Here is a 138230-nt window from a genome sequence, read left to right on the forward strand (position 1 = left end):
CCCCTGGAGGCCGTGCTTTCTGGGAGGCCTGAGGCAGAGGTTGGAAGAGAGGCCAGGGCTCAGGAGAGGTCTTGAGGGTCCTTTGGGGGCAGTGGTGGGTGAATGGACAGTTTCAGGGAGCCCCGGGGAGTTGAGGTGAGGGGAGTGGGAGGGGGCCCACAGGATGCCAGAGCCCTAGGGTGGCCATGGTCTCAGAGGTGCCCTCTCTCAGAAGAAGAGTCCCCAGGTCAGGGCCTTGAGGGAGGTCTATCTGCAGGCATCTGGGTTATGTAGGTCCAGCCCAGAGAGGGTCTGTGGGGCCTCCAGGCGGTCCCTGAGCCCAGCCTGGCAGCATCGGGGGCACCTGGAGGCTTCTGAGAATGCAGAATTTGGCCTGTCCTGGGCCCTCTGAACCAGAAGGTGCCCCAGACCCAGGCCCCTCACCATCTCCTCAAGCTGGGGAGCCTGGTGGACGGGTGGTTGGGTGTGGACGGTCGGGGGCTGGGGAGGGCCAGGGAGGGCCCAGGCTGCTATGGGGCACATGACCCTTCCCCCTAGCTCAGGCCAGACGCTAAAGCTTCTTTGGCACCTCTGTCTGGTCCCTGAGCTGTAGTTGTACGGACAGTGGGAAGCAGAGTATACAGACCGAGGGGTCACTGCCACACGATCACAGGACTCGGAATCCCAGAGTGTCTAGGGAGGGGAGCCTGGGGCCTGGTAAGGTGGGAGGGCCTTGGATGTCAGCTCCAGGTAGGAACCCCATCCTTCCCTCCTTTCCATGTTCCCTGGGGACCCCAGTAAGTTCGGGGTGATTGACTGAGGTGGGGGGTCCCCTGATAGGGTTGGGTGACCTGCTGGGGGTACCTGGTAGAGTTGGGGTGACTGACTGAGGCAGGGAGCCCCAGTGCGGTCTTGCCCCTCATGAGTGGGTCTGACTGGTCCTACCCTCTGCCCCCACCCCAGGACCGGTGCTCCCAGGAGGTGCTGCTGTCCATGGTGGCCGCCCCCAGCGATGACCCTCGTTGTCCCCAGTGGAGGTCCAACTGCCTGTCCCCCATAGAGGAGCAGGAGTGGGACAATGGTGAGCAGAGTGGGCAGGGGGCTGTGGAGAGCGGGGGTCCAGGGCCTTCAAGGGCCTTCTGGGCTGTCTCTGGTTGGCACTGTCCTGGTCCCCCGGTCTTGGAGCGCACCCCTTCCCTCATTTCAGGCCCTTCGGTGTCCACTGTCTGTGCAGGGCAGGGATGCAGGGCCTAGGGCCACACCGAGGGGTGCCGGGGTCTCATGTCTTCCGGGGGTGGAGACAGCTCGTTTGCACCTGACAGAAACTTCTAGAAAGGCAGGGTCTCTGGAGCCTTACCCAGTGGTCGAGGCTTGCTTTGGAGCCTTGCTCTGCCTGCCTGCGGCGACGCGAAGGACCACAGCTGGCCCTGTTCCCACGAAGTCAGGGTCACAGCTCTGCGGGCGCAGGTGCGGGAGGCGGGACACCCGCCGTCCCCCCTCGGCGCTGCCCCACCTACGACCCTGGGAAGGGAGTGGTGGGTGGTCTCCCCCCCCCCCCGCTCTGGGGGCCCAGACCCTTTGAGAGTGCTGTAAATGCAAGCATTTTGCGGTTATTTGTGGTTCCAGCGTCAGGCAAATAGCAGATTTTCAACAAACTTCTATTGAATGAAGGAAGGAGCAGGATAGCTGGACCAGCGGGTCCAGCGGGCAGGGGGCGGGTCCAGCGGGCAGGGGGCAGCGCCATCTGTGAGGCCGCCTAATAGGCAGCCTGGGCCTGGCTCTCGATTTAAGCAGTGACCCTGGCCGTGGGTGTCAGCTGGGGTGGGGGGTCCCCGAGTGGGTGTGCTGGGACACACCAGTGGGCCCGAGACTGTGGGGCACGCCGTGGCTGGGAGGGCAGAGCCCGCAGGTGACGCTGCTTCCGGGCTGCCACACCTGACCCCAGGCATGACTTTGTTTCCATTCCTGGGGGGCCCTGGCTTCGCTCCCACCTCTTTTTCCTGATCAAAGAAGTATGGATTACCGTTGCAAAGTGTTAGAGCGTTTGGAAACCAGCTCTCAGGGTCCTCTTCCCTCCCAGGCTGTATTTGGGGCCTGAGACAGTAAGCCTCTTGGCCGAATGCCTTTGAACGTGATTTTTATTTATGCTTGAGACCTGTGGTTAAATTTCCTTTTGAAGAGGACGAATTCCTGCCCCCTCTGGCCCTGGTGGTGGGAAAATGCCCTCACTTCTCACCCTGCCCCACTCTAGCCCGGCCTCGATGACACAAATCTCCTGTCTCTGATGGGTTAGTTTGGTTTTTTTTGTAAAGATTTTATTTATTTCTTCGACAGAGACAGATCAGGAGTAGGCAGAGAGACAGGCAGAGAGAGGAGGAAGCAGGCTCCCCGCTGAGCAGAGAGCCCGATGTGGGGCTCGATCCCAGGACCCTGGGATCATGACCAGAGCCAAAGGCAGAGGCTTTAACCACTGAGCCACCCAGGCGCCCCATCTCTGGTGGTTTTAATTTGCGTTTCTTTAACCAGCAGCGAGGTCCCGTCTTATTTCTCTGTCGGCCAGGCTCTCCTCTGGGCACCTCCCCTCCCCATCTCCGGTCGTAGGAGAGGTCCTTATGCAGTAATAGTGACCTGCTGTACACGCGGCAAAAACCTTTTCTGTGTCCCCTGCATGGTGGGCTGTGCTGACCGCGTTGCTAGCCTGAAAACTCTGTTCCGGTCTCTGCATCCCACCGAGAAAGCTCTTCTCTCCTCTGGGAGAGAATGTTAGAATATTAGAGAATCTCTCTAAAGCAAAGCCCAGTCTGCTCAGTACGTTTGCAGTTTTCATTTAGAAATTCCAGTATGGTCACTGCCTGCTGATTATTCTGGTGTGACAAGTACAGTAGAGACCTAAGTTTTTATTCCAAATGACAAACTTCGGGTCCCTGTTCCCTTGGGCTGGCGTTCGGCACGTGTTCCCTTTGCTGGGGGGCTGGCTTCTGCAGGGTGTCACGCCTCCCAGCTGTGTCCCAGCCCCCTGTCCCGAGAGGCGTCTGCCCTCTGCATTTCCGGCCTTGCTGGCTGCTTTCCCACCACTCTCCCGCAGACGCAGACCCAGACGCAGACGCACTGCCAAGACAGTCGCTCAGGCCGCATGACTCAAGGGCCCAGCCAGAGCCAGGACTGGGGGAGCAGCTTCTCTCTGGCGCCCCCGACACAGGATTGCTTCTCTGCAGTCTGCAGGTCAGCCAGGCAGGGTGATCTTGGAGGATCCCCTGAAAGACAGCCCACTCCAGGAGGAAGCCCTCGTTGACAAAATCAGGACCATGTCTGTCTTGGAGAAGAATGTGGTGTTGGACACCATCCACCACTGCATCAAGGAGCAAACCCAGGTGGGACTCTAGGAGACCCGCTCGCCCCTGCAGGACACCCCCCTCTGCCTCAGGATGGGTGCGCACAGAGGGAGAAGTCTCCAAGCACATAGAGAGCTCAGCTTCGAGACCTGGAATCTGGCCGAAGGCCAGCCCAGACTCAGGGACTCTTGCTCAGAGGCAGGGAGGAGGGGAAATCCAGTCAGTGGGGAAGAGTCTGTGCAAAGGCCCTGAGGCTGGCAAGATGGTGGCAGGAAAGGCCAGCGGGGCCAGGCCATCAGGGGCTCACCAGCCTCTGTCCTACAGGTTGCCAGGGGTCAAGGAGAAGTAGACCTGGCCAGAATCACACTTGGAGCCCTGGTGGGTCGTTGGAGGGTAGTACCCCCAAATCTCCCCTTACCTTTTGGCAGTAGCTTGTCTTCCCTGCTCACCCACAGGTGACCTCCATCCTTGGGGGTTCCTCATGGATTTGGTGTCCAGCTCCCTGGGGTGGGGTGGGTGGGGCCCAAGCCCTGTGTCCTGCCTGCAGCTCATCGGGAAGGAGGTGGCTGACACCGGCATCCCGCAGCTCCTGGCGCCCTTGAACCTGGAGCTCAAGCAGCCTTTGGAGAAGGTCAGTCCTGGGTGATGCTGCCCAGGATGTCCTTTGTGGTCTCTGAGACCCCCACGAGGCTCTGACTGTGGCAGAGCATGTGGCTGTTGAGGCACCCCCCAGCCCCACTCCCCAAGTGGGGAGTGTATGATCCGAAGCCCTGGGCACAGGGACAGCCCAGCAGGCCCAGTCGGGAAGCAAACCAGGTGTGGGGGGGAGGGGCTGCGGTGACCCCACGTGCCTCCCCCAGTCTCACACAGGCAGTGGGCACAGCGGCCAGGGGTGTTCCCAGCGTCTTTCACCAGTGGGGGCGACTGCCCCTCGTCCTGCTGCCGCCCAGTGCCTGCTCCATCCTCCTCCTCCCAGACCTTCCTCTTCCACGTGTTTGGGCTGATCCTCAGAGAGACGACCGACCAGGAGCTAGTGAGAAGGCACCTGGGGGACCTCCTGGAGCTGTCCCACCAGTCCAGCAGCCAGCGGGAGGTGGGTCTGCCGCCCTCGCATCCCCGGGGGCCCTGAGTCCCCAGCATGGGCCTTGCTACTCGGGGTGCCTGACCTTTCCGCTCTCCACACCCCGGCGGTGCGACTCCCACGGTGCCCAGCACTGCGCTGGTAAACGGGGCCCCCGGCGCAGGGGCTGCCCGGTCCTGACCCCGCGACTGACGGCAGCTGTGGCCTGGCTTCATCCTGACCTGGTGGCCACAGTGGGGTGCATGCCCTTGAGGTCTGGGGTAGGCTCCCCTGCCTGCCTTTGTGGGGCCCATGGGAGGCGTGGGCGGGAGATGGCAGCGCACCCCGCGCAGCCACACGAGGACCAACTCATGGGCTCCTCCGGCCCCGCAGGGCATCGCGGAGACCGTCGGCATCGTGTCTTCCTCACACCTGCAGGCGGTGTGGACCTTGCTGGAGCACCTGGGCCGCACCAGGTTTCTGAGGACCAGCTTCACGTCCCCGGAGTGCTCGGTAGAGTGGGCAGCCGGCGGGCGGGAGGGCCTGGGGCCCGCAGACATCAGGTGGGCTCCCCGAGTTTCCGTTTGCTTGCTGGAAACGTGGGCGCTGCCCTGCCTGCTTCCCTGAGCGGCTGGTGCGTGGCTCTCAGACCGTCTCGGTTCTTGCTGTGGCCTGGCCCTTGTGACCCTGGCTGCTGGGGCCCCACACGTGTGATCCGGAGCCTAGGTGGGGTCTGACGGTTGGGGACCGTGGGCTTGCCCTGACCCCAGCTTCCTCACCGGGGCACTTCCCCTGCCGGTCTGCGCGGGGCCCCTGTGTTTTGCTGGTCCTCGGCTCCTCCCTGGGTAGAGCGGACGCGCGGGAGACCCTCAGAGGCCCTGGCCTGCCTGGAGAGGCGGCAGCTTCGACTGGAGGGGCGCGGGAGCTGGGGGTGCCCGGGGGAGGGCTGGCACCGGAGTGTGGGACCGACCAGCTCCCTGTCCACAGCAGCCAGACCCTGACAGGCACTGGAGGTGGGTCAGCAGCACGTACCTGCTGTGCTACGGGCAGATGGCCCTGCACACCCGGGAGCAGATCCTGCCCTGGGTGGACAACATCATCTCCAGGATGGTCTACTACTTCTCCTGCAGCTGCTACGTGAGCCCCTAGGCTCGGGCGGCAGGGGCGTCTGCGCGTGCACGGGGGCCGCCCGGCCTCTGAGCTGGGGGGGTGCTCGGGCTGTGCAGGGGAGGGGGAGGGACAAGGGACCCCCTGCTGAACGTCTGCGACTCTGCACGGACAGGACAACATCCTGAAAACCAGCTTCCTCTTGGCGGCCACCATGCTTACGAAAGCTCTCAGGCAGGAGGACGGCACCCAGAGCTACAAGTTCACCCAGATACCAGACCTCATCCAGTGCCTCCTGGTGAGCGGCGCCCACGGGGGCAGTGAGCAGGGCGCCCGGCACCGGGAGCCAGGCTGGCACTCACGGCCAAGAGCCTCTTGTCTGACCACACCCTGCCCCCCCAACCAGTGCATTCTTCAAAAGGAGCCCAACTTCCTGGCCACCCTTTTCCGGCAGAAGGTCATATTGGTCATTGTGAAACTGAGGTAACTCTCCTTTGGGGTCCGGGAATGAGGACAGGCCAAGTCCTTTGTGGACGGGGCGGGAGTCCACGTGTGAGGAGACAGGATGTGGAAAAGGGTCACAGTGGGTGGGAGGGGCTGGCCCCGCTGAAGCCAAGGCAGGTGCCACAGGGGACTCATTTGCCTTGTTGCCTATCCCAGACAGGTTGCTAACCTTGGCACTGACCGAGCACTGACCTGGTCACTCAGCAAATCCTGGCCTCAGTCACACGCTGAGCCCTGACACTGGCCACACACCCTGATCCTGGTCACACGTGGAACCTTAACACTGGTTACGCTCTGGCCCTGACCTTTTCCACTGGCTGACCCCTGACCCCATTCACGCTGCTGACAATGACCGCAGGTGCCAGTGAGCCCAAATGCATTGGGACGGCCTCCCCCAGGCTGAATGAGCTCTGTGTTCCCTAACAGCGTCCCCCCAACCAAGCCAGAGTGTGAGGAATTTCTGGAATCCAGGCCCACTTCTGAATTTTAGGTTGTGAGAGCTTCCCCCTGCTGGGCGTCTGTCTCAGCCACGGGCTCTGTGGAGAAGTCCGCAATCTCCCCCCTTCTTCCAGCAGCCTGCGGCCGAGTCTCAAACCCGTGGTGAAGTCCCAGATCCTGCAGACCTGCCTGCAGACCCTGTTCATGCTCCCGCCCAGGGAGAGGTTGAAGAGCTACTTACCTCCGCTAAACTCGGCCCCGGACGTCCAGGTGACTGCCCGCTCCCGGGCCGCTCTCCCGTCTCTGGGTGCTGGGTCCTGGGTGCTGGGCTGGTTTGCCAAGCCCTTGCCGCGTGTGCGAGCGAGAAGAGCATGGGAGAGAACTCTGGCCCGGGACGGCTTTCATCCTGGCTGTGCTGCAGCCTTGCCTTGACCCTGGGAAAGCCTGCGTCTTGAGGTCTGTCCCTGCAGTGGGGCTCTGGTCTCCGCGCTGCCCACTGATGTTTTGAGGCTCAGAGAGGACAAGGGCGTAAAAGCAATCCCCAAGCGTGTGCCGCTCCTGCCTGCAATCGGTCCCTTCTGCTGCCCCACCAGTTGGCCCCAGTGTGCTGTCCCCCCAGGGGCCGGCAGAGACACATCCACCCCATGCAGGTCCCAGGTGCGGGCCCGCGTGCTCTCCATCCGTAGGGAAGTGGAGTCCTGGTGACCCACCTTTCGGGGTGCACCAACCGGAGGCTGGGGGACGCGGCCCCCCAGGAATCATTATTCTTTGAGGACTTTGGGTTTGGTCCCATGAAAATAAAGCAGAGCAGGCAGTGAAATGTCCAGCCCACTAAGTGTTAACACTAGGCACACACGTCCCTGGTCCTGTTGGTGACAGACAGCAGACCGGCAGGGAGCGAAGTCAAGGTGGGGACCTGAGCCGTGCCGGTGCACTTTGGGGCAGCTCCAGAGGGCAGGGTGGGGGACACAGGAGAAGGGGACAACCATGCAGCCATTGGGGGTCTCCGCTGACCCTCCGGGGGGCTCTGGCACCAAAGCAGCTGACTTTGAGCCCCAGCCAGCCACTGGGACGTATGCGTGGGGGCCAGGTCCGAGGCGGCCAGCAGCTAGGAGGGCGTGCCTGGACCCCAAGCCCGATCTGTAGCTGGAGCTCCGAGGAGGGAACGGGCCAGGTGCCAGATGGGATGCCACTGGGCACGACCCCGCGCGGGAGCTGGGTCTGGTTAATGGGGTTGACCCCCAGAGTGGAACAGGGTGCACAGTCAAAGTATGCGATTTTACACATTTTCCCTCTGAGACTATCCTCAAAATCAGGAGGGCGGGCGTATTTATCACCCCCAAGCTTCCTCAGGCCACCGTGAAGTCCCTCCGTCTCGCTATTGCCGTCATATAGTCTGAATCTTCTAGAACTGCCTTCCTGTAAGTGCAGCCGCGTCGCACTGTGCGCGCTTCTCTGCCTGGACTCTCCCCGCCGCCGGAACGGCCCGGAGGCTCATCCACACGGCGCAGCGGCTGTTTGCGGCCCGGGGCTCTCTGCTGCAGCTCAGGCTCCGAGTCTGGGGGTGACTGCGGGTTGGTGTACTCACCCGTCGCTTCCGGTTTGGGACTCTTTGGGATCGTCTGCTGTGCGTGCAGCACTTTGTACCAACCTGATTTCGATCTGGGGGTGAATACCCAGGACAGGGACGGCTGTGTTTGACCCGCCAAACTGCCTTCCGGATGGGCTGCGCTGCCTCATAGCCCCCCCAGCGCGGCCGAGAGCTCCGGGTCCTTCGACGTCCCCGTCCGCACACGCTGGAGTCGGTCTTACATTCTGGCCATTCCGTTGCGGGGTCGGTGATTCTAGTGGGGGTTTCGAATTTCATCTCTCTGCTGACGAAGATGTGGAACATGTTTTCATGTGCTTTTCACCATCTTTATGTCTTCTTTGGGGAGGTGTCTGTCCAAATCTTGTTCCTAATTTGTAAGTTGGATTATCTGTTTGGTCATTAGTGTCTAGAGTCCCTTTTCTTCTCTTTCTTTTCTTTTCTTTTTTAAGATTTTATTTATTTATTTGACGGGCAGGGATCACAATTAGGCAGAGAGGCAGGCAGAGAGGAGGGGGGAAGCAGGCTCCCTGCTGAGCAGAGAGCCCGATGTGGGGCTTGAATCCCAGGACCCTGAGATCATGACCTGAGCCAAAGGCAGCGGCTTTAACCCTCTGAGCCACCCAGGCGCCCCTAGAGTCCCTTTTCTATTTGCGATGTGAGTCCTTTAACAGGTGATTTGAAAACACTTTTTTCCCATCAGTGGCTCATCTTTGTATCGTCTTCATTGTCTTTTCTCCAGAGAGGACGTTTTTGACTCAAGGAAGTTCAATCTACCTATTTTTAGTTTCAGGGATCATGTTCCTGGTGTTGTATCAAGGACTCCTTCCTCCGACCAAGGTCACCAAGATTTGTCTCCGAGGTTTTACCCTCAGGCCCATGCCGTTTTGAGCTCTTATGGGGGTCTGGTCTGGACCGAAGCTTCTTGTGCGTGGAACCTGGTTGACCCAGGACCCCCCAGAGCCCAGCCGTGCGTGGAATAGACCATCCCTTCTCTTCTGGGTCACCTTTGTGCCCCCTAGAAAATCCGCTGATCGCATGTCTGCTTCCGTTTCTGGCCTCTGTTCTGGTCTGCAGATCTGTTGATCTGTTCTTTGTTTCATTTTGTTTTTTAGGATTTATTTGTTTGAGAGAGAGCAAGAGAGCATGGGCCAGTGAGGGAGCAGGACAGGACGGGGAGGGGCAGCGGGAGACGGGGCCTTAGGTAGACTCCAGGCTGAGCCCGACCTCGGGCTTGATCACAAGACCCTGAGAGCACGAAACCAAGGGACGGAGGCTTCCCTACCTGCGCCGCCCGGGCTCCCTGGCTCTGTCCATCGGCTTATGCTAAGGCCATGCTGTCCTGCCCTGGGAGCTTCGGGTAAGTTCGGAAGTGGTAGAAGTCCTTCATACTGGCTCATCTTTCTCAAAGTTGTTTCTGCGTGTCTAGGTTCTGTGCATTTACATCTGAGTTACAGAACCAGCAGGTCAGCTTCTGCTAGACGTACACTGATTCCATAGATAGATCAGGGGGAACTGGCGTCTGGAAATCATCTTGTCTTGTCATCGAGGCGCCCGACGTGCTGACCCGTTCACTTCGGTGGTCTCTGAGCCCCTCGAGCGCTCCCCGGTTTTCCGTGTGCGATGTCTTGCGTGCCTTTCGTTGGATTCTCTCCTGTGTATTTTGCATATTTTTCTGATATTGCCAGTAATATTTAAAATTTTCCTTTCCCTTGGGGCGCCTGGGTGGCTCAGTGGGTTAAAGCCTCTGCCTTTGGCTCAGGTTATCATCCCCGGGTCCTGCGATCGAGCCCTGCATGGGGCTCCCTGCTCGGCGGGGAGCCCGCTTCCCCCCCGCCCCCTGGCCTGCCTCTCTGCCGACTTGTGATCTCTGTCTGTCAAATAAATAAATAAAATCTTAAAAAAAATTTTTTTTTTTCCTTTCCCCTTGTTCATTGCCGGTGTGCAGAAATACAGTTGACTTTGTTACATTGCTCCTACATCTTCCCGGAGCTCTGCTGAACCACTGACGAGCCGTTGGAAGACTCTGTAGGACTATGCATGGCTTCTGGGAATAGAGGTTCTCCTTTCTCTTCAGTGTGGATGCCTGCCCTATCTCCTTGGCTTCCCGCACTCGCTAGAACCTTCCGCGCCACGCGGACCGGCACGGGTGGGAGCAGACATCCTCTTGCCCTGGGTCTCATGGGGCAGACCCCGCCTCGGTGCCCTGTGGGCCGTGGCTGCGGCTTCCTGTGAGCCCTCAGATGCTCCCCGTCCTGCTGAGAAGGTTCGCTTCTCCTTCTGGTTTCCTGAGCTCGTTTGCCGAGGCGGATGCTGGGCGGGGTCAGACGCTTCTGCGTATCCGTGGAGATGATGGACTTGGACACATTGTGTTTCGTCCTCACTCCGTTCCAAGTACTTTCTGGTTTCTGTTTCCGTGCTGGGAGGAGTGCCTCGGGGTGCAGCCCGGGCCAGCGGTGCGCCCGTGGGGACATCTGTGGCTCCCTGGGCTCGGACTCCTCCTGAGGCCTTGGGGGCAGATGGAACACCGCAGCAGCTAACACGGGAAGACCTGGCGGGCACAAGGGTGCTGCCCGTCCTCCCTGGGGCCCAGGATGAGGACAGGGTCCAGCACGGATGTCACAGCCATCTCCCTGAGCCCCGCAGGGATCAGCGACCAAGCCCTCATTGGGGGCAGTTCACGGAGCCCCAGGGGAGAGACGGCGAGCGTGTCGGCCACAGAGGCTGGTGTAACCACCCTGACGCAGGGTCGCGCTCTGCCCCATCAGGTGCTGTACAAGAAATCCATGCAGGCGCTGGACCTGCTTCTCCAGAGCTTCCTCTCCGAGAACAAGAGCATGGACGAGATGTGCTTCCTGCTGCAGGTGCGGGCCGGCGGGGCACGGGGCGCAGAACTGGCGGCTCTCGCTGCCCAGCTCGATCCGGGCCTTGGACTCTCTAAGGTCCACTCAGGGTGGTCCCTCCTATACGGGGGCGGGACAGGCTGGCCACTGTGCCCCACACCGCTGACCCAAGGGCTTCAGGGGTTGTCCTCTCACAAAGGCAGCTGCAGGCGTTTCAGAAGAGTTAAGGACTCTGCAAGGATCAGGTGACCTTGATCTGGTGACCTCCAACGCAGGCGCCCCTGAGGGCGGGGAGGAACAGACTACGATGGGATGGGGGCCTTTGCACAGCTGGAGACAGACCCTCAGACTTCCTGGCTCTCCTCTGCCCACCACCCCCTATTGCCGCTGTAGCCCCTGAGGCCACTGAGGCCGCCCCAGGGCTTTCTGGGTCCCGTGGTCCCAGACCTGGCCTCACCTGAGGGAGCCAGGCCGGTGGCCAGACCTGGAGGGGTGAACCATCCGGGGGGGCCGGGCGGGCTGAGGTCGCCCCGCTGTGATTCGGCCCCAGCGGCCACGTCCAAGGCCAGGTGTGGGCGGCGAGGGCCCACGGGCTCCCCCTCCCCACGGCAGCACGTGGAGCCCTGGCTGCACTCAGACAAGAGCCACGAGCGCAGGCGAGCGGCACAGACCACCTTCCTGCTCCTCCAGTACACGGTGGACTATGTGATGCTCACTGTGAGTGTCCCCCTGCCCTGCACCTGTGGGGAGGAGGGGAGGGGCCTGAGTGAGGGGAGGAGCAAGGGCACCCCCCAGGGCCCTCCTGCCTCCTGCTGGACCCGACGCTCCTCCCAAGTCTTGCAGTCACTATTCACCGAGCATCCGGTGGCTAGGCACGGGGCTGGGGGACGACACAAAGGCCCTGTGGTGTCCCTGTCCTGGGGCAGAGGTTGCGGTTCCAACAGCACAGTCCGGGAGATCGTGCTGGCAAGGCTGCCTCGGAGCAAAGACCTGGAGGAGGGCGGGGAGAGAGACTGGGGGGCAGAGGGAGCGCATTCCGGCCCAGGGAACAAAGAGCACAGGCCTGCCGAGATGCTGGGCCCAGGACGGAGGGAGGGACAGCGGAGAGCAGGGGCGTGGGGCGGGGTGTCTGGACCCAGGCCGGCTTCACCGCGGCGGCCTCCCCAGGAAGAGGCCACACCCTCCCTGCTGGGCCACCAGCTCGGCCTGCTGGCGCTGCTGTGGCGGGACAAGGACCCGGTGACGCGAAGCCACTGCCGGCAGAGCATCTACTTGCTTCTGCAGCTTCTGATCCAGCAGAAGGGTGAGTGGAGCCCCCGGGGGGCTGCGGCCACCAGGGTCCCGGCCTCCTGACAGGTGCCCCTCCTCAGGGAGCACGGAGCAGTTCATTCTTCTGAATAAGATGAAGAACTTCGAGGCAAAGGCCCGCAGGCAGTCGGAGATTAAGTGCTACAACATGGTGAAGGTGGTCCTGCTGCAGCGGCGGGGGAGGGGCGGCGGGGGGGAGGGGCGGCGGGGGGGAGGGGCGGCGCGCCCCACGCGGACCCCCGGAGCGCCGCCCGCCTGTTCTCTAACCTCTGTGGGGGCTGGGCAGGTGGAGCGGGCTGCACGCCTCAAGGAAGACTTGGGAGTCCAGGGTTTGGGTTCAAGTCCGAGCTCCGCCTCCAATGGCCTGAGGGGTGTCCAACCCTTCCATTGCCTCGGTTTCCCTGCCTTCCATGCAAGGGTCCCTGGGCCCGACCCCCAGCCTGCTGGGACGGGAGCCACAATCCCTTGCCTCCACACAGACAGACGGCCCCCAGGAGCCCTCCCGGGGAGCAGGGTGCTCAGAAGCCTGCTGTCCTGGTGGGGTCCCTGGAAACAGCCCAGGACAGGGGTTCCCAGGCAGTTCCGAGGACGAAGCTGCGTGCTCAGGAGGAGGGAGGGAAGCGAGAGCGGGCAGGGACGAGCCGAGGGTCGAGCCGAGGGCGGGTGGTCTCCGCTCAAGCCACCGGAGTGCGCGGAGTGAAGTGCACCCCCGAAGTAGCGGCTGGGCCCTTGGACTCCGAGTCAGTCCCCGGCTGTAGGCGGCTCCTGGGGGGCCCTGACCTCGGGACAGAACCGCTTGCTCCCATCACCATCCCCAGAGCAACTCTCTGGAGCAGCGGCAGTCACCATGGAGCCACGCTGGGGAGGAGGGTCACCAACAGTCCGGTGGGGAGGGGGGACCGGGCAGGGTCCTTTCGGGGGTCCCTGCACATCTGCATCCTGGCTCTCACTCCGCCTCGGAGTCAGAGCCGTGCCCCCTCTCCTCGCCCCACGTAGGAGAGACCGGGGCTAGTGCCCCCGTGGCCCCTCACCACCCCCCACCCCGCGCCCCGGCCCAGGCCTTGAACAGGAGCCTGACCGTGGCCCAGCACACGCAGCTCGTGCTCACCCTCGCGGAGAGGCTGGGCAGCCGCAGCCGGCCGCAGTGTGACCTGGCCTCGCAGCTGCTCCTGCTGCTCCTGGAGGACCGCCGCGTCAAGACAGAGCAGGTGCGACCTCGTGGCCGGCCCCGGGGCGGGGGCGGGCAGCCAGCCAGCCAGCCAGCCAGCTGCGCCTCCGGTGTGTCCGTGAGCCCGTGGGCGCGTACAGCTTGTCACCAGTGCCGCTGAGCCCCAGAGGCGGTGCGTCTGGAGGGCGCCCCCGGCCCCCAGCACTGCACGACCCGGCCTCCTCGAGGCCCCAGGGCCCTGCCCCAGGCGGTCACGGTGACACCCGCTCCCCGCTGCCCTTCCACACGCAGGTGGCCGAGATCCTGCAGGGCCTGTTCCAGGAGCTGTCCTCTGTCGTGTTCAAGGGCGTCCTGCAGACCATGATGAAGGTGGTGGCGGTGCTGGGGACTCAGTACACCCAAGAGACTGTCGAGATGATACTGTCCCGGTGTCACCCCTCCGAGAGGTAGGTCCCCTGTGCCCATGACCCTGAGGCAGACGCCTGCACCTCACCACTCCAGAGACCACACACTGTCTCTGGGCAGACTCCCCCCGCTCCTGAGCAGGCTGCTGTGTGCTCGCCCACCTGTCCTCTCCTTCCCAGACTCTGGAGCCAAGGCCAGGGGGTCCCTGGAGCTGTCCCAGACTGAGGGGTTAAAGGAGGCTCCAACAGTCCCAGGAAGGGGGCTTTCGGCATGGAAGTGTCCCTCAGACTCAGAGAGCCCTTAGAGGCCAAATCGCAGGGGCCTTCGGAGGTCAGCTGGGCGACCCAAAGGACCTAACTTGCCCCAAGCAGCACCCCCAGCTGGCCAGGGCCCCGGGCCCACACACAGACTGCCCCACTGCCCCTTGGGGCTAGTGTTCACTTTCTAAGCTGCACCTGGGTATGTCAGATGGGCCTGGCAGCAGGAAGCTGGAACCCTGGACAAAGTGGGGGGCCCTGGGCTGCGGAGTAGCCCCAGAGCACCCCTGAGTGGTCTGTGTGTGTGTGGCCTGAAGTCTGAGGGGCGCTGGGGGACCAGGGTGGCCCCAGGATCCTCTTGGGGAGCACCAGGCCATCACAGGGCCACAGTCCCTTCAACAGGGCGCAGGGCTCCCAGGCGTGCAGCTCCATGAGCCCCCCCCCCCCCCGTCCCCAGGGAGACACACCCAATGTGGTGCCCCTTTGCCTGGTCCATCTAATCGTAGGCGCCTGTGGGCTGAGCCCCATGTCCCCAGGGAGGAAGCAAGCTGGGGAAGGTCACTTGGCAAGGGACGGCAGCACAGTGGGAACAAGCTCTAACGTTAGGGAAAGCTAGCCTGGGCTGCGGGCTCTGAGTGGGGGTGGGAGGGCGACCTCACTGCCCGTTAGGACACAGCCTCCTGGGCTTCCCGAGGGAAGGGCTCCCCGCCCCTGATGGGCCCAGTCGTCTCCACTCCCACACGGTGAGGAGGTCACCCTGCTGTCCCGAGGGTCGCATCCCACCGGCCCCCCCCGACCCCTAGCGGGACTGGGCTCCCTGCCTCCCCAGACAGGTCCTACTGCTGTGGAAGGCCCTGGCGGGCAACCCGAAGCTGGCTCGCAGGGTGCTCACCCTGCTCTACGTGAAGCTGAAGGTGCGGCCCGCCGGGGAGCTCAGGCTCAGCCAGCCGGCAGGACTCATCTCCCTGCTGGTGAGCCTCCTCCCCCCACCCCCACCCCCACCCCGGTGTGCCCCCAGCGCCCGCCCCCTTCGCAGCGGCGTTGTCATCCGGGGGGTGCCCTGTGGGATCCCCGGGTGACCGGGCCGAGGAGGGTCTCAGCAGGAGCCGCCGAGGACCTTCGATGCTGAGTCCAGCATGGACCTCCCAGCCCCCACCAGGCACAGGCAGCAGGGGCCCAGGTGGGGGTGGGGTGGGGTGGCGGCCACTCCGCTGGCCCCGGTGAGGGTGTCGCCTACCCGAGTCCTGCTCTGTCGCCTGCTGCAGGCCCTGGGCACCATTTACGAGCTCCTGTACACCCGGGAGTACAAGGCCACCGTGCGCTGGGCCTTCGCGGGCCTCCTGGTGGGCCTCCTCACCCAGCTGCGCTACCTGTTCGAGCTGGGCGCGGCGGACGGCATCTCAGACTACGAGGAGGACGTCCTGGAGGTGCGGCCCCTCAGCCCCTGCAGGTGAGACCTCTAACGCGGCCTCGGGGCCCAGCCCCGCACCCCCGGGCCCCAGGCCATCCTTCCATGCACCCGTGGAAGGCCCTGGTGGGCCCCAGGCCCAGAGCTAAGTGCTGGGAACCCAGAAAGGGGTGAACTCTGGCCCCAGCTAGAGGCTCGCAGTCCGGGGAGCAGGGCCCCAGCGGCCCAAAGCCGGCAGAAGCCGGAATCCCGGGACACAGCTGGAAGGGGGCCGCTCCCCCGGGCCCGGATGAGAGAGGGGGGACGCAGCTGAGGAGACCCCGGCTCAGAGCCCTGACTCTCCTCCTCTGAACACTCCACGTGCCCCTAGGACCTGCCTGGAGGCCCTGAAGGGTCTCTTCTGGACCACCAGCTACTGGGAGGTGTTTGCCCACGTCAAGCTGCTGCGAGGCTGGGAGCTCTTCGAGCATCTGGAAACCTACACAGAGGGAGTAACCCTCTTGGCTAGGTAAGCACGAGCCTGGGGGTGCCCGGCCCAGATGGCATCCCTCATGGGGCCCCCCCTGCTCCCACCCTGGGACCTGTCCTCTAGACTCTGTTGCCTGGGCCATGTCTCTGACTGAGCAAGGTGGAGGGGGGCTGGGGGAACCCCTGGCCAAGGATGAAGACCTTGAGGGCCCTGTGTCTGCCTCTCCAGGGCCATGGCCCACTATGACTGTGAGGTCAAGGCTGTCCTGGGGCAGGCAGTCATCTCCCTGAAGAGCTCCGAGGAACGGGACAACATCGTGGCCATTCTCATCATCACGGAGGTCAGCCCCTCCTTGGCTCTGCCCTGCCCCTGCTCCTGGCCTCTGTCCTGTGGCCCTTAAGAAGTTCTGAGACTCGGACTTCCTCTGGGACCCTCCGATATGGGGGCTTCCTAACTTCCGCTTTCCGCAGCTGACCCGCTTGCTGCCTGGAAATGCTTCCTTAAGCCCAAGCCCACGACCTCCCATGGGCTACAGGCTGTCAGTCCCGGGCAGCTGACGGCGCCCACACTGCTCAGTTTCTCAACAGCCAAGAGCTCACCCAGTACGTGTCCCGGAGGACCGTGGACAGCTTCCTGAGCCTGGGCCTCAACCACCCCAACCCGCTGGTGCGGGCCACGAGCCTGAAGGGCCTCAGCAGCACGTTCATGCACCCCAAGAAGGTGAGACGAGGGTCTGCCTGCTCCTAGGCCAGGAAGACTGCAGGGAGGAGGAGGCATTTGAGAAGAGCCCCCTCTGATGGTCCCACTGGACGGGACAGGCGGGGAAGGCAAGTCAGGCCAAGGCAGGAGAAGGTGGGAATTTTAGGAAACCCCGCTGTATTGCCTAGGGCTGGGGCTCCTAGGGTTTCTGGAATGGAGGGGACTGGGGGGCTGGGACTCTGGCTTCCTCACCTGACAGCCACACCACCTGGGTGTTCCTGCCAGAGCCGGGGCTCAGGCCCCTGCTGCCTGTGACAGGGAGGCGAGGCGGGCAGAGAGCCTCGGGCTCCATCAGGGAGGGGGACACGGTGGGGCAGGTGCAGAAGGCCGCACACCGCTCGGGAGGGAGCGGGGCGGCTGGGCAGTGGCTTTGTCTCCTCCCTGCCCCGCAGGTGGTGCTACTCCGTAGGCAGCTGGTGGGGCTGCTGGACCATTTCGGGAAGCCCGAGCCCAGGGACCTCATGGGCCTGATGGAGATCCTGGGCGACATCCTGCACCGCCTGGGGACCCAGGGCGTCGGCGCTGCCAGCCTCAAGATGGCCCAGCACCTGCTGCCGCTGTTCGAGGATGTGAGGGCGGGGTGGCAGCGCAGTCCATCGGAGCAGCCGAAGCCGCTCCCCCACCTCCCACCCCCAGGGCTTGTGGGTGGAGTCTTCTGGAGTCCTGTGGAAACGGCCCACAGTGTGCAAGTTTCTGGGAGGCCTCTGAGCTGCCTGGACTGTGACCCTGCCCAAGCCACATGCTCCTCCACCGGGAGGCTGGGGACCAGAGTGGGGGAGGGGGATGGGGGGTTTGGGGGACGGGGCAGGAACGGCCCTGATCTGGGGGATCCCTAGTGCAGCCCAGGAGCTGATGGCAGGAGCGGCAGGAGGGGCGAGGCCGGGAGGGACCACAGGGCCCGGTGGGCAGGTGTCTAGGGACACGTGAGTTGCGGTCCCCGAGGCTGGGTAAGGCCGTGGAGCCCCCAGGATGACCCGAGGCCAGAAGGGTCCCCATCCGGCCAGGGTCACAGAGCTCGACCGCCCCAGGTCTGGCCACAAGGCTCATGCCCCAGCCCCAACCCGGCACGCCCCCGAGGCCCCGCAGAGAACCTGCAGAACAGCGGAGCGAAACCTTGGGGACAAGAAGCCAACCCAACAGGAGGGCTGCAGCCACTGGAGGGGGTGGCGGGAGGAGCGGGGACTGGCCACGGGCGGGACAGGCCCGAGGGTCAGCGCGGCGAGGGTCGAGCGGCGAGCTGGAGAGGGCGGGCGTGAGGGCCCAGGCCGCACCGCGTCTGAGGCCAGAGCAGAAGGTGGGAGAGGGGGCAGGTGGGGGGCGGGCTGCTGGCGGCTGAGGGCTCCCCGCGTCCCACAGGAGCAGGCCCCGGTGCGGGGAGGAGCCATCGCCCTGTTCGGAGACGTTCTCCACAGCGGCGGCAGGAAGTACCGGCCGGAGCTCAAGACCTTCGCCTTCCAGGCCCTGGTGCCGCTGCTCTTCCACCTGGCGGATCCCTGCCCCGACGTGGCCATGGTGAGCGCCCGGCCTCACGCCGCATAGGCAAGCGGGCCTCCAATCACCTAACACCTTGGCTCCTGCCCGCTGCCCCTCCCCGGTCCCTTCTGAGCCCGCAGGAAACTGCTTCTTTCCCACAGAGGGGCTTCTTCAGTTCCAGGCCATCCCCCCCCGGGACCCAGCCCTCTGGACCCTTCTCCGGTTGCCTGACCGGGCGAGGAGACCCCCCCCGCCGGAGAGAGGGCCTGGTGCCAGGCGGCTGCTGAGGGCCCGCGTGGCCGAGGAAGCAGGGGGGGTGGTGGACGGGAGACTAGGAGAAGGCAGCCCTGTCGCCCGCCCGATGGGAGGTGGAGGGGTACAGATGGGAGTTGGGAGGAGAGTGTCAAGGTAAGCAGGAGAGGCTGCCTGGGGGAGGCGGGCTTATAAAGCCTGGGAAGTTGGATAAGCTGCCCAGAGGCCAGAAGCCTCCTAGTGAAGGAGGGCGGTGCATTCTCGGAGCCTGCGGAACGGAACCTCAGGAGGAGGGGGAGTGCGGGCCCGGCCTGTGATCAGGGCCTCCTTGTTGCTGGGGGAGCTCAGTCTCCTGCGGACGTAGGTGCGAGCACATGGCAGGTAGACTTGGGAAGAAACAGAGCTTTGCTTAGAGACTGGGTGGGCCAGTGCCCCCTCAACTCAGCAAGGCAGGGAGAGGCCCGCTTGGGAACAGGCCTGTCTTAGTTCAGGTCGCTGCGGGGTTTAGGGTGGGGTAGGGCTGGTCCCCTCTGAGGGTCTCTCTCCTGGGTATGCAGACCACGTCTTCTCCCTGTGTCCTCACGTGGTCGTCCCCTTGTGTGTGTGTCCAAGTTTGTCCTTACAACGACACAGGTCAGGCTACCCTAGGGCCGCCCAGGATCCCCGTGACCTTAATCAGTTCCGTGGAGACCTCACAACCCGAGGTCATGGGGTTATGTGGAGATAGAGGGACACAGAGACTTTCTAGAGGGTTCTGGGACTAGAGGCTATGGCTATTGGGTGTTGGTGATTGAGGGGCTGGTCTTCCTTTCCTGGAAGCCTGTCCCCTAGCCCTTGAGAGAACCCCTCAAGGTCAGGAAGGCAGCCGGGGTGGCCAGAGTGACCACTGGCCCCTTGAGTTTTCCTGCGAATTAGAGTGGAACACCCATGGGGTGTACGGGTGGGTAAAGACACTATTGTGGGGCGCCCCCCTCGTGGGTGCAGCGCCTCCAGGGCATGGGCACAGCTGTGAGTGGGGTCCTCATGGGGCCGGGACCCTCAGTGTCTCCGGGCCAGCGTGGCTGCAGAAGGCCGGCCGCTTGGGGTGTAGCCGAGAGGGCAGCGACGAGGGGAAGCCTGAGACCGTCTCTCCCGCGGCGGCCCAGCATACCAAGCTCACCTTCCTGCGCTGCGCCATTCTGCTCAAGTGGGAGTTTCGGAAGGAGCTGTTCGGGAAGCTGGCGTGGGGCCACGGCCTGGGCGCCGAGAATGACATCTTCATCTACACGGTAAGACGCCAGCGCCCTCCTGGCCACGGGGCAAGGAGGCCAGGGAGACGGATGGGGGCCGTGTACCCTCGGGGGCCTCTGGGAATGGGCTTAGGCCCGGCACCCTCTCAGGGGCACCCGGACAGGGCGGGCTTGGCACTGAAAGCGCGTGGGGGGCCTCTGACTCAGTCCAGTGGGCGCGAGCCGAGGGCTGGCTCCCTGGGGGCACGGCGGAGCCCACAGCTGCAGGTGAGAGGGACTGCGGGGGTCGGCCCCCACTGGTGCCCCCAGCACAGACCTGGGGAGGGCCCCGTCTCTCCCAGAACCCAAGACTCCCCCTCACTTCAGTCATCGCAGGGCCCACATCTCCTGCTGAGGAGGGCGGGAAGGAGCTGGACGTGCACGGGGTGCGTGAACAAGAAACCGCAGCTCCGATTCCTAGCGGTTGGCTTGTTTCTCAGTTGGCCCCGGGGGCCCCTCCCTGCTGCTTGGGGACCACAGTCCAGGCTTCTCCTGGGCTGGGCAGCAGGCAGGCTGTCTCACCTGGCCCCCGCGGGATCTGGGGGGGGTGTGAGGGTCCAGGGGTCCTGCTGAGGCTGGGAGACGGTGCATGTTTCCTGGGTAGGGGGGAGGCCGGCAGTCTGGGGGCGAAGGTGCCCAGAGAGGGGGAGGCCGGGCTCCTCAGCGTCCGGAGGGCAGTGTCTCCCGTGGGTGCCGCCTCCCTGGTGGGGCCGAAGGGAGGCGCCAGGGGAGGAGCCCTCCGCCCAGTGCTTGCGGCATTGTGGTTTGTGTGCTCGGATGCGTGGGAACGATGAGCCGTTTGTGCGCTCCAGGGTGGGAACTCGGTGAGTTACTTGTGTTTTTGCCCAGTTTGTGACTTTGTGACTTTGCTTCCTGTGTCTCTGGTCGTGCGGTTTTGAGTTTTGCATAGGCAGACGCGTTACTTGGCCGTGGTTTGCACTTGGGTCTGGTGCAGGAACCCCTCGCTGCTCGGGGATGGCGCTGGTGCCGGGAGCCGCCAGGAGCTAGATTTGCGGTGGTGATGGGGGGGCGGGTTGGCTGTGCCCCCCCATCTAGCGCAGGGCCCGGCTCCCTGCCCGGGGCCCGTGGGGTGCTGGTGACCCTCTGTGTGCCACAGTTTCTCCCCGTGGCCCCATGCTGTCTTCTCTCCATCTCTGCTCTCCACGCCCGCCTCTGCCCCACCCTCAGCACCCCTGCTGGCACCCATCCTCCTGCCGCCTCCACTGGTCTGGCCTGGCCGTGGTTCCTGCATCTGACTCTCTTCTGGTAAGCTCCTGGTGTCCCCAGAGGTTATGGTCACCCACTGGGCTGTTACCTGCTCCAAGTGGCTCCCGTCCCTGGAATTTCGGCGTCAAGTCTTGTACGGGTGCTTTCTGCCCGTGGCCCATGGTCTCCTTCCTGCTCTTGTACCTGTCATTCTGGATTGCGGGTTCTTCTCTGTGTGCGCCCCATTCCAGAGTCCTTTGTACTATCCCACCGGTAGGACCTGGGACAGATTTGATGTCTCCGCTCTGAGCTGCCCCAGTTGTGTGGTATCTGCGCGGCTCCCGGTCCTCACACGGGTCCGGTCACGCTGCTGCTTAGTTCGGGTGTCTCCTCCTGCTCCTCACTCAGGCTGCAAGAGGCAGAGCCCCTGTCGGCTTCCCTCTGCCTCCCCTCACAGCCTCCATGGCCTAGACAGCAGCGGCGCGTGTGCGATGCCGGGTGTGTGGGGTGCCCCCCCATGGACACGGTGCCCGGAGGGGCTTCCAGTTCTGGTTGCATCCCACCCATGTCCGCCCCGGGGGACCCCTGTCTCGCGCGTGGCAGAAGAGGTGTGGAGATGTAGAGATCGCGTGGAAGCCCGATCCCCACTTTCCGAGTCTTACTGATTGCTGAGCAGCGTTTCTGCTACAACATCCCACGGTTGCTAAGTTGCGTTACTAAGTTGCTAAGTTACTAAGTTGCAGTCGTGAACCACAGAGTCTTTCTCCGTTTCTCCCTGTGTGGACACACAGAGTCTTTCTCCGTTTCTCCTTTCGGCAGCTACAGACTTCTTGAGACACGTGTGAGCCTTCGCCACTGGCCTCGGTGGGACCGTGGGGTCCCGGGGCGGCTCAGGTGTTGGGGGAGCGACAGGGTCCCCACTGCCTTCCACTCCGCGGCCCTACCTTCCTGCTCGTCCCCATGGAGGCATCCCTGGGTTTGCAGGGTTCCCCACATCCACACTTTGCAGGAGTTCTGGAGTTTTGCCCAAGAAGAAGCAATGTCATCTCGGGCTGGTTGGGTCTGGGGACGCGGTTGTCCCTGGAGTGTGGCTGGGTGGCACGGCCAGGCTTGCTGGTGGCCGGAGCTCCGTCGGTGAGGATATGCCATCTTGGAGCCATTGGCTGTCACTTACTTTTTACTTTTCAAAACTCTGTGCATTTCCCCAAATGCTTCAGCTAACTGTCCCGGGCCTGCGCTCCTGTCCCGCTGTGCCGCTGTGCCGCGGTGCTGATACTTCTGCTGACCCGTGCCTGTGGGAATTCTGTCACTCTTGAGACACGCGGTGACGGTGCTCCCGTCGTGAATCTCCCGGCCCTCCGCGTGGCGGCTGTCTCCGCCCTCCGTCCCTGAGGGTGCGCTGCCAGCCTGGTCCCGCTCTGCGGGCGTGGTTCACCGGTCTGAACCACACGCCTGTCACCTCCTGGCTGCGGAAGCTGGGGTCCCTGGGTTTGTGCGGCGTCACTGCCCCCACGTGGTGCCCCCCTGCATGGCTGTGTGGGCACCTCCCCTCCTCCTGAGGCCGCCACCTGACCCCATTTAACGCCATTGCCTCCATGGACGGTCCCGTTCTGGGGTCTTGGAGGTTGGGACTCAGCGTATCCTTTTGGGGGAAGCAGCCCAGCCCGCCCTGCAGCTCATGACCCTGCTCGCTTCGGGGAGACATCATGGCCATTGTTAGTGGCGTCGCTTCCGTTGTCACACCCGGCTTGTCGTGAACTTGAGTCCTTTCTCTTGTGAGCTCTGCCCCGGACTCTTTCTTTAGACTTTCTTGCTTTGCAGAGCGTTAGAATGTTCCAGACCCTTCCCAGGGCTTTTCCTCTGCAAGACATAGGAACAGCCGCGGCCAGAAAGTCCTGGTGTCTGAGTGGCCAAGGGCATGAGGACCCAGAGTCCGGCTGAGAGGGCTCGCAGCTTTGGGGGTGGCCCCCGGCGGGCACGGAAGGGGGAGGCTGCTGTCCGTCTCAGGTCGCGAGCAGACGCCCAAATTCCCAGCACGAGGGGTTGTGACCAGAAGAGGAGCCTGCCTGTGGCGGATTCAGGGGTGGGAGGAGGGCGTCTGTGGGCCTCAGGCTGCCTCCTGTCAGGGCCTGGGGGTCCCAGCTGACATCTGTGGAGGGAAGGCAGCTGTGAGGGCCAGCCCGGCCTGCGCGGGGCCAGAGAGGCTGGCCAGGCCGGCCAGTAGTGGCCTGGAGGTAGTGCCACTCGGGGAACCCTGGCCTGGCGTGCACATGGCGGGGGCCTGCGGCTCTCTGTGGGAAGTGTGAGCCACAGGGTGGCCTTGAGGCTCAGGCAAGGGGCGGGCACACAGCAAAGAGCTGATTCAAGCCGGCTTAGATGGTACAACAAACCGGTTTCTAAACCTGGCAAGGCTGCGAGGAGGCAGCCACAGAAGGGCTGGCTGGGCAGCTGGGCTGTGTGCGTCTCCTGGTGCACCCCCTCAGGGGTGGCGCCTGTCCTGGGCCAGCTCCCCGCTGTGTGGAAGAGCAGCCGCCCAGCCCGTGCCTGGGAGAAGTTGCGAGGCTGGTGGTAAGGCCGGGCCCTGGCCTGGAGCCCAGGATCCAGGATCCCGGCAGACCTCGCCGCCTCCTCGCGGCGCTGACCCACCCTGAGGACCTCACTGGAGCGCCACTGGGAGGGGCACAGGTGGCTTCCGGAGGACGCTCAGGACAGTGTTGGGCGGTGGGGACCACAGGGAAGGTCCAGACTCCTTGACGCGGGCTCCCACTCGAGGTGGGTGGGAGTAGGAGCTGTTGCCCAGAGCTGGGCCCCGCCAGCCCCTCTCCCCCAACCCTGCAGGAACCAGGTCCCCGGGCCTGGACCCAGACTGAGGTAGGGCCCTTGTCCTTCCAGGCCTGGGACTGCTGGGCTGGCTGGGGCCTCAGGCCGAGCCAGGTCGCAGAGGCGGGGGAGCCACGGGCGCCCTTGTCCCCCTCCCCCCCAGGTGGAGAGCAACTTGGGCAGCTATCACCAGCTCCTCATGCAGGCCCTGCACTACCTCAACAACCCCCACAGGAACCTGAGGCGGACGGCCATGAAGTTCATCGGTACGTGCCGGCCCGCGGTCCCCCGCCCCCGCCGTGCTGCCCACCAGCACCTCCCTACCGCCCACTGCTGGGCTGCCACATGCCGGCCGCGCTCCTGTCCCCTGGGGGGCAGTCCCGGAGTGGGTGGGGACGCTGGTCCCATCAGCCACGCACTGACTACCCGTCCCTGCCAAGCCGGCCTCCCTCGGGCCCCAGAGGCGCCTGTGCACCCCCCCGCCTTCCCTCTCTGCCCCAGGGGGCCTCCTGCATGACTACTTCACCGACCTCTGCTTTTCCCTGAAGAAGGGCGACCTGAACATCCTCAGGAAACGTGAGCCCCGAGGGCCGAGGACGTGGCACCTCTTTGTCTCCCGACTCTTGAGAAGGGCCCTCAACCAGCCTGTCCCAATGACAGGCCACCATCTTGTCCTTGAGAGTCCATTCCAGACAGGGCTGTGACCCCCACACCCCGCAGGGGCTCCCAGGACAGGGCTGCGCCCCCCATACCCCGCATGTTTTCCTGGGACAGGGCCGGGTCTCCCCCACACCCCGCATGGTTTCCTGGGACAGAGCAGTGCCCCCCACCCTGCCCTACCCCACCCTGGGGGACTGTGCAGCAGCTGGGGGTCTCTGCCGCAGATGTGGAGGTCCTGAGGCAGGACCCAGACTCCATGAGCCGCAGATTCTACCACAGCGTTTTGGAAGACATCAGTGAACTGTCCCAGTTCGTGACTCACTGAGCCCTGGCCGTCGGCCTCGTTCCCGGCATATGCTGTGTTATTTCTCTATTAAATGCGACAGAGTTCCCCTTGGCCTCCCCAGGCTCTCCCTGCCCTGGACCCTCCTGCCACCGCTCCTCCGTGAGGCTAGGGCACCTCCTCTCCCGACCCACACACTCAGGACATGGGTCCTCAGCTCCTCTGCGGCCGCATGAGCCGAAACCTCACCTGCCGGTGCAGAGCCCAGAGCCCTGGGGGTCGGCCCGGGCAGCCCCCGCACTGCCAGTACTTCCCAGATCCAGTGACTCCCGACTTCCCAGCGTCGGAAACCCACCCACAGGTCTGGCCTGATCTAGCTCCCCCACCCCCATCGTGGCCTCTCCTCCAGCCTTTCCTCCTGCCCCGTCGGTGGCCCTGAGGCCCTGGGGACCCAGTGCCCCCCTCCCTGTGCTGCCCGGCCTGATGCCTCCTCCCGCTTTCCTCTCCGTCCCCTCTGCTCTCTCTCGGGTCCCCAGCCGGGCACCTAAAGCCTCCCGCCTGCTGCAGCCCCTGCTGAGGGGTCATCCGGCTGTGTCCCATGGCCCCCTTGCTCCCTGTGGCTGCTCTGGGGACGGCATCCGCGGCTGCTCAGAAGGTTCTGGACGTGTGATAGTCGCCTGGTGCACGTGAGTCAGACGTGGGACGCGGCTCTGATCTTCCCGAAGTGCCGGGGTCTGCTTGTGCCCGTGTGCCCCGGCGGCTGTCTGCAGGCCCAGGGATCCCCCAGACAGTCCAGCCAGGAACGTGAGGGGACATCCCGGAGAAGGGCAGCTGGAGGACGTCGCCAGTGAGTGGTGGTGGGCGGGGAGGGGTGGGAGGCCTTAAGCTGCAGCCCGCTTGGCCCGAGGCAGCTCCTGACAGTCTGGGGTCCCAGCCAGAGAGCGGGAAGGGCGGACGGGGCTGGGGGGAGGCTGGAGAGCTGCAGATGCGGCGAGTCTGGGCCTGGGTCTGCTGGAAACATGGAGGCCATAGGGTGCTGGGTGGGAGAGAAGCCTGTGCTGTCCCCCACGGTCGTTCCCAACCCCCCGGGGGGACCAGGGGCTCTTCTTCCAACAGTGGCTGCTGGGAGCCCTGCCGCGCCCCTCTCCTGCCACCTGAGCCCTGCGTGGTCGCGGGGCCAAGCGGGCAGAGCCAGAAGGCAGGGTGGGGAGGATGGGGGCATCCGGTGCCAGGAGGAGGCCCTGGGGCGAGGAGCAGCGTGAGCTCTGGGGAAGCGTCCCCAGTATCAGGGCAGCGAGGGTTGGGGAGGAGAAGCAGCGTGAGGCTGCGCTGAGAGGGACGCCTGTTTCCTATGGTCCGAAGGAGGAGAGGGTCCCCTGTGCAGCAGCCCGCGGGGGAGGGGACAGGGGTGTGTCCTCACAGGAGCCGGGGACACAGTGCCTCGGAGAGGGGATGAGGACAGTGGGAGGGACCGCGACTTGCTCCAGATCACTCTGGGGATCTATCTCCGAGGGGACACCAGCCACCAACGTCCGCCGCGCACGGACTAGTGTTCCTGAGAAGCCTGAAAACACGGGCAGCTCTTGGGTAGATGATGATAAATGTACTTTTTAATGTGTTGCTGGTGCTGGAGAACAGTAAGGGAAGTCTCTAGAGCCTTGGAAACAAAAAGCAAAAAAGCGGGAGTGTCCAAAACTGAGCCAACAGCCAGAATGATGGGCAGGAAGCACCCAAGACCTTGGGGGCTGGGGGGCCGGGCTGGGGTCAGGGCCATGTTCCCAGAGCCAGAGGAGAGAGCACTGGACCGGATGTGCTTAGCCTGGGCTCTGGCAGGGCCTTTGGGCAGCCCTGCCCCCGGGTCCGAGTAGCAGCGATCAGGGAGCTGCCGGCGGGTGGGATTCACACCCCATGCCCTCAGCATGCAGATGGGGTGAGTGAAACCGTATTGGAGGTTCTGAGAAAAGTTTGCAGACCCGAGGAAAGAAGGTGAGGAGTGAGAGCAAACCCACAGCCGGTCCAGGCTCCCGGGATCCTCAGAGACTGGGATTAACAAGTGCACTTTACACCAAGTGATGGCGCATGAAATATTTGAAGAGACACAAAGACAAGCAGAAAACGATGGAAGACAAAAACTTACCAGACATGACCAGACAGCTCTGAAACAGAAACGGAGCTTTAGGAAAGTGCCGTGGCCGCGTTTGAATCTCGGCCTTGAGGGGAGACGCCCTCTAGCCGAGGCAGGTGGGGGGAGACAGGAGGGGAAAGCCGCAGAGGGACGTCCAGAGAGGCCCGACGAGCTGGGGGGCATGTCCGCAGCACGGGAAGCGCCCGGCTCTCCAGCAGCCTGAGTAAGGTCACCCCACCGGACACGCACTGGAGAGAACAGAACAGAAGGCAGTGGGGCCGGGAGGGAGGCACAGAGCCTGGGCTGACCGCAGTCCAGCGCCCCGTGGAAGGCAGGAGGGGGCGAGGCTCTGTGAACTGCCCGCAGCGCACGGAGTTGAGACGCGTGCTCGCTCAGACCGCCAGCACCGACACCCGGCACGGGCCAGCCTGGCCGGAGCCGGCAAGCCTGGAGCGGAGCCCGGCCTCCTAAGCGTCCGTGAGCCATCTGGTTAGCTGGCGAAATCCACTCCGAGACCAGAAACTGATGAGCAAAGCTGGGGGGGCAGTGAAGGGAGGCTGCGATGAGTCGAACCGTCCGAAACCAGACGCCGCCAAGAGCACGGCCTCGGGACCTGCCGAGCAACGACCAGATGAAGACGCACTGCAAAGTCACGGCAGTCGGTTTAGGAAGCAATGACGGCAGGAAATAAGGAAGAGTGTGTCAGCGCAGGAGCAGATGAACAGAACAGCTGAGATCCTAGGGTCCGGGGTAGAGAGGCAGGACGACTCCCTCGAGAAAGGAGGGATTACTTCAGCGATCGTGTTGGAGATAAACTCACTTCCTGGAGAAAAACTAAGCTCGTTTCCTGGGGCTGAATGCGGGGACAGGCTTTCCTTGTAACAGAGTAAAGCAGGGAACCTCTTTAGGACCCGCGGGCGATGAAGGGCCTCCAGAAGCAGCTGTGGCAGAGGAAACCGCGAGGCCCAAGCAGAAGTATTCGATTACACCGCCCTGCAGAAGGGAAGACAGGGCGCGCCCCTGGAGTGGGGGCTTGTGTGCCCGGATGGGCGCTGGGGGCAAAGCAAAGAGATCGCTGGAGCCCCGGGGAGCTCGCCACAGCGGACGCTGTCGCCTAGAGCACACAGACCAGTCGGGGCGAGGCGGCAATCCCACAGAAGCACAGGCCCCAGATGGAAGGGGGAGTGCACGTAGGGGGACCTGAAAGCTGGCAGGTGTCTGGAAAGATGCAGACGGACATCCACCCCTCATTCAGGAAACGCGCGTTAAACAGAAAGACGCTCGTCCGGATACCTTCCTGTCGGACAGCGTGAGCCCGTGAGTTGCTGGCTGGCGGAGGGGAGAACACGCAGGTCTGAGAGCTGGTACGTCCCGAGGGTGCCCGCGGGTGCAGATCTGGTGGGCAGCCCTCTAACGGCACGTGGCCAACGGCCCCGCGGTCCCCTCCCGCCTTCACGGAAGACAGCAGCTCTCGTGCAGGTGCAGAAGGAGCAGGGCCTGGCACAATCATGTGCAAGTGGGCAAATGAACTACGGGGGACAGAGGCCACAGGTTGCTGCGAGACAGTAGGAGGAGGCGGGTCAGACCCGGTTCTGGTTCTGGGCGCGATGGGAGTCTGCTTCCTCGGCCCGGCCTGTCCGACGAGCGTGGCTGGAGTCCCCGGACGCCGCACATGCGGCAGTGCCCTGTGGACTTTGGGAACGCCGCCCGTGGAGTGTGGAACGCGGAGGAGACCTGAGCTGCGGGAAGTGTCCCGGTTTCCTCCCCGGTGTCTCCTGGCTGGACTCGAAGACCAGCCCAGGCCTGCGTGTGCTGAGCAGGTGCAGGAGCTGGAAATGGGGGGCTCCTAATGTGACCAGAAAAAGGATGGGAATTGCCTTGTTTTCTGTTCTCTACTCCAGGCCCCAGGAGGTGGCCATGTCCCAGCTGGTGGCGCAGACTCCTTGGCCAGGCATGGTGTGGGGAGGGGTTGCCGTGCGCATCTGTGTTTCTCTTTCTACTGTTGTGGCACTTGGTGAGGGACGGAACCTGGTAGAGAAGGTGCACAGTGGGTGTCAGGCCATAGCCCCGACTTCCGAGCCGGAATCCAGGCGGGGTGCGAAGAATTCCAAGAGCCAGGACGCCTCTGGAAACCGCACAGAGGAGGGAGTTTGGGTGTGCGGGCTGGAGTGGCGTGTGTGTGCGGGGCTCCCCCCGACCTGGGCACGTTTGTGTGCAACCCTAACCAGCACACTCGCGATTTCAGAATTGCTCCAAGGGGTGGACCCGCTGTGGTCCCGCACTTGCCACTTGTGCCCACGCAACACGGACCTAAATCACATGGGGGAAAGAGTTTAACCCCCGCTGGTGTTAGGACCAGTGTTCCCAGAAGGTGGGGCCAGCAGCACAAACCTTGCCTGTCTCATGGTCTACACAAGCCCTGATTCCGGGCTCCTCATGGGGTCTCAGGAGGACGTAGAGCCTCACAACCAGGTGCCCACGTGTCTGGGGTGCAGCCCACGTGGCCTTGACCAGTGCAGAAACACAGACACCTCCATGCGGGGTACAGGGTGGGAAAGGGGGCTCGCAGGCAGGAACCACCAAAGACTTTCCATGGATGACGGTCCCTGTGGCCACAGAAACGCACGACGGGCGGAAGACAGCTCCTCAGCAGGGCCATCGAAGACAGGAAAGGAGTAGCACGTCAGGGCAGGGCAGTATTGGCGAGAGAAGGCACAGACGGGTCAGGAGCACAGAGAGGGACCCAGAAAAGACCCAGCCCGAGAGAGCGGACCGACGTTCGGCAGAGAGCAAGTTCCTCCGTGGGGGAGCCGTGGTCTTCCCAAAAGGCGGTGCCGGGATAACGGAACATCCACGTTCATTAAAGAAAAAAAAAAAAAAAAATCCCGACAAGCCCTCACACCAGCGTAAATGTGCGTTCAGACGGCCCCAAAGCTTATTGTTAAGACCAGAGCTCTAGAGCTTCTAGAATTCCAGACCGGCCGGGAGCAAGTGTGGAGGCGCTGGGCCCGGGCAGCAAGTGTGTGCGTTCGACCCGGAAGACACCGCCCAGGAGAGGAAAGGGCGGACGTGCGACTTCTTTCAAGTTTGGTGCGTGTGTTTGGCCAGAGCCGCCAGGGAAAGGTGAGGCACCACCAGCAGGGGACAAGCCCGCCGGGCTCACTGCCCCCCACCCCCACCAGCAGCCTGGACGGAGCCCCAGAACCAGCTGGAAGGCCCACGACTCTCTGTCCACCACCACCTGGATTGTGGGTGGGGGGGTCTGTGGTGTCCACACCCCATAAACTCCTCAAATGCTCAAACGGGTGAGTCGTAACCAGGCCTGGATCGCCCGTCAGTAACGTGGACTAAAACGGGGAAGCTTCCAGCATGGACGTTGGCATGTGCCACCACTAACTGGGGTGGGGGGGTCAGGACGTGGAGCTTCTTGTCATCCGGGTATACGCTCAGGAGGGTTTTTAAAATTAAACTAAATCATGTGACGAAAAAGGAAAATGGAGTAACAGGACAGATACACACCCAGCAACCCAGAAGGGTCTTTTTTTTTTTTAAAGATTTTATTTATTTATTTGACAGAGATCACAAGTAGGCAGAGGGGCAGGCAGAGAGAGAGGAGGAAGCAGGCTCCCTGTTGAGCAGAGACCCTGATGCGGGGCTGGATCCCAGGACCCCGAGATCATGACCTGAGCCAAAAGCAGAAGCCCAACCCACTGAGCCACCCAGGCACCCTTATTCATAATTTTTTAAAATAATTTTTTAAAGATTTTATTTATCTGAGAGAGATCACAAACAGGCAGAGAGGCAGGCAGAGAGGAAGGGAAGCAGGCTCCCCACTGAGCAGAGAGCCCGATGCGGGGTTCGATCCCAGGACCCCGAGATCATGACCTGAGCTGAAGGCAGAGGCTTTAACCCACGGAGCCACCCAGGTGCCCCAGAAGGGTCTTTTTTAAGTGAAGAGCTTGAGGGAGAAAGCAAAACAGAGAATGAGATGTATAATATAATTTAAAGGCACTTAAAATCTCTGCAGTCTGATAAGCGTCCCTGTATAAGATGTTACCATCAGAGGAGGCTCGTGGCGGGCGCACGGAACCACGGCGCTACGTTTGCAGATCTTCCACACGTCTACAACGATTTCAAAAACTCAAACAAAAACAAAAACAAAAAACCAACAACCAAACCCAGAAACGTTTTTTTCCCCCCAAATGCACTTACAAACAAAAAGACACATGAAATCGGAGTCGTTGCTTACGGACTGGTGAGAGGGCTGTGGGGGCTCCAGGGAAGAAAGAAACAGGAACCGGCCAGCGGTGGGCGCAGGGGCGCAGAGCAGGGGCGGCCCAGTCCTCGCCTGTGGCAGAGGAGAGCGCGTCACGGTCGGCCGACTGCAAGGACTTGGGGAGAACGTCCTCAGGAAAAAGGAAGCTTCGCGGGGCTTGTCGGGCGGGTTGGTGTGGCGTGGTTTAGAGGAAGCCCAGATCGCCCGGGGCAGAGCTGCTAAAACCTTGGAGTTTCCGAAGACAGGAGAACCGGAAAGGCCTCTTTGATTATGTTAACGAATGACTTTTGGGCCTCCCCGGGGAGATGGGGCTAGCGGCCCCGGCAACTACCCTGGGATTAGAGGGTTAAGAGTTTCAGTCCCGTGGCCGACCTGTGGGGAGAGAGCGGGTGGGAGATCGCCCTGAGCGCCGAGAGACCATGAGTGAGCTCCTCGGTCATTAGTGTAACAAAACCTTTAGCACCCGGAAGCTTCCAAGAGCTTCCAGGTTGGTGAACAGGTCTGGGTTCTGTAAAGTTTTCCGACGAAATAAACACAACACCAGGCTAAGTGGGTGTAAGGCAAGGTTTATTAAAGGTTCTCTCCGGTGAAGGGGAAGGGCCCAGGTGAAGGGGAGCCGAGAAAGTTGCACCGGGAGGAGGTGGGCACCCTCGGGCGAGGTTCCGCAACTCTGGAAAGCAGAGTGGGGGAAGTCGCGCCCAAGGCAGGTAGGAGGGGGCTTTTAAGGGTCTTGGGGCAAGCTCAGGGGTCTTTTGGCAAGTTTCCCTTGTTTGGATATCCCGCCTGCTCATCGGGATCCCATTGGTCCACAGGAGCCCGGGGCGGGGGGGGGGGGGGGTGTCTCAGATTCCTGCTTGGGCCTTTGTTCTCCTGTCCGAGCTCAGGTCTTGTGGCGGGAACTTTCGCCATCTTTAGTAGCCCTTCCTGCCAGCCCAACAGGTTCTGGGAGAGTGGCAGGCCCAGAGAGAGCATGGGAGCTCGGTGCCCTTCCCCTCGCCGGGGTTGGGGGTCGCTGCTGTCTGGCTGCTCCTGGGTTAGCTGCTCTTACAATCCAACCCGCGATCCAGGAATGAGATGTTCTCTGAGTTCTGTGAGCCATTCTAGCAAGTGAATCAAACCCATGGCAGGGGGAGGGGGTGGGGGAACCTCCGATCTGTAGCGGGTGGGTCCGAAGAAAAGTCACAAGCTGGACTTGCGGGGCGGGGCGTCTTGTGGGACGGAGCCTTCCACCCGTGGGGTCCGATGCCACCTCCAGGTCATGCCAGAGCTGAGCGCACACCCAGGCAGGGCCCACTGAGAACTGGAGAATCACTTGGTGGTGCGGAACCCACCCCAGCACAGACCCATGAGTCAGAATCGGGTGCAGAACCCACTTAAATGTAGAGAGAAGTTACTACTCAGCACATAAGTGAATTCAACCCAATATTGTCTGTTTTTTTGAAAAATAATGTCTGACTTATGGAGTTAAAAAACACAGAGCTACAATAATAGACCACGTAAGTCCGAAGACAATGGTTAAAATGCACAGAGGTCCTTGCAGGGTTTGAAAAGGGTGTTAATATTTTGATAAATTTCAGACCTTATCAAGCTGAATAGCGGGTCACGTTTCTAAGATAAGCTGAAGAGGAGCAGAGCCTGTCTGGTTTCTGGACCAGGGATGGATTAAAAATAAATATGTAGGGGACCTGGATGGCTCAGTGGGTTAAGCCTCTGTCTTCGGCTCAGGTCATGATCCCAGGGTCCTGGGATCCAGCCCCGCGTGGGGCTCTCTGCTCGGCGGGGAGCCTGCTTCCTCCTCTCTCCGCCTGCCTCTCTGCCTACTTGTGATCTCTGTCAAATGGATTAATAAAATGTTTAAAAAAATAAATATGTAAAAATGCAGTTATTTCAGCAATCAAGGAAGAGGACTTTAGAAGTGCTGTGGCAGCAGGACACGTACAGAACACTGGGAGACGAGGAAGGCGCCCACACAGCCGTGGTTACGCACAGTGTGACTGAAGCCAAAGCAAGAGAAGATTCTCTAATGGGATTTAAATACTGCTTAATAAAGGATCGTTAGGGTGTTTATATTTGCATCAAAGAAGAGACTAAGTCAAAAGATAAAGACGGTATTATGCCGAGAGAGGGTCACTTCAAAAGAATAAAAGATTTGATTGGGAAGGTGTATCTGTTCTATACTCTGTTCCCCTTATAAAGGGACCTGTGAGCAAAGCAAACTTTGCCAGAACTCCAGAAAGAAAACCAGTCTCCTATCATGATGTGGGGATTTTCAGTGCATCTTTTTCAACTCTTGGTAGGTCACGCAGCAACGGAATGATTGGACAGACGGCAGATTGGAGCGATGGATGACAGCCTTCATGGGTTGGCCACAGAGATGACTGTGTGCTCAGCAATTAGAAAATACGTGTGGGGGCGCCTGGGGGGCTCAGTGGGTTAAAGCCTCTGCCTTCGGCTCAGGTCATGATCTCAGGGTCCTGGGATTGAGCCCCGCATTGGGTTCTCTGCTCAGCGGGGAGCCTGCTTCCCCTCCCTCTCTCTGCCTGCTTCTCTGCCTGCTTGTGATCTCTCTGTCAAAGAAATAAAATCTTTAAAAAAAAGAAAAAGAAAAAAAATGTGTGGAATACCTTTTCCCCCCCAAATTGGTACATACCGGCAGGTCTCCTGAAGACTAGATTCCGTGACAGCATAATTACAAGGGAAATCACAAAAAGGCGGGTTTGAAAATTTCCATGATTTAGGACTTTTAAATCCTATAACATGTCAAAGAAAGTAACCATGATGGAAATTTTAAAAACCATTAAAACGGGGGGTACCTGGGTGGGTTAGTCAGTTAAGCATCCGACTCTTGATTTTGGCTCAGGTCTTAGTCTCAGGGTCATGAGACGGAGCCCCATTTCCGGCCCCACGCTGGGCGTGAACCTGCTCAAGTTCCTTTCTCTCCCCCTCCCTCCGCTCCTCCCCCCACCTGCAGGCCTCCCCCAAATAACTAAATAAATAGAAACCATTGAAACTGCACTACCCACCATACACACGGAGCCTTGTAAGGTGCGGCTAAAGCAGTGCCTTGAGGGACATGTGTAGCCTGGAGGCTTAGGTAAGAGTTGGAAGCTAGAAGTCAACGTGACAAGCCTCGAGCTTCAGGAATTATTTTTGTTCCGAAAACCCCCAAAGGAAGGAGATGACATAGATGAGGGCAGGAATTAGCAAGGGGGGAGAGACATGGGCCCACAGAGCGAACAGTCTGTTCTTCCCAATGGCGGACAAGATGTCAAAAGAGAGAAAGTCACACAAAGTGAAGGCTCAGCACAGAGGAGGCCCGACGACCCCTTTGAAACCAAAAAAGCGATGAGAATGTGAGCAATCTCTTCCCAACACATTTGGAAAACTTGGTTGAAATAGACGGATTTCTTTTTTTCTTTAAAAAAAAAAAATTTTTTTTTAAAGATTTTTTTTTATTTATTTGACAGACACAGATCACAAGGAGGCAGAGAGGCAGGCAGAGAGAGAGGAGGAAGCAGGCTCCCCGCTGAGCAGAGAGCCCGATGCGGGGCTCGATCCCAGGACCCTGAGACCATGACCCGAGCTGAAGGCAGAGGCTTTAACCCACTGAGCCACTCAGGCGCCCCAATAGATGGATTTCTAAGAAGGGGTAACACACTAGGAGAGAGTGAGAAAGTAGAAAGCCTGCACATCTACGTAAGGAAGCTCGACGAGGCCTGGTTGGCATTGGGGGGCTGTGGCCCCTGCGGAAGCCTGAGCTCCTTGGCACCCATGGGCAAGTCCCTCACCCTCTCTGTGTCTCAGGGGAATGGGAGCGGGGGGGGGGGAGGCAATAACCCATCTGCCCCGGGGGGTCCGGCAGGCTATTAGCGACGCCCGCGGTCGCCGCGCGTCTGCCCCGCACCAGTGCCAGACCCTGACTGGTCATCCTGTGCCGCTCAGGTCCTGCCTCGGCCCCACCAGGAGGCCCCTCTCCTACGGTCTCTGGCAGCCCAGTGGTTCACTGCCCTTGGCATATGCTTCCAGTGCCAGGCCTGGACCCCGGCCTAGCCTCCGCTGTCCCCTCTCCCTGTCCTGCCCGCTTGGCTCACTCCACTGTCCCCCTTGTTCCTCCCGTGGCTCCATGCCTGGACTTGGGCCCGGAGTAGGTGAAGGGGGTCTGCACACCCTCCCAAACATGGTCTGGTGGGGCTCAGTCCCCAGAGACCCTCTCAGCTGTGAGAGGGACAGAGATCTTGTGCACTCTGGGGTTTGGGGTGGCCCCTAGTCTGAAGGGGACCAGACCCCTACACCAAAACCTGATGCAGGATGCATGGAGACTCTAGAGAGACCCAGAGCTGGGGGCAGGGCCGGGACCGGAGGCTCCAGCAAGGTGACGCCGGGAAGTGACTGGCAGCCATGGGCAGAGCCTGCTGGGGACAGATGGGGGCTGGGCTGGGGCTGGGATGGGGTGTGGGCTCCTCGGTCTGGCCACGCAGCCCTCCCAGCTCTGTGACCCTGGCCAGGCCTCTCTCCTGGTGACTTGTTGGTGACCTGGGGTGGGTCAGAGCCCACCTGGTCCCAGGAATCCCCCCAGGATGGGCCCTGAGTGGGAGCTCCCCTCTCCAGGTACGGCTCTGCTGGAGTCTCCAACCCCCCACAGCCTCAAGCCTGGGTTCGGGCTGCCCGCCTGGGTCCCTATCGGCCACCCCACTGACCTCCAGGCTCAGGCTGACCCACTTCTCCAGGAAGCCTTGGTGGGGAGTCCCATCCCTGCTCCGGCTCTCCAGGCACTGTCACCAGGCCGTGTCCCCTCCTTTCCTCCCGTGAAGGGCTCCCCCACCCCCACTCTCTCCCTTCTCTTTCCTGTTCTGCCACCTGGTCCCCCCAACACACACTCTCATCCATCCTAGAGGATTGGAGGGCCTGGGGTGGAGTCTGCCAGCTGCCTCCCTTCCCGACTCCCCTTCCTGGGTGAGGGGACAGGCCCCCTGAGGTCACAGGCAGGGGCACCATCCTGGAACCTGACTGGCGGGCCACCCCATCTACCAGTTGCCTCCCAGGGAACTCCCGGCAGTGGAGGGGGGAGGGTGCAGGGGGGGGGCTGTGTCCTGCCTCTTCCCGGCTCCCCTCCCGGGGCTGCCTCCAGATGGTGTGCGCAGAGAGCCATATTGCGTCCAGCAACACCTCCCCTGCCTTCCTGGGACAGCTGGGGACGCCTGCGCCTGCACCTGGTCAGAGCAGGCTCCAAGCTGCCCCCCCATCGTCGGGGTGCCCTCTCCCTGGGATGCCCAGGGGTGCCGGGGGGTAGTACGCGGAGCCCACCCGAGTTTCCTCAGGGGCCCCGCACTTCTGCCTTCTGGGGTTTGGGGGAAGGGGTCCGAACTGGATCGTCCTTGATCCCACACATGTAAATGGAAGTTTCTAGACGAGTCAGTCTTAGATTCTGTGACTAACTTCTTTACTCTTTGACCAAAGAGCTGTGGTCCACAGGGGGCTCCCAGGACCCCTGCCCCATGGCCAGCCCCGGCCCTGACCACGGTCTTGGGGAGACCCCTGGGGCTGGGCTGGGGGCTGGCGGGGCTGGGAGGGAAGGTTCTGGAGCGCAGCTGGGAGCTGACGTGAGCAGTGACTGTCTCAGGGCTTCCGGCTCTGCCTTATTTGGAGGCAGTTCCGGGTGGGGCCTCGACTGGCACGTCCTGAGCTTTTCAGAGACACCCTTCCCCTCCCGGTTATTTTTAGGCTCTAAAGGAATTCTTGAGGAGCTTGCTGCTCCCCACACCTCCAGAAGCTGCAGAGCCACCGAGTGCTAGCCTCCGAAGGGCTCTCAGTCACCCAGTCCTGCTGCCACAGGGCCAGAAGGGAAATTCAGGCCCGGAGGGGTGGGGGTGGCCCAAGGTCTAGGCCTTCTGCCCCCTTCCCCTGCCCACCTTTGGCCCTGCCCCCATGGGCCACTCCAAGCAGGCCTGGCCAGTGCCATGGGACACCCCAGTGAGGGGAGAGGTGCCCCAGCTGGGGACCCCCACTGTGCAGGAGGTCTGAATTCCCTTGGTCTCCAGCAGGCAGTGGCAGAGCGGTAATGCAGGGGGGGAGGCCAGTGCGGGTCCTCCAGTCATGACCAGTGTGCCAGCCTGTCCTTGCAGGGCCGTGACACTCTTCCCAGGGCCTAGGGTATGACCTCTGCAGGGGTGGGGGCGGGGATGGCAGCCAGGGACCCCAGGATTTTTTTTTTTTTTTAAAGATTTATTTGAGAGAGAGACGGAGAACACAAGCAGGGGGAGGGGCAGAGGGAGAAGCAGTCTCCCTACTGAGCAGCACCTGGTCCCATGACCCAGAGGTCATGGCCTGAGCCAAGGGCAGACGCTCCTGACTGAGCCCTGTAGGTGCCCTGGGAAAGGGCTGCGGGGTAACCCCCCAGGGCAGTGGGAGGCAGCTGCGGTGGGATGCCGGCTGCCTGGTCAGCTCAGGGGAGCCGCACAGGCCCCGCGTTCCCCAGACAGAGCTCCAGGTTCAAGAGGAGGTCCCAGGGAGTGGGGTGGGTGCAGCAGAGCCGGGAGGGCACTCGCAGCTCAGGGAAGGTTCCGGAACGTAGCCCTGGAATGAGCATGAGGCTCCCTGAGGATTGGCTTCTCTGTGGAGGCAAGCCCGTGTGGGACGCAGGGCTGGGGAGGTGACGGGAGCCTGAGACGGGACCTTTACCTCGAACGGGGCTCGGAGGAGCCCGAGGGTGCTGTGGGGTGGCCCCACTACATGGCTGGGGACAGGAGCCACTCCTACTGCGGCTGGCCGGCAGTTAGACAGGAAGAGGGACTTCCTGCTGGCCCACGCTTGCTGTCGGCTGGTCAGCTGGGCCAGGAGGCCTGTGGGGGCTGGGCATGAAGGCTTCTCCAAGAGTCCCCACCCGCCCAGAGGAAGGGCCACTCCGTGCAGGGGTGCGGGAGCTGCCTGCCTGGGTAACTGGAGGGTGGCCGCCTCCAGCGCACCTGCCCCCCAGGAGACTCAGGCCCTTGTCATTGTCCTCGGTACCCTTCCTCTTTCCGCCCTCCCATCGGTGGGGACGCTCTCCTTGCCATCCCAGAGGCACCACCACCAGCACCAGGATCCCTCCCCGCCACCAACAGCACCACAAGCTCCAGTCACAAAAGTGTCCCCACCAGCTTCAGCCGCCCACGTTCCCGCCCACTGCGGGGATCGCCGCCATCACCAGCCCCATCCGCAGGGCACAGCGGTCCTGCTGGCTGCAGGGGACGGGAGGCCCAGGAGGCAGTCCCGGGTTCCAAGGAGGATGGCCTGGGGACAAAGGTGTGGAGATGATGAGAAAAACAAGGTCCAGGGAAAGGAGTGGCTTGTGGTGGAGAGAACAGTAGAGGGAGGCCCACGGCTGCCCTTGGGTGACCTCCCCCACAGATGGCAGCGTCCTGAGAGGTTAGGGCCGGGGAGCTGGGCTCACTACCCGCCCTGCAGGGGAGCATCCCTCAGACACGTGAATCTCCATTTTCTCCTCTGGAGAGGGTGTCAGGACCCTGTCTGTCCAACCCTGAGACAGCTGGATGGACACAGAGGGCCCCCCAGAGACAAGCTCTGGGCACACGGTGGTCGGTGGCCTGGAGCCGTGCCCACACGGGGCTCACCGCAGAAGGCAGTGGAGACAGACCGGTGTAGGGAGAATCGGGCTTGGGCGTTCCAGGCCGGCTTCCTGCACCCTGGGCGGCCGAGGGGGCTGGGATTTCTGGGGGCTGTCCCCGTGCCTGGTGGCCCTGGAGCACTGAACAGCTGGGAATGTGGGGCCTGGGCAGGACAGAGGGTGTGGCTTCTCCTGGAAGGACTCAGCCCTACGGGGAGCAGGGAGCGGGAGCCACTCCCACTACAGGTGGGGAGCCGAGGCCGGGTGCACCTGATTTGTTGGTTTCTTCTAGGTTTTCTGTGGTGCTTGTGATCAGGGGAGGGGAGATCAGGTCACTTCCCAAGAGCGGCGGGGAGCCCTGCGCTCCGTGTTCCCCTCACCAGGACAGTCTGCACCTGGACCCCAGTCCCCAGCCCTTCTGGCTTCCTTCGGCATCAGCGGGGGACGAGGGAGCCGGCACAGGCCCCCGCCCTCCTCTGCACCCCCAAGGCCGGTGGGGTTGGAGTCCGAGGCCTCTCCGGGTGGGGGCGCGCAGGCTGCAGGGGGTGGGGAGGACGGGCTGCAGGGGGTGTGGGGGGAGATGCCGCATGTGAAGGAGTGTGGGCGCATCTGTGGTTGGATGGACTTTAACAAGCCTCCGTGGGGGCGGGTTTCGCTGCCCAGTCTCTCCAAAGGGGGCCCTTCAAAGTGCCCCAGACCGCGGCTGTGTGCCCTGCCATGCCCTCCTGGCTGTCCACTCTCCTGGTACTTGCGGTCCCTCGGTCCCCAGCAGCCACGCCTGGTCACCAGCGGTCCCTCTCCATCCTCGGCCGCTGTGGTCACCACCCAAGGCGGTCCGGAGCGCCGTGGGCACCCGCGCTGGGCGGCTCCACCATCCTTCTGTGAGCCCGGCATTGTGTTCACCTTGGGTGACATGGTCGGGCTGTCATCTCGGGGTGCAAACGGCCCCCTGCGGCCTGCAGTGGGAAGCGCAGCCGAGGGGAGGAGCCTGGCTCACCGGCCCTCTGCGCCTCGCAGCGCCCAGCCGGGCTCCCGGCGCGGGCTCAGGCCGCCCCCTGCTGGAAGCACGTGCGCGAGGCAGGCATTTCTGCTCTCGGAACAGGAGCATCTCCAAGTCCAGGCTCAGAAACTGGCCAAGCTGTGGGCCACTGGCCAAGCTGGGAGGTGGCAGAAGGCTGGGCTGGATGGGCAGGGGGCGCGGCTCTGGGCATGTCCACGTTTGTCCCTCACGCCTGCCCCAGGACCAAGAGGCAGGTGCATGGGCCAGGGGTGAGGCAGTGGGTGGAGGGCCTGGAGGAGATCTGGGGCAGATCAAGGCCGGCTGGAAGTGAGGGGGGGCCCCGACGCCCAAGGCTCCCTCCCTCCGTCCACGTGCTCTGCTCCAGTCCCAGACTGTTCCCCTGGCGACGGCATCAGCACAGGGAAGTTCCACGCCAACGGCTCCTGTGGGTCTAAAGTTCTGCGGTGGAGAACAAGGGGACCCAGCATTGGGGGGTCCCCATCAACCTTCCCACAGAGCCCTTGGGGGCTGCATGATCTCAGGCCTGGATGTCAAGGTCCACACAGCACGGGCTCCTGACAGCCAGGCAGGGGGCAGGGGTGGAAAGTCCATGGGGCTGTGGCGTGGGCTGCAGAGAGAGGCCACACAGACGGGACGTGGGTTTTTAATTCTTTTTATTGAAGAAAAGAAAAGGAGAGAAAAAATAGATTCCCCACCCCTGCTCTTCCCGGAGTGGGCTTCTAGTCCTGCCCCTGGGGTCGGCGCAGGTAAGAGAGAGGACTGTGCTCTCCACCTGGGTCTGGGGAGGGGCCCCGGGCCCTGGAAAGGTGGGGGGGGGCTGGCTGCTTCCCGAGGGGTAGGGGTGTCTAAAAAATGGTGCCAGGCCAGCTGGGCCAAGCGGGCTGGTCCTCTGCTGCGGCAGCAAGGCGGGCCTCCTGGGGATGCTGGCCATGCTCGGGCCGGCCACCGTCCGCTGCGGCCCGCCCGCCCGCCTGCCGGGGCTGGGCTGGAGAAGGGCAGAGTCTGAGGCACCTTCCGGCCTCCGGAGCCCTGTGCCCGCCCCCCGGGCCGCCGGCGCCTCCTGTCCCGTCTGGCTCTGGTCCCAGCACTGCGGGCCTCCACCTGGCCGCCGTCCGAGTGCCCTGAGGCCAGGACGCGGGTCTGGCCCGCAGCCCGAGAGCACGTCTGAGCCCATCCCGTGGCAGGAGCGGGCAGAGCAGCATCCCTCCTCGTGGCCCGGTGCGAGGCCGCCGCCCACCTGCTCAGACCTCAGTCTGGAGGTCGATGATGTCCTGGCCCACCAGCGGGATCGTGGCGCCCGACTTCTCCCACTCCACGCTCCGCAGCTCCAGCGGGGACGGTGGCAGTGGCTCCAGCTCCTTCTTCACCCACGCGGGTGTCCCGTGGGCTTTCCGAAGGCTCTCCCAGGGCCGCTTGTTGGGCGTCTGCTGCTTCTCCGGCTGCTGGCCATGGGCGGTGGTGGAGGGAGGGGCCGCGGAGCAAGAGGAGACCGGAGGGAGCAAGGGGGAGAGAAGGCGGAGTTGGAACCGGGGAAGGAGACGTCGAGAGCGGCCGGCCAGGAGCAGAGAGCCTCCCGCTATGGGGTCCGGGGTAGGGGGCGACAGCCTGCTGTGAAAGGCACCTGCCTGAAACCGCTCCCTTGGCCATGGCTTTCTTCAGGAGGTGCCAGACTATTCCCCAGTGGACTGCCTTCCCCTCCCCCTCCAGACGGCCCCCCAGAAGCCAGTGCGCTGCCTCCCCTCCAGACGGGGTGGGTGGGGGCCCAGGAGCCAGTGCATTGCCTACCCCTCTCCCTCCAGACAGGCCCCCAGGAGCTAGTACACCACCTACCCCTCCAGACAGGCATCCCCAGAAGCCAGTGTACCCTCCCCCCTGCCCAGGAAGGCCCATGGGCTTGTCCTGCCCTCCAGAGTCTAGCATGGGCTGGGTCAGGCCAGCATCTGGGAAAGGTCGCAGGAAAGAATGAATGAATGAGAAGGATGGGAAGAAGAAAGGCAGGAGACAGCCTTACGGAAAGGCTCTCCCACAGCACGCCCCATCCTGTGCTGCCCCCCCAGCGCCCCAGCACCCTGCCCCCCCAGACCTTGTTGTCTGGGCCCAGGGCCTCCTTGTCCTTCTCGGCATGCTGCAGCTTCCGGTTCAGATCCTGGAACAGGTCCTGGTGCCGTTTCCGCGTGTGCATGATTTTCTGCAGGGTGGGAGGGGGCGAAGCCTGAGCCCGGAAGAGGGGTGCTGCCCCGCCCCTTCCTGCCTGCTGGAAGGGTGCAGAGCGCCTGGCCTGGCCGTGTGGGGGAGGGGATGCCAGGACCCACCTCGAAATCCAGTTCCGCATACCGTGATTTCCGCCGCTGTGGGGAGAAGGGGTTCGTGCACGTTTGCAAGCAGTTCCCTAAAACCGCCCAGGCCACAGGTCTGGCCTCTCCTTGCCTGAAGATGGGGGAGACCAGGGACCCCCTCGCCCCAGGCCTCCTCTTGGGGTCTTGCCCGAGCCCTGGGGTCACGCCTCTGTCAGCCCTGAAGCTGCCGTTCTCAGGCCCTTTGCGGGCCCCCTGCTGCCTTAGACAGCAGGGGCAGCCAAGAAGATGCTGGACAGGAGGCGGGGCCCCAGAGGGCAGTGACCGTCACGAGGAGGCTCTCGGCTCTATGACAACCTAGGGCTCTGGTATTCCAGGGCCCGAGTGAGGGTCAGTCTACAGAACCTCGTCACTGCTTTCTGTCCCAGCTCAGAGGGGCTGCACTGTCCTCCAGGCCACCTCTGGCCTCCAGGCTAGGGCCGGTGCTGGGCGAGGGTCTCTGGCTCAGCCAGCCCACGACGTGCGCCCAGGGACAAGGAGCATGGGACGCAGGCCAGCGGCCCAACTGAGAGGCCCCCAAGGCCGTGAACCAGGAGGTGGGAGCATGGCCTAGGGAGGGTGGGGCTCCCCGAGGGCGCTGGGCGGTGCTCCCCGCTCCAGGCTCTGACCCCATGTTGCACAGGCTGGGGCGGACTTGGGGTCAAGTCTAGGCTTCAGGTTGTTCTGTGGAGGGACTCGCTGCTCTGACCGCAGGCGCGGGATGGGCTAGACTTGAGCTGACTCCCGCCCAGCTCGGTGGCCTCTGCAGTGAGGGAGGCCCCTGTTCCGGCAGAGGCCGGCCGCCCCCTGCCACGAGGCCCAGCAGGGTGAGGGCAGCGTGGCTAGAGGACAGAAAGAGGACGGTGGGCGGGCGGAGGGAGTCCTAGGGGACGCCCCGTCAGCAGCCAGCTTGTCCCCCTTCTTGTCAAGGGACACCTGCCAGCAGCAGGGAGCCGGACGCTGGTCCCCAGCATTCCCAGGCCCCGAATTCCTAGCACTGGCCGTGGGCCCCACCGGCTGGGCCATGCACCCAAACCAGCGGTGCCCACAGCAGACCCTGCCCCCCCCGCCCCTCCCCCCGGGTCCCCGGGCCGCCCTCACCTCGAGGGAGCTCACGGACAAGGTGGAGACGTTCTCGTTCCTGGTCCCGGCCCCCGAGCTAGGCCCCGGGTGGGCCGCGGGCTCCCCAGGCTCCCCCAGGCTGGGGGGCGTGGGCTCCAGGGTGGGGGGTGGGGGCGGGGGGGGCGGCGGCGGCGGGGGCTGGGCAGGGGGGGCCTCTGGGGGCCCGGCGCCCGGAGGCTGGCGGGTGGGTGGGCTGCGGGCCGGGAGGCCAGCGTCGGGGGTCATGTTGAGGTGGATGAGGCGGGTCTGGGGCATCTGGTCCAGGTGGATGCTGTGCTTGGCTTCCTCCGGGGGCTTGGGCCGCAGCGTGGCCGTGGCCGTAGGCAGGATGACGTAGCTGGTGTCCAGGGCCTTCTCCTGGGCCCGGCTCAGCTCCGAGTCCAGCTTCTTGAAGATGTCCCCATCGCCGGCAAAGGAGGACTTGGGCGCCCTGTCCTTCTTGAGGGTCAGGGAGTGGTTGGGGAAGTCGGGCAGGGGGCCGCCCGGGCAGCGGGGCGAGCCGTGCAGGTGCAGCTTGGACACGTTGGCGGGCAGGCTGTTGAAGTTGGTGGGGGGCACCTTGGCATGGGCTACCTTCAGCTTCTCCTCCTCGGGCAGCGACGGCCGCTTGAGCGTGCCGGTGATCGTGGCCGTCCGGCAGGCCGCAATGTCCTTGTTCAGCACTGTGGGGAGAGGTGGGGGTGGGGGTCAGGGTGGCCTCAAGGGTGCCCCGGCCAGGCCCCAATCGGGCACATGCTCTCTGACGGCTCTGGAGCTGCAGTTCCCGGCGCCCGCGCCCCGCAGGCCACTCTGGCCCTGGTCAGTGGGGACCTGCCACGTGCTGTCCGCTGCCATGGCAGCCCGGCTTCCTCTGCCGTTTCTACTGAGGCTGGAAGATGGGGTGCTTCTGCCTGCCCCCACAGACAGGAGAACAAGTGATGGCCACCCACACACTGCTCTCCTGGCAGCCGGGAGCCCCTGAGGGCCCCGAGGCCAGCCCATGTGTCTTGGAAGTGCAGGGACACAGCTCCTCATGGAGGGGGAGGTGCCCCTGGGGTGCCGTGCCACAGACGCCTAGCTGCCCCATTCTGCTCCACTGCAGGGGAGGGGGCCGCATGGCCTCCGAGCCGGGCTCCCGTGGGCCCACCACCCACCTCGCCCCTACCAATCAATTTAGCCTCCTGGGCCGGCAGAGAGCACAGAGCTGCTGGGCCCAGCTCTGCACCCGTGCCCCCCTCAGGGCCCGTCCCTGAAAGCCTGCTGTGACCGCAGGGCCCTCTCTTTGCTGGCCACACCCCTGCCCAGCCCCCGCACACCAGCGGCACTGTCGCCTGCCGCCCCCTGGGCACGCAGCCTCCCAGCGGCGGCCGGTCCCTTGCCACCCCCGGTCCTCTCCCTCTGCTCCGCCAGCCCCCAGCCCCCAGCCCCAGCTTGTGTCCAGCCTCCAGATGCTGACATCCTCTGGGCGGCCCGGCGGGGGATCTGCCATTTTCCCCGCCAAGGCTGCGCCCCTGCAGCATCCCTCCTACTAGGGTCTCTCGGTCCTCCTGAGCGCACACGAAGCCCCATGGACCCGGGACGCGCCTCCTCCCCGCTCAGACCCAGGTGCAGGCTGACGGCGCTCTCAGCCCTACCTCCAGACTCCTCGAGATCCCCAGCCCTCCCTGGTGTGCCCCCCACCCCCAGCCACTAGCTGCTTGAGAGGCCACAGGCCCCGCTGGGCCAGCTGACTGATGAGGAAGAAATCAGAGGCTCGGAGAGGTCAGGACCACCTGAACAGGGCTGGACCCCAGCCTCTGAAGGCCCTTGAGTCTCGGGGTCACCTCACAGGACGGCTGCCTAGACCACATAAGAGCAAAACAGGAGATGGAAGACCATTCTGTCCAGTTCCTCGCTCAACCCAACCAAAGGCCACCTCTTCCAGGAAGCCCTCCTGGGTCCACCTGGCAGTAGCTGACACTCCCAGCCTAGGGCCGCCCCAGCCCCTGCCTCCACGGCTGTCTTTAGACTCTCTCTGACAAATGCAAGGCAGTTGTGGCCGGCTGGGTGTCCACAGTTCTGGAAGATACTGCCTGTCCCTGCCTCAGATGCCTGTCCCTGCCCCAACCTCCTGGCTCCCAGGACAAGGACCCTTGAGGGGCTCCCTCTCATTGGGCAATTGAGTCCCTTTTTCCATTTGCTTCCAGAAAACTCAGTGCTAGCCCAGGGTCCAGTGGTAGATCCTTCTCTGTGCTCTCCCCCCGCTCCCGCTGCCGTCCCCCCACCCCCATTCTGAAAGCATGCCCAAGCCTCCTCTGTGGGACTAGTGGGGATGGAGACACGAGGACGGCGTAGAGTGTGGGCCCGAGGGAGGGCAGGCGGGGGTGGGCGGCGAGGTGGGTGACAGGGCGGAGGCGAGCAGCTCCCCTCACACAGCTTGCCCAGCGTCGAGGCCCCTCCCAAGATTGTGGAAAGCAAAGAACAGGAGTGTGTGTGTGGCTGCCGAGGCAAGGGGCACGGCAGGGAGAGCACAGGGCCAGGCCCCGCGCAGGGAGTCCACGGCCTGCCCCCGGGGCTAAGAGCTCTGCCCAGCATAGCGCGGGCCTCACCCCTGCTGAGCCAGAGCTCCAGGACCAGTTTCCACAGATGGGGCCTGCGGCCACAGGGCAGGGGGGGGCGGGGAGAGGCAGGAAGGGGCGGGCGCGGCCCGGGCTGAGGCGGGCGCTGTGCAGACCCAGCCCCCCGGGCAGCGTCCCCGCCAGCTGCGCGGAGCTGATCCCGCCTCCCCGCCTGGGCTGGGGCAGGCCCTGGTGCGATGAGGACAGACCCACGAACAGACAGACAGACAGACGCACGGAGAAAAGAAGGAGCAAGTGGACCCAGGCGAGGGCCACCTGTCGCTCTCACCTGGCCGGCGCTCACCTGATCTACAGGCCAGATCCACGTCCTTCTCGAAGTCAGTCTGGAAGACAGAGGCGGGGTGGGGTGAGGGCCCGCGAGCCAGCAGCCGGCTGCTGCCGCACCACGCCACCCGCGGGCTGGCGGGAAACGGTGGAGCTGAGCTACACCTCGGAGGCGTGCGAGAGTGTGTGAGTGTGAGAGAGTGTGTGTGTGTGTGTGTGTGTGTGTACACGCATGCGCGGGAGCTCCCTCCCGGGCGTCGGCGGCTTAGCTGGGCCGTGGGGGGCCAGCCTCACGGCGGCTCCCTCCCACTCCACACTCTCCCGCCTCTGCCTCAGTCTCCCCCAGTCCCTGGCTCCCTGGGACTCCAGCCCACTCTGTCCCTCACATCCCCCGATGGGGTGGGGGGCGCAAAGTGTCTCACGCTGGGGCCCCTGCGGCCCAGCCCGCCGCCTGCTGGTGTGCAGCTGTGGGGCCTGCCCTGTGTCACCTGTGGTCCTCAGCACAGGCCCTGGGGACGAGGAAATGGCGGCTGGCCGGCCAGAGAGGCAGAACGGGCTTCGGACACGGCCGTCGGTGCCCAGGTGACACCGGCCGTCCCTTGAGCCGGAGGCCCTGCTAGAGCCTGTGCCCCGTCCCAGCCTAGGAGCCCCGCCAGTGGACACATCCAGTCCCCGGCCTCAGAGCGCCTGGTGGGCGGGGCACCCCGGCCTGGGCACCATGGGCCGGGCTGTGGCCTTCTCGGGCGCGGGGGGGGGTGGGGCTGCGGGGCTGGGTCCTTGTCTCAGACCTGGAGGTTCCCTCTGCGCAAACACAGAGCAGAGCTTCTGGGAAGACTTCAAAGTCTGAGGTCAGAGGTCAGGCCGGGAGCAGGGCCCAGGAGTCTGGGACCCCTGCCCTCACCCCTGAGGATCCGAGTAGCTTCCGCAGGTCCACCGGCTGGCCTCTGCTGAGGCCCTGCCTGGGACGCTCACGGCCCCCGTGAGGAGGCTGGGCACCCCAAGGCCTGAGTGAGCAGCTCCTGCCAGGCCCCCAGTGACAGCGTGGAGAATCCATCCCGGGCACCACCAGGACCTGAATGGGAGGCCTGCTGGCAGGAGCGGGAGGGAGGGTCAGGGAGGACTTCCTGGAGGTGGTATCTTAGTGGACACCTGCGAGGCAGGCAGCGGGGTGGGAGGGCCGCGCCGTGCCTCAGGCTGCACGGCGCAGGTGCGACGCTGGAGGGACCTGGCTGGGAACAAGGCCATGGTGGGGGCAGGGTGAGTGCACAGCCCAGGCTGGTCCCCCGGATGGAGACGGAGGGAGCGCAGCCCCATCCCGGCCAGGCTGGAGGGCAATGAGGGGGCATGGGAGGTGTGGGGGGGGCAGGCGCTGAGGCGACGGCCCCAGGAGGCTGGCATCCGTGCAAGCACGCTGCGGTAGCGGGGGTGAGGGTGGGCCGACGCCCGCACCCCTCACCCTTACCGTCTGGGTCCTGCCCGCCCCAGACCCCGGGCCGGGGATGTCACCTTGGCAAGCCTCAGTGTCCCCAGCCTCACACTGGGCTCGGAGCTCTTCCCAGGGGCCGCCGGAGCCCAGAGCAGCGCAGGGAGGCAGCGCTGGGGCACGCACGCTCGGAGCCCTACCATGAGCTGGGCGTGGCCGTTCTGGAAGGAGCCCCCCGAGTCCCCGTTGCCCTCCTCCTGCCGGTCCACCACGCGGCACTTCACGGCGTCCTGGACCTGGGGGGAGAGCAGAGTGGTCCACGGCGGTCCCCGACTGTGGCCTCGTGAGTCGGCGGTAAGGCCGGGGCGAGCAGCACGGGCTGTGTCTCCACGAGGGGAGCCTGTGTGCGGGGCCCGGCCTCCCTTCCCTCTCGCAGAGGCTCTCTGTGCCCTTCACGGGCACCTCGACCCCCCGTAAACGTGCCATGGCCCTCCCAGTCTGCCGTCAGGCTGCGGAGGGCACTGGGGTCCACGCCGTCCAGGCAAGCCCAGGGCCCCGCCTCCCTCCCTGGAGACACCCGAGCGTCCACAAGGGCCCTTGGGGGGCACAGCACGTCTGTGGGGCACGCTCCACCGAGGGAGGTCTCACATGTTACGGCCACGGGCTCTTCAGAAAGGGGCCACCCAAGCAGCCAGCACAGAGCTTGTCCACAGAGGACAGGCAGGGCTGGTCGGCGTGAGCAAGGAGTGAAGGCCGACCCCTTCTCTGCCACCGAGTGCTCCGGGTGCCGGGCGGAGCGGCGAGCAGTGCCCGCCCTCAAGAAGCTGCCCCTTCATGGCCATGATGTGCAAAGGGAACAAGGGGAGGCACAGGGGCGGCGAAATCATGGAGGGGGTCCTGGAGGAGGCATGCGGAGTGAGCGGGGGAGCTCGGGGAGGAGGGTACGCTGGGGCTCCCGGGCTCCCAGGCCTAGACCCAGCGCAGACCTGGGGACCTGTCCCCACTTCCTGCAGCCACACAGTGATGAGAGGCGGTGCTGGGGTCTCGCTGGCTCCGGGGCCGCAGGCACCCGCCAAGCCTCTGGCCTCCTGTCAGGTGTGACTTCCTCCCGTGCGTGCACTCACTGACCACCGAGCAAACATCGCAAGCACCTCCCGTGTGCCCAGTGTCCAGGAGACAGCAAAGGGAAAGCACTCTCTCCACGGGCACGAAAACCAGATGGTCTCCCCAAGTGCCTCGTGGCCTCCTCCTCCAGGAAGGCCACCTGGCCAGCCTCACCCCCTCCGTTCCCCCCAGAAGACTCAGATGACCCCCTTACTCATCCACCTCCCAAATGTTCCGCGCCCACTGCGCTGGCTGAAGCTGCCTGGCATCGCCCGTACCTGCCCCCTCCCCGCCTGTCTTCCTCAGCGCGGCCCCCTGAAGTCCCGCCTACAGAGGCCGGAGGATGGAGGCCCTCTCCCGACTCTTCCCTGCCCACAGGGTCCCTAGCCCAGACCCCACGTGTGAGACCCAGGAGATGAGAGAGGCTGATGGGGAAGGCCCGCCCTCCTGGCAAATCAGGTGTCTCTGGGGCACCTGACTCTCCCCCGCACCGACCCCACGCCGGACAGTCCTGCTTCTGTTCCCGGGTTTTACGTTCCTACAAGCTCCCTCCTATTCTCGGATGCTCCTTCTTGGTAACCTGCCGTTCTCGTCTCCAGAAGCTGGGCAGCCAAGGGCAGCTGAGGGCCTCAGGCGGGGCCTTCGCACCTGGGGAGACGCTGACCTCTGCCCCCCCCCGAAGCCACAGTGAGAAGCACAACCATGAGTCAACATGGCCGGAGCCAGGCACGCGTGGGGCTGGGGCTGGCAGCCTCTCCCTCTCTGCGGGTGCTGGCTCGGGCCATGTCGGGGGCCCGTGGCTGCAAGGATCTGACTTTCTGGGCACAGGCTCTCCGGGTCTCCGAGGAGATGCTCACGGCCACCCCGGCATTTACATTCAGGAGCTTGTCAATGGGGCCGTCCCAACACCAAAAACGGGGGCTTCTGGTCCTCCCGTCACCTCTCCCTGCTGGGGACCTCGGGGGACAGGGTGCCCCCGGACCAGGGCCCCACCTGGGACAGTGGGGCTACATGGGGGGGGGGGGATGCCGGGTGGGGGCGGGGCTGCCAGCTCAGGACGGGGCTGGGCTGCCCCGAAGTGGACAGCCCGTCGTCCACAGCACACTTCCCTGGGCGTCCCGGGGGCCCGGGAGCCCCTTCTGGAAGTGCTCTGGCTTTGGGCTGTGATGCAGCGGCTGCCCGGCCTCCCCCGCTGCCAGCTGTGCACCCGGCTTCCTCAGGTGGACTGGGCTCATGGCCCCTTGTCTCTCTCTCCCCAAAAACCCAGGGTTCACTGCAAAACCCGTCTCCTGTTCTCCTCATCGTTTCGAGTCTAAGTGCTCTCCACTCACTTTGCTGTCTTTCCAGGAGGTTCCGAAGGGAAAGGGAGGGAATTCCGCGGGTCTGCCCCTCACCCACTCCGGCCCCTTCAGCCTCACCGCGGCCCCTCCCGTCCATGCCAAGAGCACGTTTCTCCACATTTCAACCCTCCTGAGGGGGAAGCAGGCCCCGGACCTTAGCTGCTGTCACTGGCAGCCGGCCGTGGGGACAGGCGGCTGAGGCCCTCCCTTGCTCCCATTCAGGACGGGGGGCTCAGCTCTGCTGAAAGCTGCACATGTCTCCGGGGCTCCGGGTCCCAAAGACTTAGGAGGACAGAGCCCCCCTCACCGCCCAAGCCCTCCAGGGGCGCAGGGGGCGTCTTCAGGAAGAAGGACGGACACGAGGAGCCACTAGGACCACGTGCTGGCGCAGCCTCGGGCCGCAATCAGGCCTGGCCCGCAGCCGCCCCGGGGGCGCCCACCTCTCTGCGCAAGATGCAGTGGACCATCACTATGACGAAGCCCTCCAGCGAGTCGAAGACGGCAAACAGGATCTGGAAGAGGGCGGAGCGGCGGTCGGTGAGGGCGAGCACGGCCGACATCCAGGTCAGCGCCAGCAGCGGCAGCACCACGCAGGAGCTCCACAGCGAGGCCCTGGGGACAGCGCAGCGGGCGGCTGCGTCAGGGCTGGCCCTGGCCGCCCTCTCCGCCCCCCACCCCTGCTGGACTTCTCCTCCTCTCCCCCTCTCCCCTGCGGTCCTGGTGGTCCCTCCTGGGGAGCAGAGTCCTGCCCCAACCAGCCCAGCGGCTGGAGCCTCGGAGCGTGGTCCCCGGAGGCTGGGCAGCAGGGGGCGGGGGGAGGGACCTCTCGGGGACACCCAGGTTCCTAACTGTCCAGGAGGACACAGGAGGGATGCCCACTGGAGGCGGGAGCTGGGGGGCCACGGCCCCTCCTGCGTCCAGCTCCCCGGGCTCTCTGCACCACGCCCGCCGCCAGGGGATCAGGGCCCAACTCTAAGACGGCTGTGAAGGGGGTGTTCGGCCAGGCCTCTGAGCTCTGAACAGAGATGGGGAGAGAAACACAGAGGACCAGAGAGCTGCTCCAGGAGGACAGAGGGGACAGACAGACAGACATGGCCAGACGGAGAGGGGAGGGGGAGGCAGAGACACAAACAGAGACCCACGGGCGCTTCAGCTCTTGGCAGGCCCTGCTCTGCTGGTCCCCAGGGGAGAGCGGCCTCCAGGAGTGCCCGAGGCAGGCACTGCCCTCTGCCGCCGGGTGCCTCCCTTCGCCACCGTGGGCTACACCGTGGCGGCTCTGAGCCTGCCTCCGCCGGACGGCGCTGTCACTGTGCCGAGTCCTCGAGGCGCGTGCTGAGGGCAGATGGCTCCGGCGGGACGGCTGGCGTGTGGCAAGTGTCTGGGGAATGTGCCTGACCCCACCCTCACCTCAATGACGACCTCCAGCGTTTGGCCCCTGGGCAGGAGATGGCTCGCAGGGGCTCCAAGGAGCCGCCGGGGCCCCTGTCATCACCGGGGAGGGGGCTGAGGTCAGGACCACCGACTCTCCTCCTTATAGAACAGAAGCAGGAGCAGGTGGGGCAGGAGAAGCAGGGAGTGGGCAGGGGGGAGGGGGATAGGAACATCAGGCAGGGCCAGGGCCACAGGGGCCACAGGAAGGAGCCAGGGGCCGGGGAGGGGGGACACAGGCTCGATGGGAGAAAGGCTAGGAGGACCGTGGGTCCAGCTTGGAGAAGGACCCCTAAACCGGCAGGACCTTAGTTAGGGGGCAGCGGCAGGGGCCCTCCCCAGAATTGTGCCCCTGGCTTCTGCACCCTGTCTGTCCGGCCTGGGCACGGGCACAGAAGACAGGCCCGCCTCCTCCCCCTCCATCCCCCTCCCCTCCCATTCCCTTCCCCCCTCCCTGTGCCAGGACCCAGGTCCCTGTCCCGGCCCAGCCCCATTTCTGCTCCAGCACAGCTCCCTGGCCAGGTTCCCCGGGAGCTCAAGTCAGAAGCCCTCACAGGAGCTTCTGAACCAGACTTCACAGACCGGCCTCGCCTCGCCTCCTAGGGTGGAGGCCCAGGAAGCCGGCCCTCCCCAGCTCCGCGCACGGCCCTCCCCAGCCCCGAGTCTCTGTGGCTCCCCATGGCGGGTGGGGCTCCCTCGTCTCTGTCCCCCCTTCAGAAGCAGACCTTCTCTGGCCGTACTCAGAGCAGGAGGGTCTCATCCTGCTGGGAGTCACGCTCCTTGTGGCCTGGGGCCTGGGGCCTGGGGCGGGACCCCCACGGCCTGAGGCCGGTAGCAGATGGCTGGGGCCAGGGGACCCAGGAAGCACTTCGGTTCCTGCAGCCCAGCCTCTGTGGGTTCTGCCGGGGCAGAGGGCTGTGCGGAAGAGCGGGTGCGGGCCCGGGGGGATGGGAGGGCAGGGGAGCTGGCAGGGAGGCCCAGGGCAGTGGCTCCACCTGGCCCTTTGGAAAGTCCAACGCCCCTATGGTGGGGGAGAGGGAGGTGGGAGCGGTGGGGGGGCAGGTGGGGCAGAGCCTCTCAGGGAATGTCCCCGGGGCTCTCACCACAGGCCTGTCATGGGGCAGAGCAAACAGTATGTATCCCCGGCCTTGTCCCCGCCGGCCACCCCCCCACAGCTTTCTGCCTCACGGGACCTGACCTGCCCCGAACCTGCAGCCGCCATGGGGCAGCAGTATCCACACGCCCACACGCTCACGCACATACATGTGCTCACACACGCACACACATGCACACCGACACCCACTCACACACGCACACGCTCATGCAACACTCACGCACGCTCACGGTACCTGTGCTCGTGCCCGCCCACACGCTGGCACGCGCACACACTCAGAGGCGCACACACGCGCACACACCAGAGGCACACACACGCGCACACACTCAGGCGCACACACGCGCACACACCAGAGGCACACACACGCGGACACACTCAGGCGCACACACGCACACATGCGCACACACTCAGGCGCATACACGCGCACACACTCAGGCGCACACACTCAGAGGCGCACACATGCGCACACACTCAGGCGCACACACGCGCACACACTCACAGGCGCACACACTCACAGGCGCACACACTCAGGCACACACACGCGCACACACTCAGAGGCGCACACACGCAGGCGCACACACCAGAGGCGCACACACTCAGAGGCGCACACACGCGCACACCCTCGTGCTCACACGCACACACCGCGCACCCCAGCCCCCAGCACGGCCACACGTCAATGAGCTGCCAGCTGAGCGCGTTCTCGAGCTGACCCGCACCCATCCCGTCCGGGCGGCGCCTGCTGTCCAGCCCTCCTTGTCCCAAGGCCCCGGGGGATGGGGGAGAGGAGCCTGGGAAAGGGCCAGCTGGGGGACGACCCCCAGAGTGGACGGCAGAAGTGACAGAGAGGACAGAAAAAGCTTAAAACAAACTGTGTGACTCAGAGCAGCGTGGAGACGGGCGCACGCAGGGAAGGAGAGGGTCTGATGTGGGAGGTGGCGTGGGCCGCAGGGAGGGCTCCACACTCGGCCCGTCGGAGGGCGCGCCGGAGGGGCTGGGGCAGCTGACCGGGAGTGCAGTGCAAAGCCCAAGACAAGAGCTGACCGCGTTCTCAGTTCTCACGGAGACGGGGCGGAGCGCTCACTGACCACAGCGGTCGGCCTGCATCCCCCGGGCCGGTCCTGGGGGGTCGGAGGGGCTCCGGGGGAAGCAGGGGAGCCTCGGGGAGGTGGGGGCTGTTGGGGTTCGGCCCCCATGCATGCCTGCGTGGAGGAGAGAGGAGCCAATCTGTCCATGTTTGCACAGAGGAGCAGAACTCCTGGGGGGAGGCCACAGCCCCCAAGTCTGCCCTGACCATGTACCGCGCCAGCCAGCGCGCCGGGCTTCAGGGAGCTAGCTGCCAGTGTCCTCCCACAGGCTCTGCGCGTGTGCGTGTGTGCATGTGTGCGTGCGCGAGCAAGCCCGCAGCAGCACGCAGGGAGCGACCGGTCCGTGGGGGACTTGCCAGGGTGCCACGGGGGCACCCAGGGGCCAGGGCACCCCCTGCTCACCCGGGCCAGGGCTGGGGAGCCGGCCAGCCACACAGACACACTGGCCTCCCGCACCCGCCGCTCACCCCACCTGACCCCGGGGCCCTCGGCCGCACAGACGGGGATGGAACAGGAGAGTCGGCTCAGGGGTTCTTGTAGGAAACAAAGCAAACAGTGCCTTTGGGGAGTGGGCGTCACATGTGAGCTGCCCCAGCACTCCGGCCTGTGTGCCCCGGGGCCCCCAGAAACACCTGTGGACAGCGAGGCCAGCCTCCGGATCCCACACGTCCTCCCAAACCACACAGCAGACTCCCGACCACGACGAGAAGCCATCAGGGAGCCCAGAGGACAGTGTCCTGAAGCCAGGGTACTCCGGGAGCGCAGGACGAGGAGGAGGGAGACAGAGACAGACATGGAGGACGGGCACAGAGGGAACAGGGGCGGAACCCCCACGCAGACACCAGCAGGGCAGAGGGACGAACAGAGCAGTAGGCAGGGGCAAGGCGAGGAGGGCTCAGAGGGCAGGGGCAGGATGGAAAGGGTCTGTCTCAGCCCGTCCTCGGCCCCCCTCCATGACCTCGGCGCTGCCATGCCCCGGGGGGGCTGGAGAAGAGGTGCTGTCCCAAACACACTTGGCCTTCACTGCTGGACATTGTCCAGCCGCTTGGGACCACGTGCCCTCTGGCCACGCACTGCCCTCTCTGGGCCCAGCCTCTCCATGCAGGAGGCACACCCTATTTGTCCCCTGCACTCTCCTCCTGTCGCTGAAGGGACCACAAAGACAGGCAGGTCACACCCTTGCTGGGGGTTACCCGACCCCGCAGTGGGGAAGGGGGAGGCCGGGGGCTCCCTCCCCCCACCCTAGTGGACCCTGCAGGGGCAGGGTCCCTGAAAACAACTGGCTTCCCAGTTTCTGAGGATGGACCACAGGCCAGACAGAGAAACTGAGGCACAGGGCAAGGTCGGGGCTGGCTGTGAGCCTACGCAGACCTCTGTGCCCGTTTCCCTGCCTGCTCTGGGGGCTGGTGGGGAGAGTGGGCCCTGGGTCTTCTGGACTCGAGGCAGGTGAGGCGCCCCAGTGGGCCCTGCCCTACCCTGCCCGCTCCTTCAGCTTCTTGTCCGTGATGCCGTCCTTGGACACGAGCTTGTTGAACACCAGGATCCCGATGACCATGTTCACCTGCCAGGCAGAGAGCAGTGGGGTGTGGGGGTGGGGTACTGCCCTCCAGGCTCCGGGCTCCACACCAGGGCTCCTGCCCGCAGCACGGGCCCTATGGACACCGCTCCCCAGGCCAGGAGACGGGGCCGCCGGCACAGGCTCGGCAGCACCCCCGACCCCGACGCTCTCCCGGGCCTGGCCTCCCGCCCCCCGCCCCCCACCAGAGCCCCGGCTGTTAGGTAGGGTTCTCCTGCCACAAGACCCCACCCGGGGCACGATGCTCCAGCTCCCGCCCCCCACATGACCCTCCCGCACAACCCATCCGTGAGGATCTGGCAGCCCTGCCCGGCGGGGGTGGACAGGAAAAGGGGCTGGCACGCCCCAGGGTGGGGACGCAGAGTCATGTGGGGGCTTTCCCGACAGGCTGGATCCCCGGCCGCGCTGCACGAAATAGCCCCGAGGCCTAGCTGCCATCTCCACAGTGGGCAGCAGCAGCTTCTGGAGCTGGGGCTCCAGCTGTCCCGAGGTCGGAGGTCAGGCTGATCCCCATGCACCCCCAGAGTGCTGGCCCATTCCCACCGCAGAAAGGGCCTCAGGTGATCCAGCTGCCGCCCACACTCAGGGGTTCCCTGTGGCCACCCCCAGCCTTCCAGCTCCCCTGCCCCTTACGTCCCTCCCATGATGGGGAGCTCACTCCTCACAAAGGGCCGCCTCGGGGGCCGTCTCGGGGGCAGCATCCCTGTCAAGGTTTTTTCCCCGGGGGTGCACTGCCCCTGCGCTCTCTGCCATGGCATCTTCCCTGCCTCCTTCCCAGTGGGCACCGGCTCCCCAGCAAGCGCTCCCCGGTGTTCATGTCCCACAAGCCACAGCCAACGGCAGCTGTTGGCCCTACCGCAGCCCTGGAGCCCTGGGGCCTTCTCTCCTGGGTGGGGAGGCTCCCGGCTCCTTCCCTTGCCCCCCAGACGCCCTCCCCTGGGCTCCTACTCCGCAGAGACCGCCCGGTGAAGGAACGAGGCCTTGTCCCGGACCCCTCGGATGCAGCGGGACGAGGGGCCGGCTGCCCGAGGCCTCACTGCTCTTAGCGCCCCTGACCCCGTACGCCACGCGGGCAGGCCCTGCCGTCCATCCCTGCGCGAACGGAAAGTTCCCAGACGCGGACAGCAGCGCTGGAGGGCCTGACTGGGGTTGAGGCATCTTTCCCGGGTGACCTCATTTTCTGACAAGGCCGGAGCCACAGGGGGACAGGCCACCAGCCGTCCCCACCCTGCCCACAGCAGGCTCTGTGCGGTCTTGACTGGCGTGTCCCCACGTTCCTGAGGGGGCCCCGGCCTTGCCCTACAGACACCCTGGGAGGGAACATGGGGGCTGGGAGCTCCCGCCTCCCTCGGCTAAGCCTGCCCGCTCCCACGTTGCCTGTCTTTAAAATGGTGAGCTGGCCCGGTCTCTGAGGGGCCGCGTTGACATGCACGGCACGGAGGCCTCTCCCTTCAAGGAATAAAGGAGCCGGGACCCTCGGGCTAGGCCCGCTGCCCACGGCCCCACCCTCCCACCCAGGGTCCCCCAGCCTCCCCTGTGCCTGTGCCGGTGCCCAGCTTCCCTGCCACAGAGCCACAGAGTGGTGTGTGGCACTCCACGAGGGGCGGAGGGCTGGAGGGGGACAGGCTCAGGCAGTGTGGATGCAGGGGGCCCCCAGCCGTGGCCGGCTCCCCCTGCCCAGCCCGAACTGGGGGGCAGGAACTCTGTGTGCCCGTGGCACTGTTGCGCATCCCTCCCCGAAGGTGTCTGGGAACTCGTGGCGAGGGAGAGCGGGCAGCCACTTCCTTCTCCAGAGCAGGACAGCTGGTGGAAGCAAGGGCCCAGTCCTGGCCCCCCTGCCTCAGGCTCTGCTCGCTGCTCTACCCATCCCCCAGGCCTCGCTGGCACTCCCTGCCGTCCTGGGTCAGCCATCTGTCTGCTCGGTATCCCCCCCCCCCCATCCGGCCACTCAGCCTGCGAGCCCACACAGACCTGCTGGCCAGTCCCCAGCCAGTGCCCATTACCCATGCAGGCGGGGCTCACCAAGATAGCAGGCGCTCCCCTGCCCCCGTGTCTGTACCTGTGTACCCTGAGAGCAGCTCCAGGAACGCCACCCACCCCCTGGTGACCGTGGTGACCCTGAAGGGGCAATAGGTACAGCCCAAGGGCCCAGCCTGGGCCAGCAGGGAGGGGGTCAGTACCAGTACAACGGCGGCAGCCGGTCCCACGAAGGCGTACAACAGTCCCCCCTCCAGGGACAGCCAGCAGCTGGGGAGGGAGACGGGCTGGTCAGTGGCCAGTCGTGACGTCCCCGCCCCCCGGGGAAGGCCGGCAAGACGCTGGGGAGTGGCAGAAGGAGCTCGGCACCCAGCAGGCCCCCCGGGGCACAGCACACAGCAGCTCACTCTGGCCTCTGAGCCCTCGGAAGCCCCCTCCACTGTGGCCCCTTGAATGCCAGTCTACAGAGGGAGAAGCAGGCACCGGCAGACGCCAGGCTGTGCTGACTGCCCCGACCGGCCCCCAACTCTCCTCCTATGTCCTCCCCAGTCTCACTCACAGACCCTTCTTCTGGCCACGGGGCCAAAACTTTGGGTCGGGTCCCTGTTCCGGCCCCCCACCTGCCCACGCAACCCAGGCCCCGTGGCCAGGTAACCCAGGCCTCTGCTCAGGCGTCTGGCCCGGGCTCTCCTCACACCAGCCATGGTCACTGGCCCCACGTTCCCCCAGATCTCCTGGACCTCGCGAGAGGCGGCCTGCAGGAGCCCCGGGCCCAGTGAAGACGCTGCAGTTTCCACGTGCTGTTTCCTCTGCCCCGAGTGCCCACCCCACGCAGTCAAACTCGTCTTCGGCCTTCAAAACCCCTGGGGCTCCCCTGATCCGCCTGGCCCTCTCAGCTGTGCGGCCGTGCCTGTAACTCCCTCCTGGCACGCTCCCTACCAGGGGTTCCAGTAACCAGAACCTCATTCATGTCCACTTCCCCTGCTGCCCCAGGGGGCCCTGCTCCAGGACCCAGCCACGGCCTGTCCCCCTGGGGCTCCACAGGGAGCCAAGCCTGCACGGTCCACCCTGGCCACTCCTCCTTCCTCTGGCTCCCCGTTTCTTACCCATGCCTGAGGCTGCAGCCCCCCTACAGGCCTTGGCTCCCTTTACCCCGGGAAGCTACACTGCTTTTAGGGTCTCCCCAAGCTTCCTGGTTTGGCATTCAAGGCCCCGGACCTGCCTGGCCCAGCCGACCCTTCGGGGCCTCGCTGACTTCATTGGAGCAACAGGCCCCTTACCACCGGCCTTGCCCTCCTCGGGGCCACACAGCTCCCTTGCCACCACAGTCATGCAGGGAGGGACGCACGGCTGCAGAGGGAAAACTGAGGCTAACAGACCCGGCCAAGGGTACCAAAGGAGGGGGTTGAGGCTCTGATGGCCCTGAGCCCCCATTTCACCCATCCTGCTGCCCACTGCCAGGGAGGAGCTGGGGAAGGAGGCGGCCTCCAGCCCCGGGGCTCCCGGCCTCTCCCAGCTTGGCTCTCCTCTGCGAGACGGGCAGCAGCCAGCTGTCACCTTCTAGGGCAGTGGGAGGGTCTGGGGGAGCCGAGCGGCCTCTACCCCATCCCCACCCTGCCCCGACTCACTAGTTCATGGTGCTGTACCCTTTGGCCTTGGTGAATCCCACAGAAATGGCCACGACCAGTGCAGGGAGCCCTGCGAAGGACCAGAAGGAAAGTGGGTTGGTCCTCCCGCCATCCAAGGCCCCGTCCACGCTCTGCCTCCTTCCAGCCCTGGGGATGGGGCGGGGCGGGGGCAAACTGGGTCCTCGGAGTCCTGCACGCGGTCGTGCTGAGCAGGAGAGAGAGGGGACGGGAGGGGGACGCGGGCGGGAGCTCATGGGCTGTAGGCACGGCAGCCAGACAGCGAACGAAATGCAGGACGCCTGATCGCACTTGAATTTCAGATAAAAAGAAATCATTTTTCTTGTAAACGTCCTAAACGTCAACCGAGATATCCTTAAAAAATAACTCATTATCAGAAATTCAAAGAGAATCTGCGTCACATCTTACCTGGGAACCCCGGGGAGGCCCCAGGAGGACGAGGGCAGAGGCTGGGGGGTGGTGCAGGGCCACAAGGGGCAGGGACAGCGGGCGGAGGCCGGGGGGCACCCCTCCCCCCGACCTGGCACCACTCACCCCAGCCCAGGCAGAGGAAGCGTTTCCGGATGAGACGGTTCCTGAGGCGGCCCGTCACGGCCATGTACGACTGCCAGGCCTCGGTGAGCACCCAGCAGAAGGATGACAGGAAGAAGAAGTGCAGGAAGGCGGCCACCAGCGTGCACACCACCTGCGCGGGGCAGGCGGGCGGCTCAGGCCGGGCCGGGGCCGGGCACCCTGCCTGGGCCCGCCCCACGGGAGGAGCTCGGAGAGGCCGGGACGGCCCGAGCCGGGTGTCCGGGGTGGGGCCCGAGGTCAGGTCCCCATCACAGGAGGCCACTGAAGGGCCGGCACCAGCTTCCCAGGGAGCATTCTGGGGTCCTGTCACCCCATCCCGCCCGGGCTCCCTGGGGGGTGCGGGGAAGGGCCGAGCTCACGCACCTTATTGCGGGTCTGGGTCTGCCCGATGAGGATGAGGGCGTTGGAGGAGATGATGGACAAGCAGAAGTTGATGAGGATGACCGACCGCTCCGAGCGGATGTACCTGTGGGGGGGCGCGGCTCAGTGCCCTGGCGGGGGGGGGTCGCGTCTCCAGGAACCGGGGTCCTGCGCCACGGCGAGACTAGAACGCCACCCCCTTCCTGCAGGCCTGCCGGCCAGGCCACCATCACCTCCGGCCCCGCTCCCGCTCTGCCGCGCACTGAGCTCCAGCCCGTGGTCCTGCGCGGGGAGGGCCACGGGAGGCTGCCGGGCCCGGCCGCCCATTCCTGCTGGGAGTGGCTTATCCTCAGTTTCCCCCTTTCTGTGTGAGAGCCTCTCCCTGTCTTTGCATCCCCTGGACACAGCTCGTTTCCGGGGTCTCGCTCTCGGCCTGCTCCTGGCTTCACCCCTGCCGGCCCCCTGCCCCCAGCCCTTCCCACCCTGTGTGATCCTGACTTCGGGGGAGGAAGACGGAGCGGTTCCGAGGGCAGCCTCTAGAGCCTGGGCAATGCGCGGCCCAGCTTCCTCCGGGCTGTGGAACCCTGGGCGAGGGCCTCAACCCCTCTGTGCCTCAGTCTTTGGACCTGTGAGAGGGGGTGGTGGGAACAGCACCCGCGGCCAGGGCTGCGGCCGAGATCAGAGGGGCAAGATGCAGATGGGCAGAGGGGACAGGGCTGGGCCTCAGGGGCCGAGATGTGACCTTGGGTGGGTCACTTTCCCTCTGTTGGTCTCCATTTCCTCATGGGGCCCATCAGGCCACCTTCCCGACCACAGCTCACAGGGGCAGTGACTCGGCCAGCAGAACTCAGGAAGGAGGCGCTTTGAAAACCACCGGCGAACCCCTCAGAACCGCAGCCGGGAGGGCTGGACACGCTGTGCCAGGCCCCTGGTCCCCGGTCCCAGAGGTGTCTGGAAACCGAGGCCTCCAGGGAGGGGCTGGGCCGGTGGGGGGTTTGGGGCAGGTGGTCTGAGGAGGGGTTGGGGAGGAGGGCCGCCCCGGGTGCCGGCGGGGCACCTACTGGTTTGGCCAGTAGGGGTCGGCTTCTGGCCCCGGCAGGAAAGGGGCAGGGACCACAGGCCGCCTGCTCCGCCTCCCACCAGTGACACAGACATCGATCTCTCCTCGCTGGCCTCGGGCGGCATCAGCTCTGGGCTGTGCAGCTGCGGGGGCCGGTGACCTTGACTCAGACGCCCTGTCCTAACCCTCTGCTCAGTGGGGCTCCACCAGGGCTCTGGGGGCGGGAGACAAGACCCGCCCCCAGGCCCACACTTGCCCTCGCACACCCTTCACATCCTGAGCCCATCCTGGTCACGGGCCCGGGTTCAGGCCTGTTCACGTGCGTCCCTCCCCCAGAGCTGGGGTCGGCCGGGGATGGCTGCCTTGCCCCAACCCTGCCTGGGGAGGTGGTCAGGGTCCTGCGATGAGGCCCTACAGCCCGGGGGCGGGGGGACAGGGATGTGAGTAGAGGTTCTTGCCCTGAGACATGACCCAGGCTCCGAGAGGACTGTGGACATGCACACCCACATGACAGGACATGGAATCTGGGGGCTCTGAGGCCCCAGGGCAGGGCACTGGGCTGGGGAGTGCACTTGCTGGCACCGGTCAGGCAGTGCCTTCAAAGGGCAGGAGAAAGTGTGGCTCCTCCCGTGGGCGGCAGTGGAAGGCAGGAGCAGAAGGGCAACCAGCCCGCCCTGGGCCTGTGCGCGCTCACCCCGCCATTGGGCATCCAGGGGGCAACACTCGGAGAGCAGATGGGGGGCCGTCGGGGAGGGAGGGGCATGGAGGGCAGAGGGTGGCGGTGGGGCGGTCCATCCCTGATGGCCTGGGCAGGAGAGGACAGGGTGGGGGGGTGGCGCTGCTGACTGGGAAGGGGGCTTCGGACCAGCCCCCCCACCCATGGCTGTCCTCAGAGGGGGAGGGGACAGGACCTGACCCCGGCCGCCCCGTGCCCGCCCCCCCCGCCGGCCCACGCGCCAGGCAGCACCTCCACACAGACACGTAGATGATGATCAGCAGGAGCAGGGTGAGGGACGACACGCCGCAGCCCACGATGAGCGTCACTGACGGCACGATCACCTTCTCCATGCTCTGAGGGTGCCGGGGCGGAGAGAGAGCGGGGTGAGGGGCCAGGCCTATGCAGGCTGAGGCTGCGGGGTGCCGGGGAGCCTCCCCCCTCACCCCAGCACCCCCACGCACCCCCCACCTGCGCTGCCCATGCTTCTGGGCTGGCCCCTGGGCGGGGTCTGTGCACCTCCCATCACTGGTATCAGAGCCGCCTGCCAAGCCTAGCGCCGAAGGCTCTGTCTGCACTTCACGGACCCCCCCCCCCTTCCAGAGGAGGACCACGTCCCCCGTCACAGTCGGCTCATGAGGCTGCCAGCCCCACCACAGGGACAGCTCTCCCGGACGCATGCTTCTGGAACACCAGCCGAGAGCAGGACCCCGGGCTTCCCGGAAGGGCCCCTCGGCACCAGCTGCATCCGTCCAGCCTCTGCTGCCTCCACGCCAGTTCCAACCCCCAGCACCTGCTGCCCCACAGCCCCACCAAGCACCCCTGCTCTCCGCTCTTCCCTCCCCCCTCCCTCCTGCTCTGCCGGGTCCCAGCGCTGCACACCCACCCCTGCCTGAGCCCGGCCCCCGCGGCTCTTCTCCCAGCCGCTGCCGGAGAACCATGTAAAACACCATTAGAGATGGCAACCCTGCTTTGTTCAGGGTTTTACCCCCCGCCCGACCATCCCCTCCCTAGCCGCCAAATGCTCCAAAGCCTGCTGAGCCAGGCCTGACCCCCGCACCGGCCACCTCCTCCTTCCCACCGAGGCAGAGCTGTGGCCGCTGTCGGTCCCTCTGCCCAGAACACCCTTCCCAGCTGTCACGTGGTGCCTCTCGGGGGGGCCTTGGGCTGGGGGGCCCGGCTGCTCCCCACCACGTAGCCCCGAGCACCCAGTCGGTCGAGCTCAGCCCCGTGTCACTGCCTGACCCACCCAGCGCACACAGAGGGCCACCGCACAGTGGACAGGGGTCGCTTGGAGGAGGCCAAGGACACTCGGAGGGACGGACACGGGTCCTGCAGCCCTTCCCAGCCTGCAGGCGCTGCGCTCGAGGGAGGAGGAGGTGTGCTGTGGGTGCGGGGCTTCCTAGGGGCTCCCCCACTCTAAAGGGGACGCTTCTGTCCCCGCTCCCGGTCTGAGTAGGCTGACGCTCTTCAGGGCAGCTCTCTGACCCCGCTGACCCAGGCGGGCTGCCCAGGGAGGCTCTCCCGCCTCACCGGCCTCAAAAAGCCCCACATTCGTGTCCCAAGGCGGCACCTTCCATCTCCCTTGGGCCCCCAGAGTCGGAGCCAGAGCCCGGGCCACCTCACGCTGCTGTCCCCACCACGGACAGCCCGGTGCCGAAACCATGCTCTGCCCTCCACCCATGTGTGTGCCGTCCCCGTGGCCTGGGCTGCCCTTCCCCACACCGGAAACGCCCCCTCCTGCCCCACTCCTCGGCCCTTCTGAGTGTTGCTGGGTTCCAGCCCGGGTCCCACCGCTGGAGGGGACTGCCGGTCCCACAGCCCCACGTCCTCACGTTCCTGAACCCCTCGGGCCAGGCCCGGCTCGGACACAGGCCGCGTGGTTGGCTAGATGAATGGAGACAGGGAAGGCAGGCTCTGGGAAAAGGGAGAAAGTCAGCCAAGGTCAGCCAAGCAGCCAGAGGTCCCGGGATTCACGGCCCAGGGTGAACCTGTTTCCACACGGGGAGCTGGAGGTCCCTGGGCAGCGGGGAAGCCGGGCCATGGCTCACACCCTTGCACTCGCCAGGGAACCTCGAAGCCCGGCTGGCCACGCGAGTCACAGGTGGCCAAGTGAGTGGCTCACACCCGCTCTGTGGCTGGCTCCGGCCCCGACCTCTGTGGCCATCTGCCTCCATCTGCCCTCATTAGCCTGGCAGCCACCTGCCGGCCCGCTTGCCCACCTGCCCGTCCGCTCTCTCCTCTCCACCCGGCTCATCCGTCACTCCCGACAGCCCCGGCCTGCGGGCTCTAGATGATGTGGGGAAGGGAGGAGGGAGAACTAGAGGGCAGGGCGCCAAGGAGCTCTAGCCCTCATTGGGAGGGTTGGACTAGAGATCTCTGGGCAGGAGCTTGGCCCCAACCCACACACAGAGGGCAGAAGCCAGCCGGCCTCCCACCGGAGACCGGTTCCCTCGCCAAGTTTGGTGCCACCCCAGGGCCTTTGCACATGCTCCTCTCGCTGCCTGGTGCTCTTCCTCTGACCTTCACATGGCTGGCTCTGCTTTCAGCATAGAGGTCACCACCTCCCAGGGGCCCTCACTGACCTGGTTCCGTCTGAACGAGCCCCTCGTCTCTCTGCCCCATCACCCCGTCTGGAGACTCCCTGGGGTACAGGGCCCCCACGCACCCAGGAATTCTTTTTTGTTGTCTATAAGGTCCCCGTTGGTTTCTACCCCATCAACTCCGCACTGTCCATCTCCTCTTGCACCCTCTACGCAGCCGACACGTCCTAAACACAGACTTCCCTCCTTGAGCAACGTCCTTGTTGTCCTGTTACTGCTCCAACACCGCCCGTGGCTCACAGCTCCCGCACAGAACAGCCCTGACCCCTGGTCCCATGCTGAGCCCTGACCCCGGGGAGGCGGGGGACACACTTCCGAGCACATCATGGCAGCAGCTGGCTTTCCAGTGCTCCTCCTTGCCAGGCTGTGCGCCGGGCTGTGGATCCCTCCCGTGTCCAGGCCCCACCGCAGCTCGGAGCCAGACAGCACCGCCCCCTCACAGATGTGACTCAGATCCACTGCTCGCCCACCCAGCGGCCAGTGGCACAGCTGGGCTCTGACGGTCTGGCTCCACACGGAGCTCGGGTGGCAGTGGCGGCGGGGGGTTGCCTGGGTCCATGCCCCTGTCTGGAAGCTCGTTCCTCCCTGGCTCCTGGGGTGGGAGCCCCGCACCCCCTCTCCACCCCTGGACTCCTGGTGCCCGTGGCCACTCCGGGCCCCAGGATTCCCGATGCCTCCACTTGCTCAGACCCCAGTCCCCACGCCCGTCCCGCCCCAGCCAGGGAAGAGGGAGGTGGCGCCCTGTCTTGCCCCAGGCCGAGCCCACTCTGCCACCACCCCACCTGCCGGCTGGGGTGCTCTGTCCCCACTCCTGCTGGGAGCCCTCCGAGACCACAACTGCACTGCCACCCTGTCCCCCCCCCCACGCAGCTTCCCACTGCCTTTGGGGTATAGCTTCAGCTCTCCCCGGCACTGGCCTTGCTCCCCTGCCCTGCCCTCCGAGCCCCACCTTGTCCCCCACTGACTTTTGCCTTCCTCACCTTCCCTGGCATGACCCCTGCTCTTCTCCACTAAGCTCAGCCGGCGAACTCCTGTTTGCCCCTCAAGGCCCCACGAGACACCTCCTCCTGGTGTTCCCCTCCCAAACCACCCGCGGGGAGGGAAGGAACCTGTCACCGTGCCCAGGGCACCTGTCCCTTTGGCCTGGGCTGCCGCAGGCCTGTCTGGACGCAGACCCCGTGCTCCTCCTGCGCAGGACTGGGGTCTGGCACAGGCCCCAGCCTCTCACAGGCGGCCTGACGGGGATCTCACCCTTGTGCTCGGGCCCTCCCACTCAGGGTCTCCGGGGTCAGCCCCGGAGCCGGAGCTGGCCAGGAAGAGAGGGAGGTGCCCGCAGGCTTCACCGGCCGGCCGGCACCAGGTGGGCGGTGGAGGCCTGGTCCTTCTGGTGCTCTGGCTCCGAGCTCATGCGCATGCCCGAGGGGGGTCCCAGGGTCGGGCAGAGATGACCACTGTGCCAGTTACTGCTGGAGACACCTAGGCTTCCAGTGGCCAGGTACATTGCCCTCAGCCCCAAGGCCCCTGGGTGACTCCAGTCCCCATGAGGGGCCGTGCCTTCAGCCTCAGCTCCCCTTCTGGGATACGGGGATGGGGTCCCACCTTCACAGATGCTGAGACCAGAACCCCCCCAAGCTGTGGCTGCCGACCCCCGTACCAAACAAAACCTCCAACCCCTCCCAGAACGAGACCTGCCCAGCCTGACGCATCGACCTCCAATATGCCTGGCCCCAGCGGCCCGGGTGCAGGCCAGGCTGGGGGCAAGGCCCTGGGCCCCAAGCCTTCTGCTCCTGGTTCCACCAGCTTTCACCAGCATTGGCCACCTGCCCCTCACTAGACCCGGCCTCCGTGCCCCAGCTGACCCAGAGCTCAGCCCCTGGTGGGACGCCACCTTCTGCGGAAGGCACTGACTGTGGCACGCGGTCCACATCACAAACCCTGGGCCGGCAGGGCCCTCCCCCACCCCATCAAGTGGCCCGACCCTCAGGGCTGTCACTTCTGTCTGACGGCAGGGGTCGGAGGGAGAGGCTCAGAGTGACGGGGCACAAGGCTGGAGTCTGTATGTATGAGGGACAAGCCTGTGCGGTGACACTCCACCACACCAACCCTGGGCACACATCCCACTCCGGAATGCTCCCCTGCCCCCGGTCCTTCCTTTCCATGCTCCGAAGGATGGGCGGCCACCTGGGGACCCCGTCCTGCAGGGTCTGGCCCCGCAGGGACTCAGGAAGTCACAAGTCCCATTGGTTGCTCCCCTGTGCAGAAGTCTGCTGCTGTACCACGGATGAACACCTACGCAGAAAGCCACCTCTTCCAGGGAGTCCCCGGGATGGCCCTGGTTGCAGCTTTCAGAGATCTCCCCAGAACCAACAACACCAACAGCCTTGTCACAGGGACAGGAGAATGGGTGAGGGTGCCCCAAAGTCAGGACCAAGAGCACAGACCCCCGTCCAGCAACTTGCCCCAAGACCTTGAGCAAGTCGCCCTCCCCAGGGCTCAGTTTACCTGCCTGCCAACGGAAGGTTTTAGTAGTGATGACCTCTAGGGTCCCGTTGGGCTCTGCCCCCGTGGGGAGCCCTAGCGGACAACACTGCTCTCCCTACCCGTGTCCCGCTGGACAAAGGGTGGTGGGCAGAACGTTCTCAGAAAGGCCCGGAGCCGTCTTTCACATTGAACCCAGGATCCCCTGAAGGGAGAGCTGTGCCGCCCCCACTGGATGAGGGCCAGCTGCCCCAAACGCCAGGACAGCCAAGTCCCCCACCCCACTCTGTCCTCCACATCTGCTGCTCAACGATCCTTCCACACGGGCCTTAGACCCGGGGTCTTTGTGAGCGAAGACCCCAACCCCTTTCCCTCCTCGGGGGGCTCAGTGAGTGGGGCAGGGGAGTGTTTCCTGGGACCCGTGAACGGCGCTCAGCCCTGCAACAGACAACCCCTCAGCCCCAGGGGGCCAAGCCCAGCACCCAGGGCCCCAGCCTGGGAGCTGGCCCCAGATGCCGTTGCCATAGAAACCAGCAGCCCCCACAAGAATCACAGGAACAAAAAGGAGGCCCCTGAGATGATGGGGCCTTCCCCAGCGGAGCCGTGGACCTGGGCCAGACCCAGCACCCTCGGCCACCCAGGGACCCTGACCTGGGGACGTGGCTGCCTCCAAAGACCAGGGTCCACTTGGGGAGGGCCAGGAAGGTCTCCCAGCCAAGGTGGCAGCTCCTTCCCCTCCCTCTGCTTGGCAGGCCAGGGCCCCGTGGCCCAGCTGAGGGGCGCACTGCCAAGTGAAGGGGTACACGGCTCAGCCAGGCCAAACCCTCCCCCAGTCCTCAAAAGCCTGGGCCCAGCCTGCTGGGCTCCCGTGAGGATGGGTTCCGTGCAAGGTCCATGCCTCCAAGGAGAGTGGGGGACACTCACCCATAGGCCCCTGGGGGAGAGGGGGGGCTGCCCAGCCCCTCCCGGGCCGGTCCCCAACTCCCCGCTGCCACCCACCCGGCTCCCACCCACCCTCTCCAGAGGCCGGCTGGCCAGCGGGCCACGACACCAACCGGGCGCACGGACCCGGGCGGGGATGGGTCCGGCCCCTCCCGCGCCGGAAGCGCCCGCCCCGCGGCCCCCTCCCCGCCCCCACCCCGCGCCCCCCGCGCGTCCCGGCCGGGGTCTCACCGCGTCGGCGCTGAGCTGGGCTAAGATGGCGAAGGTGGAGAGCCGGTCACAGAGGCAGCGCGTCCGGAGGGCGTCGAGGGGCACCGTGCGGCAGCCGCGCCACGACCAGGGCCCGAGCTGCGGGGGGGCGGGGGAGGAGGGCCTGGGGGGCGGGACACACGGGGTGGGGTTGGGGGGGGACAGGGGCGGCGTGAGCGGCGGGCGGCCGGCGGCCCGGCCCCCTGTCCCCGCCGGCCCGCGCCCGCACCTGCGCCCGCAGCCGCGCGCCCGCCCCGCCGCCGGCCCCCGGAGCCCCCGCGCCCCATGGCCGCCGCCGAGCCACGGGAGAGCGAGTCTCGGGGAGCGCGGGCCGCCGAGCCCTGGCCCCGCGCCCGCCGAGCGCCCCGCCCGCCGCCGCACACCCCCCCCCCCCCCCCCCCGCCAGCGCCGGAGCCCGAGCGGGAGTCGGAGCCCGAGCCCGAGCCCAGCGGAGCCGAGCCCAGCGGAGCCGGGGGCGGCGGGCGCGGCGGGGGCGCGCCGGGAGGGGTGCGGGGGGCCGCCTCCGCCCGGAGCCCGGAGCCCGGCGCAGCGCGGGTGACCTTGGAACCGCCCCCGCCTCCCCCTCCGCGGGCTGGTCGCCCCTGGCGTCCGCCGCCCCAGGCCGGGGACACAACAGCCTTCCCCGCTGTCTGGAGGCCCGGGACTGCGCCTTTCCATTTCCACACAGGGGCCGCCGGCGAACGCGGTCGCCGCCCTAGATCCAATCCCCATCCCTGCAAGGCCCGCCGGCCTGCCCAGGAACTTAGGAGTGTCCAGCCACCACAGCTGGCCCTGGGCTGGCCCTGTCTGCTGGAGCCCCTGGCCTGCGGGGTGGGGCGGGGGCGGGAGAGCTGCTGGGCCTGCCGACTAGGGGCCGGGGGAGGGGACTCCCGCCTGTCTCAAGCAGGAAACCCTGCCTGGGGATCCACAGCCTGGAGGGGTCTTGCGAACCCAGGGCCACAAAAGGCCTACGCTCTCCCGCAGATAACTCAGACCCCATGCCTCCTCTCAGGACTTCGGGGAAAGTTCCAGGTTTCTGCAGCAGGGGTCTTCCCAGGACCTGCCCTAGAATCGAGTGGGTGGCGTCAGGCCTCTCAGCCCAAGCACAAGGGAACCGCAGAGTGCCATCGCCAGCTGGACTGCCTTCCCGGCCCTGCACGCCTGGCAGGCTGGGGGGTTTAACAGCTCCCTAACCAGTGCTCTCCCCATGGGGGCCCTGACCTGGCAGGTGTGTACACACACACACACACACACACACACACACACCCTGGGAGTGCCGCCTCTGCTCAAAACCTGGGTTTGCAATCCACCAGCCTTGGCCACCTCCTCAGGGTGCCACCTGGGGAAGTTCCCTACCCTCATCGCTAGCTCCTGTTTCCTGAGCTGCAGAACGGGGAGGTTGCAGCGGGCACACACCGCAAGGCCCCCAGCACGGTGCCTGTGTGGATGCAGGAGCACCTCCAGGAACGAGGAGGGTCACTGGCGGCAGGGATCGGAGAGCCCGGGCTGGTGCTGGTGCCCAGGAGATGTTACACAATCCCTGCTCTGAGCTCCGGGCCCCGGGGGGGCAGGGATGTATTCTGGGCTGGGCCAGAAGCCTGGATGTGGGCCTTGCTCTTTTGATTCCCTTCTCTCAGGGAAGGACCTGACCCCATTATGCGGAGAAGAAAAACTGGGGGCTAGCCCTGGGGCCCAAGCGGGCTAGCCGAGTTCACGGTGGCGGCCAGGCAGAGTTTCATGGCCCAGGAGTCAGCTGTAGGCTCTGCGGGAGCACCGGGGCTCAGGCCCTAGGAAGTACCCCTACCACACCCCGGAGCTCCAGCTGGCCCGCTCTGTCTAGAGTTCAGGGAGAAGAGAGCACTGTGGCCTGAGCTCAAAGGGCCCAGGACTGGGGAGCTCAAGGCTCATCCATGTCGGGGCCCTTCCATGAGATAAGCGCAGAAGCAGCCATTAGTCACAGCGGGGGGCAGCCGCACCCAAAGACAAGAGACCTCCATGTCCTGCCTCCAGAGACGGAGAGACCACCAGCTGCAAACCAGGAGCAGGACAACGGAAGGAGCCCAAGAGTGCTGGGTCCTGGCGCATCCTGGAGCTCCCCGGAAGACCCCAGGTCCAGCCTAGTGCTCCCCACACCGTTGGCCAGAGGCCTATCAGGGCCTCACTGAGTGCGAGGGCCCCAGGTGGGACACGGGCATGGGGCGCTAAGCCCTGGCCAACGCTCGCCCCTGCCATAGCCCCTGTGTGCCCCTTCCCGCCAGAAGCTCCCTGTCCTCATGCCCGGAGCTGCATATGTGACCGTCCCCACGTGCCCAAGCCACTGGCCAGATGCTGAGCCAGCCACCACGGCGCAGGCCAGGAGACAGCCAACAGCGCCACTCCGAGAGAGCCCCACAGACCACCCCTGTCTGGCCAGGCCGCCGCCCGCTCTCCAACTCAGGGCTCGTCCGGGACATCAGCCCTGGAGCTGTCCTTGCGAGCAGGCGTCCGGGGCCAGCCAGTCCTGGTTCCAGTCCCCGCTGTGCTTCTCAGTGTTCGGGCGTGGACACCGCCTCTGCTCCCCTCCGAGCACAGAGAGGGCGGGGGCATCCGGAAGCCAGCTCTCCCGCCTCGGAGCCTGGGAGGGGACGGCACCCCGAGGCGGGGGGTGAGGCCGGCTGGGCTGGGCTGCAGCGGGGCTGCTGGGCCTGCAGGGCGCCAGGCTGAGAGCTGCAGGCCACCTCCTGGGAGAGCGCCAGCCCGGGCTACTGAGGAGGAGCTAATTAGTTTATCGGTCTCCGGGTGGGGGGGGGGGGCTGCTGCCTGCTTTGGCCTCCCGCAGCCTCAGGTCACAGAGGACAGGAGAAGGGCCACGCCCTGAGCCAGGCCAGCTGTCCGGGAGGCGGGCCGAGGTGCTCACTCCGCAGGAGGGTGCAGGGGCTCGTGGGACCCTGCGGGACTGCCTTGCGGGCCCCCTCAGGCCCTACCTCTCCCTGACGCGGAGAGCCCTTGCGGCCTGTGTCAGGGAGGCTGGGACGGGGACCCTCTCCTTGCTCCCTCCCACTCCTGGGTGATAACGGTTTCCTGTGCGACTTGTCCCTGAAGCGCGATGACAGCCCTCAGCTGCCCCATGCAGACAGAGCCGCTGAGGCTCAGAGAGGAGGTACCCTCGCCCAGGGCCACACAGCACGAGCGGCAGGGCCCGCAGACAAGCACCCGACCTTATCTGTCTGACACCGTTCCAGGCACACAACCTCCGAACTCCTGGGTTGTGGGGGACACATCTGAGGGATCCTTAAGGATAAGCCGGGACCCTGCGCACAGAGAGGTGACCTGCCCAGGGGCTCCCCCGCCCTTTCCCCCCACCCCCACACACACCAGGAAAAGAACTCAGGCCATGCGGGGCGCCCAGGGCTAGCCAAGCCTCCCGTGCTATGCTGGACGTCAGCCAGGGACTGACCTGCAGCCAGACAAGTAGACAGGCAGTCCCTGACCCCAGCCCCGTCGCTGGCGTCTTAGGCTCCCCCTCCGACCCGGGAAAGGCCAGGGGATTCTCGGTCCTTCTTTCAGCAAAACCTCTAGGAGGCCTCCTCTTGTACCCCAACATCTGGAAGTTCTTCCCATGTCTGACCGGAGTGCTTCCGGATCTAGGGACCCCGTCCCCGTCTCTGCAACCCAGGCAGGTCACTCTCCCCTCTTGCACTGGGAGACCATGTGCTGCCTCTTGACTGAGCTTCCAAAACTTCGAATATCTGGGTCATGGCGCCAACCCCCCTCCCACCTCCCTGAGCCCAGGCCTGAGGAATCTGGGTCAGTGACACCTGCTCCTCCCCTCGCTAGGTCCAGGGCGAGAGGAGGAGCTGGGGCAGTGGCACCCTCAGGAGCAGGAGGGCAGGGAGACCCAGAGGGTGAGAGCGGGAGCTCGTCCATGCCTGAGTCCAGGGGAGGTTTGGGCGGGGGGCTGTGTCTTCCGCATCTGACCAGGGCGCCCAGAGCAGAGCCACGCCTCCGCCATCGCACTGCCCGACCGGCTGGGAGGCCAGGCTGGTTCACCTCCACAGCCACCGTGGCCACAGCCGGCTCCTGGCTCCCGCAGCGAGGCGGTCCCTGCCCCACAAGCTCCTCCTCCATGCTGCTCTGCTCACGGCTTCAGCGTCTCTTCTGCAGCCTCCTCTGGGAGGGCAGGCCCGGGCCCAGCCGGCTCACCTTGCTGCCGGCCCAGCGGTGGGGGCACCAGCCCAGACTGGGCAGCCAGCCCTCCGCCCCCTAAACTTCCACTGCCTACGGCAACCTCGACGCCGCCCCAGCCCTCGCTCTCTCCCACGCCCACGGCCCACCCGTCAGCAGCTCCGACCGGCCTCCGCACGGGTCAGAAAACATGCCAGGCATGTCGTCCTCAGCTCAGAGCTCCCACGGCCCCCTCCCCACCGAGACACCCCAGGGCCCCGGGGGCCTGTCCAGCCTCCCTGACCTGACCTCACCGCTCTGCTCCACAGGGGCTCTCCTTGGGCCACATTTAGGGGCTCCCGGGACAGAACCACCCTGCCCCCCGCCCCTGCACACTCAGCACTCAGAGCGGAGCCGCTGCCTGTCCCCGTGTCCCAGGCCAAGAGCGGCTCATCAGCAGGCTGCCATCAGCAGCGGGCCTGGTCCCCAACCCCGCTCAGGGTGCGTGGGAGCCAAGGGGCGTCACAGACCCTGGGAGGAGGCTCAGCCCATGGCACCTCGGCCCCCACCCCCGTCTCCTGGCCCGTGCCCAGCCCAAGAAGGCGGAACTGTTCCCGCTCAGGCGGGTTCCATCCCAGCTTCTCGGCGCTGAGCTGCCGGCCCTGTGAGGGGAGAACCAAGGCTCCTCCAGTGCGTTGTTGCGGGAGACGTGGGGCCGCATTGCTTTGGGCCTGGTGCTCACAGTACATCAGGGGACGGTAACAGAGAGGGTGCTCTGACAGCCGGCCCCCCCGCCCCGTCCATCCGTCCACCCACCGAACCAGGGCACTCGCTGCATTCATGAAACCTCCTGCCGGCCCACGGAGCAGGTCTATTACGGGACGAGAACCGTCAGGGTCCCCTGGGGTTTGATGGGCTAATTCACACTGGAGTGTGAATGACTCATAGGTAGCCTCCTACACAATCGAAAAAAGCCGGAGTGGGCACAGCACAGTCCAATAGGGTAACCGGGAACAGGCCAAGTATCTGCCGCAGAGGCTTCTAGAGGCCCCTCAGGACTTTTCAGTCTGGTCTTCAAGATCACCAATGGGCTGGCCTCCCCTTGTGCTCCCTACACCCTCTAGCCTAGGACGAGGCCCCGCTAAATCACACTTCACCCATCAGAAGGCCTACCCCCCACCTCTCCCTGCTGACTTCTGAGCCACAGATCAAGGTCTGTGCTGAGTCTCCTCCAGAAAGCCCACCTGGATAGCCTGTGAATTCCCGAGCATTACACCAGACCCTCCTTCAGGCTCTACCCTGCTTCTGCGCTAGGACCCCCGGCCCCGCTGCACCTGCCGGCCCACGCCAGCTGGACGGAGCCAGCGGGGACTCAGCACACAGGCGCCGTCTCCGGCTTCCAGCACTTGACCTTGGCCGGTGTCTCTGACCATGGTCCCTCCTGTGCCCTGGCTGACTCACCTGGTCCTTTGGGGAAGCCTCCTTGAGCTCCCTCTGTGCCCAGACCTATCCCTGCTGGCCACCAGCTCATGAGAACCTGCAGGCCAGGTCGTGTCTGCCCCGTGATGGCCTGGCCCAGGTCAGTTCTATCCGGTCTTGGCTCAGGTCCTGGGGGCAACACCCATGGTCCTGGGAGGATCCTGATATCTGCAACACGTGGACTCTGGGGGAGGGACACCTGCCTGACCAGGGTCTCACTCAGCTTTCTTCCAGGTGAGACCCGGCCCGCGCTCCTGCACATGGGCTGGCCCTCCTGGTGCGGCTGGTGTCTGAGTCGCAGGATTCTGTCCTGGGAGCCTCTGCTCACGATGCGGAGACGCCTGGGCCGGCCACGCGCGGAGTCCGCTCCCGGCTGCAGGCCTGGAGACCTGGTCCTTCCCGTGGTCCGGGCTCTCCCCCTCACATCCACCACACCCGGGGCAGACCTGGGCCTCTGGGAGAGCATGGGACCCTGGGCTACCAGCCCTGTAAGCCAGCGGTCTGGCCTGCTGATCCTGCTCCATCTGCTAACCTCCCCCCCGCTCAGAGGCCTGCACCCCTGGGACCCGACCTGAGCCTGTCACCTCACTTAGAACTCCCCCCGGTACCCCTCCGTCCAAGCTCTGTCCCTCCTGTCCCCTACCTCTGCCCACTGATGGACCACTGCCTTGGCACCCACACTTCTGCCAGGGGTCCGCTTACTCATTCATCCAGGAAGCTCCTCCCCGGCCTGCCCTTGGCAGGCTCTGTGCTCAGTGTCCCCCGACAGATCCCAAACGGGCCGCCTGTCTCCTGCTCGATCTTCTCCACTCCGGGGGCATCTGACACTGACCGCTGTGGTCCGGCAGGCCACTGCGCCACGGGCGTGCCCCAGGCCCCACAGGGAGGGGGCCGCGAGCTCACCGCCTTCACTGTCACCGCTGTCTGTGCCCTCACAGCTGCCCCGAAGCCACCGAGGCCAAGACGACGTCGCACGAACCCCATCGACGCCCCCGACAGTGCATCCGTGGCCCCCGCTGCCCTCACCGCCGCCATCAGCACGACGCACGGGCAAGGCCACCACCACCGCCACGTCGCCCCTGCCACGCGCAGTCCCTGAGCGAACGCCGTGATCACAGCGCCCCCGACCCCAGCAGCGTCACCAGCACCACAGCCCTGACGTCGGCCACGCACCCGCCGCCCCCCACTGTCAGCAGCAACACCGCCATGGCCAACACCGCCACGGCCAACACCGCCACGGCCATCACCGCCGCGGCCATCACCGCCACGGCCATCACCGCCGCGGCCATCACCGCCGCGGCCATCACCGCCACGGCCATCACCGCCGCGGCCATCACCGCCACGGCCATCACCGCCGCCATCGGCATCGGCAGCACCGTCGTCCCCCCGCTGTCCCTGTGCTTTCACGGTCCCCGGCGTCACCGCCGTGAGCATCCCGGGCGTGGCCGCGTCAGAACCAGCCCCGCGACCGTCGCCGGACCCACACCGGCTATCAAGCCCGTTGCCAGCTTTCACCCGCAAGCACTTCTCGCGTCTGCCGTGTCCGGGGCGCGGTGCAGACGGAACCTGTCTTACGGGAGGTCCCGCCATCCCCGTCCCCCAGGGACAGGTGCGCACAGGCAGCCACACCGTCACCACTGCCTGTCACCCCCCGACCGCCACCCCACCGTCCAGGCATCTCGCCGTTCCCCCGACTCCCAAAGGCCCAGTGACCCTGGCACTCGAGGTCACCCCACCGTGCCCTGCTTCCTGCCACCCCGGCACCAGCACCGAGGCCTGGGGGCGAGAACGGGCCCTTGCCACAGCTGTCCTTACCCTGCGCCCTCCCACAAGTCGCATCACGCCCCCCCCCTCCGCAGGCCACCAGCAGGGGCCGTGGCTGCCTGGGGAGTGGGATTGACCTTTCTGCCTCAGGAAACCAGCGGTTGCAGCCTCTGGCAGAGGGGAAGCAAGCATCTCAAGGCAGGAGAGCTCCACCTGTCCTGCAAGTCCAGCCCGTGGACCCCTGCCTCAGCTCCTTTGCACATGCTGTGCTGGGGCCCAGAGGGCCTCTGCTGCCTGCCTCCAGGTGGGCTCCAGCTGCGGAATCTCACACTGGGCCCCAAGGCCGGCGCTTACCCCACAGGGCACAGTGTGGGTCAGGGAGGGGCCCTCTCTCTCGAGCTTCCTGGAGGACGGGTAGGGACAGCGCCTACCTGCTGACCATTTCCCACTGACCGACCTGTACTCAACACCCATCACCTCATTTCGGCCCTGCGGCAACCCCATGTCTCAAGGAGCCAAAAGGGCTCACCCACCACGACCCCGTTAGTAAGGAATGGGGCCGAGCTTCGAGGCCAGGCATGCAGCAGGCAGGACCCCTGCTCCTCCCACCGGTTCAGCTGCCGGGTCACAGCGGGTGCTCTGGACCTGGGGGCCTCCGAGAGGGATGGACAGACGCTGCCATAAGGACAGGGTGGGCGAAGGCCGGGCAGCCTGCGGGGTGGGCTGGGCCTGGGAGGGTCCAGGGAGGGTGGGGACGGCGGCAGGACGGGGTCTGGGCAGGGCGGTTTCTGCAGGACCAGATGTTGGAGCACGGTGGAGCCCCCGCGGGTGGATGCAGGGGGGGCCCCGTGTGCCCATGGATGGAGCATGCCCTGTGGGTGGGCGCCGCTGGGAACATGCGTCTCCGGCACGGTGCCCCTGGAAGGACAGCCGGACGGGGGGACGGGGCCCGGCTAGGAGCGCCCCAAAGCAACTCTGTGCGCTGGCCAGAGGGTCCTGTGCGTCGCCGCGTGCACCCCTTCCTGCAGCAACGTGGCCCACCCCCCCAAGCCAGAGCTGGGCAGAGCTTGTGGGGGGGCTGCTGGGGGAGTGCGGGTGCCAACGGCAACGGCCCTGCCTGGTCCCAAGCCCCCCTTCCCAGGCCTCTGGCCATTCGGCCCTGTGGCCGCCAACAAGCAATGTAAGTGACTTCGTCTATACCGCACACCCGCTGGCCCATCTCCCGCCCCTGCAGGCACCTCCGAAATAGGGCGTGTCACCCAGCACTGGTCCCACTCTGCTGGCCTGGTTTCTTGAGCTCAGGGGGCCCTCTCCTTGACCCCTGTGTCTCCGTGGGTGCTCTGCTCAGAGGACCCCATCCCCACCCACCTGCGCGTGTGGAGAGGCTACGGGACAGATGCAGGGGCCTCGGGTCACAGCTGGACACACAGCAGAAGGAGACTTGTGTGCAGGGAAGGGCCCCGCCCCGAGATACGCCCTCCACACCAACACACCATGCTCCTGGCCAGACCACCCCCTTCCTCGGCCAGAGCCCCCTCTCTAGACATGCCCCCGGGTCTGTCACTGGCCAGGAGTGACCAGCATGCTGTTCCAGCAGAATGAGGGGGGAAAGCAAGGGAGAGCTTCAGGAGAGGAAGGGGGCAGGTAGGGCCGTGGCCAGCTCTGGGCCAGCAATCCCATCCTCTGCCGTGGCCTGTGAGGTGCCTGGAGGGGGCTGGGGGGCTGGCGACACCTCCCCAGCGTGGGTCTGTCTCCTCCATCATATGGTCTGAGAAGCTGAGGCCTGGGCTTGCGTGGTGGGTGTGGCAGAGCCGGGGTTCCCAAGCTGGAACGAGGGGCTCTCCTGACCCGCCAAGTGTGGCTGGAGGACACACACAGGAACTCCCACCCTTGGGACACCCCGGCCCAGCGGGCATTCCAGTGGGGGCAGCTTCCTCGGCCCCTGCCCTCCTGGGCATCCACATCCCACAAGTGAGTGGTGAGGGGCAGGCGCACCTTGGTGGATATCCCGCTGGGTGGGTGGCGTGGGGGCACCGCGACAGTGGGACGCGGCCAGACCCCACTGGGCAGACTGGCTGCAGGGAAGGAGGGAACGGGCACGTCCCAGTCCCCTGAGGATGAGGGGCCCCCTTCAAACGGGGCACAGTCCAGCAGCCTCTGTTCACCTCCTGGGGGCTTAACTGTGTGTCCCCAGCAGAAGAGACACATGGACAGTGGACGAGACCCAGGCCCTGCCCAGGGGGCCCTGTTCCGCAGGAGTAGGGGCGAACAGGGGGCACGAAATACTCCCTGGGGTCTGAGCTGGGAAGGAGGGGCAGGACTGTGAGCGTGGGAAAACGGGCAGGACGCACCTCTCGAAGCCCCTGAGGGGGGCAGCAGCGAGGGGCCCGTGGGGTGGAGGGCAGTGGCCGGGGGGAACCGGGCTGTCAGCCAGGAAGCAGCGGGGGGTGCCATGACCTCCTGGCCCATCTGCCCCCTCCCGCTCCCGCCCCTGCAAGGAGACAGGAAGGCCTGGGCTCAGCAGCCCCTGCAGGAGAGGGCAGCCCCCGCCCCCCAAGGTCGAAGTAGGGGGAGACTCAGAGAAGGGAAGGGCACAGGGGAAGGGGCTGGGGCGGACTCCAGGGCTGCAGGGGTGGGGAGGGGGGTACTGGCCGCCCTCTCCCATCTCCCTTCTGCCAGCCTCCTCTACCCCCATCAGAAACCAGCCTCAGTGGGAGGACTCCGGCTGGCTCCCAGCCGCTGACAGGGACCTAGGGACCCTGCCAACTCTCCCTTCCGCTCCCCCTCCCCTCAGCCTGCCCCTCACCGCCCTCTCCACGGAAACCAAGGATAGGGGCAAGGCTCCTAGAGGGACTGGGACACACATGGGGGCAGGGGCCCCAGGGGAGGGGCGAGCCTGGGTCCCGCCTGTCCCTGGGTGGCAGGGCCAGGCCAGGCGGCCTCCCAGGCCTGCTGCTCTGCAGACAGCAGCCCGTGGGAGTCAAGGAGGCATGTCTGAAGAGCCTGGATCGGGGCTGGGCTTCAGGTGCGTGCAGGACGCCGTCCCTCCGGCAGCCCGTCCTGGCGTCCGCGCCGCTGGCTCAGCTCGCCAGAGGGAGAAACCCTTGGGGGAGAAACCCCCGAGCTGGGAGCACTTGTCAGAGGCTCCGCAGCCCATGTGGGTGTGGGTCCCGGGGCCCTCCTGGGGCTGGTCCCCCGCACACCCTCCCCTAAAACTCGGGCATCCCAGGAGGCGCACTGGTGGGGAGTCCCTGCCCCCCACCTGCACACAGGGTCCCAGCTGAGCAGAGCAGATGGTCTCCCGGAATCTTACCAGCTCTGACTTCAAGGTTCTAACTCAGCGACTGCCATGAGGGAGAGGCCAGGAGCTGGCCTCTTGGGACCACAAGACCGGGGCCCAGGACGGGCTCGGGGCCCTCATCAGCTCTGTCAGCCGGCTGCCTATCCTCTGCGCCCCATCCTCCACCTGCCCTCCTGCACAGCTGGGAGCTCCGCAGACCCCCCTTTCCCTCCCTAACGCCCCCGCTCCCTGGGCTTCCCTGCCAGGGCCAGGCTGCTGCAGTGCTGGGGTGGGGGGGGCGCCGAGCCACCAGCCGGGGATTTGGAGCGGGCCGTCGGGGTCTTCGGCTGGGAAGGGGGATTCGGCTGCCTAATGCAGGCGCCTAGGGCGAGGGGGCTCCAGGGAGCCGTCAGGAACCAGAGTTAACAGAGCCGCTGAGCGTGGGTGTTGAGGCTTCGTGTGGAAATGTGTGTGTAGCTGGGGGCGAGGCCGTGGAGGGTCTGTGCTGTGGGCGGGAGCCTCTGACTCAGTATTTCTAAGACGAGCACATCACATGGCCAACTGTCGCATGTGTCTAGAAGAGGAGGTGGCCCAGTAAGCACGTGACACTCATGTGATCATCTGTGAGCGTCCTGAACAGGTTCCAGAGAAGACACACGGGCAGGGCTCAGCATGGGACCAGGGTCAAGGCTCAGTGTGTCACCGGGGTCAGGGCTCAGAGTGTGACCGGTCAGGGCTCAGTGTGTGACAGGGTCAGCATTCAGAGTGTGACCAGGATCAGAGTTCAGCATGGGGCCAGGGTCAGGGCTCAGTGTGCGACCAGGGTCAGGGCTCAGTGTGTGACCAGGGTCAGGGCTCAGTGTGTGACCAGGGTCAGGGCTCAGAGTGTGACCAGTTTCAGGGCTCAGAGAGGGACCAGGGTCAGGGCTGAGTATTTGATAAAGGTCAGGGCTCAGAGTGTAACTGGGGAAAGGGGTCAGCAGGTGACCAGGGATCAGGGCTCAGCAGGTGACTGGGGTCAAGACACTCCATCTGCGATCAGGACTGGGCTCAGGGATCACAGTCAAGGATGGAAAATCACTATTTCTCTTCAGGTGGTCACTGCCTCCCTCTCCGGCAAACCCCCATCCACAATCCTGCACACACGTGACACCCTTTTTCAGCAACACCCCCCCACAGGTCCACACCAGTACAGACTCAGCTCCTGGGTCACAGGTGGAAGCAGACTTGGGGCCCTGTACTTGAACCCTCTGTCTGATCATCTAGGAAAACCTGGGCTCCTCTGAGCCCTTTCATGGGGTGAGGAGCAGCCCCCCACCCTGGCCATGGAAGGGAGGTATCCAGCACAGAATAGGGGTGGGTCTGGGGGACACAGCCAGGTCCCTCTACCACAGCACCCCAGTCCAGACCCTCCCCCGTGGGCCCCGGGCTACCCAGCCATGGGTTGGATTCCTCCATCCCCACTCTGGAGAGTCCCACTAAGTCACAGGCTCATAGGTGGCCCGGCTTTCTCCGAGGCGGCAGCAATAGTGCAGTCAGGCTCCCGGGGCCCTGCCCAGGACCCTGCCCAGGACCAAACAGGGACCTCGCATGCGAAAGCTACCTAGGACACGTCGCAAACACGGTGCAGTTGCTGGCCCCTTCCTTCTGTCCTTGGGGCCCTGAGCCCCCAGGTACAGAAACTTTAGCCATTCCATGCCTCCAGAGGGGACCATGGGTGGGTGGGGCATGCTGGCATGGTGGGCAGGCCCCCCCGGCCCTTGAAAGAGTTCATGGCCAGAGGTGAGAAGTGGGAATCTGGCTACAGGGTGGGCAGCTGAGGCTCCTGGAGGGCAGGGTCGGCCTCGAGGTCCTCCTGGGCCACAGGAAGGCCCTCAGGACGTGAGCGGGACGTGCTGGCCTGGCCGGAGCTCTCGCAGCTGCTGCGCAGGGAAGGCAAAGGGGATGAAGCCCACCTCTCTGGAAAGCAATTTGCTTCCAAGAGCTTCCCATGGTCCCAGGACTGGCCGGCAAGGAGACGATCAGAAATGAGGGTGGAGCCGTCAGGAGAAAGAGGAGGGCCCCGCAGGAGGGGTGACCCGTGTGGCCCAGGGCTGCGGGCAGCCTTCGGACAGCCCCTGGGGAGTCGGGGAAGGGCCAGATGGACAGACCAGAAGCCACAGCTCAGCCCGGCTGCCTGGGAATGGGGACTCAGAGGGGCTGGCCCGGACGCCGCAAGCGTGTGGGCCTGCTTCCTTGTTCTTTCCGCCATCACTTTTCAGACACCCCATTCTCTACCAAGAGGTTATGCTGCTTGGAAAACCCAGAGAAAAGCAGGACAGCAACCAAAGCCAGAGGGCCACTTGCCAGGGCAGCACGCCGGCCAGCTCTCCCCCAACCAACCGCCGCCCCAGGCCCAGAGCCGGTAAAGGCCAGTGGGATCGGCCGGATGGCTCCGCGTGGCCTCGAATAGCGCCCTGGGGCCACCTGTCCCCTTCGCCGCAGTGCTTGTGTGCAGACGGTGCTGGGGCCTCTGCATCGTCCCCTCAGAGAGGGTTCCATGAACCTGCTCTAAAAGGCACTTGACCCCACCTTCCACAAGTGTCCCCTCAGCAGAGCCGTCTGCCTCCACTTCTTGCCATGGGGCACGAGCTGACGCTTTCATAGGAATCTACATATTCCCGCTTTACTGCCCTCCTCAGCGTGGACAGGACAAGGCTGAGGACAAAACCTGATAGAGAACGGCCTTCTCCGTGGTTGGTAATCACTGGAGGATGGTGGACGGACGGACGGACGGACGGATGTGTGCATGGACGGGTGGATGAATGGGGGTGGACGGGGGTGGTGGATGGGTAGATGCTGATCCCATCCCAATAACTTCCCTGGCTCCTGACACAACAACCCCCGCAGACCGGCCCCATCTTGCCTGTTCTCCAGCCTCCTGCTCTTCCTGGCCTCACCTCACATGCCACATGTGCCACCCAAATCCCATGTTTGTGCTCAAGCTGTGTTTCTGCCTCCATGCCCTTCTCTGCCAGGCGAGCTTGTCTCGAGAATCAGCTGCCACGGGAGCCTTCCTGCCCTCCCAGGACACATGCCCATCACTGCCCCACCCCGAGCACAGGGGGTTCGCAGCATGCCCCCCAGGCTCAGAGGGCCGGGCGGCGCACCTCACACTCCCAGGCGGCCTGGGGAAGGGGTGCAGGGATGCCTCAGGGATGCCGACGCCAGCGCTGAGAGGGACGGGTAGCGACAATGACGCCCACCCTCTGACCACACCAGGGAAGGCCTCACCCCCCGCCCCAGGACTCAGACCGCCCCCGCCTGGTTCCAGGATTCTGACCCTCCTTCTCCGGAGGCTGCTCCCCACTTTGGGGCCTTGGCCCAGCTCTTTCCTGGGAGGGGCCAGAGGCGGGCTGGGTGGGCTCCAAGCTGCCCCAGAGCCAGACGTGGGCAGGGAGGGGTCACGTGAGACACGGCCTCGAACCTGAAACCCCACCCTTCCCCGTGGGCCAGCCACCCCTGAGCCCACCCTAGAGGCCCTGAGGCCACAAAGTCCACGTGAACTTACACGTCCGACTCGTCCCACAGGATGCAGGTCTGGTTGGTGGTGCCCTGGGGGAGAGAGGGGAGGGGTCAGGGTCATGCGCCCCCCTGCCCCGGGCCCGCCCTAGGGTGACCGCCGGGGCCACTCACAGGCCTGCTAGGTGAACATTCTGACTCTGCTGTCGCCCCCAGAGAAGAAGCACGAGGAGGAGGAAACCGAGGCCCAGAGTGGGGAAGGCCCTGGCCCCGCTCTCAAGCCCTCTCGGCCCCTCCCCAAGTGGGGCTGGGCAGTGATGGCTGAAGCCCACGTCAGGAGCCCAGGCAGCCAGTCCAGCGTGCTGGGGAGACTGCCCCCTCCCACGGGGTCCTGTGGGGTGGGCCCAGGCGGGGCCTCAGCAGACCCTGTCCTGCAGGCCTGTGGAGCGAGAGCAGCAGGGGTCCCGGTCACCCCCGAGGGGTCGTGCACCCCGAGGGCTGGTGGGAGCGACTTAGGTCTTCATCAAGCTTGTGGCTCCCATCTACGAGGGGAGAGCCCAGGCACAGAGAGGCTGAGCCACTCGCCCGAGGCCACACAGTGGGACAGATCAGGGCCAGTTCTCGTTATGACCCTGGCCTTGGGTTCGAGATGTGGCACTGCTCGGTCCTGGGTGGGTAATGGATCTGCTCACACTCTTGGCTTCCCGGCTTTCAGCAGGTCCAAAGGGCACGTTGGCCCTGGGTCCTCTGAGGCCTGACAGAGAGCCCCAAGGAGCAGGGCGCAGTGGGACTGTGAGGCCCAGGACAGACTCGTTTCTCAGAAGGGGACGGCTCTTCCCCAGGAAACCAAGGCAGGGGCCCGGGCAGTGGCTATAGAGGCGGGCTGAGTTTTGCCTCCGGCGTCCCCCGCTCTATAGCTTGAGCAGATCACCACACCTGTTGGGCCTGTTTCCCCCTCCATCGTGCAGGGAAGCGAGCAGCAGGCTCAAGTGAGACCCACGAAGGCCACAGGCCCTCCATGGAGCAGGTGGGGGAGTTGCGTGGCCCTGCGCAGGGCACTCACGTTGTACAGGTGGGCGAACTCTATCTCCAAGGGTGTGAGCAGGGAGCGTGGCGGGGGCTTCACTGTCACGGAGATGACCTTGGAGTTCAGCACGGTCGTGTTCCTGGGGCAGAGCCAGCAGGTGTCGGGGGAGGCGGGGGGCGGGGGCGCAAGGGCCAGGCTTCCCCTCCCAGTCCCTCCCCTGAGTGCCTCCCGCTGGCCCACGCCCCCCCCCATGCCACGTCCCTTCCAGGCCGGCCGGGCCTCCCACCTCTGCAGGGCCAGGAAGCTGCCCAGGTTTCTGTAGAGCACGGTGCCCACCACGAACACAGACGAGTCATCAGCCTCTGGAAGGGGGCACCGCGGTCACCCTCTCCCGCCTGCCACAGCCGGGGCCACACTCCAGTGTGGGGAAGCGCAGTCCCCGGGAGGAGGCCCAGGCTCCTTGGTCGTGTCCACCCCCATCACACACACAGCACTGTGGCTGGAGAGCTGGGGTGGCGGTCTGGGTCCCCTGAAGTGACCCCGAGGGCTTGGGGGGGCAGGCGAGGCCCTTCCCTCCCTGCAGTCCATGGGAGCATTCAGCAAAGGTCGCCTAGGATCTTCCAAAAGCAGGAAGAGCAGGGAGGGCTTCCTAGAGGATGGGGTGACCTCAGGATCACGGAGAAGTGAAGGCTGCCCTTGGCCCTTGAGGCAGCAGGCCAGACTCCAGAAGGAAGCTTCTGGGGGGTGTGCCCTCGGACCCAGGGCCTGAGTCTCCCCTGAGGGCCCCTCCCGCAGCTTGGGGCTCCTTACCTGCCAACCCCGTGGAGAAGACGCTCCTGGACACCGTGACCCTGTCCTCCGGCACCTTGGCCCAGTCGCCCGTGGCCCGCCAGCCCTTCATGGGGAAGCTGATGTCTGCGGCCCCACTGGCCGGGAGTTTATGGATGCTGAGCACTGGAGCAGACGGACCCAGAGACAACAGGGACAGAGACAGACGAAGACAGGGCAGCTGTGAACCAGGAGCCGTGGCCCTGGGAGCTCGCAGCTCAGAAGGGCCCCAACCGGGCAACCTTCCAGCCTCTCCCAAGCCTTCGAAGGAAGCTCCCCCCACCCCGCCCCGGCCCCAGCAGGAGCGCCCTGCCACGGTGAGGACCCGGGCTTTGACTCAGCCCCCTGGCCCCACAGGGGTCAAAGGCAGCTTCTGCAGTCAGGTCTGTGGCCATAGAGGGAGGGGTCCCCCTGGAGCACTGTCACCTTATTGGCCCCCCTTTCCTCCCTGGGATGCTGGAGCCCAGCCCCCTCCCCACCTGCTCCACAAAAAGGAACAGACCCCACCCCCCAGGGTGTCCCTGGAGGCAAGGTGGGGGCAAGGTGGCACACACGGGATTGGGAGCATGGGACTGGGGTGGGGGGGCGTCCCAGTGTCTCCAATGTCAGGCGGACGCCATGCCCCCTTCTCCCAGCGCCCCACGGCCTGCCCTCACTAGGTGTGGGGGAAGGACTGGGTTCCGGAGCCCACAGCCTCCGCCCGCGGCGCAGGCCCACCCGGCCTTCGCCCACCTCTACGGCCTCGACCCCAACAGAAACCCAGCACAGGCAGCCAGTTTGCCCCTCCACTCCCGCCTGTGCTTTCATGGGGCCCCCTGCCCGCACTCCCTCAGCCCCTCCGTGCCTGGCTACCTGGCCTTGCCCTCCTTGCCCCTGCGTGGTCCATTCTGGGGACCTGGGCACCTGGGCACCTTCCGTCTAGGAGGACCTGGGCACAGAGATGGGGCCCTTCTCGCTGAGGGCCCTGAATTCAGGATATGGGGTATGTGGGCCACTGCTGTGGGATGTGGGGCATGTGGGTATGGGGTTGGGTGGGGTGTGTGAAGTGGGGGTATCTAGGGACCAGGAGGGCAAGGGTGTGTGCGTGTGCAGGCCCGTGGGGTATGAGTGTGCGGTGTGGGTGTGTGCGTGTGTGGGGTATGGGTGTGAGTGTGTGAGGTGTAAGTGTGAAGCGTGGGCATCAGTGTGTGTGCGAGTGTGTGAATGTGGGTGTGTGGCATGTGGTGTGCACTGTGGGTGTGCGAGTGTGTGTGGGAGGTGAGTGTGGGTGTGGGTGTGTGAGGGCGTCAGTGTGTGTGCGAGTGTGTGAATGTGGGTGTGGGTCTGGAGCGTGAGTCCGTGGGGCACACAGGTGACACCACGGATCCGTGAGACGCAGGATGTCTGACAGGATAGTTGGGGTGCTCTGGGGCTCTCTGCAGCCCCCCGAGGCGATCGCTGGTGGCTGTCCCGTCTTAGAGACTGGGCCACTGGGTCAGTGCACCTGCACTGGGAGGAGCTGGACACCCTCTGATGAGACACTTGGGGGCAGAGGGCAGGGAGGGGCTGGCTGCACGGTACCGCCGTGGACCCTCCGGGCAGTCCCAGTGCAGAGAGGGCACTGGGGTGTGAAAGCGAGGGCTGGCCCTGGCCCGGGGCTCCTGCTGTGTCCCGGGCTGAGACACCCTGTGGTCGCCCTCTGGGATCCCATCTGGCCACGGTGCACATGGAGCTGGGGGCTGTGTCCATGTGAAGACGCAGGGAGGGTCCATGCAGGGCGTCTGGCCGCCGCCTGCTCCCATGGACAAGGACACCGACGTGGAGGGTGGCCCAGGGCTGCGGAGAGGGCTGGGGAGGGGGTCAGCAGAGTGGGCAGGGGCTCACCCAGGTTGTCTGTGACCTGGTACGCGTCCCGCAGGTCCTTCATGCGGAAGCCGATGACGCCTACGAAGTCCTCCACCAGCCGGAAGAGCTCCTTGGCGTTGGGACCCATCTGAGACCGGGTGTGGGGGGGGCAGGGAGCCTCAGAGCCCATGGGGACCACAGAGGGAAATGAGGGTGTCATCGAAGCCCCCACCTAGCCTGGGACGCACCCTCCGGCTCCTCTGCCCCTGCACCTGTCGCCCACTATCCAGGGTCCTGTCGCCCATTCCCTAGCACCGAGAAGCTCTGGCCCCAACTCGGGAAGCAGGGTTGGACCTCTGAGTATCCGCTGCCATTCTGCACAACAGAACCTTGAGCCCAGAGAGGCTGCTGTGCTCGTGGGCAGGGGTCAGCCTGGGGACAAGGCCAAGGTCTCTGGATACCCACAGTCCTTACACCAATTATTGTCCTGGGGCCAGGAATGGTGGCAGGCTCTAGGTCAGTCCAGGAGGAAGGGAGGCTGACCATGTACCAGTGACCCCCAACACGTACCACGTGGCCCACACCTTTTCCTGCACCTGCCACGGAGCCCACCAGGTGAGCTACCGTCCTCTGGTGGATGGGGAGATGGAAGACCAAAGTCAGACCAGCTCAGAGGTCCTGCTGGGACTTGAACCCAGGACCCCACCTGGGTTAGCCTGGGCCCCAGCAAGGAAGCAGGCATGTCTGTGCCCACCCTGCTGCTCTGGCCAGGGGGCCCCAGACTGCTGTCCGTACCAGCTGGGCCTCCTCCCACTTGTCCCGGTTCTCTTCTGCCAGCAGGTTGCTGATGATCTGCACAAAGTTCTGGAAAGAAAAGGATAAAGCGCCAGTGAGCAGGGAAAAGGCACCAGAATTCTGGCTCCGTGTGCTCCCGGGATCAGGGCTCAGTAACGGGAGTCAGGGCCCAGCAGTGGCCAGGTCAGGGCTTAGCGGGATGCTGGAGTCAGGGACTCCCTATTCACCCTCCCAGGTGCCCTCCCCAGGGCTGCCCTCTGGAGCCCACCTGCGCGTCCCCAGGGGTAGGACTGTAATATGCCCTCCGGAAGATCTCTGTCATGTTCCTCAGGACGTCGATGGTGGAGAGAAGGTCCCCACTGTAGCTGGTCCCGTCCTGGGAGATCTCTACCAGCGTCTGGATCACCTCGGACACCCCCTCCCCAGGCAGCCCACGCTGCGCCTTCGCCAGGTGCTCCCGAGTCTGGGGAGACGGAGCAGGGTGGATGCCGTGGTTCTGCCGGACGCAGCGAGGCAGGTCCCAAGGACTCCCACCCTTTGGGCCTCCTGCTGCCCCCAGACAGTGGCCGGAGCTGACTCAGGTCCACAGGCCACGCCGCGGGGGTCGGCCGTTGGGCTGGGTCTGAGATCAAAGGGCAGAGAAGCGCCGGGCAGGGCGGGACACCCCAGAGCCTGCTCTCACCATCATCTGGATGTTCCGGTAGTCGATGGAGACACAACGGATGTAGGTAGGGGGCTCCCAGTAGGCGATGCCCTCCTCGTCCAGCTCGCAGCGTCGCAGGATGAGGCCTGGGGAGACGGCGGGTCATCTCTGCCTCCAGCGGGGAGATCCCACCCTCTGCTCCCCAGCACAAGCGCCTCTAGCCCCCAGAAGCAGGGACTGGCCAGCCGCCTCCCACTGAGAGGGGGCCCGCGTGGGGCCTGCCTCCCTTGTTTCCTTCCTCCAGCAGGTACAGCGGCAGCTCCCGCAAGGACCAGGACGCCGCCTGCATGGAGGTGGAGGCCTCGGCCCGTCGGGAGGCCCGTCCTGCAGCTCCGCTCAGCCCAGAGCCCCCAGGAGAGCGGACAGCCGGGGTCCTGCCCAGCGCCACCCACTGCACGGCAGGGGCCTCAGCTGGCTTGGGCATCCCGTGGACACCTCAGGGGCCCCGGGGCCAGGGAACTCACTTCCGGGGCGTGGCCAGGGCCGGGCATGGCTGTGCGCGCACACCATGGCGCTGGCCACAGAGAACGGCCACACGACACGAGCCACGAGCCGCACGAGCTGGGGGAACGGACGCCTGTTCCACAGCTAGGCGCAGGATCACAGTAAGGGGGGATGTGGTCACACTTGCAGACCAAAGACCAGAGGTCACACCATCGCGTGACCTGTGTTTCCTTAATCTTGCTTCTCTGTTTGCCACACGCTCCCGGGAACACGTAACCCAGACGGGGCGGGGCTCAGGGATACACAAGCCCACCTGCCCGCACCGCCCCCACCATGGTCCCCACCCTCTCCTTAGGACAGCACTATCCAGAGAGCCCCTTTTACAGCGAGAAAATGGAGGCTCAGAGAGGTCAAGTCACTTCCTAACGTCACATAGCAATAAAGGTCCATCCCTTGCGATGGGCTTTATAGGGCTACTGGCTCTTGGGGAGGGTTTAGATCACTGGGGCGGGTCGCAGCGGGCCCAGCCGTGCTGCCCTGGCTTCTGTGGGCATGAACTGACGGCTCTTTGGGGCAGGCGTTGGAGGGCGTGTCGGTGCCTGTCCGTGAGGTGGGACAGGAGCCCCACATGGGCTGTCCCCCCAGCCCTCACCTGTGGCATTGCGGGGACACCGGACTGCAGCCACCTCTCCTGCTGGAGTCTCCTTCCAGACCACCGTGCCGAAGTTGTCCTCGTCACAGATCTCATGGGGCTCTGCCGAGAGGCCAGAGGCAGTGCGTGGGGCAGAGTGTGGGAAGGGGGGCCGGGGGCTGGCAGCAGACGGGGTAAGGCCAAGACCCTTCCAGAACACCCACTGTCTCCAGGCAGAGCTGTTCCCAGCAAGCTAAGCCCCAAGCCTGCCCAGCTGCTCGGGAGCTCCTCCCTGGAGCCCAGCGTGGGGTGGGAAGCAGGACACTCACCGGGACACCGCTGGGCGCCGCACGGCCGCTGCTCGTCCTGAGGGCCCTGGCAGGCAGCTCCCCCGAAGAACGGACCAGAGCAGACTCGTTCTCGTCGCTGGGTGCCGCCCCCGCATGTCACACTGCAGCCGCCCCATGACGCCCAGGTCTGCCACTTGCCATCCACTGCAGGGCACAGCCAGGCACGGGGCACACAGATGGGGACGAGGAAGGCACAGTTCCGGGGGCCGGGGCTCACAGAGACCCAGGGACCCAGGGATGTAGCAGCAGGAAGCCACGAGGGAAAAAAGAAACCAAGACCCCCCCCCGGCCGCAAGCACAGGCCCCACAACCACCCCTGTTGTCCCACGGAGCCCCCCAGATGCCCGCCAGGTACCCCCCATGGGACCCAGGGCACGGTCCTGACCTGGGCACTGCTGGAGGAAGCAGTCCCGAGTCTCCACCCAGTGGCCCTGGCACTCAGCGCCCCCGTAGGACGGCCCGTTGCACTCCCGTGTGCGCTGCTGCCGGCCCTGGGAGCAGCTGGCGGAGCATGCGCTCCAGCTCGACCACTCGTTCCAGTTTCCATCCACTGCCCGGCCCGGGGGAGACACGGGACAGGAAGCCAGCGTGAACACCCAGCCTGGGGCACCGGTGCGAATGCCTCCGGGGACCCCCCACCCCACCACCACGCCTGGGCCACAGGGGACAACTGCACGCCTGGGGGGGTCTCACCGCCCAACCCTGTGAAGGTGGGACCAGAGCCTGGGTCACAAGCGTGAGCCCCTCTAGGGGCCTGCCCGTCCACCATGCATCCTGGGTCCTAGGTGTGAATATCTCTGAGGCCCACTGCACCACCACCAAGCCCGGGACGCGGGTGTGACCACCTGGGGGGGGGCATGCCGTCCCAACACCCATGACATACAAGTAAGAATGCCCTAGGCTCTCCGACCTTTGAGCACCCCAGCACGCTAGCCCTGGACTCCTGAGGCTGGCCAGTGACTCATGCGCCCTTCCCCCCTTTCCTTTCTTCTCCTGCCCATCGCCCAGCCCAGCTCCCTCCCTCTCACCTACCAGGACACAGGGCAATGTTGCAAAACTTAGTTTGCTTCTCAGGGCCCTCACAGGGGTTGCCTCCAAACTGGGGGGGCCTGCAGGTGCGCGTGCGGTCTCGGAAGCCACGGCCACAGGTGCTGGAGCAGAGGCTCCAAGGCGACCACTCGTCCCAGGCGCCGTGCACTGTGAAGGGAATGGAGGGCATCGCTGGGCTCAGCCACCCCCGGCTGGGACGCGGGGGCCCGGCCCCCCCCACCCCCCCACCCCCACCCCCACCCCCCGTTGGGACGCGGGGGCCCAGGCCCCCGCCTGCCTGCCCCGCCCCCAGGCCCGCCCCCTCCCAGACGTACCTGGACACACAGCGGAATTGTTGCACAGCCGCTGCTCGCGCAGAGGCCCGCTGCACTGCGTGCTGTAGGAGGAGGACACGCAGAAGCGCGTGCGGGTCTGCCAGCCTTCGCCGCAGGTGCTGGAGCACACGCTCCACGGGGACCACTCCTCGGCTGCGGGGTCACCTGCGGGCCCAGACCGACAGCATCGCAGGCTTGCCACTGCCTCCGTGCTGAGGCCACGGTCAGACTCCGAGGAAGAACCCCCCTACTGCCCCCAACCCCCTTCGCGCTGGGCAGCAGGCGGCCAGCGAGGCTTAGTTCCGACCCGGGCTGACCTTCAGGACTTGCCATCTCCCCTACAAGGCTCACAGCCCCTGTGGGTGTCCTTGTGCCACCTCTGGGTCCCCGGGTCTAGCCCCAAACAGGCTCCCTTGCCTGGCACCCATCCCCAAAAGCCAGTCTGCTTGGAGACAAGCGCCGGACACTTAAGAGGGAGTCGGAAGGTAAGTTATCAAGGTTGTTACCTAGACGTAGCGGCAACTAATAACACGCAGTTCTCGCCTGAAGACCCCACGTCCTGAAACCAACCTTCCCCACTTTGAAGGGTTTCAGTCCGACTGCAGGCGCATCAGGCCCGCCCAGCCCGCGGCTCACCTGTCTGCGGGGACGGGAAGCCGAAACGCTGCAGCTCATCCCCCAGCTCCTCCCGCCGCCGGGCGTCGGTGGACCGCAGGGACTGGCTTCGGGAGCTGGCACGCCCGGCCGCTGCAGGATGGGCTCAGGTCAGTGTCCTGGCCACCGCCTGCAGCACCGCCTTCGGAATTCGGGAGGGGCGCTCTGGGCCTTGTGTCCCTCTGTCCCGGGCCAGAGTGGGGTCAGGCTTTCCACATCCGGGTTATTTGGCCCCCCTGGACGGTTGGGAAACCTGGGACTGGGACACCCTGGCCTGACACCAGCCCGTGTGGTCCCCAGGAGACTCCTCCTGTGGGTCTCCCCTGCCCTACACCCCTTCCCTCTCTTCCTCCAGAGGACCACGTCTGAGTGGCTGCCGCCCTCTCCCGCTCAGCCTCACGCCAGCGCTCCTGCCTCCCACAGCCCGGCCTCCTGACGCCCCCCGATTCCACCCCACATTCTTGAGAAGAGCTTCTCTCCCCAGGAAAGGCCCCTCACGGGACAAACCACCAAAGAAGGACAGGCTCATCACGGGCTGATTTAACATGAGGGGAGCGGCTAAGATCTGCATCAGGACGTTGAAGGCTTATTAGAGAAACACATCCTGGAGTTGGGGTCAGGCTGGGGCCAGCAGGTCCTCCACCCAGTTCCACCTCCTGGTAGGGCGGGGCGGGGCGGGGCGGGGCTGGGGTCCCAGCCCTGCTTCTGAGTCTTCTCTGAAGGTCCTAGGGGCACCTGGACAGGCCTCGGCCCCGCCCCGCCCCAGACCCCGCCCCACAAAGTCCGGTTCCCTCTTTCCGACCAAGCCCTCTCCTCCCCCTGCCTAACCCTCGGGGTTTCCTTTCCCCTCTGTCAGGTCCCACCACGCCCCGGGCCACTCCTTCCTCTGGCCCCGCCCCGGGCTCCTCCCACCCTTGGCCCTGCCCCGGGTCGCGCCTTCCTGTGGCCCCGCCCCGGGCTCCTCCCTCTCGTGGCCCCGCCCCTCCCCTGACACCCCGGTCCCGCCCACCCCGGGCCCCGCCCCGGGCCCCTCCCTCCCCTCTCCTGGTCTCGCCCCGGACCCCTTCCCTCCACTACCCGACCTTGCTCTGAAGGTCCCACCCGGCCCCGGGTTCTTCCTTCGCCTCCCCCGGTCCCGCCCTGGGCCGCTCCCTCCCTCCTGGGGCCTCGCCGACCCGGGTCCTCCACCTGGCCCCCCAGGCCCAACCGCCCGCGCGTCGTCCGCGCACTCACGGCCGCAGGCCTTGCGGTTGCACAGGCGGCCCTCCTCCAGCACCCCCTCGCAGCCGCCGCCCTCGGCGCCGGGGGCCGGCAGGCAGGTGCGGGTCCGCGTCTGCAGGCCTCCCCCGCAGTCCCGCGTGCACTCGCCCCACAGGGACCACAGCTTCCAGCCACCTGGGAGGAATCAGAGGGCGGGGGGTCAGGGCGCGGGGCGGGGCGGAGGGCTGGGGTTTCTTTCAGGGAGTGACCTCTGGGAGTCTCCTGGGCCCGGTCATAGGGCATGGGTCCCTGCATCGGGGACCCGCTGGTATGAAGCCTGAGCGCCCCGGGAAGCGGGCAGCGAGGCAGCCCAGCACTGCGGAGGGTGGGCTGGGAGGAGGTCGGATCTGGACAGTCGCCCTGGGCCTGTGAAGCAGAGGCCCGCAGGGTCAGGGAGGGGCAGAGGGGCTGGGGAAAGGGTCTGCCTTGGGCGATGGCCCTGGGGCCTGGTGCCTCTCCCACTCCCCAGATGTCCCTCTGGGGTGCCAGGCCACAGTGCTCTCCAGTTCTCCATCTACAGGTACCCGTGCCAAGGTCTCTACAGGCTTTGAACCCAGGGCCCCGGTGCAGGGGCCGGACACAGAGCTGGAGCGCCAAGGGTGTCTGAAGAATGAATGAAAGACAGCCCGGCCCCCCCATGGCTGCCTCTTGCAAGGTTCTGGCGACGGGCCCCAGGGCAGAGGGGGCCTCACTCCCAGACACAGAGCCTCAAGCCCTGCTAGGCCCTTCCCATGGTCCTCTGTCCAGTGTCCTCTGAGCCCCCCACCTCCTGGCCATGACCTGTGCTCTCTCACTCACTCCACCAGAGGTGACCACGGTCCCACACCTGGTGGCCGCACTGGGACAAGCGCCCACCCCCCAACCAGGCAGAGCAGGTTCCTGGCTGCTGAGGGGGCTTGGGGACGAAGGCCTCCAGCCACCCCCTTTCAGCCTCTGTCATGAGTCTCCTCCATCCTGTCCCTGTCGCCCCCCAAATCCATCCCTGGGTCTGAGCCCCTGGGTGGCCCGAGTCCACTAAGCTTGCCGAGCGGATGAAGTACAGCGCAGTGGGCGGGGGCTACCGTAAGGGCCGGGTCAGGCCTGTCTCAGGCCAGAGAGTGGAGGCCACGCTGATGGGCTGCTTCTGTCCAAGGGCCATGCTTTAGGGGCCTGGACCATGGCTCTGGCCACCGCCTGCCCATGTCTCCTTGGGGACACCCTCTCCCAGAAGCAGGATGAGAGCACACGCGGTCAAGGTAAGCAGCTCTGCCAAGGCCGGACGATGGGCGGGGCGCCCCAACGTGGCACCAGCTTCCATGGGGTCCAAGGAACTGGAAGGCATTGCCAGGACCCACGGGGAAGCTGCGCTCAGGCGGACCACTGTCCCATGCGGCTTGTCTGAGGCAGGGGCAGGGCAGTCCCGAGGGCCAAGGGCAGGTCACACGAGGCCTGTGAGAAGGGCCCCAGGTGCCTGTGGGAGTTCAGCTGTGTCTGTGGCTTGGGGAAGCTGACCCCAGCCCATGGGAGAGAATGAGGCTGTCCGAGACCCCGAGGGGGGGTGTGTGAGTGTGGGCGGGACAGGGGCAGGGGGCGGGGCTGGAGCCGAGAGACCAGGTTCCCTGCTGCCCCCACCACCTCTCGCTGGCTGTGGGATGGTCAAGTTCATCCCGCCCTGGCCTCAGGCCTCCTCTCTGAGGGTGGTGGGGAGCCACTTCCCAGAGCTGATGGTGCGGAGATCGGTGGCAAGAAAGGGCTGGGGGAGGGGGAGGACCGGTGCGGGCACTCACTGGGGTCACAGTTTCCCTGGGAGAACCTACTTGGCATCCAGGTGACTCAGGGCAGTGCTGATCTGTTCTGAATGGCCACTTTGGAAGGTGCCAGAGCCCCTCCTCATTGCCTGTGGGCCTGTGCTGGGATGCGACCGGCAGGGGGAGCCAGTGGCCGCCGCGGGGAAGGCCAGGCTGGTGGGTGCCGCCTCCCCCTGGGCCCAGAGGGACAGAGCACCTCTGCCAAGGGCACGTGGTGGGTGAGCCTCTTGCCCCCACCGTCGGTGGGCTGGTGCTGGTGGACAGGAAAGGCAGGCCAGCTCAGCATCCAGGCCACAGAGACCGCACGGGAGGGGCTGGCTCAGACCGCAGTCCCCACCCCACAGGGGATGGGCGTGCACCCTGCTCTCTGGCACCCCCCCCCCCCAGGAACACACGGGGCTCCCAGATGTGCTGGCAGGCCCGGGAAGGGCCTGCCAGGGCCACACCTACCCATGCAGGCACGTGAGGGTGGGAGGGGGGCTGTACATTGCTTGGTTCCTCCCTCAGAGGGGCAGGGAGTGTGGAGGGGTCACGCTGTGGCTCCCACTGTTCATATGAAGACCAAGGCCGGCTGAAGCGGAGGGGTGTCCATGCCCCCCAGCTAGGAAGAGGCCAAAGGACAATCGAGCTAGGCTGTCGGACACTCCAAGGAAGGAGGCTCTTTCCCCGGCCACCAGGGCCAGTTCCTCTGGGTGACCTCCTGCACAGTGGATCTCCTGTCCCGGTGCCTGCCTGGGGGGGCCCTCCTCTGTGACAGGCACCTCGGCACAGGAGCCTTGAGCCCTAGCCCACCCAGGAGGCCAGCTTCACCCCGATTACAGCAGAGGAAACTGAGGCTCAGAGAATGGTGATCACAACAGCCAGGGGCTAGTGCCAGGCTGCCGCCACGAAGGTCTGCCGGGGGCTGGGGAGGTGGGGGGCTGGCGCCGAGGAAGCCCGAGCCTCAGAGGTGCACGGAGCCAGGTCTCAGTGCCGAGTGGGAAATACACATGTGGATGTCGTTTCATCTTATGCCACCGATATGCTGGCCGGCCGGTGGGGAGGTGGGCTGGGCACGCGGGCAGGTGCGCAGACTAGGGGCCCGGGGAGGGGATGGCAAGTCCCCAGCAGCCAGGGGCCAGGGCGGGTGGGTGGCTCCGGCAGCAGCCCGGTGCCCACGCCGACGGGCAGGTGCAGGTAGGGAGGCCGTGTTACCTCCCGCTGGCAAGCATAGGAGCCCAGAATCAGCTTCTAAGAGTCCCCTGTGCCTCCCAACTAAGGCTGCTGGCCAGGACTGCCCACAAGCCCCCAGCCCGGGCCGCAGGCCTCAGTGGTGTCGCCATCCTGTCACGTGGACCCAAAGGAACGGAGAAGCCCAGAGCCTGGGGCGACAGGCCGGGTGACAGGGTGGGGGGGGTACGTCCCGCCCGTCCTTCCTGGCTGCCCCAGCCCAGCCCCCACGAGGAAGCCTGAGTGACGCGGAAACTGGCAGTGGGTGGGAGAGAGAGGGTGTCCAAGCCGGGCTAATTGGAGGATGCCACTCGGTTCCCATGGCAACTGCTGCGAGCGCAGAGTCTCAGGATAGACTCAGGTTAGGCCTCAGCTGCCAAAACACCCACTATTTCAGGGCTGGTTACCTTGGTGACCCAGGTGGGGGGGGAGGGGCGCGGAGGAGGGGGCGCGTCAGGAGAGGCTGGGGAGGGGCGCCACGGCCGGGCCCGGAGGACAGGCCAGCCCCTAGGTCTAGCCCTGAGTCTGGTCCCGCTCCGAGCCTCGATCCTCCTGACGGACTGACTTGGGACGCTGGGCGCAGGTCTGTGCTGCCCGATCACGCACGGAGGCCCGGACCCCGTCACATACCGGTCCCCAGCCTTGGCCGTGCTCTGGCCACTGGCGATCACTCGGGAGATGGGAGCTGCTATTTCTGTCACCGTTTTTGCTTGTAACACGCGTTCCCACACACGGCTGCCCCTGCGTCGGTGTTGGCCAAGCAAAGGCGTCCGTGACCGCGGGTCCCCCCGCAAGCTCTCCGCGGCCCCAGTGCCCGGCGGGCTTCCCGAGGCCGGAGCCGTGGGCAAGGCTGGGGGGTGGGCGGCCCCTCCGGGCACGGAAAGAAGCCGTATTCTTCCCCCGCTCAATGCCCCTCTGTCTCGGCGCCTCATTTCCATCTCATTAATGGATGAATGGAGCCGATTAATGGCCGCCCAGGAGAGAGAAACGGCGAGGGGCCTCTGCGGCCGCCTTCCCACCCCGGCGCCCCAGCCTGCAGGCTGTGCTGTCCCCAGTCTACGCCGGCCGGGGGCGCGCCAGGCCCCCCACGTCTGGGGCCTCCCCGGGGCCTCGGTCCCTTCAGAGGAGGGCTTGCACTTCCCGTGTCCTCCAGCAGAGGTCTCCCTGGCCCCGCAGGTGGGGGCGACCCGTGGGTCCCTGCCACTGCTGCCAGGGCTGGCCCGGCTCCCCTCCCCAGGGACCTGCTGTTTGCTCCAGCCACCACCCCCCCAGACCCCTGCTCCCTACCGAGCTTGGGCCTATCCAGGGGACACCCAGGCTCCTCCTCTCCCGTGCCCACATGAATGCGCAAATGTGGACCCCTGGGGACGCCCTCTCCAACCCAACCCTGTCCACAGGGAACCACCCTTAGCTGATCCTGCACCGGGGCTCGCGGCTCCCACTCTCAGAGCCTGCATGGCCAACAGGCCACCAGCCACAGCAACCACCATCAGATCTCAGGACAGGGCCGAGAGCTGTGCCCACTGGCCATGGGCCACAGCTCAGGTATGGAGGACAGGGAGGGCTCCTGCGAGTATCTGTGCCAGACGCTCCGTCTCCTTTAGCCTCACGCAGACCCTGGGACCAGGCCTGTCACGTCCCCATTTCACAGTGGGGAAAACGAGGCTTGCCTAGGGGGCTGGCATGGCCTCCTCTGCAGGTGTATATGCTTCTGGTGGCCTCTCTCCCTCAGCCAGGCAGGTATCTATCCCCTGTCCTGGGAAGGGTGTCCTGTTAAAAGCCTGGCCGGCGCCCACTGCAGCTCTGGCCTGCGGCATCAGTGGCCCCGGCACGCTGCTTCTCCCCTTGGGCCTCGGCTGCTCAGCTGACAGCCCTTCTCACCATCGTCCTGGGACGTGGAAGGCAGACAGGGCCGTATCGCTCCGCATCCCCAGCAGCCTGGGCTGGGGGGCGATGGGGGGCCCTGACCGCACGTGGGCGTTCCCCTGCGGCTCCCTGACCCCGTCCTTTTCCTGGGCTCACTTCCTCTTTCATCCGGAACAGGCCTTGTCTACAAGGGTCCTGGACCTGTTTTTCTGGATTTTTGTGAACAGGTCTTGGTACAAAAAGAGCAGATTCCTGGCGGAGATGACCAGCCCTGGTCCCTGGCAGGAAAGCCCGCACACCCTCCCAGCCCCCACCACTCCCCCTGTCACCCCGAAACTCCGGAGATGCCGCGCTTCCACCTGGACACCATCCTCCATCCACGGCCCAAGCCCTCCCTCTCTCTGCACCGTGTCGACCCCAGGGAGGGGCTCCAGACCCTTCTTTCTGAGGGGAGTAGAGGTGCACCTAGGGTTGGGACACCCTGAAGCCCTGCAGAGGCCTGTGTGTCGTGGCTGAGAGGTGACAGGCCTGGGGCCAGGGCTGTGGCCTTGAACAAGTCTGGCTTCTCAGCCCTGCGTCACAGCCTTGTCCCACACCCACATCCCCGGGACCCACATGCTGGCGGGTGACCCCCACTGCAGCCCAGCACGCCTACTCGTGCAGGCACATGATGGTGGGTGGTGCACACGCATAGACACACAGAAACATCTATGCACAGGGAGACACGGACACACACGGGGACATGGACACACATGGGGACATGGACAGGGACACACACGGACATGGACATACATGGACACATGAAAACACATGGGGACACGAACACACACAGGGACACATGGGGACACACGTGGACACATGAGGACACAGGGACACAAACACAGATACGGGCACACATGGGGACATGGACAGTGACACATGTGGACATGGACACACAGGGACACACATGTGGACATGAGGACACACAAGGACATATGACAGATGGGAACACGGACACACAAGGATACACATGGGGACACAGGAACACACATGGACACAGACACACGGGGACACACAGGGACACATAAGGACACAGATGGGGACACAGAAACACACAGGGACACATATGAGGAGACACATGGGAACACACATGGGGACACAGGACACAGACATGGGGACACACATGGGGATACAGACACATGGGGACACACACATGGGGACACAGACACATGGGGACACACACATGGGGACACAGACACATGGGGACACACACATGGGGACACAGACACATGGGGACACACACATGGGGACACAGACACATGGGGACACACATGGGGACACAGATAGGAACACACACGAGCTTGCCCCCAGCCCCCAGGATGCTGCTTTTTCATTATGTTCTGTGTCACTTCTGCAATAAAATTCTTTAATTAAAACATGAATATTTAAAACAACCCGTGAGAGAAATGGCCCATCTCACCAGAGGCAGAAAAATGCAAAGAGAGACTGTGGGAAAGAGACGAGGAGATGAGCCGTGGGACCGGCCCTGAGAGACTGCGGCGCAGGCCGGCAGGCGGGCGGCGGGGAGGACAGGGGACAGTTGCTCTGGCCTGAGGAGCGCTCGCCAGGTCGGAGGCGTGACGCGGCCATGTGGCGTTTGGACAGGCTGGGCAGGGGGAGGGCGGAAAATGGGCCACAGGCTGGCCAGGCCGCCTGCCCACTCCCGGCGCCGGCATACGTGGCCTTCTTGGGGTGCAGATGCAGAGCCGCGCCCGCCCCGGCCTCCCCTGGCCAGCGCGAGGGGGCGGAGCTCCCGGGGCACCCGGCTCAGCGGCCGCGATCTGGGGTCTGGCGCCTGCCTAGCTCAGCGGTGTGTCTTCCAAGTGTTTGCTGCCTCTCCCGGGTCCATGTGCCGGCACACAACGTGCACGGAAGTGCAAGCTTCTCCCCAAACACCCGCTGGGAGCCACGGGCGCTGCGGCCAGCCCACCCCTTACGAGCTGTGTGACTCTGGCTGCTGCCCGAACATCTCTGTGCCTTATTCCAAGGAACTCCTGCTCTGTGCCGGGCACGTTCCACATGCTGGGGGCTCCAGGGTGGGCAGGGCAAACACCTGTCCCCTGGTGCTTGTGCCCCAGCAGAGACAGAGGGTGGGGACGGACCCAACCAAATCGGGGAGTTCTCAGTGCGTTCACAGGAGACGCGGGCTGTGGAAAGCGAAAAGGAGACAGTGTGTGGGGTGGAGCGTGGGCTTGGGCTGCTGCCGTCTGACACAGCACGGTCAGGGTTTGTGGACAGGGCCATGTCTGAGCAAGGCCTTGGGAGCCCTGCTCGCGTCTGGGCCAGAGTGTTCAGGCAGAGGGAGCGGATAGTGCAAGGCCCGGGGGAAGGGGGCGCTTTGGTGGCCGACTCCGGGGCTGCTAGAAAGAGTAAACTTGTTAACGTGTGCGGCTGTTTCCAGCACAGGGACGCCCTCGGGACACGGCTGCTGGTGACCCTGCTACGGGAATATTTATTCCCGAGGTCCTAGAAGTGTCAGGGTGTTCCGGGCCAGGGACACACCCCGAGGGGCGCCCGGTCTCTGGGCCCGGGTCACGCCGTCCGGCCCACCTTGCCCAGCGCGGCCCCTCCTCCACAGGGCGGGCAGTCCTAGCCCACACTCTCCAAATGGTCTTCCCACGAGAACGCCAGGCCTGGCCACACAGCCTGGGCCCTGCCCTTTGCCAAGGGCGCTGGCATCGGCCCTGCACGGAGCCCAGCCTCAGAACGCCCACATACGCACCGGCCGTGCACACGTGTGTGCAGGTGCACGCACAAACACGCGTACGTGCCGTGGGTGCGCGCACGCACTCGTTCCCACGCGAGCACCAGGGACTCGTGGCGTCCTGTGCACACGCGTGTACACACACATACGTGTGAACGTGCACCCGTGCACGCTCGCTATCCTGCACATGCACATGGGCACCCCCGTGCACACACGGGTGAGGCTTGTGTGAACACACGCGCACACACACTTGTACCCACGGACACACGGTGTGCACATGCTGATGCACACATACACGTATGGTACAGTGCACACTTACACACACGCACGTGGAGGTGCGAACACACACGCCTTCCTGTCCTCTTCCCAGAACCACTTCCGAACGCGTCCTTCCCCGCCTCTGCCCCCAGCGCCCCTCCCCCGACACTCCCCAGCCCTCCGCCTCCCACCCAGCAGTGGACGCGGCCTTGGTGTTTCATTACTAGCATCGTGTTTGCCTAGAATCTCTTCCTCCCGATCTGCGTCCCTCACACAACCCAGGAAAGACTATTTTTGTCTTTCCATTTTAAAGACAAGCGGCCCGAGGGGCCAACCGAGCTTCTGGGATGGGCCCAGGACTCCCAGCGAGTGCGGGGCGGGCTGACCTGGTCCTGTCCCGGTGCCCCAGATCCCAGAGTGCCCTGCTCAAGGGACAGTCCCACCTGGGGGGGGGGCCCAGCAATCCCACACTAGAGTCCCACTCTGACCTCTGGATCTTCCTCCCCACTGTGCCCCTACCCAGTGCTTTCCCAGCTCCTGGCTGGAAATTTGGGGGGTGGGGTCTAGCTGTCTCCTTCCCTGTGTCCCGCGTACCAGCACAGCCGTCAGCTCCTACCTCCAGGCTCTCCTCCCCCCACCCTGACCAGCCCGCTCCGAGCTCCACGGCCTTCTGCACCGACAGCCCGAGGACCGCCAGAGCGCGTCACTCTTCTGCTTAAAGCCCCGCGATGTGAACACACCCAGCTCTTATGCACATGGCTACCACGGTGGGCTGGCCCTGGGCCCGTCAGACCCGATGTGGGCCTACGGTTCTTCCTTGCCGACAAAGCAACCGAGGTCCGCTGGGGAGTGGCAGAGCCAGACTACAGGCCAGCCAGGGCCTGGCCCTGCCTTGCATGGTCCTCCCACCTCCCAAACCGGCCACGACCCGAAGCTCTGCTCCTCCTTGTCCCCCCGCGGACTGCTTCCATCCCGCCTTGCCTCAGAAGCTGCCCAAGTCAAGGACACAGTGTCCTACATCTTGCCCAGCCCAAAGGTCAGCCCTTCTAGCCTCCTACCTTGCTGCTGCCCCCGCCCCCACATCTAATGTCCCCAGGGCATTTGCGCTGGTTTCCTGGGCACCCCGTCAGTCCCCATCTCCCGGGGGCTCTGCTGGCCTCCTCCTGAGACCATGGGAGAGGCGGTGCCCTCCCCCTCCCCTGCTTCTCTCAGGCTATCCTCACTGCTTCCTGGATGTTCCAGGATCTACAGCTGGGGGCCAGGTTGGAACCTTGTTCCCAGATAACTGGCTTCCTTGTAACCTCTTAGAGCTTATTTTCTGCATTTAAAGACTTGGTTCTGACCACTCCTCTGACCCCACTGGCCGAGGGCACTGGACAATGTCACCTGGCCGCAGAGTGGCCTGCACAGCGTGGAACCCCCAGCCAGGCCCAGCCCCTGGGTGCCCGGTGCCTGTATTTAGCAGCCTGGACAGCTCAGCAGTCTGAGAAGAGCTATCACCTGTGGCCCCCCAGTCTGGCCACAGCTCCAGGGTCCTGGATGCTCCCACAAAACCCCAGGCCTCTTGCCAGGGGGCTTCCACCACCAGGACTGCCCACCGAGCCCCACCGGCGCCCCATCCCCCGAGTCTCATCCTCCTGCACGGACTCCCAGCTCTCCAAGGAGAAGCCAAGGTCCTCCCAGGGCCGAGAACGCACAAGACCCATCAGCCCCGCCGCGAGGACCCCTGACACACGTCTGCCCCGTCTGCAGCTGGCGATGCCCTTCGACACCCCGGGACTCATGCACGCATCCCGGAATCCTGAACATGGCCCCCTGGTCCAGGCGACCCTGGCCTCCGGGTGAAGCAGAGGCCTCAGCCTGCCAGGGACTCTTGCCCTGTGTTTCTCTGATATGCTCCCGCAGGGCTGCTGGCACCTTCTCCCACCCTGAGGGCAGCCTCCCCACAACGGGTCCTTGTTGTCATTGTGCCTGCGTGTCCTTGGCAGCCCTGGCACCCTGCGGGTGCGCGGTACAGCTGAGGCGACAGGACCGGAGGGGTTCAACCATGTACAATCCCCCAATCTCAGGTCCCGACCACATCTCCAAACGGTCCGCTCGGCTCACTTTTCTTCCAGGTGGCCCGTGTCCCTGGAGGCCCCACGGACCCCGCCGCAGGCCACGGCAGCCCACTGCTCCTTAGCTAAGATGGAAGGACCCTCCCCCAGCCAGGGACTAACAGTCCTTCATCCTGGCGGAAATCTGTCGTTTGTCCCTTCCCTGACAGCCAGCGGGCAGCACCTGGGGGCTGGGTACGTGGACCCCAAGGCCGGGGACAAACACACTCGCCCAGCGGCCTCACCTCCACGCCATCGGCTTCCCTGGAGGCTCGATGCAGGGACAGGGGACCGGGGCAGCCCTGCCGGGATGACCCCCTCCCCGCCCACCCTCTGCCCAGAGAGCCAGCGGGCGGTCCTCTGCCCACTCACCTGCTGCGCCGTCTCCGCCCCGATCCTGGGTCAGGCTGGTGAGGCAGTTCTCAGGGCCGCCGGCCACACCGTCCCTCAGGCAGACGTCCCCGCGGGGGGCCGGGGCGCCGCCGTCCCCGCCCACGCAGGCGCAGGGGGTCTGCATGATCCCGCAGGGGTGCGAGCTGCGGCTGCCGGCCAGACAGGCGTCCAGCCAGCGACACAGCATCTGGCAGGCGGCCCCGCTCGGGTGGCGGTTGCCCACGACCAGGTACTCCACGGAGAAGTCGTCGCTGGGGCCCGGGGACGCGCCCAGCAGCCGGGGGCCGGGGTCAGGGGGCGGCTGCTGGCGCAGCATTTGCAGGAACTGCTTGCTGGCCTGCAGGAAGGCCAGGGGCGCCGCGGGGTCGCAGAGCTGCAGCACGTCGTCAAAGCTCTCCACGCCCAGGTAGGTGCGCGTGGACTCCAGGAAGGAGTCGAACTGGTAGGTGCGGATGCGGCCGGGGCCGCCGCAGGGGGCAGGCGGCTTGGCCACCTTCATGTAGAGCGTGTAGCGGCGGGGGTCGGGGTTGCGCAGGGTCCAGGAGCAGCGCGAGGCGTTGGAGGGGAACACGGCGGCCGCCGAGAAGTAGCCGAAGAACTTGCCCTGCACCAGCGTGGCGCACGGCTCGGCCCCGGGACCCGCGTCGGCCCCCGCGGCCGCCCGCGCCCGACGCCCCAGCACCAGCACCAGCAGCAGCAGCAGCAGCGGCGGCCGCAGGCAGAGGATCCGGCAGAGGGGGCCCGGGGCGGCGGCCTGGCCCCTCATCCTAGCTCACGGGGCCGCCGGGGTTCCGCGGGCTGGGCAGGCAGGCGCGGGCCAGGCCTTGACATGCCAGGGTCCGGCGATGGCGGGGTGCCAGGCGGGGCGGGAGCCGGGGGACCGGAGGAGGAGAACGCTTCCGACGACCTCGAGTGCAGCAGCGGCTCCTAAAGTCCGGGGCCCCGACGCGGGCCTGCGGCCTTCAGCAGCAGCTGGGGAAGAGCAGAACAGGGGACGGGGTGAGCCCCCAGGGACGCTGCGGCCTTGCCCTGCTGCCCGGCCTGGGCTTGGGGTGGCTGCCACAGGCCCTGGCGTGGCTCCCAGGCACCGTGTCTGCCTCCTGCCAGTGTGTCCACCTGCAGCGGGACAGGGGGCCTGGCTTTCCCTCCCGGCCCGCTCGCTCCCGGGTCTTTGTCCTCTCTGCCCTTCCTCCTTCCCACCCCTCCCTGTCTTTCAGGGAAGAACCCACAAACCTCAGAGGAAGGAAGTGGGGGGGTTGTAGAGGGGGAAGCCATTCCCCCCATCCCCAGGGATGGGAGTCCCTACCCTCGCCAGGCCACCTGGGCCCCTGGCTCTGACCGTGACATTGTGATGGGGTCACTGCGGCCTCTCAGGTCATCTCCTCCCATCCTCGCCCCCACTGGCTCCAGGGCCCTGCAGCTCTGGGCAGGGAGGGCTGGGGACAGAGTCACCAGAACCCCATTCACCCAGCTTCAGCCAACGCTGGTCCCTTGCCTCACCCCTTCTTTGCCAGGCTGGGCCGTGACCCTCCAACTTCAGGATGGGGAGACCGAGGCTAAGAGGGTAAGTGACTCGAAGGAGGTCACGGTGACTGTAGGAGAAGCCATCGCGGATCCCCCCACAGATCCCAGCCGGTGCCACAGCCCACAGGGCTCCCCCCTCTGCTCTGGTGTGTGTGGGGGGGAGGCAGCCGCCAGCCCGTATGGCGCAGGGACACAGTGGAGCCACTCTGGTCTCAGAATGGGCGATGCCCCGCCTGGATTCGCCACCATGTGGACTCTGATAAGCTCCTCTGCCTCCAGCCCTCAGTTTCCCCACTACCACCAAGGCCCCTAGCTGGGCCAGCTGTCTGTCCCACGCAGCAGCTGAGCGGGTGGGTGAGAAGGGAGGGCTGCAGCCGGCTCCCCAGGTGGCCTGGCCTCCCCTCCCCTCTGTCAACCTTCCCGTGCGGCCACCTGCCCACAGGTGCTCGCCACGTCCTGCTGCCCAGGCCCAGCTGGCCGGCACCCTTCCTGCACGGGCTGGTAGCAGAGCAGGGAGCTGGGCAGAGGTGGCCCTGGGCCCCGAGCAGACTGGAGTGGGGGTGCCTGGACTCAAGCTGCTCCTCCTGGCTGTGTGGCCTTGGGCGAAGCCCTTGCCGCCCAGGTAGAAAGAGGATGAAGCCTCACTCTTTCTGCAAGAGGGTAAGAGCTAGACCGGGGGGTTTCCCTGTGCTCGGGGCAGGAGGTGACTCCTGAGGGGAGAGGAGGCGGGAGCAGGGCTCTGGATCACCAGGGGGAGCTGGGCCAAACCTGGTCCTCTGGGGGCTCTTTCGTGGCAGACATTAGGGGTCCCAAGAAAAGAATTTGCCAGCTTCTCATGGGGGCACCTCTGGGCAGAGCTGAGCAGACTCTGCCCTTGGCCCTTACCTCTGGGAGGCCCTCGGTGCCCCCCAGCTTCTAGATGCCTCTAGAAGAGCCCGCCAGTCCCCACATTATGGGGATGGAAAGGGCAGGGTCTTGCTGCAGCCAATCCCAGACCTGGGAGGTCCCCACAGTTTTACGGTCACGTGTTCTAGAACCTTGCCCGAGCCTTAGCCCCCAAGGCAGCAACCCCCCATGTCAAGTCCCAGGCCCGGACCTAAGGTGAGAGCCAGCCCCTGGCCCTGGGACAGACTCTCCGTGATGCCCCAGTCCTGGGGGGATGCTGGCAGAGCCCAGCAGAAACTGAGCTCCGCACGCAACAGCCCAGCTCCCGCACCTCAGGCAGGACCCCAGGCAGCCTGTCCCACAGCTTTCCCATGGGGGGAGAGCTGGTTCTGGGGGGCCAAGAGCGGGGACAGGAGGTGGCATGAGGGCCTGTGCCAGGCAGGGGGTCCTCTAGGGCCTCCATCATCCCATCTGGAACAAAGGGAGGCTCAGCCACATGGTGCTGCCGACAAGGGCACGGCCGCCTGCTCCATGCCCACGCGGGTTCGGTGGGTCCGGGCTGGTGGGGCATTCTGTGGGGCTCCGAGCTGTGCTGGGCATTTCATGGTGACAGCAGTGAGCTGTAACTGGGCACACCTGCTAGGGTTTCCCCCGGAACCCCTGGGGAGCTGTGCCTCCGTGGGGCTCGGCGGTGCCAGGTGCCGGGTGCCTGAGCCAGGACGCTGGGCCCGGTCTACCGGTCCACCACGCACTGTCCCGGGGCCCGCGGGAGCCAGGCCGAGCCAAGGTCCTCTGCACGGCCCCACCAGCTCACACACTCTTGGAGCACCTGTTGGCCTGCTGGGTCCTGCACACCAGAGAGAGGAGTCAGGGAGGGCTGGAGGCAGGACAGTGCCCCCAAGAAGGGCCGCCCAGCGGTTGGTGGCAGGGAGTGGCCTTGGGGGAAGGGAAGGGAGGCGGGGCGGGGCAGGGGTAGTGAGAGGGGAGGAGGCAGGGGGCGGGTGCTCAGGAGAGAGAAGACAGAAGTCCCAGTGGCCCGCTGGGCTGTGGGATATGTGTGTGTGTTTGGGGGGACATTCCTTGCCTAGACCCTGAGGGGGGGCGTGCAAGGGTGAAGGTGTGGTAAGGGGCAGGTCAGACAGAGCTCAGAACCCTCTCGGGCAGCTACAGCCCAGGACCGAGGCTCTGGAGTGAGTCTTCACGGACTCTGGGGACCTAAAGATGACCTAAAAGTGTTTAGCCACGGGGTTCTCAAACAGCATGCCTGGGAGCTCTGGGGCTCCCTGCGAGGGCCACCAGGGAGCTAGGCTCAGCTCGCATCTTGGACTCAAACTGCTCCACACCCTGAGCGTAGGGGAAGGCTCCGCTGGCCAGAAGGCTGTCCCAGCGGCGAGGGTGAGCATCATGGCCCCAGCGGGCTCCGCAGGCAGGGTCGCAGGGCCGAGGAGGGCAGGAGGCCCAGGCGGTCATGGTGATGGCTCCTGCACCTGCCGGCGGGCACTCGCCCTCTGCCTCCCAGGCCTCTCCAGTGAGATGAGGCCTCCTCCATCCCCTGGAGCCACCTGCCTGATCCCCTCCAACGAGACTGTGGATAAACGGGTCCGAGGCCCCTCTGAGCCTTCTTGCGCCAAAGCTGGGCCGCCGCAGGCAGAGAGCGGGGCAGGCTTGCGGTGCACTGGGGTCCGACCCCAGGTCATACAGCCACGGGGTAGGCTAAGTGGAGTCTATCTCAGGCCAGGGGGACTGGTGCCGACACAGGGCGGGGGCAGACAGGCGTGGGCCTGGCCCCCCCCCCCGGCACTCAGGGTGGGGTCCTGGAGGGGAGGGTGTCCGGGTCTGGTCCCCAGATGAGTGGGGGCAGGGCCTGATCTGACCATTCTGGGGTCCCTCTAACGGCCAGGGACAGGTGCAGGCAGGGAGAGTGAGGAAGTGGCCTGCATGGGCTCTGGGCCAGGGGGAGCCGGGGTCGCAGAGATGGGGCGCAGGTGTGGATGCATACGCGTCTCAGAACACGCCTAGGTGTGGGCACGCATGTGAGAGCACAGGGGTGTGTGCGTGTCCACAGACCCACGCCAGCACGCACACCTGTACCGCGCTCGCGCAAGGCTCCACGGCAAGAGGGGGGCCGGGCTCCGCACGTGTTCTCTGGGATGTGAGGGTCAGCCTGACGCACACCAGGGCTGGGACAGGAGGGGACCTGGAGGGGATGGCTTGGGGAGAGCCCAGTGGCCAAGCCAGAGCCCCGAGGAGCCCAAGGCAGGGCCTCAGACTGGAGGGCCAGATCTGGGGTGCCCTGGGCCGGCTCGGGCCCCTCCCTCAACCACATCTGGCCCCCAGGCATCAGCAAGCTGTCAGAGCTCTCTGAGCCAGCTGGCCCCTGGTGAGGGGCGCACGGAGGCCCCACTCAGCCCCCAGTGCCGGGCTCTGATGCAGCCCCCGCCGGTCCTTTCCACGAGCGCTCACAGGGGCCGTCTCCTCCCTACACAGGCCGCGGGTCTGGTCATTGGTCCCCCAGCTCCCAGCCTGGTTCACTGCAGCTTTGGTCGCCTACTGCCCCTCTTGGGCTCCCAAGGACGGTGGCCATGAGCACCCGAGCCTCTTTGGGGTCCTGCCTCTCCCGTCACCTGCTCGGGCCACACTGCCTTTGCTGCCGGGAAGTTCTTCCTGGAGTCCAGTCCCCACCCCCTGGCCGGCGTCCGTTGCGCCCGGCAGCGAGGCCTCCCAGAGCCTGGACTGCGGGCTCAGGAGGAGGGCAAGGGAGCCTGCAGGTGTCTGATGGGGTCACAGGGTAGAGGCCACTGGAACAGGAGGGTTGTGACAGTGGGCGGGGGACAAAGAGAACCGGCTGTGCCAGGCAGGGACAGGAAGCTGGGAGCCAGGGTGAGAGTGATGGCCACTTCCGGAGCACTGACCACAGGCGGTTCCTCAGGGACCCCCCTGTTCAATGTCACAGCACCCCTGTGGGGTAGGAGCAGAATCGAGCCCACAGTGGGCCTCTCAGGGCCACCATCAGTGTGGGGCGCCGCACCGACCTTCCACACCATCCCAGAGGCGTCCGTGCCCCTGCCCTGCCATCAGAGGCCCCCAGTGCCTCGGTTTCCCCACTGTACAAGGGTCTGGGCTGGACACTGCTTCCACTGCTCCAGGACTCTCCAGCTTCACTTGGGTCCGTCCGACCCTCCCCCGCCAGGCCCAGTGCACACACACAGACCCACCTCAGGCCCGGCCTCCGCATCCCCTCCCCACCCACCCCAGGCCGCCAATGGCATCCCAGATGCCAGCCACAAAAGGCACTCTGTTGTCCCGGCCGGCCCCCTGAACAGTGCCTGCCTGTGTGTCCTGGGAAGAGGCTGCACTGGGGGAGGGGTGGCTGCGCCCCCTCGGCACCAGCAGTAGCCCAGGGGCTGGCTGGCAGGCAGGGGCCAGGAGAGCGAGCAGGAGAGGCCGTCCAGGGACAAGCAACGACCTCTGCCCACAGCGGCCTGTCCTCCCTGCGCCGGGGGGTGGTCCTGTGAGCCCCCACGTATACCTCCTGGGCTGTGGCAGCCTGGTCCCTGGGCGGGGAGGGGCTGCTGACATTGATCCAGGACAACCCAGGACACAGAGGGGCCGGGAGAGCCCGGGCAGGCCTCCCTGCATGAGCACAGAAGCAGGTGGGGTGTGAGAACTTGCCCCCCGCCGAGCGACCAGCGGCCCCCACTCCCAGCCTGTGCGAACCAGGCTCCCAGTGAACCCCCAGCTGACCTGCGGGGTATTCCACGCTTGCCTTGAGGAGCCCCCAGGCCAGGCCCCTGAGATGTCCCCCATCACTGTGCCCGCAAGCCCCAGCCCTTCAGGAAGCCTCCTTCCCTTGCCCACCTGCCTGGGCATGGGGGTCATGGGGGGATCCTGGCTGGAAGCCAGGCAGAACTGTGCAAGTGAAGAGAGGAAGCCCCCCTCCCCACCCGAAGGTCCGTGGCTGGGAGGGGCCCGTCCTGTGCCTGGTCTGCTCCAGGCCACCCCTACAGGCCCTTACCTGCTCCCCCACCCACAGAGGGCAAGGAGGTCTCACCTCTATTTCACAAAGGAGGCCAACAGACACACCATCACTCCGTGCCGCCCCCACTGCCCCAGGCCCCCCTGGCCTGGAACCAAGGGCCAGCTCTCTGATGGCCTCACCACACCTCCTCTGGCCCAGAATCCCATCACCCCAAACTGCTCCCTGAAGACACTCCGGGCACTCAGGCTCCTGGCTTTGCCTCCGTTCTGCCCTGCCCGGGTGGCCCCCGCGGCCCCCGCCCAGCGCACCTTCTTGCCCTTTGGGCCACGGGGCGCGGGCCTGCCCCAGGAAGCCGCACCTGAGCCCTGCAGGCCCTCCTGGGAGTGGATGTGGCCTGCACCGCGACGCACGCAAGTGCCCTCGCACACACGGGCACGTGAGGCGACTTACACCCAAGGCCGGCACGCGCACACGAGTGCAAACGTGCACGCGGACTGGCTCTCCTGAGCGTCCCATGTGGGGACAGCGAGAGCTTCTGTCCCAGGGCTGGGGGCTCCCTGCAGGGGTGGGGGGCTGTCATGAGGAGTGGGTCGCTCCAATTCTGAGTGTGACAAAGGTGCCTGGGCTCTCTCCTCTCTGCATGGCCGGCTCAGTGCCAGAGCGAGCCCCCCGCCCTGCGACGGGCGGAAGCCCTGCTGCCCTGCCCAGCCGGCTGCCGGCTGGCGAGCGGTGCTCCTCTCCACGCCCCACACCAGGATCGGTGCTCCCCAGTCCCCAGCAGGACGGGCTTGTCCAAGGTCACCTGCCCAAGGTCACATGGAGAGGGCCAGCCGACAGCAGAAAGGTGGGAAGAAGTGGTCAGGAAGGGGCTGGGGGACACACTGCAGTCGTGGGGCTGCCCTGGGCAGAATGTGCTGAGGTCCCCAGGACATTCCGGGCAGGCCTGGCCAGGCGGAGCCCACGCGGGTCCCGTGGCAAGCGCGAGGAAGGAACGAGTGGAGATCGCAACTCAGCCCACAACTGTCTCACGGAACCAAGGTCCCCTGGCTCCCGGCGTCCCTGCACCTCCTCCACAGCACCCCAGGCTGCAGCAGGACTGACATCCTGTCCCAGTGCTCGGAGGGGCGGAGGCTCCCCCAGCTGGAGGCTGCATCCGGGGCCTCCACCACCACCCACGGGTGACCTCTGCTCTCTGTGGGGGCCGTAGAGGAGAAGGACAGGCAGAGAGGGAGGGGCTGGAACTCAAGGCCACCTCCACCCCCTCCCCCGGCTCTGGAGGGAGACCTGGACAAGGGGACCTGGCGTTCCTGAGCAGGACCATGGGGCCCCCAGATGGACCGGCTGGGGTTCTGAGGAGCGTGTGTGGGTGTGGAGCACACATGCACACACGTGTGCGTGCTGTGTATGAGGGAGTGTGTGTCCCAGGACAAGTGTGTACGGATGAGGCTTTGTGGGGGGAAGGAGGGCGTGTGCACACTTGCAGTGTGAGCGGGTCTCTGGCTTGCACGTGTGTGCATGTACACGTGTGGGTGTGCGAGTGCGTGTGCTCTTGTCAAGAAGAAGGCTTCAGGAGGTGCCACCTGTGAGGCGGGAGCCAGGGACAGGTCAGGGCTCCTCTGGGACCAGCTGGGAGCAGGGGCAGCGGGCGGTGGACGGCTGCTCTCCCGCCTGCTGAGTCCTTCTCCTTCTGTGCGTCCCCCAGGGCACTGGATATCACCCCCCTCCCCTACCCAGGCAGACCATATCGTCACCAAGACCTGCCCTCGGCATCCCCAACCTCGACTGCGCCCTGTGCAGCGCCGGCACCCGGGGGCACTGGACGGCAGGGCTCCCAGCCCTGAGTCACGGAGTCTCAGAGAAGCGGCTGGTCCAAAGTCACCTTGCCAAGCAGGAGGGAGCTTGGGGCCATCAACTTCCACACAGGCTCAGGGCTTAACCAGGCTTGGGGGCTAGGCACAGACTTCAACGGGTGGGGCCTGGTTCTCCCTCCGCAGCCCCATCCAGGTTGGGGGACGGTCCGTGACTGCCCCTGGGGAGCCCTGCAGAGCTCCAAGGCCTCTGCCCACCGGCCCTCAGCATCTCCTTCTCAGGGACCCTCAGCCCACATCTCAGCCAAGAGTCGGCACCCCAAAACCGGCAGCCGGCCTCCCCAAACTGCCTGGGCTGGAGCCTAACTCTGGTGCCTGCCCTGAGGCCTCTCCGGCTTCTGGAGGAGCTGGGGCGCACAGGGATCCGTGGGCAGGAAGACAGGCGGTAGGAGTGGCACAAAGTTAATCGAGGTGTCAAAGGTGACAGTGGGGGGTGGGGGGAGAGCCAGGGACCCACAGTGTGCGCTGGACATTGTCATTTGCCTAAGCCATTTTCAGGACAGACATACGTAGCTGTTGTGTGGAAAGTCAGGGAACTGCTAAGGTTCACATGGGACAGGAGGGCCTGGGGTTTGGGGCTGACGTGGACGTGCCCTGTTGCCCCCTGCCCTGCTTCTGTTCCCCGCGTTGCCACTTCTTGGGTTAACGGGCACGGGTTCCTATGAAGAAGGGAGAGGGCACGGGAGGGAGGGTGAGCAGGACAGAGGTGCCCCTGAGCGCGCATGGTGCTTTTTCCCTGAGCTCCGGCCTTTGCCTTGCCCTGTGACACGGGGGGATGGCTGGCCCCAGCACACAGCTGAGGACACAGAGCCCGGGGAGGCTGCTCAGGGGTCCGAGCCCGGGGCTCTGCCTCCAGCCACCTCTGCAGGTCTCAGGGATCCAGGCAGAGAGTGGCCCCCTGGGGGGAGGGGTTCATGTTCTGTCCCCTGCCGCTGTGCCCACGGAGACTGTCCCCTTTGAGACCTTGTCCCCTCAGTCGAGGAACACTGCAGCCTGGGAAGTGCCCGTGTGCGGTGGGACCCAGGCCCCGGGGCGGGGTCTTCTGTGCACACTCAACTGGGCGTCTACTCCTGTTGCACGGTGATGTGGGGGTCTTGGGTGGGCCAGGGAGGGGGGCATTCCGTCCTGATGAATGTAGCCTGTAGAGCGGCACAGGTGTGGGCTATGGCAGCCCTTGTCGCCGGCTGGGCGCTCTGTCTCCTGTGACCCCACTGTCCGCAGGGGAGCTCATCACTGCTCTGGGTGTCCATCGGGCCAAAACACCATCCCTACTGAGGACCCCGTTAGTCCTCCCCCAGCTGCCAGGAAGCAGCCCAAAGCCTCTAGGGCTTAGGTCGGGCCCCATTCCCTCTGAAGCTCCCACTTGCCATTCACGGTCCTTTCCAAGTCCTGTCCATGCCTCACAGCTGTCCTGTCACCTGCCACAGGGCCTTTGCATGGCTGTTTCCTTCCCTTCACCACACCCACCCACTCACCCCTTCTGTGGGACCTGGTGAGCTGTCGCTTCCTGGCGGAAGCCTCTGTCGAAGCCTCTGTGGGAGCCCCACATCTGGACCCCTGCGGGCTGGCCGCTATCCCTCACCCCCTAGAGCTGATTCATAGAGCTTGTCGAAGTGTCTTCACTCACTTCCTCCAGTCAGCCTTCACGCTGGGGGCGTGGGGGTGCAACCATGCCCTCCCCATGGCCCTCACTGTGCCCCCAGGGCAAGTATACACGTGGGCACCCCCAGGTTTAGTCTGGGTGTGCCTGTGGACTGCGCGTGGGGGGGGCATGCGTGTTTACCTGGAAAGCGCGCTCTGCCCTATGGCGCAGCGGCAGCCAGGGAGACCAGAGGTGGGAGGATTCCAGAGGACAATGGGAGAGTGTGGGCTTGCTGGCACCAATGGGGTTAACAACCCCCTCCAGGTTCAGGGTCTTCCTGGGGCTCCCTTGGCTCCCAGGGTTCACCTCCTGCCAGCGGTGCATACACAGGGCCTGCCCAAGGGTGAAAGGCGGCTCAACGAAGCACGGCCATCCCGGGCGTGCAGCCGGGGCGCACACTCCCGGGAGACCTGCACCGCGCCACGCACGCAGATGTGACAGTGTGCATGCCTGCACACGCATGCCGGCGGCGTGCGTGCCACACGCGTGCACAAACACGCTCGCGCGCGCCTGTGCACGGTGCACAAGGGCACGGGGGCCGGGGGAGCGGACGGACAGGTGACGGGGCCTGGCCGAGACGCCAGTGACCGGCCGGGCAGGCGGCAGAGGGCCCGGAGGGAGGGCGGGGCGGCCAGGGGCTGCCCAGGATGGGGCGGGCACCGGCGGGCGCGGAGGAGACGGAAGGGGCGGGCAGGCCGGCGGGCGGGCGCGCGCGCCCTCTCCCGGCCGCCCGCGGCAGCGCGCCGCCCTCTGCCACCGCCACCGCAGCCCCGCGCCGGCCGCCCGGGCCCCGGCCCGGAGGTGTCCCCAGGGGGCGGGCTCGGGGGCCCCCGGACCGGCTCCGGGAGGCGGGGCCGGGCCCGGCGGGCGGGCCGGGGAGCGGGGGGCGCGGTGGCGAGGGCGCCAAGCGAGGCCGCCCGCGTTCGGCCGCTCGCCCGGGCCTGCCGGGGCCGCCTAGGGCCGGGCCTCGCAGCCGAGTGTCTGCAGGCGCGCAGCTGCCTCGGGACCTGGCCGGCCCGGACGCCGCAGACCCAGCCCGCTGCGGGCCCAGCACGTTGGATCGCGGGACGAGCACCGAGGGCCTGGGCTGGAAGGGCTCCGAGAACATAACCCGCGCTCCCATTGCACAGACGCGGCCGCGGAGGCCCGAGAGGGGCCGGAGCCTGCGGACGAGGGAAGGGACTTGGAGGGCTCGGCAACTTAGCTGGGTCCCTCCTCGCCGGGGGTCCGCGGAGTGCGGCGGGAGGCCGAGGGCCTTGAATCGCCTTGTGTCCGCCCCCGCGCCGGAGCGCGGCGGGGACAAGCGTCCTTCTCCAGGATCGGAGGCAGCAAACTCCCCGCTCGAGTCCCCCGCGCCGTGCCCGTCCGCGGAGTCGCGCGCCGTGGAGGCGCATTCCTGCCGGCCTAGGGCTCGGCCCCCCGCCGCCCGGGCTCCCGGGCTCCCGGGCCGTCCCCCGCCCCCCAGATCCAGGCGCAACAAGTCTGAAAGCAGCGCCGAGGAGCAGCGAGCGAGCCGGGAAGGAAGGCACCGGGCTCGGCGCGGGGCGCTCCGGGATCCCCGAATGCGCGCAACGTCCGCCTCCAGGGACCAGGCTCGGGTGGCGGGTGCTCGGGTGACTCGGCGGGCGGCCCACATCCCCTCCCCAGGCTGCGACTCTGCGCGGGCGGGGGCGCGCTCAAGAGCCCCCGCCCCCTCCCTCGCCTGCTTGACCTTGCCGGGGTACTCAAAGCTGGACCCGGCGGCACCCGGCGTCCGGGCGCGGAGTTTCTCTGTCGCCTGCGGTCGAGGAGGGAGCGGCTCCCTCCCTCGACCTCCCTCTTCGCCTCCTCGACTGCGGGGGTCGTCGGGGAATGGAAGGCTTCAGGGTTCTAGGAGACGCCATGGCCGCTTCTCCAGACCCCAAACACCATACACCGCCTCCCGGAAACAAAAAGGGACCCCAGCCTCGGGCGCTCCCCCCCCCCACTCCACCGCCCGCGCGGCCGCTGCTCCGAGGGGGCGTGGGTTTGTGTCTGTGGGGGAGGGCACCAAGGGTCTCCTTGGGTCCCCAGGGTGGGGTGGGAGCGCACATCTCCCAGCCACCTCCCTAACACAGTACGCTAAAAAGCTCCTCTAGGGCGGGGGTGCGCGCCCCCTGCCCACCCACGCGCCTTCCGCCTTTCAACTCCTCCCGAGTTGCGGCGAAGGAATTCTTACCCCAGGCCGGGGGAATGGGACGTGATGGGAGCGCGCGAAGCCGAAGGGTGCTGAGGAGGGATGGGTTAAGGCTCGTCAGGTCCCAGCTTGGGTCCTTGCGCTCCAAGAAACTTGGAAGCCCAAAATAAAAGTGGGAAGGGTAAGGTGCCCAGCGGGCTGGGGCCTGGCTGCCAGGCTGGGCGCTCTCTCGGAGCTGCCTGGGAAGTGACCCAGCAGGAGCCGCCGAAGCTCGGAGGGACCGGGGCTCCGAGCCGCAGCCTCGGTCTAGCTCTCCCGGCCGCCTGGCTCCACGGCGGTTCTCCTCTGTGCCGCCCCTTCTGAGGCAGGCCAGAGGCGTGCTCTGCCTGCCCAGGGGGCCACGGGGACCCGGGGACAGGGCGCCTGGTCGTGCCCAGAGCCCCCAGCCTCCCCGGGAGGGGGGCAGTGCTCATTCCTCGAGGCAGCTACGCGCAGCTCCCAGAGAGCGAGGCGGCGGCGGAGGGCCGGCGGCCTCTGCCCGCTGGGGATGGGGGACGGAGGAGTGACCGACTCCTGGCCTCGCTGCTTCGGGCGGAGAGGGCGCAGGGCCGACCTAAAGTTCGGAGCGGCTTATCCGCACGGCCTGTCCGAGCCAGTGGAAAAGAAGACGAGAACGGAAGGAGCCAGGTCGTTTGTGTGTGGGGGTGGTGGTGGGCGCTAGGGTGGCCCTCGGCGGATTCAGGGGGAAGAGAACCTCTGGGGGTCTCCAAAGCCAGTGCCTGGTCTATGGGTGAGGGCTGAGACGGAGGCTTCTCGTGCTTGCCTGGGGGCTCTGCGTGGGGGGAGGACATCTCCGTCCCTACAATGTCTGTAGGGGGCTCTGAGTGTCGTGATGGGAAGGGGGACACACTGGGGTGTCTCTCCTTTACCTACCTGGGTCTATGCGTGGCTGTGGGGGGTTACATCTGGGGCTCCCAAAGACCCCTGCCATCATCTGTATGTGCTGGGGACACAACGGGAACGCCTTCTCCAGCCTGCCCTGGGTCTGTGCATGTGATGGGGAGGGGATGCCTTCCCCAGCCCCGGCTGCCAGCCTGGCCAGGCTGCGTGTGTGCCCAGGGGGGAGGTTAGCAGCGCCAAGGAGCTCTGCCGCGGCCAGGGTCGCCCCCTCCTCAGCCTGCCCGGTAGAGCGCTCAGAGACCTGCCGGATTCCCTGGCTGCCGCTGGAGGAGGCAGGGGGCTGGGGGTGGGGGGGGGTCCAAACTCCCGAGCTCTGAGCGCAAACCTCGGAGCTGCGAAGCCCCAAACGGCGAAGTTAAGAAGTCCGGGCGCCTGCCCCTCCCCCGACCCCCTCCCACCCTCGCTGCGACCCTCTCGCCGCGCCCCCAGCCCCCAATTCCCAGCCAAAGCCTTCCTTACCTTCCCCAGTAGTGGCGGCTCCGCCGGCGAAGACTTGATCCGGCGAGTTGCAAATCCCCAGGAGCGCCCCGCGTCGCCGGCGGCCGAGCCCGGAGCCCGACCGGAGCGGGGGGGGCTCCTCCTGCCGCCGCCGCCCCCGGCCCGCTCCAGGCCTAGCCGGACGCACCCCGGGGTGCCCCCGCCGGCGCACGCTGGTCCCCTCCCCCTCCCCCCGCCTGCTGGATCCCCCCAGGCGCCGGGGGGTCCGGATGCCCGGGCTGCAGGCGATGCGGGGCGCGCGGGCCCGGGCCCGGCCAGGACGCGGCGCGGCCGCCTGTGCTCCCGGCTCGCCGGCTCCGCGCTCGCTCCGCCGGGGCCGCCGCCAACGCCGCGCCCGCCGCCGCCGCCTGCGCCCGCCGCTCCCTCTCCGGCCGCCGCCGCTCCGCTCCTCTCGCCTGCCCCGCTCTTCTCGCCTTTTTTCCCCTTCCTGAGGGGGGGGCGAGCCGAGCTGAGCCGGGGGCGGGGCGGCGAGGGGAGGAGGAGGAGGAGGCCGAGGACGGGGAGAAGGAGGAGGAGAGAGAGGCGAGCTGCTTCCCCCCACCGGGCTGCCGGCGCTCCCCAATCTCTCGCTCTCTGAAACTGGATCCCGAATCGGGAGCCAGAGACTGCATTACGGATTACATCAGGCTTATAGAGCTTCCAGATCACACATTAGAGGGGAGCGCGAGCGGGGGGCGGGGTGTGGGGGAGGGGAGAGAGATGGGGGGGGGACGGATCAAATGCATACAGGCGCGCAAGCCAAGGAGAGCCCAGCTCCTGCCCCATGCAGCAGGAAAGCCGAGAGTTGGGTCTCTGCTCTCTGTCTCTTCCAGGAACCGAGGAGCGGCTGTCCACTGGCTGGTTGGTGGGTGGCTGGGTGGCTGGATGGACAGAGGACAGATGGATGGAAGGAAGGAAGTTATAGGGTGTTGTATGTAGAAAATAGAGGCACATGGAAGGATGGGTGAGGCAGGCGGTGTAGAGGAAGGAGGTGTGCCAGAGGGTAGATGGACGGATCTGAAGTCAGGGAGATGGGCGGATGTCCAATGAAGAACGGAGGGTGGGTGTGTGGACGGAGGAGAGGCCAGTGAGGACGGACAGGCTAGCCGGGTGCTGAACCCGATGAACAGCAGAGAGCGGAGGGAGGGCCGAAGAGACGGTGGCCTGTGGCGTTGGGAAGGGGACGCTGGGTTGGATGGAAGGAGCAGTGAGTTCTGGGCAGGTGGTAGTCACCCAAGAGGATGAGAGGGGGGAGGGGGAAGGCAGGGCCGACTTGTTCCCTCAGGCTGGGCCTCCACTCTCTCCTTGGGGGGGCTCCTAGGAAGTGCCGTGGGAGGCGCCTAGGACAAGAGCCCAGAGGTTGAAAGGGAAGGTGTAGCCCCTGTCACCCTGTGTGGCTGTCCTCACTCACCCCATCTGTCCTCATCCCCCATCCCTTCTCCTTTGACTTGGTGACAGTGGGGACATCCCAGTTCCATATTTGGATTTTATTTTCTGTAACCTGGTGGCGACGCCCCTTTAGTTGCTTTATCTCACATCCTAAAGTGTCCATAATCCCTCCTCTTCTGAGACCTGTACCCAGAGCCCCACAGGGGGCCTCTCTAGAGTGAAATCCAGAGTCTTGGAGGACTCTTTCTACTCGGATGCCACTGCCTCGCAGCTCCTCTCTCCTTCTGCACAACTTGTGGTCCACTCTGAATGCAAGATCCTTTTCAGCTCTGCCTGAATACCTGGTAAGTTGCACACGCGTCACCATAGCAGTCCACGTACACTTCCACTGTTCAAGCCCAACATCTGGTCCAACTGTCCGCCCTTCTCGGCAGACACAGTGAGAGACTCCGTCACTGTCACATCACACATCAATGCACAGTCCTTGTCACATCCACCCTTGTGCCGCTCTCCCTGTGATCGTCACCATACCCCCCACCCAGAGCCCTGATATCCCCAACGCAGCCAACACCACCACAGGCCCTGGGGGCGGCGGGGGGCAACTTGAGTCCGCCTGGCTCCTGGCTCTCTGGTCGTCTCAGCAGATGGAGTCTGTCCAAACCCGACCCTCTCCTGAGGCCAACTTGGGGTCTAAAGCTCTAGGGGCGTCCTGAGGGGCTGGTCAGTCGGGCCAGGGGAGATGAAGACCACGAGGCAGGGGAGGGTCTTCCCCAGAACAACCTTCAGACACCCTTAAGGGTCCCTTCCCTCCTGAGGGACCAAGCCCTCTTCCCCAAGTCTCTGGCTAGGAGAAGAGATGGAGGCTGTGGGGGGGGGCTGCCTCTGAGCGCCCGCACCCCTGCACCTGCCCACCCTTCCCACCTCTGCTGGGTCCTTCCTGCAGCTGCTTGGCCTTGCCGTCCTCCGGCACCAGCAGCCGGTGGCCACCAGGGGGCCTCTGACATGCGGCTGCGAGGCAGCGCCGGGGCGCAGGCTGCTCTGAGTCAGGGTTTCAGCCGCCGCTTTCCCACCCGCCCTTCCCTCTGCCGCTCCCACCGCCCTGCTCTGGGTCTTGGCTTGGGGTTCCCAGGGCGAGGCGGCGCCCCCTTGGACTGGGGCTTCTCAGCAGGGCCAGGCCTTGCCCCTCCCCTCGTGGGCGCTCCTCGCCTCCCTCCCCGACCCGCCCCTTTTAGAAAATGGACCCCTTGTCCCGTTCCTGACCCAGAATCCAGAGAGGTCCCGCACCCGGAGGCAGAGCGGGCCCAGGACCCCGCCTGCCCCATCCCGAGGAGAAAGTCAACCCGAAGATCCGGTGTCGTCTCTGCCCGCTGCTCCCGCCCGGCTCTCGGCCGGTGGCTTGAAATAAAGACCCTGGCCTTCACCCCATGGCAGCGCCGGTGTCTAACCCTGTTACTGCGCCAGCACCTCGACGGACGGTTCTGAAGGCTTCTTAGGGCCCAGACACTCCCAGATTCTAGACCTCTGAGCCGACGGCCACTTTCCCAGAGATTCACGACCAATTTATACCCGGCAACCCTTCCACCTTGATCTTTGGCCCTCACTGCTCACACCCAAAACTGGAGGCCTGGCCACAGCCTGAAGAAACCCAGGATGGGCTCAGTCTGGCAGGTTGAAATGGATGGTCCTCAGCTGGGCCAAACTTACCCAGCTGGAAATCAGGCTCTAGAACCTCCTTGTACAGCCCCAGAGGGAGTATGAGGCTGGGCACCTTAAAGCTCTCGTCATGGTCGTTCACAGCCCCAACCACAGCGATTGAATCAGCTGTGCCTTCTAAATGACTTGGAACTCACTGATCACTGAGCTTGGTCACACACTGACCCTGACCGAGATCACATACTGAGCCCTGATCCTGGTCACGCTCTGAGCCCTGATCCTGGTCACACACTGAATCCTGACCTTGATCACAAAGTGAGCCCTGAACCTGGCCACACCCTGAACCCTGATCCCAGTCACACATTGAGCCCTGACCCTTATCACACCCTGAACTCTGACCCTGGTCACACTGTGAGCTCTGATCCTGGTCACACTCTGGACCCTGATGCGGGTGACATGCTAAGCCTGTTTTCGTGGCAGGCTTAGTTGCTAGGCTGAGCATAAACTCTAAGGCATCCCTCAGGAATGCCAAACAGGAACGTTCCAGGGGCTGGGGGACACCAGGACAGAGCAGTGGAAATGCACCTTCAAGTCCTGCCTATTTCCAGGCATTTTCATGCAGGACCGTCCCATTCTCAGAGCTAGCAGTGAGGGCTCGGGGAAGGGGGATATTTGAGGTCAGGTTGGGCATTGGGATGGTCTAGAACCGACGGTCTCCCCACCCTGCCTTCATGCACAGAGTGGAGAGAGGGCACTCAGCGTCAGGGAACCTTTTCCAGGGTCTTCAGAGCTCACTGGGTGCAGGGAAGGAGGGGACAGCACAGGATTTCCAACCTAGGCCATCCCAGGGTCCTCCAACTCGTCAATGAACTCTGCAAGCCCGAGGCAGGAGGGTGAGGGGTGGGGGCTGAGCGCGGTGAGTAATTAGCTGATTCACACGCGCGCACGATAATTAATTGTGGATGCAACAAGCCGCAATTAGCCTCCCAGTCAGGACAGACGGGCCCGCAGCGCTGCTCCGCAGAAACGAGGCCCCGCCCCAAGGCCTGGCGCGCCCCACCCCTTCCCACCTTCAGCGCCGCCCCCAGTGCCTCCTGGCTGGAGATCGCGAGGGAGGGACGGACCCCCAGACACCCGCGGAGGAGCAGCTGCGGGGAGAGAGGACGGAGAGCGCAGAGGTTCTCTGCTCCTCCGGGAGGGCCCTCCTCCTCCCAGAAGCCCTCACTTCCCTGTCAGCAGGCAAGACCCCTTCCAGGCGCAGAATATACCGGGGGAGAGGGGTCCTCCCTGGTTTCTCTGCCCGCAGGTCCTGCTCTCGCCTGGGCCCAGAGGAGGACCGTGAGCAGACCCTCCACTGACGAATGACTCCGCGTTGGGGGCCAGAGCAGGCCTGGGGTGATGGGCAATCGTCCCGCGGGTCCCGCGCGGATGTGCCGCGGGGCTCTGACCCTCTGACATTCCAGGGTCCCTTGCACACGCCTAGGCCAGGGCCAGATGCTCACATGATTCGGGCCGGAGGCTCCCCGGAGGCAGAGTTCCTGGGCCCGGAGGTGCCAAGAGACCCGTCATCCCTCGAACCCAGCAAGCAGCCCCCCTTTTGATTCTAGGCTCTGCCATGGAGCGGGTGGGGGGCTGCGTGGCTCCTCTCCCCTCCCCACACTGGGGGCTCCGGGCGGCAGTGGGGCATCCTGCCTGACTGAACAGGGTTCTGTCCTGATCGCTCCGTTTTCTAGCTGTGTGACCTCAGGTGAGTTACTGACCCCTCTGTGCCCGCTCCACCTGTAAACTGGGGATGATGATGGCGCCCACCCGTGTGGTCTTTGTGGGGTAAACCGGGAAGTGGCTTCGTGCAGCCCAGCGCAGATGGTGAATACCAGGGAGGTGGCCCCCGTCTCCTCTTCTTTGATGCTGAACTTCCTGGCCGGGCCCAGCTCGGGGCCCCATCCTGCCTCCCCTGCACTGACTCGGCCCAGCCCACGGGATGGGACCCCCTTCTTCCAGCCCCTCTGGGTCAGCAGGCGTGAGTGCTGCCCACGGCGCCGTCCCCCTTCTGGCCATGGTGCCCTGCCTCGTCCCCCTCCAGCCCCACCCAGGAGCTTCCAGGGGCCCCCGTGAACACCCGCAGCACGGCGCCTGGCCCGGCGGGCTCGTGTCTGAGCGGGCGGCTGGCCGTGGGCCGGAACCCAGGCCGGCAGGGCAGGAATGCAGGACGGGGCGCCCCGCACAACCCTGGGCGTTAGAGTCCCCTCACGAGAGCCCTGTCCGGGCCCGTGTCTGACCCTCTCACGGCCTGTGCGGGCCCCAGAGAAGGCCAGGCCGGCTTGACACAGCAGTCCCCCCGTCACAGATCTGAGGGCTCACCCGCGCCTTGAAGAACAAAGGTTCCTTCAGCCTGGCACCTGCTTGCTCCCAAGGATGGCGTTGGACCCCGGGGGGCACCGGGGCATGGGCGCTCATGAGAGCTGGCCCCACTGGCTGGGAAAGAGGCAGCGGACAGGGCAGAGGTGAAGAGAGAAGGGCCAGGGGGAACGGGGCCGGGAAGTGGCCAGTCCACTTTGCCGAGCTCACCTGGGTGGCCACAGCTGCCTTTGTCCGGGCTGGGCAACATGACTTCTCTGTGTTCCACAGGAAGGGATCAGAGAGGTGAAGGCTCGGGCCACGGCCACACAGCGCATCCTCATCAGCCTGGACCCAGGCAGGCTGTTGGGGGCGGCGGGGGTGGGGGACACTTGGGACCAAGTGCTTGGCAGCCTGTCTGCTCCCAGCCCCAGGAAAGCCTGTCCAGATGCTAGACAGGGGGCCGGGCTGCCGGGACCCTGGCTGTTCCCCGCGCGGCCAGACCCCCCGCGTTCTCCTGACCGTGGTCCTGACACGGAGTCCTGGCTTTCTCCGGGGGAGCAGTGTGGTGGGGCCTGCGGGAGCGCCTGTGAGCCCGGCGGCCCTGCGCACTCCTCGGGCACCCCTGACCTGCCCCTGTCCTCCCTGGGGAGGAGCTGGCCGGGGAGTTTTAGGCTATTTCCAACCACTGGTTCTCACAACTCTCAGTGAGAACCAGGTGCGAATGGCGGGTTTTCCTAACACCCGGTGGGGGGTGTGGGGCGGTGGCAGAAGAGATGCGGGTCAGGGAGGGGTACAGGGGCACCAGCGGCATGGCCGGCCCATGCGGCCACTGCGCTGCGGGCCCCCTGGGGTGTGAGGCCAGCAGGGGAACCCCTGGGGCCACAGAGGCCCCCATGGATGGTGAAGCCTGGCTGTACATCCTCCTGGCACTTGCTCGGCCACTGTGTTGGAGGACGAGGCTTCCCTGATTCCACTGATTCCCTGATTCCAGCCACAAGGCACGGTGCCTTCCAAAGCTGGAGAACCTGCAGCTCAGAGAGGTGATGTGCTTGCCCAAGGTCACATGGCCGGGGTGAGGACGGCCCCTGAAGCCTTCACTCCGTTCAGGCTGGGCCCTCGAGTCAAAGCCCTGTTCTTGAAAGGAGGTCTTCGAGACTGACAGGTCGGAAGGGAAGGAGAGGGAGTGGCCCTGGGGCCAGGAACCGCCCTGGACCCTTCCCAAGCACTGTTTCCAATCCTCACAGTGTCCTGCCGGAGCCTAGGCTGGTCCCGTGATGGCCTGGATCCCTCACCACAGACCGAGCCCTGGTCTCCATTCCATGCTGACCCTGATTCCGGATCGCAGACTGAGCTCTGATCTCTGTCCCCGGCTGAGCCCTGATCCTGGGCATGCGCTGATCTCTGATGCGTAATCACCGACTGAGTCCTACCCTCTAGCACCCTGGTCACTTCCTGAGGACAAGTGTCATTAGCAGTCACAGCGCATTTTCTTCAAGCCCCAGGGTGCAGGGTGAGGCCCCAGGGTGCAGCTCCCCTGCCCACCCACAGGAGGGCCCTCTGCCTCGGGCGGGGCAAAGAACGCTCATGGGATCTGACCCCAAGGGCAGGCCCCTCCTCACCTGGGCCCCAGTATTTTCGCAGGTTCAAGGAGAACTGGATCAAATATCAGGGCTGTGAGGGTGGATTCTGGGGCCTCCATGGCCTGCCCTCCAGCAGTGGCTGGCACCCTTCTGCAGGCAGGCGTGACCCCCGACTCTCACGGCTTCAACGCCTTAAGTGGCTCTCCATTTCCTGCCGGGAAGCCCCAAACCAAAGCCAGTCTGAGGCCTGTTCTGGTCCACCGGCTGTCCTTCCTGCCTCGCTGAGGCCTGTCCTGGTCCACCCAGCTGTCCCTCCTGCCTCGTCCTGAGCATTCCCTCCACCCCTCCTGCTGGGCCCTCCTGTCTGAGCCGGGTTCTTCCCTGCTCTCCCAAGTCCCTTCCCGATGTGTCCTCTGTCTGGACACCCTCTGTCTGGACACCCTCTCTCTTTGGACCATGTGCCTCTCTGGGAGGGTTCCTGTCTTTCCCTGAGGGGAGGGTGACTCGCTGCCCAGTGCTCCCACGTCCCTCTGCCTACTCAACCACTGTCTGGGGTGGGGACACTGCAGGGTAGAATGTGGGGGTCACCTCTTGTTTCTCTCTGTCCCCAAAGCCATTGAGGGAGACTGAGTCCAGGGCCTGCCCAGGTGCCTGGGGAGAGCGGGAGAAGGGAAGAGAGGAGGGAGTGGCTCCGCACACAAGGGACAGACGCTGGCATCTAAGACAATGAAAGGAAGCCTGTGTCTCTGTAAAGACACGTTGAAATTCTGTGGAGCCAAGACTTGGCCAGAGCGGCGGTCAGCGGGTTCTCCATGCGGTGCTGGCGTCTCTGAGCTTCCCTCTCCACCTCCCGCAGCCTCGTCCCTCCCCCACGTTCTGCCCCGGAGGCAGGAGGCAGCACACTCCACACCAGGCTGGGCCGTTCTGTGTTCGTTTGTATATTGTTTGCCTTCCAGTCAAAAGTGGAAGCAATCTGGCAGCTCCCGGGGTTGTTTTCGGGGACTGTGGCCCTCCCTCGTGCGGCAGTGTGTGGTGCTGGGAGGGGGCTGAGAGGCGAGCATGACCGGGACTGGACTTTACACGCTGCTAATCATGTATAACGTTTGTTCCGCACTCCAAAATTTACATGACACCTGCAGATATCTCCAGTTATTTCACTGTCAAAACAACATTGAAAAGTAAAGAGGTCGGGGAACATAATTTCCTTCCTAAACGTGGGGAAATTGAGGCTCAGAGATAGCAGGTTGATTGTGCAAGGTCACATGACAAGCGAGTAACCTGGCATGGGCTGAGCCCTGCCAATCCTCACTGCTCTTCTTCTCCGCCTCCTGCCTCCACCTGACTTATGTAGTCCTCTGCCCAGAACCTACTGGGGGAAGATGGTAGTGATGGTGATGGTTATGGTGGTGATGGTGATGATGATGGTGATGATGGTGTTGATGGTGCTGATGGTGGTGATGGTGATGATGGTGATGGTGGTGATGATGGTGGTGATGATGATGGTGGTGATGGTGGTGATGATGGTGGTGATGATGATGATGATGATGATGGTGATGGTGGTGATGATGATGATGGTGATGGTGGTGATGATGATGATGGTGATGGTGGTGGTGATGGTGGTGATGGTGATGATGGTGGTGGTGGTGGTGGTGGTGGTGGTGGTGAAGATGGTGATAATGGTGGTGATGGTGGTGGTGATGATGATGGTGGTGATGGTGGTGATGATGATGATGGTGATGGTGGTGATGGTGATGATGGTGATGGTGGTGGTGATGGTGGTGATGATGATGATGGTGATGGTGGTGATGATGATGATGGTGATGGTGGTGATGATGATGATGGTGATGGTGGTGGTGATGGTGGTGATGGTGATGATGGTGGTGGTGGTGGTGGTGGTGGTGGTGGTGAAGATGGTGATAATGGTGGTGATGGTGGTGGTGATGATGATGGTGGTGATGGTGGTGATGATGATGATGGTGATGGTGGTGATGGTGATGATGGTGATGGTGGTGGTGATGGTGGTGATGATGATGATGGTGATGGTGGTGATGATGATGATGGTGATGGTGGTGATGATGATGATGGTGATGGTGGTGGTGATGGTGGTGATGGTGATGATGGTGGTGGTGGTGGTGGTGGTGGTGGTGAAGATGGTGATAATGGTGGTGATGGTGGTGGTGATGATGATGGTGGTGATGGTGGTGATGATGATGATGGTGATGATGGTGAAGATGGTGATAATGGTGGTGATGGTGGTGGAGGTGGTGATGATGATGATGGTGATGGTGGTGATGGTGATGACGGTGATGATGATGGTGATGATGGTGATGATGATGGTGGTGATGGTGATGATGGTGATGATGATGGTGGTGATGGTGGTGATGATGATGGTGGTGATGGTGGTGATGATGATGATGGTGGTGATGGTGATGATGGTGGTGATGATGATGGTGGTGATGGTGGTGATGGTGATGGTGGTGATGATGATGGTGGTGATGGTGGTGATGATGATGGTGGTGATGGTGGTGATGATGATGATGATGATGATGGTGATGGTGGTGATGATGATGATGGTGATGGTGGTGATGATGATGATGGTGATGGTGGTGGTGATGGTGGTGATGGTGATGATGGTGGTGGTGGTGGTGGTGGTGGTGGTGGTGAAGATGGTGATAATGGTGGTGATGGTGGTGGTGATGATGATGGTGGTGATGGTGGTGATGATGATGATGGTGATGGTGGTGATGGTGATGATGGTGATGGTGGTGGTGATGGTGGTGATGATGATGATGGTGATGGTGGTGATGATGATGATGGTGATGGTGGTGATGATGATGATGGTGATGGTGGTGGTGATGGTGGTGATGGTGATGATGGTGGTGGTGGTGGTGGTGGTGGTGGTGGTGAAGATGGTGATAATTGTGGTGATGGTGGTGGTGATGATGATGGTGGTGATGGTGGTGATGATGATGATGGTGATGATGGTGAAGATGGTGATAATGGTGGTGATGGTGGTGGAGGTGGTGATGATGATGATGGTGATGGTGGTGATGGTGATGACGGTGATGATGATGGTGATGATGGTGATGATGATGGTGGTGATGGTGATGATGGTGATGATGATGGTGGTGATGGTGGTGATGATGATGGTGGTGATGGTGGTGATGATGATGATGGTGGTGATGGTGATGATGGTGGTGATGATGATGGTGGTGATGGTGGTGATGGTGATGGTGGTGATGATGATGGTGGTGATGGTGGTGATGATGATGGTGGTGATGGTGGTGATGATGATGATGGTGGTGATGGTGATGATGGTGGTGGTGGTGGTGGTGGTGGTGGTGGAGGTAATGGTGGAAATTATGACGGTGATGGTGGTGGAGGAGTTGGTGATGGTGGTGGAGGTAGTGGTAGTATTGGTGGTTTTTGTGATGTTGAAGAGCATGGGTCGGCCTCACTTGGAAGACTCATGGAGCCCAGAACAAGAGACTCTATGGGTCTCTCCTCCATGCTTCTGGAGCCAGGGGCTTGTTTATTTAATGCTGATGTCCTTCCGCCTATGGTTCGTCAACTGTCTCCTTTTCTAGCCTGCAGCTCTGAGTGGGCGTCTCCGTCTCAGTGCTGTCCCTACATCCTGTCCTCCCAGGTAACACCTTTCTGGTGTGCCGTCTCCCAGTGCTCAGGTGATGGGGCCAGGGGCATCCTAATTTCGGCATCTATCCCACAGCTAGCTGAGGGATGGGCTGTTGGGCTTCCTTACTTGGTCACTGTCTGATGAATGGAGACCAAAATGAGTCCGGATGTGGAAATATGGTAAGGCAAGGGGAGGAGTTCCCTAGACCCCCAAGAACCCTCCATTGCTCTGCAGCCCTTTCCCCCACCTCTGCCTTCCCCCATGTCCCAGGGCCAGACAGACACCTACTGCTGCCTCCCACAGCCCCCACACTAGAGGCAGGATCTGCAGGACCCTCCGAGCTCTGTCTGTCTCATGTTCACTGCTGGACTGTGAGCACATGCTCTTGGTTCCATGGTGTGCCTGCATGTATATACACACATGGGTACAAACACACGCACACACCAAACCCACCGACATCCACATAATCATACATACTCATAAATGCACACACTGAGTCTACAGGACCCAGAGCACACAGCCACACTAAGTGGAGCCAGACTGAACATCTGTTCTCCTGAACCTGGGATCCTGTTCCCTCACTGTGCCCCACTTGGCATTTAGTGCCACCTGAGCTTCTGCGGGTACCCAAAATGGACATCACCAGCTGGTGCATGTACACTCCCAGGAATACACTCACTTCTATGTGAGGTGGAGCCGGGCTGATGGTGCAACTCTGTGCGTCCTCGCCCTCACTCTGTGTGTCCTCGCCCTCACTGCGCGCGTCCTAGCCCTCACTTTGTATAATACCACATCAAGGACAGGCCCCAATATCTTCATTCAATCTTCTGTCCTGACCCCATTCCCAAAGCCCCCAGGTGTCACCTACATTAGAGGAGACTTTGTCTTGACTGAGAGCAATGGCTGGCATGTGCAGGCAAAATTTGCCTGCTCTCTCCATTCCAAGCCACGGATAACAACCTCCTGTGTCCCCTGAGGCGTGTGGGGTGGCTCCTCTAGGGTGTGCACCTGGAAGCAGAGGTACACAGGTCAAAGGGCAGGCACAGCTTGCTGTCCAATGTGGATGAGGGGTACCAGCTGTCACTATGCTTGATTTTGTAGCTGGTCTGGCCTGGGAGGGGGCGTCCAGGATGAACATCTTGTGGTTTTCTGGTGTCTCCCTCTGTTCCTCAGATATTCCTATTGACCTTGGAGACAGAGGGGAAGAGGGGCAGGGGCAGGGGCAGGTCAGCTGGGCAGGTCAGTGGAAAGAACCTGGAGAGGCTGGCAGATGCATTGCACAGAGCTGCTGAAGTGGCAGAGACAGCTGGCCCGTGGAGGCTGGGCCGCAGTCTGGGTACAGTCCGGGTTCAGGTCTCTGCCATGGGCACCTGCATGAGTGGCATCCAGGCCCCTAGGAGACACCCTGAGGCCTGGGGGCTTGTCTTCACTCCCACTGCCCCAGCCCGAAGCACAGTGAGCCTTCCTGATGCCAGAGCCCGTCCCCCAGCTGTCTCCTTTCTCAGGCCCCAGGTTCCGAATCTTCTCCCTGCGGGCAGGCACACTGGGATCACTGACTGAGTGGACAGACGGATGGATGAGCGAGTGGACAGAGCAGGTGGACTTCATTAGGAGGCAAGGTGCTTAGTAACTCTGGGAAGTTCAAGTCACATCCAATCAACAAGCTACAGAAGAGCGGACGCCCGGCTGGGGACAGAGTGGGGCTCTTGCCCCTCTGTCCTCACGGGCACCCTTACCCCGATGAGACCCGTGACAGGTCAGATGCAGCCCTCACCTCTCCACCCTGGCCCACCCATGGAGCACCTAGCCTGGAGCTCAGAGGGCAAGGGAGAAAGTGGGCCCCAGTTCAGTTGCAAGGATGGCAATGTAGGGAGAGCTGGTGGTCTCCAAGGAGTTAGCAGTGGCCTCTGGGTGGTCTGACAGGAGCCCAGCAAAGGGGCTGAAAGGCTGGGAATCAGTACTATGAAGCCCAGGAAGGGGCAGCTCTCACCTGCCTGGGGGGCCCCATCCCTTGACCTGGGGCAGCTCTCACCTGCCTGGGGGGCCCCATCCCTTGACCTGGGGCAGCTCTCACCTGCCTGGGGGGCCCCATCCCTTGACCTGGGGCAGCTCTCACCTGCCTGGGGGGCCCCATCCCTTGACCTGATGGCAGGCCTTCCCTTCCTACCTGACTGGGCCCTGGAGAGAGTGTGTGAGAACCGAGACCCCGGCTGACTTCTGCGGAGCCAAAAGCCTCCCGTGAGATTCCGTGGTGGCGTCCAGTGGGCTCTCTCCAGGAAAGGACACTGCTGGGGCCGTGACCCCGCCTGCCTGCCCCGGGCCTGCCTCCTGGGGCTCTCCCCGCACAGCCTGCTGGCAGGACGGTGGGAGGCTGGTGCGTCTGATGGCCCGGAGTGTGACTCAGCCAGAGCCGCGCGCCAGTGAGTGGCAGAACGTTGCCTGCTGGATTAAATTAGGCGCCTCAAAATTAAAAATACATATTTATTTTAACCGGTCGGGGTGTTCGGAGAGAGATGAAAGGGAGGGGGATGAAATATTACAAATTAGATAATTAAGGCGGCAGAGAGGAGAGAGTGCCGGAATGGGAACCAGGAGGGTGAGTCGCGAATTCCCCATGCCGTGCCAAGTTAGACGAGAAAAAAGAGTGAGATGCGGAGACAAAAAATAAATAAACAGGCAACAAAACCCAAAGCCAGCCGGTCGAGAGGGTTCCATGAGTGTTCCTTCAGGGAATTAGCGGAGGGGAAGGGCAGCTGCGAGCGGCCTGGGACCAGGAGCCCCATGGGGCAGCGGGGCAGTGGGTGGCACCACCCCGGGCCAGGCACTGCGGCGGGTGGGGGGTGAGTGGCAGCGCTGGCCCATCAGAGTCAGGGTCACCTCGTGTACGGCGCGGAGGAGAGCCCGCGCTGGTCCCGCGAGGTCGAGGGAGGTCGAGGGCCAGGTGGTGCCGGGCCGCAGCTGTGTCGCACAGATGCCAGCTGGAGAGACGTGCTGCTGGCCAGTAGGTGCCGGTCTCCCCGTGCCCTGATGTGTGACGTGACAGCACGGAGGACATCACTGGTGGTGCTGGGACCGGCAGGGTTAGGGTTAGGGTTAGGGGGAGGATGACACGGCACGAAGGAGACAGCGAGGGTGGTGGTGGTAGGGAGGCGACATCGGGGCCGGGCGGACGCTGGCGTCCAGCCAGGGGTGGGAGCGCCGGGGCAGTTTCAGACCCCAGCTTGATCCCTAAAAGTCCTGGGGCCTCGGGCCCATCCCATCTCTGCTCTGATGTCTGTGTTCCTTGGGTCCACATCTTGCCAACAGAATATTCCCTGAGGGCCAGAGGTGGGCAGAGTGTGGCTGGGGGGGGATGACCTGCCAGAGTTAGTGAAGTGGGGAAGGCCTTGGGCTGGGCCAGGGTCCCCACGCGGCCTGGCATGGAGGGGGTGTCCGTCCAGCGCCCACCCCAGCCAGGCCCGTGCCCAGAGTCCCACTTCCTGAATGGGGTACAGGAAGGGAGGGGGCCTGGGTCATGCCCCCCAAGGGTGTCTATAGAGCACATCTCACTGGGGGGATGTGTCCTTAAGGTGGTGGTCGTGGCACACATCCCAACCCACCCACACCCCAGGATCACACAGCATCGTGCATTCCTACTGTCCTCAGAGTGGGACGGGCAGGCCATGTGGGTCATAAATGGGGTCATGGCTGTGGAACTTGTCCCCCCCGGACTGACCTCCTTAGTGCCCACGGCCACTGGAGCCCTCCTAGCCCCATATTTAGATGGCGTGAACAGCTGTTCCCCAAACCCTGAGAAGGTGGGGGAGGCTTTTTCCCAACACATCAATGAGGAAAGACACAAGGACTTCTCCCTTCCTCCTCCCCCTCCCTGGCTCCGAACAGGAGTCACATGACAGACCCCAGGCCTGGGGGGAAGGTGCTTCTCCTTAGCCACACAGCCCCCACAGCTCGCTCCCCCCGGGTCTGGACTCATCTCGGCCATGAGCAGTGTCTGGGTTTCCTGCAAGGGATGGGGCCTGGCTGGCGGCAACCCCCACCCCTGCTTACTCTCACTGTGGTCCCCTGGGACCTGCTCTCCCCCAGAGCCAAGATGGGGGTGGGGCAGCCACCTCAGAGCATCTTGGGCTTTGCCATGCCAACCACCACCCCTGCGGAGCCTCATCTTAGACATCTGGGGGGTAGGCAGTTCCCAGGATTAGGCAAGGTGGGGCTGGAGCCCTCCTGACAGAAGGCCTTCCAGTGTCCCCACTGGCCTTTTCCCCTTCTGCCTTCCTAGGAGTCCCAGGAGGGAAGGGGACATCCATTTTACAGATGAGCTGCTTGTACCTGAGGCTCTGGCTCGGCTCAGACTGCCCACAGGGCAGAGCAGCAGGGAGCTGGAGCCCCAGACTGTGGCCATTGCCCAGAGCTGTGTCCACGTCAGGTATGGGTGGGGCGGGAGGGTCAGGGCTGGGGCGCCTCTCAGGTCTGGCTGGGCCCTGGCTCACCCTGGGTCCCCACCCGACTGCCTCCATCACTGCTGAATCTGGGGGGGGAGGAGATGCCTCTGTGTCTACCCCACGTGTGCCTGTGTGAATAAACACGTACCCGAGCACATACATGTGTATAAGGAAGTGGATGTAGCCACGTACACGCCCATGTGCAGCACATCCATGTACATGTGTGTGTATCTAGGTGCACACACACATGTACATATATGTGCACACAGACGCACCCACACCCACCACGGCCATGTGCATGTGCGCGCGTGTGTGTATCTGGGTGTGCGCACATGCACACATGTACGTATATGTGCATGCAGACACACACGCCCACGTGACCATGCCCGTGTGCATGTGTGCACACCTGTGTATCTGGGTATATGCATGCGCAACATGTATGCATATGTGCACGCAGACGCACCCACGCTCACGTGCACCATGCCCTGTGCATGCACGTGTGTGTGTGTATCTGGGTGTGTGCACACACACACGTACATGTGTGTGCACGTAGACATGTATACGCCCACGTGCACCACACCTGTGTGCATGCGTTGTGTATCTGGGTGTGCACTCACGCACACATTAATATATGTGCATGCAGACACACTCACGCCCACGTTCACACGCCTGTGTGAATGTGCGTGCGTGTGATCTGGGTGTGCACACATGCACACGTGTACATATATTTGCACCTGGACACGCCCACGTGCACCACACTTGTGTGCATGTGTGCACACGTGTGTATCTGGGTTGCACACACATGTACATATATGTACACCTGAACACACACATGCTCATGTGTTCCACACCTGTGTGCGAGCGCATGCACCCCACCCCAGGCTTGGGCACGGACATGTGTGCAGGTGCACAGCACAGACAGGCCTGGTTTGCACACAGGGGCATGTGCAAACACACGAGGTACATGTGGACCTCCGAGGCTGAGTGCACACACACGAGTGTTCATTATACGCGTGCAAGCACGCCCAATCCATGCAGCTGGTGGAGGAGAACAGAGTGGCAAATCCCTCCAGCCTTGAAAAATCTGGGTGGTGTGAGAAACAAACCTCTCAGATGTATGAAGGTCATGCTGTGCTTTTCACAGTTTCCAGGAAGGTGTGAGGTGCTACCTGTGAGTTTTAAATTGGGCCAAACGGAGACCAGCAGAGTGTCCTGGACTCGGCAACCAGGGCTGGCTGGCTTCGTGGTCCTAAGATTGCTGTGCTTGGGGTGCATGGCTTCCCCCTGTCTGTATGGGTATCCAGCACCATGGCCAGCTCCTGTGCCCTAACCCATGCCCCACTGTTTGGGATGCTCTTCTCCCCTCCTCCCCAGGGCTCCTCCTCCTACAGGAAGCCTTCTGTGTGTTCCCCAGGCTCCTTTCCCTCCTCAGGACTCTTCTCACACAGGAAGACTGAGCCATATGCCTCTCTCACAGCACACATCCCTCCCGTAGGATCTTTTGGGAAGCTTCATTGGTCTGTGACAGAAAATGCAACCCAAGCTGGCTTAAACCATAAAGGGGTTGGATTGGTTTATGTAGACAAAGAGTCTAAATTTTACGGGTTTCAGGTCAAGTGTGATCAGGGCTCCAGCTTCTCACACACTCTGTTGGTCAGAATTTAGATCAAGTTGCAAGGCAGGCTGGGAAGTGAGGTGTTTATTTGGGCCACATCTCACCCAGTAAGACACCCAGGCTTCCATTTGTGAGGAAGAAGGGGCACTAGGTAGGGGGGCCTGGGCCACATGGCTAGAGATACCACCGTCTGGGAGTGCTAGGACATCCTGACACAGGGCTGGGCAGGCTGGGCTGCAGCCTGTGGCCAGGGCTCTGTGTTCATAGGCAAGCAGAGCGGCGACTTCTCCAGGAGCTGCAGGTGGGGCGGGGGGACTCAGTGTGTTCCCCTTGGGCACCCACACGCTGCTGGGGACACAAGACTTAGACACAGGCAGGGATACTGGAGGACACAGGAGATGGGCAGACAGAGACTGAGGAAGGGTTTCTTTTGGGCGTTTTGGGCAGGGAGGAGGCAGGATGGGCTGAGGTGAAGAGGACCCCAGGGCTGGCGGTGGCACCCCAGACATGAGCTGGCCTGCTGCTCGGAGAGGGGAGGGGCAATGCTTGCGCCCATCAGTGGGCTGGATGCAGTGTGGGACCGGGAGAATGGTCAGCTCTCCAGGCTGCCCCACCTGGCAAAGCCCTGGGGCCTGACCCGCCACCCCTGTCGCCTGCTTCCTGGGGCTTACTTGCCTTGGGCTTTCCTTGCCTTGCCCAGATCCTCAGAGCCGCAAGTGCTGTGCCCAAAGCCAAAGGGTCACGGGACTCGTTAACAAGCCCCTCCTGCAACAGGAGAGGCCCTGGCACCTCCCCCTACCCCCAAGCACCGGTACAAGGGGAGGTTGGCAGACAGGCACCCGGTCCTGGCCCCCAACCCAGAGCTCCTGAGCGCTAAGCCCCTTCCCATCATTCCCCATGCTGGGGACCCTGCCCGAGACCTGGGGCAGTCTCTGCCCGGGTCTCCTGCTCCGGTTGTCACTGCCAGAACCCCACGGCGCCCTCCGGAGGGCACGGATGTGGTGCAGACCCAGCCAGAGGACAAGGCGGAGGCAGACGGCGGCAGCCGCTGGCCTGGGGGTGGCCGCTGGTTTCAGCCTGCCCTGGTTTCGAATCCCATTCCCTCCCAGTCCCTGGGCTGCCCTGGGGCCAGCCGAGCAGGGGGCAGGGTCTTCCCCTGAAGGGTGTGGTGTCTGCAGCACCCAGCAGAGGCCGGCGCGCTCCAGGCGCCCCGTAAGCCCCAGTGTCCCTCTCTCCCGCTGCCCGCACCCCAGATGCTCCCACCAGCAGAGGTCCCGAAGCTGCGCCACCCCTGGGGCTGAGGCCCTCATCCCAGACAATCAAACACAATAAGGGAACACGTGGGATTCTGTGAGTGTGACCTGCATCCGCATGTGGGAATCCGCCATCACAACCGGTTACAGAACAGGGTCATGGCCTGCACACTTCCCCACCGGGCCAAGATCCCTGGGCTGGGCGCGCAGGGCGGCAGCAGGGCTGGGCACTGAGCCAGAGGAGAGGGGCTGCAGGCGGCCAGCGGGCGGCTCCCAGGCAGCCGGCAAGAACCGGGCGCCCCGCCCGCTGCAGGAGCGGGAATCGTTCCCCTAGACGGCTGGCAGCAAACCTTCCCACAGCTGACTTTGCGTAAAGACCTGCTTAGAGGCAGGGAGGAGGGAAGGGCGTTTGTAGTCACACCCGCCCCAACCCCAGCCCCGGGCTGCTGCGCCGGGATCTCTGCTCTAACAGGTGCACGCTTCCGAGGTTGTCCTGTGGGGGATCCCCAGCGCGGCCCTCGGTGGCTGGCTTCAGGGGCCTGAAATGCCGCTGTGCTGTTGCGTGGACCAAAGCTTGCTCCCTTTCCCGGCTGGGAACCATTCTGGAGCGTGGACCTGCCCACGGGCCTGGGCGCCATCCATGGGACAACACTGGCCAGTCTTCAGTTTGGGGCAGGCTCATTCGGGGGCGCCATGAACAGTCGCGGAGAGGCTTGTTCCGCTCGGGTGAATGCCGGGGTGGGGGGACTCCCCCTTGCCAGCAGGCCGACGGGCCCCACGCGGGCGGACGTCGCCCTGCGCAGAGCCGCTGTCCGGGGGATGCTCCCGCCAGCCACGCGGGCTCCCAGTGCCCACTCTCGCGCCCGCACTGGGTCTGGTTGGCGCTTTCCGGCTCAGATGCTCTAACAGAAGTGACTGGGACCTCGTGATGGTTTGCGTTTGTGGCTCCTGAGGACTAACGATGTTGAGAACGTGCTTCCTTACCATCAGCTCCCTCCTCGGTGGACTGTCCGTTCAAGGGTTTCGCCAGTTTGCTTAACTTTCTATGTCAGGATAGCGAGAGGCCCACAGGAAGCGGCGGGATCCGCACAGAAGCTCTTGGCCTGCCCTTGCCTGCGAGGTCTTTGCTCCTCCTCCGGTGCCGGTGCCGGAGGAGGTGCTTTGCTTCCGCTGGGCTGGGACTGGGCCGGGATCACGGGGCTCTCCCGCCTTCCAGCCTCTGGAACACACCACTCCACGACGCGTGCTCTCCACTGGGCTCCATGCCTTCCGGCGACACAGCCAAGTCCTCTGGCTGATTTTTCTCCTTATACACAATGTGTGATGTTTCTCCGTCCACCATCAAGGGATCATTCCACACCTTCAGTTTCTTGCAGTTTGAATCCCATGAGCCCGAGAACGAATTTCTTGGTCTGCTGACCCTGACTCCGTGAGCGTTTGCGTTTTACTAAATGTGGAAAACTGCCAGCCCCTCTTCCTCACTTGTTTTCTGCGCCGTGCTCCGCCCCACCCCCTCGGAGACCCTTGTCCCCATCTCTACGCTCACAAAGAGTAGACTTTCTGGTTTCACCCCCTCCCTTCACGCACTCCTCCTGGTCACGTGGGACCCTTTCCACGGATCTGTGTTCCCGCCGCGGCCGTGTTGCCTCCCTCCCCCGGTGCGTGGCCTTGCGCTGCAAGCGGCTTTATCTTCTGTGCCAGTTGATCTCAGCAGGCTGTGATTCCGGCTGCGGGTCAGCGTTTAAGAGCTCTCAGTGCGGTTCCTATTTGTCCTGGGTGAGCCCCCACGGCCGCTCTGGGCTGGGCTGGGCCTGTCCTGCCGCTGGCTTCTTGCGGGGGCCGTGCACGTCCAGTGTGGGTTTCATCCCCGGCTATCAGGGACAAGTGTATGGGCCACTTTCCCAAGACCCTCCTCTGTGTTCTCCAGACAACTTCTCTTTCCTGGGACCCTCCCTGGGGTCTTCTGGCCAAAACGTGGGGGTTTCACGGGTTCACTCGCTGTGTGCCTCTGGCTGCTGCATCGACATCTGGGGCCACGTTGGCTGAGGACAAAGTAGAAAGGGAAAAGTGCAGGTCTCTCTTGCCTTCTCGAGAGCACAGCTCCTGACCACAGAGGGAGTTCTGTCCTTTGGCATTGGCAGTGGGTGCCCGCAGACCCACTGCTGCCGTGCCAGCCACTGCCAGGGGCATCTGGGGCTGGGGGCTGGGGTAGCAGAGGGAAGGAAAATCCCACGGGAGTTTCTCCCACTTTCCACATTGGGAGTCCTCTTGGTCATTCTTTGGGCTGAAACTAGAGGGACTTTCTCTGAGCTCTCCTGTGGGCACCAACACTCATCCCAGACCTCAGGACGCCAGAGGGAAAATGGGGGCAGATACCAGTGACTTGAGGATTGCTCCGGATTCCAGCATCTGCCCCACTTGAGGGCTGGGGCAGACTTTGCAGGGTCCTGACTTGGCTGCTCCGGTCTGGAGGCACTGATGGAAGCAGTGGGTACTGCTCTGTCTCACCCAGCACCTCAAGGCCCGGAGCAAACCTCCCTCCCCGGTCTCGACCCCACCCTAGTTCCCCATGGGAGGAGAAGGCAAAGGGGGCAGGGTGCCCTCAAGTCACTGTCTGTCTTTGCAACAGCGGGGAGTCCTCGACCCTCTTCCGGGACCCTCGGGAGGGTCTCAGCTTGACCCTTGAAGCCGAAGCATCACCCCGCGTGCAGGAGGTCAGGGTGAAGCCGGCCAGGTCCAGTGATCGGGCAGCAACAGTTGGGCCTTCGAACCCCAACGTCATCACTGACCATGCGCCTGGGCCCGGCTCCAGACTCCTGCATCTGTCCTGAACTGGAGGGGGTAGGTGAGTGCACGCATCCTTGTCTGACCTTGTGAAGGTTCTAGATTCTTCGATAAGATGAAATGTGCTCTCCCCACTAAGACGAGGCCTCCTTCCTTGATCCTTTACAACACCTTCATGTTCTCCCGGGACGCTGGCCTGTGGTGCCTTAGATGTTTGTGCCAAAGCTTCTCTTCTTTCCTGTCACCGAACGGATGAGAGAACCAAGCATGCATGGCCCAGATGCGGCCTCCACGGGACGGGGTGCGGGTGAGATGACGGGGCCCTTGGTGGGCGCGGCCGGCATGGTGATGGCAGCAGATGGGACAAGGGGCGGCACCGTGGCGGTGGTGGGGACAGTGACAATGGCGGCCTGGTGACCCCGTGTTGGCAGTGGGAATGGCAGCCGGGTGGTGAAGGGACATCCGGACCCACCCAGCCCCGGGCATCCCCACGGTCACCGCAGGCCTCTTGGTGCGCCGGTGCCTCCTGACGCCCGGCCACGGCCAAGTCCGGCGAGGGGGAGCCGGCCAGGAGCCAAGCCTCACACCTGCCGGGCTGCTGGTGACCGTGAGCCGCCCAGGCCTCTGCACGCTGTGGTCCTCCTCACACTCCTCCCAGCCCTGCAGGTCCCAGGTCCCCCGGTGAGACCCCTTCCCAGTCTGCAGGGGGTGGGGACAGGAGATGACAGTGGGAGCCAAGGTCCCAGCGCTGGGGCCGCCCCCGCTTTGAGCACTTTCGCGTGGATTCCCTCTGCCCTCAGCGTCTTGGGAGGCAGCGCTGTCTGACTGGCGTTTCCCAAAGGCAGGGAAGCCCAGTAATTCCCACAGACCTGGGCAGGGGCGGAGCCATGGGGGGCAGCCTCAGCACCATGGCCCAGGGCCTCCAGGGATGGGGCTTGAATCCTGCAGTCAGGAAGGACGTGCTGGGACCCTCCTTCAGGGGCCAGGGTTCCTCCCCAGCCCAGGGCAGAGCCCGGGGGGCCTGTGTCTGTGGGTGGTGGGCCTGCATGTCCTCAGGGGCCTGGGGAAATGGCAGGAGAGGGCCCGGGGCTGGCGCACTGACCTGGACCCAGGGGTGGGGGGGGAGGGCGGGGGGGAGAGGAGGGAAGCTGATGGGCGGGAGCCTCTCCAGGACCCCCTCCAGGACCCGGAGCCACGTGAGGAGGGGTCTGGGTACCAGCAAGGCCATGGTCTCCATCCCCTCTGCCGTGGGAAGAGTGGGAGCATACCCCTGTGTGGGGGTTTGTGGGGACACTGCACACTGGAGAGGATGATTGAGGGGCAAAGGCTAAGGCCCCAGAAAGGCCCTTGGTCCTCACAGGGAGCCCAGCCACTAAGCCGGAGGTGGTGGGGGTGGAGTGGGGAGCAGTGGGGGAGAGGCCAAGGTCACAGAAGGGCACCAGAGGACAAGGATGGGGAGCTGGTCTAGGGGGCTGGGGGCAGGGAGGGCAATTTGGAGGCGCTGTGGAAGCAGGGGCAGGGTGGGCCCCTGGGCTGTGTTGGGGAGGGGCACAGAGCGCCTTCCCTGCCCTCCCTCGAAAGGACCCACTTTGAATTTCAGGGTGGAAGAAGCAGAGTTTCGGAGTCTCCACTCTTGGCTTGGAGCGTTGTTGGGAACAAGCTCCAATCAGGACCCGGAAACTCTCCCAGCAGGTTTGGGGAGGGGTCGTTGGGGGGGGGCGGGGAGGCCCAGGACTCAGAGGACCCACCCTGTGGAGCCGTGGGCATTTCAGGATGAGGAGGTCTCCAGGCTGCTCCCCGGGCCCCTGGGAAGAGGGCAGCCCACCCCCAGGAGACCCTTCTGACGGCCTGCTGTGGCACCGAGAGCGGGGTCCAGAGTCCTGGGGGATGGTGGCAGGTGGTCTGCAGCCCCAAGATGTGACCCAAAGAGGCCCCATGAAGCTCCCGGAAAGCAGGTGAGATGAGCCCCCTGGAGGAGGGGTGGGGCAGGGAGAGCAGAGGGATACAGGTGTGCTGGGGAAAGCCAGCGGTGGTCAGCACGCTACCCCCTCCT

The 138230-nt window shown here is 64.8% G+C and overlaps 2 protein-coding genes across 2 annotated transcripts; both read right to left on the reverse strand.

The window, feature by feature from the left end:
- Nucleotides 1–40687: 40687 nt before the first annotated feature.
- Nucleotides 40688–102766, reverse strand: ADGRB1 (adhesion G protein-coupled receptor B1). Its single transcript, XM_044244858.1, has 30 exons — nucleotides 101980–102766; nucleotides 91622–91783; nucleotides 90371–90481; nucleotides 89735–89899; nucleotides 89403–89567; nucleotides 88756–88920; nucleotides 88350–88514; nucleotides 88042–88143; nucleotides 86925–87031; nucleotides 86511–86705; nucleotides 86243–86311; nucleotides 85487–85595; nucleotides 83606–83749; nucleotides 83082–83157; nucleotides 82832–82934; nucleotides 81818–81861; nucleotides 67584–67725; nucleotides 61582–61685; nucleotides 59558–59660; nucleotides 59156–59306; nucleotides 58604–58673; nucleotides 57179–57245; nucleotides 54898–54983; nucleotides 50236–50407; nucleotides 47552–47647; nucleotides 45948–45987; nucleotides 43047–43729; nucleotides 41925–41960; nucleotides 41696–41800; nucleotides 40688–41051 (listed from the first exon to the last, which is right to left on the reverse strand). The coding sequence occupies exons 1-30, from the start codon at nucleotides 102764–102766 to the stop codon at nucleotides 40854–40856; spliced, it is 4722 nt and encodes a 1573-aa protein (XP_044100793.1). The 3' UTR covers nucleotides 40688–40853.
- A 21120-nt stretch (nucleotides 102767–123886) lies between these two features.
- Nucleotides 123887–125164, reverse strand: LOC122905505 (vegetative cell wall protein gp1-like; the record flags this gene model as incomplete). Its single annotated transcript, XM_044247074.1, has 1 exon — nucleotides 123887–125164. A coding segment is annotated over one exon (1278 nt), but the record flags the coding sequence as incomplete, so codon positions are not given.
- Between the last annotated feature and the right edge of the window lie 13066 nt (nucleotides 125165–138230).

Source organism: Neovison vison, chromosome 4 (assembly GCF_020171115.1).
Source record: "Neovison vison isolate M4711 chromosome 4, ASM_NN_V1, whole genome shotgun sequence".
NCBI classification, from domain to species: Eukaryota; Metazoa; Chordata; class Mammalia; order Carnivora; family Mustelidae; genus Neogale; species Neogale vison.

Excerpts from the sequence above, each read along its gene's own strand:
- ADGRB1 (XM_044244858.1), bottom strand. The coding sequence starts at position 102,766 with ATGAGGGGCCAGGCCGCCGCCCCGGGCCCCCTCTGCCGGATCCTCTGC. Across the intron at positions 87,032-88,041 it reads GTGTCCCCGCAATGCCACAG|GCCTCATCCTGCGACGCTGC; the intron begins GTGAGGGCTGGG and ends CCGTCTCCCCAG. Across the intron at positions 41,961-43,046 it reads TGTCCGTGAGCTCCCTCGAG|CGGCGGAAATCACGGTATGC; the intron begins GTGAGGGCGGCC and ends TTCTCCCCACAG.